General features: G+C 40.8%; 7 protein-coding genes and 1 long non-coding RNA gene across 21 annotated transcripts; 3 read left to right on the forward strand and 5 right to left on the reverse strand.

The window, feature by feature from the left end:
• Positions 1-36270: 36270 nt before the first annotated feature.
• On the reverse strand, positions 36271-47319 carry LOC128895553 (nuclear hormone receptor family member nhr-8-like). 2 transcript variants are annotated; one of them, XM_054158256.1, is made up of 4 exons: positions 46810-47317; positions 41785-42148; positions 39097-39174; positions 36271-38828 (listed from the first exon to the last, which is right to left on the reverse strand). In XM_054158256.1, exons 2-4 carry the CDS (start codon positions 41941-41943, stop codon positions 37797-37799), a joined length of 1269 nt encoding a protein of 422 aa, XP_054014231.1. In that variant the 5' UTR covers positions 41944-42148; positions 46810-47317; the 3' UTR covers positions 36271-37796. The 2 variants fall into 2 exon arrangements, with proteins under 2 accessions (XP_054014231.1, XP_054014232.1); XM_054158257.1 differs by lacking the exon at positions 41785-42148 and having other exon boundaries at positions 46810-47319.
• Positions 47320-50358: 3039 nt separating this feature from the next.
• Positions 50359-55956, forward strand: LOC128895518 (uncharacterized). The gene is made up of 8 exons (XM_054158186.1): positions 50359-50608; positions 51098-51233; positions 51366-53176; positions 53252-53498; positions 53574-54165; positions 54261-54392; positions 54488-54786; positions 54888-55956. The coding sequence occupies exons 1-8, from the start codon at positions 50499-50501 to the stop codon at positions 54996-54998; spliced, it is 3438 nt and encodes a 1145-aa protein (XP_054014161.1). The 5' UTR covers positions 50359-50498; the 3' UTR covers positions 54999-55956.
• On the reverse strand, positions 55574-60113 carry LOC128895529 (zinc finger protein 84-like). 2 transcript variants are annotated; one of them, XM_054158206.1, is made up of 9 exons: positions 59993-60113; positions 58067-58704; positions 57887-57994; positions 57598-57803; positions 57349-57524; positions 56820-57272; positions 56534-56740; positions 56119-56454; positions 55574-55705 (listed from the first exon to the last, which is right to left on the reverse strand). In XM_054158206.1, exons 2-9 carry the CDS (start codon positions 58631-58633, stop codon positions 55668-55670), a joined length of 2091 nt encoding a protein of 696 aa, XP_054014181.1. In that variant the 5' UTR covers positions 58634-58704; positions 59993-60113; the 3' UTR covers positions 55574-55667. The 2 variants fall into 2 exon arrangements, with proteins under 2 accessions (XP_054014181.1, XP_054014180.1); XM_054158205.1 differs by lacking the exon at positions 59993-60113 and adding an exon at positions 59316-59436.
• Positions 59726-61218, reverse strand: LOC128895558 (leukocyte receptor cluster member 1 homolog). Its single transcript, XM_054158265.1, has 3 exons — positions 61078-61218; positions 60901-61000; positions 59726-60807 (listed from the first exon to the last, which is right to left on the reverse strand). Exons 1-3 carry the CDS (start codon positions 61098-61100, stop codon positions 60001-60003), a joined length of 930 nt encoding a protein of 309 aa, XP_054014240.1. The 5' UTR covers positions 61101-61218; the 3' UTR covers positions 59726-60000.
• Positions 61219-61311: 93 nt separating this feature from the next.
• On the forward strand, positions 61312-62113 carry LOC128895577 (small nuclear ribonucleoprotein F). Its single transcript, XM_054158302.1, has 2 exons — positions 61312-61450; positions 61735-62113. The coding sequence occupies exon 2, from the start codon at positions 61754-61756 to the stop codon at positions 62018-62020; it is 267 nt and encodes an 88-aa protein (XP_054014277.1). The 5' UTR covers positions 61312-61450; positions 61735-61753; the 3' UTR covers positions 62021-62113.
• Positions 62114-62214: 101 nt separating this feature from the next.
• On the reverse strand, positions 62215-66509 carry LOC128895571 (chromosome transmission fidelity protein 8 homolog). 3 transcript variants are annotated; one of them, XM_054158295.1, is made up of 3 exons: positions 66104-66509; positions 63333-63372; positions 62215-62545 (listed from the first exon to the last, which is right to left on the reverse strand). In XM_054158295.1, the coding sequence occupies exons 1-3, from the start codon at positions 66285-66287 to the stop codon at positions 62215-62217; spliced, it is 555 nt and encodes a 184-aa protein (XP_054014270.1). In that variant the 5' UTR covers positions 66288-66509. The 3 variants fall into 3 exon arrangements, with proteins under 3 accessions (XP_054014270.1, XP_054014271.1, XP_054014272.1); XM_054158296.1 differs by lacking the exons at positions 63333-63372; positions 66104-66509 and adding exons at positions 62667-63326; positions 63429-63644; XM_054158297.1 differs by lacking the exons at positions 63333-63372; positions 66104-66509 and adding exons at positions 62621-63326; positions 63429-63639.
• On the forward strand, positions 65256-90924 carry LOC128895517 (serine/threonine-protein kinase mig-15). Of its 10 annotated transcripts, none has more exons than XM_054158176.1 (21): positions 65256-66069; positions 66799-66864; positions 70647-70703; positions 72084-72128; positions 72205-72487; positions 72568-72779; positions 72857-73085; positions 73164-73424; positions 73554-73735; positions 74259-74279; positions 75253-75438; positions 75718-75821; positions 76584-76675; positions 76931-77004; positions 78433-79257; positions 85383-85529; positions 88661-88874; positions 88945-89165; positions 89240-89557; positions 89689-89988; positions 90053-90924. In XM_054158176.1, the coding sequence occupies exons 1-21, from the start codon at positions 66004-66006 to the stop codon at positions 90134-90136; spliced, it is 3987 nt and encodes a 1328-aa protein (XP_054014151.1). In that variant the 5' UTR covers positions 65256-66003; the 3' UTR covers positions 90137-90924. The 10 variants fall into 10 exon arrangements, with proteins under 10 accessions (XP_054014151.1, XP_054014152.1, XP_054014157.1 ...); XM_054158177.1 differs by having other exon boundaries at positions 65261-66069; positions 73557-73735; XM_054158182.1 differs by having other exon boundaries at positions 65262-66069; positions 88706-88874.
• On the reverse strand, positions 83712-85368 carry LOC128895586 (uncharacterized). The gene is made up of 2 exons (XR_008461826.1): positions 84999-85368; positions 83712-84927 (listed from the first exon to the last, which is right to left on the reverse strand). It is a non-coding gene; the product is annotated as an uncharacterized LOC128895586 (long non-coding RNA).
• Positions 90925-144179: the final 53255 nt, after the last annotated feature.

Below are 144179 nucleotides of genomic sequence, written 5' to 3' on the forward strand. Positions count from 1 at the left end.
CGCTGGTAGCCAACCGAGAGGCACTCTTTTCCGTTTATCGCGCTGTGCATCTTCTGGAAACTATGCCAGAGATGTTCCAATGATAGCCTGCCTCGATTCGATGAATCAACGTCCTGGATTTTCTTCAGCAAAGTCCGAGAGGGTGAGTAAAAGGTAGAAAGAAGACATCCTTCTTTCTTTCTCTAGTTTCCTCGGAGGAAGAATTTTGCCGAGACAAGCTCTGAAATCTATCCCACGCCTAAAATCTTACATTCCTGATTGCAGGCGAACCCCAACCTTGCGATAATTTAAGTTGTCAGAAGGATCGCATGGATTTATAGAAATTTCAGCGTGTCGTCATCCAGCGTCAGCGCTCGAGGAAGAAGCGGAACGCCACTGGTGCGGAGAAGGTCAAGCCTGGTACGCGCACCAGCCGGTGAATACCTAATTAAGATCTTAATTACTCCCGACCAGAGGAGCGAACTTCACCTTTCGACCGACTCCCACGATGCAGTTTATAAGATTGTTAATATCATCATTTATACGTCGGTAATACGAGATCGTTAGTGTCTCGGGTAGCCGTTAATCAGCATCCGGTTCTACGTGACTAGCCACCCTTTCATCGCCAACCCTTTTGTTGAGCCGCTTGGCTGCCAGCCGGATAAAGGGACTTGTTGAAACGTACATCGCGGTAACGATAATGATAATCATTGCAATGCACGTTGCTACCACGTAATTAGCGTCGACGCGCTGGCCGAGCTCGTCATTAACGCCGCGGCGATCGAGCGAATAAATTATTCGATTGTAATATTTCATTGTGTTTCGGGATAATTGAAGTGTGCGAGAGAGTGATGAAGCGTCTAAGGTGAAGCTTGAGAGGAAACATCGAGCGCAGCCGCCTGAGACGTGAGAATTTCTGGTATCGGGAGACGTTGAAGAGAATAAATTTTGCTATGTTCTTTATTATGTCCTGGCGCATCAAGTATGATCTCATATTTTCAAACTACACGCGCAGTGCTCAAAGGTATCAAATCATCTCGCTTTCCCCTCGTCAAAGGACTATAATACATCAAATAAAACGACACCCTCGATGATGATAAATTTTTATCGCATCGCGGCAATGGTGATGAATCTCGCGGATCGATGTTCCCTCGCATCAACCATCTTCCGCATAGGTATCATTTCTAGACAACGCCAGCAACGTTCCTGCCACCCGCTAAACGATTGAAAAAAATAATCTCCCCTCGATGTGATTCCTTCTGCAAGCATCGCCAATTACTCAATCCCAATCATCGAAATTAAATCTCAACGCCTCCTATCCATCATTACTCCGCTTCACCGTCGTGCCCCGCAGAAAAATCCAAATTCGCGGTCCCCCGCCGTCCCGCCGAGCTCGTTAAAACTGAAACGGAAGAGGGACCGTGAAACATATTGTTTCTGTCAATCGAAGGGCTCCAGTCGATTTCTCAAGGTTCGTCAAGCATCAGACAGTCTGCGAGTCCCTTGGACATCGGCTATTCGACGGAGTTTCTCAGCGTGGAAACTTTCCCCCTGAGACGACGTTTTGGCTTCTCCGGAACCTCGTGAATGGTCAAAGTTTAGAATATTCGAAACTACTCCTGCTGTATTTACCCTAAATCCCACTCTGTTGTAACCACAATCCCCCGACTGACATACTCGTGACTTAACGCGAGTCCCACCTGTTTGATACCCAATCACGTATACAACATCGCAGCTACGCTCCTATTGAATATCAATGAGGCCAGATTTAATACCTAATCCCAACGTTATCCGATGCATCCCGACTCCAATCGTATTCACTTTACCTCCAGGCGAAATTGACGACCGCTTCAAAGCTGATCGTAATGAATTCAATCCAAGTCAAACCAACACTCTATCGTAACTCCGGCCGCATAGAAATCAACTGCGACTAAAGTATGGTGGCACTCGTATCCCTAACCCAGAGCTAATCGCGGTCACGCAAAGGGACACCTGTGCGGCGGCAACGCGCGCGAATAATATAATTGATACCCTTGCGAGGGGCCCCGTCCGTGGCACGGCCACTCGTCAGCCGTGATTAATAAGTCATTCATTAATATAAATGAATTCTCCCGGCGCGAATGATTCCATGATGAATCGGCTGCATTTACCGGTACGCGAACGCCTGGCGGGTGTGAACGCGGCGTCAATCGCGGACAGCTTTGTACCACTTAAAGCGTTAAGCTCCTCACGTTCGCGGGTTCGCGCGGCTGGTAAACGGCTCAGGGTGGATGGTCGTTCAGTCGCCAGCTGCCAGAGAGGGAGACCAACGCGGAAGTCCGACGTCTCGTCAGGAAAATTAATTTCGATGCGACTCTGGGTCCAGGAAAGCGACGCCTGTGGAGGAATTGACATAAGAGAAACTAAACGTTCGCAAGGACTGCTGATGCGATTGACAAGTTGATCTAATCCGAACCGACTAAATTGAGGATTCGAGATCGAGCCTTGAATTGGTTATTTTTTAATACTGTATGCAGTATCTCTCAGCTCTCGTATCTGACCTGCTGACCCTCCTACAGCTCGGCTACCTCGGTATCGCTAAACCCGTACTGTAGTTGCGTAGGCGCAAGCTACAGCCCCTGAGGGGGAGTGAATGCTAACAGTAGTCTGAGAACAGGTCTCGACAATTGTAGCGAAATGTGTACGATGGAAAGTGACGAGAGCTTATTATCCTGGTGTCTTTGAGTCAAGATAGTTCTAACTACTTGTATTATCGTTTAACACTGCACTATGGGGGTTGCAAAAGCTCGATTGTGAAACGAGAATCCTAAAAAGAAGAAGAGCGAGACACGCAGGATACTCGAGTCGCAGAGGAACGAGGAAGGAGAAACAGAGAGACGGAACGAACACGGGCACGGCTAAAAACGCGCGGTGCTATGCGCAATCCTGTGAATGCACCTGTCAGTGGTCATCACTCAACAGCTTCATTGACCCTAGGATCAATTGGGATGCAGTGATTCTCACGCTCGCGACACGCTTCGGAGGACGAAGGATCCTCCGTCCGAACACGACTGGATACCTCGCCTCGCAACTGACAGGCACTGCTCGACGGGGGCGGGGGTTAATGAGACACGCTGATTGGCTTCGGAGATTCATCGGGTGGCTGACGTTGATCAATTTTTATCCCGTCTTATTTGCATACAACTGGCGCGCACCGCCAGTGGCGTAAATGCGGGCCCCGAGCGAGCGCGTCTGACCGCGACGGAAAGTTACTACTGGATTCTCAAGGTTCTCACCTCCGCGCGACGGTGAACGGCCATTTTTTCAGAACGGAATGATCGATCGAGACGGTAATTTTGCCTGAAACACGATAATCTGGTGTTTTAACAATAATAACGCGTCTTCGGTCGGGTTAAATTATGCGCAACGATGAATAAGCAATGGGAGACAAGAAAATATTGCAACTCGGTGGAAATTATGATGCTGGGATACGCACGAGGCGAATAAAAAGTCTGCGTGGCAATTTGTTCGCAACGTTTAGTCGATTGAGCAGTTATTGAGATAAACTTCTATTCGTTCGGCGCGAGGCATTCATTAATTCAGTGTGCTAAGTACGAAGTTCAATTGCTTCTATGTGTTTAGATATCGAGAGTTCAGACCACAAATAGAAAAAACCTTTTATGTTCCATTTCATACTAGAAATTTAATTATAAACGTAACCCTCAGACGTCGATGCAATTATAAATTTTATCTAATCTGCGTAAGTACTTGTACTATTTTTTGGAATAAAAAAATACGCAAGGATAAGGACGTCGATGTTTTATGATTTTCAATCAATGTCTCCGCAACAACGAACTCGAGGAAGATCGAAAGGTCTACGCCAATGATTCGCGATACCCGCGAGATTCTGGACAAGTGTACGAGCAAGTATCGGTACGAGTCACGGCTCTCGTTCGCGTTTGCGATGCGTGCATAATCTCCAAGCTGCTAGACGCGCGGGGTGACTCGTGGCATTCGAAACAAAAATTTCGTAACGAACGTTCGATCCTCAGCCGGTGATCGATCGTTTCTCCGCGCGAGTCGTCATTACATTAATCTCCTGTGAAGTAATTCGTCCTGGCCGGTTGTCGATAATTAAATTAGACGCTATTGATACGCGATAATTAAACGCATCAACCCCGTTTTTTCCACGATTCTCGACAAGAAAACCGCAAACTCGTTTCTTTCAGTGAATCTGTCGTATAACGCACATGGCAATGTTTAGAATGCTCAAACCGAATAGAGACCATTCGACCATTCGTGTAATCGATCGCTTGCAACGACTGGAAGAACAGTTTGGAAACTAAGCAACCGACATAAAAGAAGAAAGAAATTTGACGACGAGAGATTCCCCGCTAACGAGTGCCAACTAAAACAGCCTCGCGCGCACGCATTCCGCGCAATTCCCTATTAAACGCCAAAGCCGGAGATTAAACAGACATTATTAATCGCTTATCTCGAAACGCGGGCTATTCTGGTGGACTGAACTGGTCCGATTAAGCGAGTAATGGAGGTCCCTGCAGCATAACCGTCCGAATTACCATCGGGCTTCGAAACCACCATACTGCTCAAAGGGGGACATTGTCGCGGCCGTGACTAGCATTCGGAGAGGAGAACCGTCCTGCGCGGAGGAAGTCGTTGGTAATGCGCGCACGACGGACCATAAACTCTGAGACGTATTATAAACGCAAGTACTATAAACCTGTAGCACTCCCGCGCGGCGCGCGGAATTGTAAAATTGTCAGGAAAGCAGGCGGGCGCGAATGGACAGTGCCTAGACGCTCGTCGTCGTAAAGATAAGACGACCGCCGTTCCACGAAACCCGCGACATCGTCGACGCATTTTCCCTCGACAATTAAGGACACGACGACCATTCCGGCAGTCATTGTTCATTTAACCGAGCCTCTACCGTCTTCCTCCTTTTTCCTCCGCGTTTTCGTTGCCCCGGGGGCTGCCTTATGCTCGGTTCACACCTGCAATGCCACTCTGCAAACAAAATTTATTTCCGTCTGTGTGGTGTACACAACGGAACGAGCACGGTCCAGTTCTCACAACGAGAAAGTAATGCATATGTAAATAATATTTGTGGAATTCCTTTTCTTTTTCGACTTTCCATTTTGTTATTTATGTTAGCGTGTCAGATGTTATCGCTGGATGTTTACTCGAATAGGCAGCGCATGTATAGTAATTGTCCATTGGAGTTGACCTGTAAGAGGTCATTACTGCGAATCATTGACGGAGACATCATCGTTGTAAACATATCATTCCAGTTAGGGAACGACGATATTCCACGTATCAAAGGAAACATCGTCGCCGCTAAAACGCGTAAAATCCACGGTATTAGGGTACCAACGTCGTAAGTTTGGAAATTTGTAGCAGTTCGTCGCGCTCGTCGATCAAGGGAGATTTCCCACGACACATGAGACCTGGAGGAGGATGCGGAGATATCGAAAGTCCGCGACAGAAACGCGATACGCCGTCGAAATGACGCTCGGGCGGCGGTGGCGCGAGAAAGGCAGCGAACAGAGCCCAGGGTCCAGAATAAAATAAAATAAAATAATCGATCTGCCGGCCCGTAAAGTTTCCCTCGGACGCAAATGAGTCGTTAAAAGACCGGCGCGCACCCCTGCTGCGACACGGGCACTCGTCTCGTCCGCTGCTGTCCCATTTATGAAAGTTTAACCAAATTAGAATACGTCGTTCCGGGTCGCGTTCCGTGCTCCGTCGACCTGCACGGCGCGGGACGTCGTAAATCAAGCGAAAATGTAAAAATGTGACGCCAAATCCAACAATTCTTGCTCACATTGTGCCGGAATACTGGCCCTTAGCCTGTTCTATACTCGTGGCCTATACTCTGGACACTTCACGCAACGTTTTTATTTTCGTAGGATACGGTATACTACCCTGTATTTATACTGGTCGTAACTTCTTCGATTCTAAATTTTGTTCAAATTGTTTTTGTTCCATATACCAGCTAATACAGAAAATATCGTTATCACCCTAAGACGATCTGAAATTATTCCTTCGAGTAACATTCACCCTCGTAAGAGAGTCAGGCGATGTCTGACGCGGCCTTTGACCCGCTGTGGCTCAACTCGACAGTGTCACGCGAAGTCACGTGGCCGACATAAAACGTGACACGCCGTGAAATACCTTCCTAATGGACGAATGAGATGCGCGCACGCGGCCATCGTCACAGTCCTCGTCCTTTCGCGTTCGCATTTCGTCGCCCGTTAATAACAATAATAACTACCCGCTACGTTCTTCGTAGAAGCCACGCGACCATTGTCCGCCTCGAACCGTGTCACCATTAAATTTTCTGTGGTAACTATGCGACAGAATTCATTTTCATTTTGCCTTTTACCACCTGCGAAAGAATTCCCTCTTCCCCATCGTAATGCTTTTCGAGTTTTATTCGAAGGCCGTGTCGAATCATTATTCCTAAGTTGAATTATGCCTACAATTGGATGATAATTCTTGCAATAGAACTACAGGAAGGTATGGGTATTATTTAGCGAGCAGATTTTTTCTCCTCGGTGCGGAACGCACGCAGATGCCACGCGGTCTCGTCCATTACTGTGCAAATGCAATTAGTACCGTTCCGGGCAAACACGTCCGTAAAACGTCGCAAGAAGAGCGGTGCGTGTGTTCTTCTTGTGTGCTCGAGGCACCAAAAACGCCACAATTATTAACCGTATATACACGCGACTGATAAAAAACTATTAATTTATTAATGTATACGCGAGATATTTCTATGTTCCTTGTTGAGCTCCTTCGGTAAAAATGTCGTTGTATCTTTCAACATTCCTAGACTATATTACAGACAATTCTTAATAATCAAGAACACCTAATAATCATTTCCAATCCATTTTCAACATCTGACGTCTCCTTGCGACATCCCAATCTATTCCAACCAACCACCATCTGTTCCATGGATCTGACCGCAGGTCGCACCAATTCCACCCATGACCCTAGTAAATGCTCGCGGTTGAGGGATCCACGGTGGATACTCCGCAGTAAAGTTCCTAATGGTCGTTGCGCGCATGCACGAATCCACTGGCAGTGGGCAATTACATTATTAATAGAGATATTGCTCCCTACGCTCGGGTTATTACGACAGCGTCATAAGGGAACGCGTTACCTCGAGATTGGCCCCAAGACCGATGAAGGATTGGGGGAGGGGGGCTCGAAGAAGGCATTAAGACGCGATAGAAAAAGAGAGGACGAAGGCGGTACGACGAAAGACAGGAAGAGACAAAGAAGCTCCGCGGAAACGGGGGAGTAGGATCAGCAGGGCAGATTGATCGCGCTAATCTGTTCCTGCCCGACCGCACACCATGCGTAGCGGAAATCTTCAGCTTAATCCGACGCTGGATTATGCGTTAATATCGCGAGAGGGGAATTGTTACAACAGGTGGATGAACGTGGGCGTCTCGTGATGAGGAGGGCCTCGAGGATATATCGGACTCGAAGCTGTTTGCATTGTTGCCATAAACGTAGCTACCGTGTGGCAAACGTAGTCAGAGACTAGAGAATGTATTCTAGGCTTCGTCAGGGACTGTAAACAGTATCAGCTGGCTTGGAAAATCGTTTAGTATATTGCGAATAGTAAAAGGTTAAAAAGAAATGTTAGCGATCAAAGTAGATAGCGCTGTAATTCTGGCTGCTGAGTGTAAATACACCAATCAAATAGAAATTTGTAATTGTTCTAGTAAAAGTTTCAACTTCGGATTATGTGCTTGTATCGCGAGAGGGAGTTGTTACGACCAACAGGTGGATCGTAGGCGTCTGGCCACGAGGAAGAATCAGAGTCGAGGGTGTTTGCGTTCTTGGTAAAACGTGCTCTTGCCAAGAAGATCGCCAAGTTTGCACAAGAAAATGACAAGTCATTTTTGTCACTTGGAATTCTGCTATTAAACAACAACGACCGAGTCTTCGTTAAGAGAAAGACTTAATTGCGATCCAAACACTTTGGACTTCATTGGTAAATTAGGTTTATTCAGCCAAACGAAACATACCAAGTCATTAAACCTTCTGATTCTTGTTCGTCGATATGGTTACGTGATAGCCTTGTTGGTTGGTCTATATTGTCGAAGTTTTCCCAAAAGAGGCAATTCGAGCATTGAAATCTCCAGCATGCTACTTGTTCGAGCATTGAAATCTCCAGCATTAAAATTTCCAAAAACCCTTTCATCCGATCGCTATAGTCTCCAGTGGATAGACGTCGAGTCCTGGCTGGCTTCCAAGTTTCAGGATTAGAGTCCCAACGGCACAGGTGGCCAGTGGGGTGGTCGCGTCGTCCTAGGAGGGGGAAGGGAGTGTGCAGCGACACAGTGCGGATTATGGAAAGGAATGGAAAGGAAAGGTAAGGAAAGGTAAGAATAAACTAGGCGCGGTGGGAGTGGGTCAGGATGGCCTCCATTCTCGTCACTGGCTGCGAAGAGGACGGCGCCGACCAATCGGCAAACGCCGCCTCCGGCCTCACCTCCCCTTGTCCTCCAGCGTTCTGCGGATATCTCGGCGCGTGTGTACACGGCAACGGGAATTATCGTTTCAAAAATTCGCGCCTCACCTGCGTCCCCGCGGGTCGGAGGTCAGCCTCGGGTGCCCGTTCAAGGCGATACATACCTGACGGTCAGGCCCATACGCGCCTTCTATTCACCAGAGGACAGACGACGACGACGACGACGACGAGAAGTCGGAATACCCAGCAAGATCGAAGACGAGGAAGGCAGTCTGTAACTCACCTGTCTCGAGCATGGAAACAGGTAAGTCGCGTAGGTACACGCCTCGACGAGCGTGCGCGTGAATAGTTGGTCTTCTGTCGCCTCGGCGCGGCGGGGACTTCGCCCGGAAAACGAACGAGACGAGTAGCGATCTGTTCCTCTGTTCTTTCACCGTTTTATCTCCGACTTCCTATGGGCGTCCTTCGACAGGTACTGTTGCCTCTTTCTTGGAAGTCGCGCTGCTACCGGGAACACACGTTGGCCCAGGTGTTTGAGCAGTCCCTCAAGTGTCCGAGGAACCGTTCAACGTCTTCGTTTCGCGCGGTAAAAGTTTAAACAACGACGGTTGTAAATTTTGCCTGGACAAGTGGAACCGACCAGGGTTAAAGTTCAAAGAATACGCGAATCCTTGTGAAACCGTTGGGTTGTAGACAATTTTTATGATTTTAAGATAAGAGTTTGACAAAGATTAAGAAAACTCTATAACCGTAATGTACAATTTTTCGTAGAGTAGTACGACTGGATAACTTGGACCGAAATACTAATCCGAATGGCCGTCAGTTATAAATAAGCTCGACGAAACATTATCGAGCCGGTTCGATTGCCTTCTAGACTCAACCATGTGAAGAATTTTAGTCGAAAGTGCACTTGCACTCTCCAGGGGTCTTGCAACCCGAGAATTCTTGCGGGGTTGTAGCGAAACGGCCGCAAAATTCTTGGACGTAGCCACGTTTTACTCATTACGTTATCCTGTAACATCGTCTATAATATATTTCTACTTGGACTATCATTAGTCGTCCCTCTCGCTCCTACAAATTGCGCTCGGATCCACTGGGCGCACAGGTCGGAGGAAGATGGACACAGGGGAATCTCTTCGATCGTAATGATATTCCATCGGCGACTTTGATGCGCCTCGGTGATCTCAGATTAAGGACGTCACGATCATTTCGTAATCATAATGAAACCAAAAGCTAGATGATGAGACCGTCTTCCATTTCTTTTAGGTTCAATTCGTCGTTTCTCATCCGTGGCGGTTTTGCTTTCGTTGGAAACGATGTATCCGTGTGCTTAATAGAGTCTTTCCAGCTCTTCTAAGATGTTTGATGGTATACTCGAGGATCTTAACGCTAGTCTTTTTATTCTTCTTTCGATCTTCCTTTTTGAACGTCCGCAGTTGACATCGATATATAAAAGCAGAAGATGTTGTATTTTGTTTTGCGACGTAGGGTTCATCGAGAGGCGGAGTACTATACCAGGCACGTGCTGCAGCAACCATCCTTTTCCAATTTCATTCGACGCAGAAAAGCGGAAAATAGTACCGTCGGCGTTCGTCCAACTGCGCATCGTCGAAGTATTACAACAGCGGTTGGTTGCACTGTCGTGGTTTAAATGTCAGCTCCAGCGACGTCTATTACCCCATCCACAATGCGAGCATCGCTAATTTATCTGTCGTTGCCGTGTAGTAAGTGTCCCGGGCGATAGGTGTTGGTTAATCCCTGTGCACCATTACCTTGTCAAGTACGTGACGAAGGAAATGTAATGGCGATTGCCTCGATATTCTGACTTTCTAGAGAGTGTTAAAAAACCCGGGTCGCCTGTACGTACAACGGGATGAATCACTTCGCGTTGAATTATTTATACGTCGTCCCGAAGTTACAATTAAGTCCGCGGATGCCGGCAACGCCGTGAATAAATAGCCGGGTCGCTACAAATTCGATCCTTTCTCCTTCCAACCTGGATCGAAAGATCGCTCTCAAGTGTAACTACTTGCTCTAAATACTATACATATATAACACTCCCCTAAAATCGACTTTCAGAGATTGAAAGATCTTGAGAGATCTGATGATCAGCTGATCTCTATGAACCATTCTGAAAATCCTTCTTATCAATTTGTAGGTATTACCGCAAGTTCACCGTTAGCCCGTTTCTTTAAACAGAACCTTTATCCTAACACTGAATAGACCTGAGTAGACGTAGGATGGAAGCTATTCTTCCTCCAATCGATTTTTCTACCTTTCCCTTTGCTATCTTACTCCCTCGACTTTCATTCAGCCGCCAAAGGATATTATTTTCACGTAGAAGAGATCTGTTGACAGCCCGTATGGCGGCACCTTTCGCGCCCGCTGCTATAAGGCTTTCGTCGACTCCTGCAAATACCCGTCACCTTCGATTCCAATCATCGATATCTTTCTTGCGGCTATAAAGCGATTGGAGGAAAGGACGTGCGCAGAAGGAACTGCGAGCAGAAGTTCTTTGCGTGTCCTAGGGCTACTGGCAATCTCATCGGTTGGCTACCTAACAGATCAATTACGATATAGAACGTCATACATTATCACGCGGGATCTTCATGTAAGAACCAATGCTCGAAATAGACCAACACCAAAAATCCTTTTAAATTATCCAACAGGACTATAGCCCATTAAGTCTGCCAGTACGAGGTTCCCATTCAACAGTTTTTCCTCTTGACCGTCTTCCCATTTCCTTCGCCGCATCCCTCGACCTCCTCCGCTGCTCTGCGAGCCCGACAAATAAGAAACGCACAGCAGATGCTAAAGTATTACACCTAGAATCAAGGTAACGCTATATCCTACTTATCTTATCCACGAGAATAATCGCTCGTCCTAACAACCAGGATGGTCGATTCCATCCCGCGAGCACTCCAAACACCCATTAAAACGGTCGCCTAACGCGCGTTAGGCAATTAAGCGGCGCACCCCCGCGAAACGGTACCCAACAGCAGGAAGCTCCTCGCCTAAACCAGGACTCGACGCGGAAGAGGATCGAGGGACATTTCGACGCGTATCGAGGCGATCCACCGCGAGATTCCCAGGAAATGATCGCTGGTTGTTTGTCGTCCCACCCGTGGTGATCCCTCGGTGACAGGAGCTTCGTGTTTTCCCTTTTTCTCCTATCCACGGTGACACTCGCGGAGGAAGGGGTCGCGAAACCCCCGTGGAGACACTCCAGGGCTCTGTCTCCCTCTATCTTTCCCTTGCGTTCCGTTTCTCGACGCGTTTGTCTACTTCTACTATGCAGATTAATGGAGGGTATAAGACTTTAATTGCCGACATCATCGAGGGAAGCCGGCTGCGAGGAATCATCGTAACTAGTCGTCCGAGTATCGGAATTCCACCCACCGATTCGTGTTTTCTCGTCGACTCGCGGCGGGAAGAGATATAAACGTTTCCCTGGGAAAAGAATCTATTTACTAGCGTGATTTATAAACGGGACGGACACCGGAGTTCAATGAAACTGGCGTGTGCAAAACACTACAATTAATGTGGGTACACCTGCGGGTCTAAGCAGTGCTTTGTTAATGCGATGGTCGCTAGAGGTTGGCTGCAATATAGAGAATCCCGTTAGCTTTGTGCTCCAACTAAGGAAATAAGTGGAGTTCAAACCTCCCTTGGTAAGTGCTACCGTCTCTACGTCTAGTGGACTATAATACCTTTTGTACCCTCCTATAGCTCGGGTACCCCGGCTTCGCTAAACCCGTACTGTAGCCACAATCAAACATACAGTCAGTCCCATAAATATTCATACCCTCTATGTCTATTGAAGAAATTTGTTTAAATTAATGGCAGATTTTCCAAGCGAATGTTTGTACAAATATTTAGTAATATCAAACCTGTTATTTAATTTAATCAAACTTCTTCAATAGACACAGAGGGTGCGACTATTTCTGGCATTGACTTTATGTAGCTACAGTCCCTGAGGGCCTATGAGTCTCTACGAGGTGGATCGAACTTGTGAAACCTAAGCAACCAAGCAGAAACGTTGCCATTTAAGACTAAATAAGAACTTTCCCCCGGCCGAATCCGCTAATTCCCAGATACGGCATGACAGTCCCCAACGGCAAAGCTCGGATAGTCCTCGATGGGGCATATCGCGAATACCTAATTGCCTGTAATCCCTCGCGGCGCCAGAGCATAAGCGCGCGTTGCGACGTCGACGCTAAATGATTCATCCAGAAATACATCCAGGAACCGGTGGATCGCGGCGTATCTCTCACGGCGACTCGTTAAACTGTTGGAAGGTGTGAACAGAACCGTGAAACACGCGGCAAGAGCGCGGGACACGAAAGAACACGATGAAAATGCATGCGCTGTCTGGTCTTCAATCCCGTTGACAAGAGTGTCCGCGGTAACGATCGATAATTATCGACGTGCCTTGCGCGGCTTGAATGCCACGGATGCCGTCGCGACTTCTTTGGAGACACACAACATACAAATCAAACGGGGAAGGGCGACCCATAGGTACGAGAGGTGGCGAAGGGTCCCCGCGACGAATCGATCGCTCGAAAATAATTAAGCGCGAGACATTCCTGCGGGATACCAGGTCGAGAGGACCATTCATCGCCTCTTTCTTCTATCTCGAGGCTGAAGCGAAACGTGACGAGCCTTCGATGCCCATTGCTAATTTAATAAAAGCACCGCGACGGAGAGAGCGGGGATGGCCCAAGACGGAGAACGCGCGAGCGTTTCGACCAGGCCTGCGTCGATGACCAATTTAGATACCGTTTCGATTCGAGGCCTTGAGCCTGGCGGACCCTGTAGCGGATCCGATCTGCGGTTCATCGGGCGAAAGTTCGTTCCACGTTCGAGACATTCCGCTTGGTCACGTCGTCGAAATAAAGGTCAGCTAAATGGTACCAATTTGCCAGAAAAAGAAAATAATTGTGGTACTTTGTTAGTTTGCTCGGATGAATTATCGGATTATACGTCGAACATGGTGTACTTTGTTGGATGCGAAGACAAGTAGACAAGAATTACAATCTTAGATTTACGCTGTTTTTAAATCCAGTGTTTTTCTCATTCCGTTCGGCGACTGTAATGTCACAGTGGCAAGTCGACACGTTTGTGAAGAAATATTATCTCCTTGATGATACAAGTTTTTAACCATTGCTCGCGGTAGCTCCATTTCTCGCGAAGATGATCGTACGCCACTTGAACGGATCACGTATACGCGTTACATACGACTTGAAAGTCGCGAATCGTTTTATTGAGATTTAACATTTAATTTATATCCTCTCGTCAACGTTTACCGAATATCATTTATATAAATATCCTCGGATATACGGAATAATAATTTTCTTCTCTCAGAAGCAAACAAAAATTTGGGTTACGGAGAGGTACGGCTCTCCGCGTCTCGGGCTAAAAGATCATTCCGTTTGCAAACGATTCTCGGCATTCCGCACGCGAGCACGTACGCAACATCCCTTTCTAATTACGACACATCGGCAACTGTGCTCTTTAAATATACGCATATGGGGAAAAAACCGCAGTCGATCGAGCTTTCGATGCGCGCCTCTCTTCGACATCTTGCTCGTTCCAGAATCGCAACCTTTTGGAAGAACGTGTTCAAAAGAAATGAGTTTACCAAACATTTTAGTCAAAAATACCATCGAAGAGAATGACGACCCCACTTCTAAATTTCGATGCCTCGTTCTATACACTTCAAAGTTCCACGAGCATCTGATATTTCTGAACGTCACGTTACCCGGGACAATTTTCAATTAGAAGACATTAGTCGTTGCATCGATTTGTAATTTCGAGGCAAAAATTCACGACGTCGATTAACGCGTAATTTAATAAATTAACAAATAGCCTCTGTCACTCCCCCGAGTCCGAGGACCTGGTCCACGCGGGACACGAGAATGGCGGGAACGATGGGATAATTCTTTTCAATAGCGCAAGGATTCCGTGACGTATCTCCGGCTGAAAAGAACCTCCGTCGAAGGGATAGAAGGTGGAGGGTCGATTCTACTTCAAATACAAACCACGCCCATCCACCTCTACCCCTTTTTCTTTCTCTTACACGGTACCCGACCTCTGACCTCCGGGTAACCCGTGCTGTACGCGCTCACGCGTTCAGATTCACGCAAGCCATACACCGCTCGGTTCGGAACGTGGAAGAAAGAGAGAGAAACACGCATGCACAACCACGGTCAAGGAAGAAAAGGGTTATACAGGGTGTCCTGGCAATCCTAGCGCAAACGGGAAGGGATGGTCCTTTGTTCAAAAATTAATCGACAGCATGAAGTGAAATTTCGTTGTATAACCTCTTGTTATCCAGAAACTTTTAAGTTATTTGTTTTCTACGACAAAAGGAAGACAAATACGAGGCGTGGACAAATGAAACGATATAATGCGGTACGATTAAATTGTTGGTTAATTGGTTCTTTGCTTCATTACCTATGTTTGATCTCGATTTCGTACGAAGGATTACGCCCTGTACTATCGAGCCACTATTGCTCGGACACCCTGTAGAGAAGAGGAGCGACAGAGGATAAAGGGGGAGACGGAGAGAACGCGAAAGGGACGGAACGATAAAACCGCGGGAATATACTGTATATAGAGAGGAGACGAGCGGTAATTGAAGAATAGCGGATTTGAGCGTACATTATAGGCGGACGGGGGAGCCTCGATTTTTTTTTGTCATCGTAAATAAGTTACGCAGGAATCCCATAAGCCGTTAATGCGAGTGAACGTCCTCCCGCTGAAACTCATACGCCGCGAGGCTGCACGCTGGAACGTGCGCGCCGCATCGCCGTTGATGCGTGCAGGGGAACGCATCGAGCGATAAACTCATTACGATTCATCTCGATCGAATCAATCGCGACCCGTTTCCCACTGCGTCGTCGACGATCGATGGCGCTCGATGGCGCGATCCTTTAAACGTTGGTCGTCGTTCATCGTTGCGGTGTTCGTCATTCTTCGACTTTGTTTTCATCCGAGGGTGGAAACAGGGTTTGAGACAAGGTTGGCCAGGAATCCCGCGATAAAATTCCCCAGGAACACAGGAATGGCAATTCGCCTAAGAGACGCTCGCGGAAGGAAGCGACTCCGATGGTGAGCGTTTTTCTCTTTAGCACGTACCACGCAGCTGCGAATCCGTCGTTCGCGAATTTTCGCGTGGCGTACCGGCTCGCGGCGTTCAAAGATCGTCTTCGACCAAAAGGCGCTCTTTAAAGGAGGTCGCGAGGTGTTAAAGGACGCTAAGGAGGGCGTGTCGTTGCCCATTAAAAAAGCCTTGAATGCATCGGTCAGTCTAAGTGGCGACGCCGGCATTCACCGGCGTAACCCTCGCTAATTTTCCGTCATAAAGCCACCGGTCTCGTATTGGAATAAATAAGCATGTATCCGACAGTGGGCACCGTTTACGCCGAGGTGCGAAGTGGGGCTCGAACAACGACTGGCGGCCGCTGCGCGACACCGTCAACGCAAATTTACACGCGACCAGCCGCGCGCGTATAAATGATAATTCATTTCGCGCCCGTTAGCGCCTGCCCGCCTGGGATGTATGAGGATCCTGTTCTCGGCACGTAAAAGCACCCTCGAATCGCTACTGGCACTCCTTTTATCAGCCTCCGTCCGCCGAAACGCTGAACGCTGAGCGATACCTCCATTGAAACACTGGTATCGTACCCCATCGAATGCCGAGATACCAATCCAAGTCCACTGGTGTCTTTTATTTGGGCAATGGAAAGTGTAGTAGAGATTTCAGGTATCTTGCTCTCATGAATGTTCGCAGATTTTTATCGAATCTTCTTCGCAATGGTTGATTTTTCGTCGAAATCATCGTCGAGATGTAAAACTCGGTATGTATGGGATTTCTTGTGTCGCGGAGTTCAATTTCTTAACATAACTTGACCTTACGGGCCGCAGCTCGCCGCCTGAGCATAAACATAGATTTCCCGTAGGGAGATATCCGTTGGATCCTCACCCAATCGGCTGGGCACGACATTTATCTCGTTACAAAACTTCCCGTCTCCTCGCTGGGAAGATCGATAGGGTTTTCTGGCTTTATCAGACACGCTGGAAATCCATAATGCCGCCTTCCGCGACCTATCTCGGGGACGGTACTTTTCAATCATTGCGAAATGTGAAAGGACTCGGTCGCAGCTTTATATGGTTTTCAGTCTCTTATTATCTGCCACGAGTAAGTTCTATTGTCAAACGCGACCACAGAAGGTTAAATAATGTCACAGCTTATATGGCAACCGGGATCTATCTTCCATTCTCCGTTGCGTGCGGACGCTAGACAACCTCTTAACCCTCTGTAACGTCGTACAACTTTGATGTTCCATACCCGTATATTTGTACTTTTTAAGTGTCTGAATCGTTTACTTACCGCTGTGACATTAAAGCTATAATGTTGCCACCAGTCTGTTTAGAGTAGTTATTAACTCTTGTTTCTCACGCCAAAGAGAAATATTAACTTTCGTGACTCTGAAAAGTGAATATTTTACGGAAAGAAGTAAAGAGACTCGATATAGTCCTTTAGAGGTAAACATAGAAATAGTAGGCCAGTTATATTATGCCAACAGCGACAATGATTATGAAAACTATAAGAAAAGATCTCTTCTAATAAAAGTTATTTTTGTCTTATACCTGCTTGACTCATTGAAATCTCTTCAGTGGTAGCAGCGAAACTAGAATTTCAGTTCGTATAAAGATACTTTGTATAACGATACTTTTTCAACAAGACTGTAAAAATTCCAGAAATAACTCTAGCAATGCGTGAAATTGAATTCTTTCGCTGCGATCGCAGCTAGAAGAAATATTACACATTGGAATACTCTTACGCTTTTTTGCACTCATTACGTAAATTCATATTCCACGAGAGTATGTCGAGAGATTTCGAGGGATGTGTAGACCTCTCGTTGCCGCTGACAGAGTTAAATAGCGTTCGCTGACCTTTCGATGAACTACGATCGCTAAAAGCCTGTTCCACGAGACTAACTTAATAACTTCTTCAAAAGCGGTGTCTTAGTTTCGCTAATCCTCGTATTCTCTTTTCATTCCTGTGACAATCAATAACTGCGGTGCCGTGTATTTGTGACTGATTATCAGAGGGTAAGAATAAACATTCGTGTTTCCAATTGACAACTAGATGTATATGAAAACCCGTGTGATTGATTCGGAGGTATTGCGAGCTATTATATTGTACGCATACTTCATCCTCGACTTACATGCGCTTACAACCGACACGTAATAGAATTTTTTCCACGGTAAAGTCGAACGGGAGTCCTCGTATTTCTTGCTTTTACAGGCTCGCGTCATTTGTCTCGCGCCAAATGATCGACGAAATTAGTTTAATTTATTTGTTCGTCCGCTGGACGGCTACAAATACGCGACACTAGTTTTTCATCATTCTTAACTACTATCCATGTTGCTCATTAGAAATTTATGTAACAGACAAAAATAATTCATTTTAATTGCTGGTCTATGTAATTAAAGGAAGATGACTACCGAAATAGCTCCTGAAACAAAAGCTATCGAATATCGTTTGAATTAAGATCAAACGCGGAACGTTCTCAATTTCCCTGAAGAGCGTTCTTCTCGACGGTGAAGAACGCTGGCCAAAGGTACCTGCAACGCGTCTCCCCGTTAAGTTACAACGACTGGCGCTTAACCCCTGACACGAGGTACAATGGCTGGACGAGACTCCATAATTGTTATTTTAATAAGCTAATTTTCGCGGCGGTCGAGCGGAGCAAAGCGCGCGAGGAGGAAAAGGGCAGACGAAGGGAAGAGAAGGCGTTGGACAGGCGAATAGGGAGATGCTGAGGGAGAGGGATGGAGAAGGTGCATCAGGTATGGCCCCATCGACGGCCACGTCGGACGTGCCGAGATTAACGGCCGTACTTCCGAGAGTCTCGACGATTTACCCGTAATAAACGTAGCCACGCTTCTTGCGCCGCGATTCGTCCTTCCTCATGCCCTTTTCCGCGAAACTCTCGCGCCCCGTGCTGCCCTTCCTAGCACGTTATACGCGTGTCATTTTCATTGTCAAATCGTAATCAATCGTTTGCGTAGTTGAACAAACTTCAAAATCAATTTTCTCGAAAACGAACCCTGTACAATATAGATTGCTAAAACTATAATGGCATTTTCAAACGATTGTACACGGTATCCAGGTGGAACAGAGCCGAGGCCGAGAACCCGAGCGTCCCTCCACATAAATTCGTTCATTTTTTCGCGCGCCGCGAGCGATCCAAGCTCATTAAGCCGCGCACGCGACCAGAAATAAACGTCCGAACGGGCGTGAAGCGAATGAATATAAATATGAGAGAGTAATTGGATCATCACATCCGGGATAGTCCTGGTCTGCGATTTAAACGGTCTCTTTTACCAGCAATTTCGGAATTGTAATTTAAAATAATAGACAATAGATTGGTAAATGGTTTCGGATGTATTCCAAAGACGGCTTAATTGTGATAGTTTAAACGTTTAAAGCGTTGAGTGCTCGTAGAGATTAAGTAGAGAAATTGAAAATAATAATATTACGTTAGGCTTGACAGCAGGAAGGCTGAGCGCTTCACCTTACGGCGTAATGAAGCCATTATTATCATTAAACGGAGATTAAAATATCCTCGGTCGCGAGGCTACAGCTTTTCTGAGACTGCTGCTCGATACTGCACTCCGAAAAAAATAGTGTGAACCCGTAGCACACGGGGTTAGAGCTGTATGGAGGACCGGGCGGCACTCTGCCAGCCACTTCCAGATATGATCGTCGTAAAATAAATTGCCGGCGTGCAAGAGCCGCGTGGGAGTAAATTACGAGAATAAATAAGGCGTAAACGACCACGGAGGGAACTTTGAACCTCTTTAAACCTAGGAACCCGGAGTGTGGGCGCCGAGGACTTTTAGATCCGTGCAGGGGGGCATAGGTGTCACGGAGGCAGGGCCGTAGCGAATGCAACCTTGTCGACAGGTGAACTGTGTGTTTCGGCGTGACGTGCGCCGATGATGCCCATTTCTTTTTGTAAGTCGACAGTGTTATCCGAATTTACGAGGCTTAATCTGCTAGAGTCAGATGAAACGAGCTAATCTGTGCAGGTCACAGTGTGTAGACAGGGTCGAACGCTGTCGTAACGAGCACCAGTCGAAGGGATAAAATTTCCTCCACGTTACCCACATTTCCATCGAATCTAGGTACCGTTCGCGCAGATTATCGAATTGGAATTTACGAAATGGTGTCTTTGGATCTAATTTCACGGTCACCAGTCCGAGGCGGATGTGGACGATTTGGCTCCACGTGCACGGGTCCACGCGATAATGATCGTTATGTGTGAAGTCGCAACTGCAGCTTCGCCAAAAAAAAAAAAAAAAAAGAAGACAAAAACAACGGGAAAGTATATCTCGGAGTCTGTTCGACGCGTAAGAAATATATTCGTGGAAGGGGCTGGGTCGCCTAAACCCGTAATCGACGACCCACGTCTAATCTACACCCAATATAACGATCAAGACCGCTCCGAAAGTTTCCTTTCAATTCTGCCGCCCCGTGAAAAAGGACCGCTTGAAAGCTCCAGAACAGACATGATCGGCGTCACGGTGATATCGTTCCCTCTTCTTTTATCGAAACGGTCCAAGGAACAGGTTTCGCTGCTAACGTTACATATTTTCGAGTGATACAACAAATCTGAACCGAAATGATCCTCCTCTGTCGCCCTGAAAAGAAGAAAAGGAACAAAATTACGCGCGCGCCCGGTCGACGTGAAACGTTCGACGGGTCCTATCGAAACCACGGGAAATAAACAGAACATCTATACAGTGTGACCGTACAGTTACGGAACCGTTTGGAGTTTAACGAATATAAAAGTGTTAAGAGACGGTAGTTTGAGAATACCAAGACCACCAAATCGTCTTTCTGGCTACTCTCTACTCGCGTTACAAGGTACGACAAGCGTCTCGAGAAATTGAATTAGAGCAAACTCTTCGATCATCGTTTTTCAAAACACACTATGTATACGGCGGCACGTTAGTCTAAGTTCCCGGGGTCGTGGTGGCCGGCCCTGCCCGTGCCGATAAAAACCACGCCGATCCGTCGTTGATACTCCGCGTAATCTGAAGATCCGCGGTGGACGAGGGAACGTCGTCTGGGAATCGAAATCGAGGCTCTCCGTGAAAGCGGCAGAGAATGAGAAAAGGAGGGCGTCGATAAGAGATCCAAGGGAGAAAGAGAGAGGGAGTAGGAGATCCAGGAGAGTCGTCCTCCGAGGTGTCGGCAAACAGGGCCGTTCGACGAGTGGTTCGACGCCGGTGGTCCACGACGGTAATGCCTTAGTTTCCATGCAAACTGGCCGTACGCCTCCATACCTTACGCATAACCGGATATTAACATGGGAAGTGGCCGATGAGACTCTCCGGCTCTCGGTTGTCCTCCTCTTACCGTCGTTTCTCGACCCTTCTTTCCTTCTTCGCCGATCCGTTCCTCCGCCGGGCTCCCTCGCGCTAGAGGGCGGAAGGTGGGAAAAATATATGGGAGATCGTGATCTCGATCGAGCCTATAAAACGTGTCCCCGACCGCTCGCAGAACTATCCTCTCGATCGACCGCGGCGATCGCCGGGCCGAGATCTGTTCCGCAGATACTGCTCGATTCTTTCGATCGCGGTCCGATCGATGGTGCCGCGATCGATTAAACCGATGGCTGACGCGCGAGCCGTGCTGGAAAGCAGACCTTGGCTTTTCATCTGCTCACCACGGCTTGGGCTTTTCAGACCGAAGTTCATGGCGTTCTCACGCGTCGATCATCTACGCGAAATGAAAACCCGGGAAAATGCAGATCGCTGATGTTGGCGCAATATTTGAAATTTTCCACCCAACACCGTGTTGTCGATGGCGATGGGCATCGCCAGTAATAAAGGACCCAAGACTAAAACTCCTTGCAATTGCTCGACTTTTTTGAAAATCTGCGCATCATGCGCAGTTAGCCTACCAGGATGAGCGAATGCATCAGGACGCGCGCGAGCGTGTGTAACGGGCGCGTGACTCGCCGCGGATGCATCGTTGCCTCGATTTCTTTCGCAAATTGCAGGCACATTGGATCGGGACGCGATCGAATCATCGTTGAACTCAATTTGCTGCCGTAGCTTGGTCTGCCCCGTTGCTCGATCTCGATCTAGATCCTTGGCATGGAGTTCCTCGTTGGGCTCGCGCGCGCGTACGTGCGGGATGCCCAGTCGTTACGAAGTCCTACATCAGAGACAAACGACAATCACGTAAGGGTGCGCAACCTCATGGTTTTCGAGAGAACGCGGTAGTTAGCGTTGATTACACCTCCGACGATTTTGCCGCCTCGATCGGGCTGTGAGAAGATCGTTCGTATGCGATACCGAAGCATAGGTAAAGCGGGGATAAGTGAAATGTGTATATGTATCAGTACACTCTACATCGAGCATGGAAAAAGACCGTAAACTACGCACGTCCGATCACGGTCGATAGTGTCGATACCACGGACGAAGTAACGTTAAACAAAAACAACCGACTTGAGAGTCACATACAGAAGATATTTTCGCTCGGCGAAACTGCCTAAATACTCTATTTCCAATAGTATCCTTGAGAATAACGACGAATATTTACCCGCAATCACAGTGGTTATTTCTGTGTTATGGAATTTAAAGCATGTCCGAGAAGCTTTTTCGAGGGCAAGAGCAAGCTGCCCATGAGGAGAGCCACGGGCAGTTGAACCGACGGGCCAGCGTTCGACTTAATGGAATACAGAACTCCACTTGCATGCTCGTAAACAACGTTTTGTTTAGAGCTAAGCCTATCGATGAGTTATTGTGAGACTGCTCGCGTAAGAACTAGCGTGACCGAAAGGTTTGTGTGCTCGTTTAATTGCGGAGTGCTTGAAGTTTTTATTGCGCCGCGTTATGTTCTATCGCGATGCACGCGATCGCCGCGGGATCTTGAGAAGAAAATATTGCAGACCGTCCGTACGGAAAGCGGGATTGCTCGAACAATTATCATTATTTAGTTTTCATTTTTTTTTTTCCATCGACTAGCGTCGAGGAGTGCCCTTTCGCTGCCTGGGGTTTTGTAATCGACGGAATCTCGTTATCGAACACAAGAGGAAGTAGTATAGCTATCGGTGGAAATTTTACTTATTCCGATTTCTCGACGGGCGGAGGTGCCTGGAAGAATGTAATTGAACAAATACTTCATCGGGATTGCCTTATTGATTTACAACCTCCTAGGCTTCCTGGGTTCACGAAGATCGATAACAGGTACGATACAATAATTAATATTAGAGGTTGTTCATTTTCAGGGGTCAATCAATTATTCGAAATATCTTAACCAATTAGTTAAGTGCGTTAACTGCGTAAAAGCAAAAAATCGTCCGAGGAACAAGTTCGAGTAAAAATTCCTCCGCGGAGAGGATGTTCGACGAGGAACCCGTCCGACATTCCCACGTTACCGATTCACGATCCCGCGTCACACGATTATCGTAATGGCAGCCGAGAGTCCGGGAGGACGCCGCGAGAGAAACCGATCGATCGGAGCGAGAGGACGTTTAATACCAGACGCATTCCTGTCCGCGGTGAATTTTGAAACAGGAAAGGCGATTGGTTCATCCTGGTAATCTCTGATCTATGGACGTATCCGCGGCCCGCGAGACGGGGGACGTAGGGGTCCCAAAGCCATAAACACACCAGTCTGGTCGAGGACACCGCTGTCGTGGCTCTCGTAGTGAGTTCAACAGGTTCCCTCTTTCCCTATTCCGCACGGTTGCGACAGTTATTAGTCAAGATTAGCCCCGGTACGTGGGAGCATCGGCCCTAACGGCGGTGCCTGTATTTTGACAGGGCTCATCTCGAAATTAATCGCGGCTGGTTCCGTGCCTCCGGGATTACGATTTGTCTGTATTATCCCGGCGTAACCAGCGGGCGTTTGCGAGCTGGCTCGCGTATCTGGCTCTCTCTTGCGGGATCCGTTCCCTGGCCCCCCAGGTCCCCTTTCGAGCTTTTGCGTCGTACCCGTGCTGCGCCTTTCTATCCAGAGACCGGGGGACCGTTCCTCGCTCTTCCGTGAATTAAGATTTCCGCGAGCGTCGCGTGAAATCCCTCCAAGTTTCACCGTTAGAGCGCACAGGTCGAGGGTATTGTGTGGACACGGCGGCGGTGGCTGTCAGAGTAGCGAGAAACTCGCGGGTACACACATCCTATCAACGGAACGAAGCCATAGGACCTATGTGATTAGGCGCTTCGTTCGTGCTTCGTGTAGCCTAGCTACAGCCCCTGACGAACCGAGAAATTCGAGTCGTGCAATACTTGCTGGACATTACGAACCTTCGATACTTTCAAGGCTTTCGACACATTAAAGATCTCTCAATTTTCGTACGTTTCGAGCACGCTGAAACTATCGAAGGTCTTATATGTTTTGAAAGTTTTGAAAGTCTCGAAAGTGTTGGAGGTACGAACTCCTCGAATATCTAGAAAGCACCGAGTACCTCGATCGCTTTCAAGTATTGTGCGCGCATCTCGAATGTCTCGAAAGTGTCAACGATCCGAGCGTCGTGAATAATTTGACAGGCCTCGGTGTCAATTATTATCGCAATGTAATCTTCGCGCGTTCACCTGCACATTACGTTACGCGCGTTCCTCGACGACTCGAGGAAGCGGTTTTAACGAGACGGCGGGGTTCGTCGAAATTCGATAACAACGTGCCGTGGGCTGACAGTTGCAGGTAGGTAGCAGCGCGAAGAATCTCCAGGTAATACATAGACGTGTATTGCCAGCCGCGACAAGGCGCCGGCAAAGAGGACGCGCATACGTCGGCGGCGTCGCGTATAACGGGGGCCGTGATTAGCAGCTGGTTTTCCATCGCGAGAAGTGCCGGACCACCCCGTCGACGCGTGCACGCATCGAACGATCATACACCCGGTACGTATCGTCGCGTTCACGCCAGGAATTCATAACGTGAGGTAGATTATAGCCATGGCGTCGTACACGCGTCGTATCTCATCCCTGTATCGTCGTTGTCGCGTCAAACGTTGTAATAGAAGGGGATCCTATTAAAACTGCGTCTTTTCCTTCTAACCTCATCGCCGAATCATTATGGCATTTCTCTTAACACTACAGAGAAGATTTTTACATCCAGGCTCGCTGTATCTATCGATAGCTAATCACAGCAGAATTTCGTACATTCCGATATTGGTATGTATCGGCCATCGTTCCACTTGGCAAGGTGATTCGTCGTCGCAGACGGAGAGTGGACGAAGCTTTAACGTTTCGTTTCAATCCGAAAACACGTTTTCAGCCTCGATTGATCGTACACGGGATCGTTCGTCTCGGCCCCTAATCAGAATCTTTCACGTTCCGTCCCGAATGGTTAAATGTAAATGACAGCGATGAAGTCCCGTTGATAGAGTTTCCAATGCAATTAGCGGCCGGTGAATCGAACGTGAGTCGAGCGACGGGTTACAAAATCATGGCGCGGTCGAAAAGTCCGGGTTCTATTAGACGATGTGTCGCCCGTTGAGACGACTCTGCTTTCACTCGCCGATGGTTGATCTTCCACGATTCATGTCTTTTTGAATATTTTGACATTTCTAGATGACTATTGCTCCTTTACGCTCGATTTCTCGCATTATCTCACGAGAGCATTAACTCACGAGTCCTTAGTATCGAAACGTCGAGGCACGGTTGCAAAACAAAGATTTTCCGATGACTAATGACTCTTTGTTCGAATCGATACGGCGCCAAACGAATGAGAAACTATTGAAACGTTCAAGTGAAAATGACAGATTCAGATCTGACAGCGCTAATTGCGTTCCGAGATACCGAAGCCCGGCAACGAGTTCCGTTGCGAACGGCTATGAAAGTGAGTGCTCACGATCCAACGTTCCTACGATTTGCACGCATGACACGCCTAATCGCAAATACGGATTAATGAACTGCATACGCCTCGACGGCCCATTGCGAGTGATCTAAACCTGATAAAAGCGAGACTATATCTTCTGGGTAACGGCAATCCATAATGCGGCGGGTGAGTAACCAGCAACTGGGAGGTTTAATTTATATCGCTCTCTGCGAGTATCCGACAGGCTTTCATCCACGATATTTCAGTCGTTGGGACTTGAACCGTAAATTATTCATCCTCGGTATCACAATTCGCAGCGGAAAGAACACCTCGTGAATCGGGAACATTGTATCGATAGATAAAAATATGTTATCTAAATACATAATAATATGAATTCACGTATTTCTGATGTATTTATAATCAAATGGATATGCCTTGATTACGATGAATAAGATAAAGAAGTGGAGCGATATGAACGAATTTAAATAGTCACTCGTACCACAGCTATTTCGTGACGTAAAAGATTCACAGTTACACGTGCACCTCGAATTAGGGTGATCAACAATCCTTAACGGATATTAGGGTAGACAGATCCGATACGCGGGAGTGTAGGTTACCACCCTTGTACCTCATTTGTTTCCAGGTCTTTCACGCCTCCATCCCGAACCGCTTTACAGCCTCGGCCACGTACCGGGTGCGAAAGTTCCAGTCGACCATCCATCCCAAACCAAACCCGTGGCGATTAATCGTCGACACGTGACACGACCTTTTCAGAATGATACTTTGTCAATTCTTTCGATTTACTTCCATGTATACAGGGTGCTGCCGAATAACATATACTAGCGGACACGAGGTGGTTCCTTATGAGAAAATAAGAATAAAATATGGAATACAATTTTTTCATTTAAAACTTAGCGATGAAAACCGATGAAAAGCTATGGAAAGCCGCAGTGGACATTGACAGTCTCTGGCAGAATTGTGTTCACCGTTAATGATGACAATCATGACGTTCTTTTCAAAAACTGTCTACTAGTGACTCACTGCCGGCTACCGACGCACCTACCATTCCGCTCCGCGACATGAAAACAGCAAAATATTCCCTCGATCGTCACGATACACATTGCGAATCCTGATCCCAAGGTTCATCGTTTCGAGGCTGAACTGTCTCCTCGACAAATTCGTACCAATGACGCCGTAAACTCCGCTCGAGGCGATACTCCGTGCTCGTTCCATCTTTAAACGGGTATTAAAACCTTCTCGGAAAGCCATCCTCCCCTTTGCCTCATCCTGGGAATACGCGAGATCCTCGAAATTTGTCATCGTCGATCTTCGAGCGCCTTTATGCTCTCCTACTACGTACTCATCGCACTCTTCAATAATACGAGGCCTTGATTTTTGCGACTCTCGATCACACATGTACGTACGTGGAAGATATATATATACGTATAAAAATAAATATACGAAAGTCGTTAAAAATATTCTTCGACGGAAACCAAATTATCGTAGATTTTCGTGCGATCGACGGACTCTGTATTCGAACAGTCCTCGAATCGTTTAAGAAATTTCACCGAGGTACTCGTGGTACTCGATAATCCGAGTCCTGGATTTCAACGTATCCGTACGTATACGAATGATATACAGAGAATCATTAAAAAGTATTCCTCGGAATATCGTTCCCAGGGTCTCATTCGACCGGCCCCAGATTACAGCAGATTTTCGACCGAGTAATGGATCTCGTGCCCGAAGAGTCCATAAGTTGGCGAGATTTCACCGAAGATATGACGTGGGCGGAATTTATACGAAATTATATCGCAATTCGCCGAGTGGATCCCGTGGTCGTGATTTTTCTCGCGCGAGCTACCAGTCGACGGGTAGTTCGCGGTAAAGAACGATGCCATAAAACACGTGGCTGCGGGGAATCGTAAAGGCGGTACTCGGTGACTCCTTCGATCCTCTGGTGCACGTTCCCTCCGCCGTTTGCTATCCGCCTCCCCCCACCATTTCCCGTCGCGATTAACACCGGAACGTTCGAGACACCGGGTAGCCTCCGACGAGAGTAGGGTTACAGCACGTACCCGTGGCCGAGACCACCCACAGGTTGAATCGATCAGCAACTGATACCCCTGAAGAGGGAGCGAGAGCCCAGGGAAGAGATAAAGAAGAGGAGTTACAGGTGTACCAGGGCTGCTTATGCGGCCGCGGAACGCGCTCAATTCACGATAACAGCCGCGCTTGCTTTCAGAACTATCGAGACGCGGGAGCTTTTTAATGTCGATTTTATCTCGTCGCTGAGCTACGGCTCGGTTGGGGAACACTGCGGAATCCCCGCACCGTGGACGCGTCAATCGCTGCCGGTGGCGAGGTACCATGGGAACGGAAAATAAGGTTAACGCGTTATACATTCTTTTTATTTCAATCCCAGATTATTAGTAATGCTTCTCGAAAGAATAATGTTTGGGAAACGTAGTTCGAGACATTAAGATGAGAATCTGATAAGAAAGTAAAAAATTAGTAAAATTTCTCCAACGTAAGTTTAGAGCTCGCGGAATGTGATTCAGCGCGAGCCGGAGGACCCACGGATAAAAATGGCGAGTCGAAGAGGAGGGACACGACCTGCACCGATACTCGCGAAATCTCGACGATATCGTAAATTCCTGCAATTATCCTTAATTAATAAGTATCCAGTTAGTCGGGCGGGTTGCGAGCGGGTCGTGCGCTCGCGCTCTCTAGCAAAGGACAGAGATAGAGTGGGAGATACAGGGAGAGAAGGAGCGCGCCCCAGCACGAATTTAATGCCGACTGTGGGAAATTTAGGTGAGGAGCCCGAGTCTCCGACTCCGCGTACCGTAAAGCAGGCTGTTTATTGGTGAAGCGGCGAAACGCGCTATTCGACTGGCACTTTCATTACCGTCTTTCTAATTGCCCGCCATTTAGGTAAACGTATACAAGCACCGTAATCCGGGACTCGTCGTTTGCTCGCCCGCGATCTCGCGTCACCGCACTTGAATCCCTCTGATGTCCACGGCCTCGAGGCCGCGAAAGTTTTGAAGGAAAGAAAATAAGCCTCACCTCGCTGACTCCCGTGCTATTACCTTTCAGGGTGAACACCTGGATTCTGCGCTCCGACGGACGCACCCGGCATAGATCCAGGCGTTGGAATCCTGTTTACCCACGGTGCACCAATAACAAAGAGGAAACTGACATCCAACTGACGTTCCACTTTCGAAGAATCATCGAGCTAACCGTGGATCGGCGGAATACTCGACCATCGAGGATCAAGGTCCTCGTAACTCGGATAAAAAATGGACAATATTGGGAATTTTGTGAATTTATAAAGATTATTGTGGTTCATTGATGACTGTAAGTTCTTAAATAATTGCGTCTACATGAGGAACACGAGGAAACCCCCGAAGAATAGAAGCCAAGACAGAATTCGTTGGAAAATATAGTCGCAGGCGGGCTGATGCGTTTAGCGCGATTAACACCAGCGGTTCCAGGACTACGCGACCCACCTGTCCAATCCATTTTTCCAGGAAATCGGTTGTATTATCAGCAATTTTCGTGTCGCCTGAAATTCACCAGAAGCGGACGCGACTAATGGCCGACGCTGCCCACCTCCCCGGCCGTTTCGAAAGACGAGAACACCCGGCTGAGGACGCGGGCTCATTGAAATTCAAATGTCAATCTCGAGAGTACGAGCATATATACTAACGAGACGGGAGAAGAGGCGAGCGAGGCAGGCCGTGAATGCAGAGTGCTTTCCGTGTCGTGATGTCGAAAACGGTCGCCGGATCGCGCCCATGTTTGCTCTCGAATTCTGCCGGACGAGGATCTCAAGTTCCAAGGCTGGCTTCGTCTTGTCAATGTTGTTTTATAACTACGCTCTCGGAATCCCGAGCTGGACCTTGGTCTCTAAAACTCGACCGGCGCGATTCGTAGCCGGCTAACTCGGCTCCCGTGCACCTCTTGACACCGAACTGGCAAACACTCGCGCGGATGAGTTCGTTTCAATTGGACTTATAGACGTAGCCAGAAGAGCTAACTAGCTGGACTTCGAAAGCGTTGCGACAGACCGCCGTTGTTTGAAGAAGAAATCTCTACGCGATCAGGCGAGTGAGTCCGCTTTGGTTTCGACTGGCAGGTGGCTTATATTTTAATCAGGCAATGAAGATCGTCGACCAGTTTGGATACAATTGATAAACTTAACGTCATGGTTCAAGTTGACGGACCAATTCAAGGATTATTACAACAGGATTGCCAAAGTCGAACATATTTCTAAAAAAGCGACGCGTCCACGAAGTGTCTGCGAATCGCAGTCATTAAGAAAGCAGCGAGGTCGGACACGATAAGGACCGTTAAAGGACCGTAGTCGTCGCGACGAGAATGCCACGTCCTTTCGCGAGAACTAAGGTAACTTATTCTCTGTCTTTGTGGGCGCCCCTTATTCCCCGCTCACACCAGCCGCGGGGATAGGGTTAAGTGGGTGCGACCCCGCGACGCTAAATAATATCGAGTTGTGCCATCTACCGAGCACGTAGCGCGCCATCTTGAAATATTACCCCGGGGCCGCTTTATTATTCGCTTATGCGAGACTGCTCGTCCCCTGGGCTCGTTCAGCCTGATTGTTATGCGCGCACGACGAATTTCTGCGGCTGCGATACTTTTCGGGAGCCGTCGCGATTTTTAATGATGAATGACTAAGACGAAGATTTCTAACAAGGATGTCAGCGTAGAATTCCAAGCAAATCCAAATGGAACCGAATAGAAGATTTTAATCCCAGTTCGGCAAATCGATCGCGCCAGGTGGAACGATTAGGCCATCATTATGTACTCGTGTAGTAGGTACTCGTTAATCTAAGGTACCTTGTTACGTCTCGTGTCTGGACATTAAGCCCTCTTCTTTCGATACCTTTGTGTCTCCGCGTACAACACTTCCGCATAGTGATGTAAATGGACTCCAATCCTCATTCAGCGACCTGATTGGTCAATTCAATAAATTCGATGCCTAGATCTGGTCTGGTTAACGCGCCGATTATATTATTTCAACATGCTTGACGTTTCACTTTTTCAACGCTCGAAACGATAATTTAGGATAGCTCTTTCGAGAAGATTTTCAAGCGCGTAATTTCTCTTTTGGGCACGAATTAAATTGACAGCCGTGAAATATGATGTCTCGCGGCGTCCAATGTCACGTAAGAACGAATGAATCGCGGGACATTCGGTTTCTTCTTTTTTTTTTTTTTGCATAAGTTTTAATTAACGAGGCGTAGTTAATCCGATTTCTACCGCAACAATAGTTAGATCCAGAAAAAAATTAGACAATATTTTCTGATCCTACTTTTACATGATCTTAACCACATAGATCAAGATGATGGACCGCTTAGTCCAAATGTTTTGATACAGAAATCCAATAAGATGAAAAGGTGTCCTCGGTAAAAAGAGCCTCGAAGGTGTCCACTACTGGTGTTTTTATCTCGCATCTGACGCATAACATCGGCGTTGGAACGAAAAAGCAGACTAATGTCGCGCCAAGGAAAGTGTAATCGGAGATTGAATTCCCTCCGCCGTTCCATGAGTGAGCGTTATTCCCACGGAATTGGATTCCATTTCGATTCGCTGTTTCCCCACAGGCACGCCGTGCATAACGAAACGTGTGAGCTTCGAAAAATATGCATTCTCGCTGCGCATCGTTTGCCGCAGAATTCCCTTATCGCGGCCGAACCCTCCGCCTTATAAATGGCCGCAATTCAGGACCAAGAATTCTCAGATACCGCGGTCTATCCGAACGATTCCTTCAAGTCTCACCCTGAATCCACGTTCGAGACTCGACATCGGCTTGTAACACGAACGTCGATTAATTACTAACCCACGATCAAGGCCCGCTTAATGCATGGTCTTTAGAAGTCGCAGCCTAGGAGCCTTCCTTCAGCTGGAGGAAATATTTCCTTCCGTTTTCTCAAGCACTATTTTTGAAAATATTACCTCGATAGTGTCTGTAACCTCAGCCAAGGGGTTTTCGACGCGGAAGATTCTCTCCGATTTCCTCTCGTAATTGCCCGCGATACATTAAGAGGAGAAAAATAAGTTATTTGTCAAGTGTCACGATGCCGGCTAGTCCAGCGCGCGATGATGCGGCTTTTATTAATGATCGTCCGCGAGATTTCTCGAAAGCGGGCCCCGCGCCTACGCAGCAACTTTCGATCAAGAAAGTTCCGATGAGACAGCTGAACGGATCACTGCGCGCGACGATAATTAGAAGGTTAATTTTTTTGAAGAAATTGGAAGTGACCTCGCAGGGTCCCCATATACATGCACGTTGCAGAGTCGAAAATAAAATATAAAAAAACGCGGCAACGTGCAATGGGGAGATCTATTTACTACATAAAAATTTAAGAAAAAAGAAAAACTGCTTACAATCTAAGATACCAGAGTTTCCTATTGAATGGCTGATCACTCGATAAAGGCTGACGAGGTGTTACACTGTCTTTGGAAATGGTGTTTTTAAAATCGATGCCTAGACCCTAAAACAACTCGTTGAAGATGGACTCAGAGTCCAAGGTACTAAAGCAAACTTAACTCCAAAATTATTAGCATTCGAACACTGATTCCGAATACATCATTCTTTATCCTGTTTTTGGTTGAGCATTATTATGTCCAAACGGCATCGTATATTACTCCGCTGCATTAAAATTTCATCGATAAATTACGCCGAATCATGAAAATGTAAAACGACTGCCACTGTAAATTTTGATTTATTCCTACGACGTGTTGTTACCATCAATAACAGATTTACGAGATCTCTCTACAAAACCAGTTCTGTGTTCTCCTCGTTAATCCCCCTCTTAATATCGTCCTCTGATGTCTTAATCAATTCATTTCACACGATAACTATTTATTCAATTTGTTAAAATATCAAGACAACAGACTGCAAACGTCTTTCAGAGTGCAAGAGCAAAGAACAAACGAAACCCACGTAGTATATACTGTGCGGTCATTGAAGTCTCCAGGCTCGAGGCATCTACTGACTCGACACGCGATAGAACGTTGCCTTTGTAAATAATTTTAGAATTATCTAGCAGGACGAGGTAAATTCTAACCCATCGAATGTTTGCGATCGAAAACAAGTCAATTACTTATTCAACTATTTTTTTCAACCTACACAAAACACTGACCAAATGTTAAACTGAGAATTTCTGAATGAGAACATCCCTTCCCAACACACTCTCGCAGGGTTTACGTCCACTCGAGGATCCTCTTACGACGTGGTGCGTGTGCAACGTGCCCAATTAGCGAGACCGCAAGAGAGCGACTTCTCTCCCTTTCTCCGTCTCTTCCGCCTCCCCTACTTCCCGCGCTCTCGACGTACACTTACTTAGGGTCAAACGCTCGTAAACGTCCAACGAAACGCTCGGACACACCAGGTCCCCCGCGTCCGTGAAAAACACATGAATTTCCCGACGACCAATGGGACGGTCGCTCCGTGACCCCGGATTGTCAACCTTAAGGCCGTGCCCTCTCTCTTTCGCGGCACGTTTTCACCAGGATTTTCTATATCGCCTTCTCCGTCGCGCGAGCGCTAACGGCTTCGACTGGCCAAGCCCACGGGCCACAGGTGTAGTAAACCTCTTTACCTCACGCACTCGCGTATAATGGCCTCTCTTACACTCGTGCCGAGCATCTGCCATCCTCGCTGCCCAGGGTGTACGCGATATTATTGCCAGCCGTTTGCCTTCCGACTGAATTGACGGAACAGTGAATGGAAGGAGACGAAAGTTTCGGTATTCTTTCCTTAGGCATATTGACGAATTCGTACAAGGATGTGACGGTAATGCAAGAAGAAGGTTGACCGATTAACAGACTCTTCCAGATTGAATATGTCACCGTTCTTCGTCACGGGACAGATACGTCCGTGGACGACACGGCTATTAAATTTACAAGACGGTCCTGTCGCCTGAAAAAAATGTGCAAAAATAAACAACGAGTAAGTGTCATTATCGGACACCTGCGACACGTTTCACGGTTACAAATGCCATCGAGGCTTGACACATGCGTGCGAGTTCGAGGCAGCCATAGAGTCGTGGATCGTCGAGATCAAGGTCTCCTTGGTCGAAACGATCGTTCTAGGTTTCGCGATTTTTCGACGTCGATTCTTGTCGCTATTCGGAATACCGTATGGTGTTCCATGAAATCGAGACGTAAGCGAAGCTAATAAAATCAAACACGAAGAAGCAACTGGTAATTAGATGAACGAGGCGTGAAATTGATCATTTGGAATGCAAATCAGGGTTAAATAATTGAGATGGACGAAAATCATTCCCCTTCCTCTGGTTGCTGCCATTCATAAGACACTTCGTCTCCTTAAAACAACCGGTCCCTCGGACTCTTCCACTCCTTCCATCCCCTCCTCGCCATTCATTTTCAGCTTCTTCTGTTCTCGGAGAAGGATTTTATTAATTTACGACAGACCTGATGGTCCACTGTTCGGCGAGATTAACATAACGCGTCGAAAAATGAACTAAGAACGTGTTCGAAGACAAAGGATGAGTAAAGTAGGGGTTTACGTGGCTCTTCAACGACGCCACGGTTGATTTACAAAGAGAGATTTATCTCTCGACTTCAGTGTTTGCTTTGTAGGGACCTTCTAACGCGGTCTAGTAAGGTAATTCGTCCTTTCAATTTCGACATAAATATTAGCCAGATACGTGTCCGGGAATTTTAAAATGATGAAGTCCACTTGCGACTTCGGACGTAGCAAACATCGTAAGTTATCTCAGAGATGAATTACGTAGGCGTGAAGTGTCGTGTAACAGAATCTATAATCGTTCGGCGAGATCTGCATCTCGTATGTAAATTTTTATAGGAAGCAGGTTGCAAAGAAAAACACATTTGACATTGTCTAAAACAGAAAAGAGAAATGTAAGGTACGTACAAGGAGGAACAGAGTCCCATTTTCATACATAATATGAAAGTTCCAATCAAACCACTACAAATGAAGATCAAGTACGACTCGACCGAAACCACCCCTTAAAAAAACGGTCTGTTTGACAAGCTTACGTAATGCTGGAACTCGAACAGCCTCTGTACACGTTTATGCGTGTAGGCACACGTCATCACGCGTTGGTAGTACTTTTTCTCCGCGCGCTTAGATCAGCCAGAACCTCGGAAACCAGAATCCTCGGGCCAAGAAACCACTAGAGCTCGTTTGACGGACATCGAGTGGACCCCTCTTCTTCGTCCCACCTAAGTCAACAAGCCGAGGAGTCCCAGGCATTTTAACGTCCGGGGTTACGGGCACGAGTGCTCGTGAATACACGCAGGTGCACGCAGGTGAACGCTGCCGATTGTGTCACTTCTCGTGAATTCTCTCTCCGAACGATCCGAGGAAAGCCGTAGAGAAGACGAAACACGCGGAAACCGCGCGTGCGGTCATTGAAGTCTCCAGGTTCTGAAGCGCACCTACCGAGAAGAACGGTACTAGGGCGTTCATTAACCGAATCGACCATTTTAGAAATTATTGTACAACTATCCGAGGAGAGTAGGTAAGTTCAGACATTATTTAAAAAATCGAGTTTGAGAAAGAAAGTAGAATTATGTATCACGTATCATCGTAGTAGGTAGTATAACTCGCAGTACGTAACTCTAAACTGATTTTTCGTTCGCTCTGTGACACTTCTTACTCATAAAATTTAGCTCACACGGAAAGCTTTGGAACGAACGAACCGCTCGAATAAAGGACTCGTCCTTTTTGGAGCGATCATCGCTGGAAACCCTAGCAGCGTAAGATGGTCGTAATGATTTTACGATTTTTGCCCCTCTTCCTCCTTCTCTCCCTCCTTGTGTAAGTCACGACCTTGCGTCGAAGCACGCGCGCAAGAACGAGAATGAGCGGCGAGATTTATGCGGTGTGTATTACGCGGCCGGTTTATAGATCCAAAGAAGAGAAATGATAATAAATCGGAAGAAATGCGTGTCCATTGTTAGGCGCGTATCAGCGTGGCTGCTGTAGAATGAAAACAAGAAGACAAGTAGTTATAGTTCTTGCGTCCAATTGTCCATAAAATCTGCGAAACGAACGAAAAAAAGGAACACGGGAGAGGAGCAGAGGATCGCTATGGGATCGTATTAGAAACGCGATACCGGCCATGATCTCCGCTTAAAGATCGAGACTGCGGAGCCGTGCTTCTAGTTCCTCATTGCTGCACGTTCATAAATTATCGCAACTTATGATATATTATCCGAAGACCGTGAAATTCTCTCGATTCCAGGCCAACGTAATTAGCAATAAACGATACGTGCAGGGATGTCTCGGGCTACTTCCTCGTCGCTGGACCTCCTGACACGTCTGTCGTGTCTCAACTTTTCGATGGCCGTGTGCATTTTTCGTCATTCAACGAATTGCAAACTTTTTTACTTCTCACTTAGTAGTTTTTGTAAGTATAACATTCTCCACGATTGCATCAAGTCAGAAAAGAAATCCTTTGGCGGCGGTATCATTGCAATGCATTTAGATACAGTTACTCTAATAATTCCTTCCAAACTGATGCCTGACAGAGGAAGAGAAAACTTGATTTATCGTTAAGCTTCATTTTTCCATCGACTCCTGGCGTCGCGATTAGGTCAAAGGTCCCTGAATGCCTCAGGATTCGACACATGCCCGAGGGGCGTTCATCGCTGGGCCTGTAAGTGCGTCGAGGATCGGCGTCGTTCCTCCAAACGTCGCGTTAGAACGGAATTATCGGGAAAACGTGTTTCTCGAGACGGACAAATTTATTACTAAATAAATAACTCGCAAGATACGATGATGCCCGTGCAAGCGTATCGCGCGCTCGCGCCGACGGCTCGGAATGCGAAAGACGCGCGAGACGAAAGTAATCGAATACCATCTCGAGTTCGTGGTACGCGATTACGCTCGCGTAAGGGAAACGATGATCGAGGTGAGATTTAATGAACGACGATCAAGGCGCCACGTATCGGCTATACAATATTCTTTATTTTACTTCGTATTCTTTCGACGAACACTTGGTGTATTTGCACGCGTATCGCTCGATCGTAATCGACCCCTGCTTCTCGATCCTTCTTTTACCTTGCCATTTCGTACTGGACCGTTTCGCTGATAAGCACGTTTAACGTGGAAGAATATTTGCACCATTCGTACACTCGTTCAAATTATCATACAATTTCTTGGAAGACTGAAAATTTAATAGCATGTAGAATGAAAGAAAATTAATCACCAAATATCCTTATACTTCTGGCATCTCGAAATTAAATATTTTACACAGGGGATGATCTAGCGAGCACACCATTGTTCGCGACGCTACTAGCCACGAGTGACTGGTCCGCGTTAAATAAAGGGACATAAATAAATCGAAAAACTCGATGCGAAGGCGGCTTAACAAAACACTGGCCATTCCCGAGCGCCGAGAGACACACCAGGACTTCCGGCAGCCTCTCGAGCACTCTAATCGACTGCACACGCGCTCACGCGATAGACGCACCACGCGTACAAACATATACACGAATTGTTCACGAAGAAAGTAATACAAGCCCATTTCAAAATATAAAAGGACAGTGATGAAATGTGAGATAAGGTGTAAGAAAATGAACATACTTTTTTCAATCGTTGCTTGCAGAAACTCCCCTTTTCGACAAAATGGACTCGTAACTCTTTCGAAAAGACGGACTCGCGTATATGTTCTACGCGCGCGTACATGCGTCAGCGAATAGCGCACGCGCGCCGCGGTTATTATTTAACGTTAAACTATCACGTGGTTTTTACTGGCACTCTCTCACTCGATGGTGGAGCTCAAAGGCACCGGTTAAGGCACAACCGTTCGTCGTACATCACGCTGCGAAAGGATGTATCGAGTTGATCTTCGGCCACTCCGTCGACGAGCACCTGGCGGAGCTCCGCTCGACCAAAGGAACCGATGTCGGTTAATACCGAGGACTTGAGCAATTTTACGTCGATCCGATCGTCGATCGTAAAGTCATTTGTGCGAGGCTGCATGCGGTTCGTGACGTCCGCTCTTCCGCGCTGTCTCCTCGCCGTGTGATCCCTCTTTGCTGCTGTCCCACTCCCCTCCGGGAGGATCTTCCTTCTTCTCACAGTCAATTTATCACTTCCTCCAGAAGTCCTCCGGATTTCTGCTTCTTTTTTAAATATTCGTCTATTCACGGTTCTCTCGGGATGCTCCTCTTCTCCTAGCTTCATCCTGTGCTTTGTACCTTCCCAGGTTTATACGTTTCAATTTTTTACTTCCTCCAATAACATCTACCATTTTTCCCTTCCCAGGACCACCCTTTCATCGTACATTCCAGCATCCAGAATCCATTCGTACTCCGTGAAAGGGGAACAAGGTCCCCATGCGAAAACCGCCGTACTCCAGTGGATCTCGAGCAACGCCCGAAGCAGCGATTCCATTCGAGCCACTCTGGCCAGAGCAAGTCTCGTTCCTATCGAGAGCCGTCCGTGTTGCTCCACGGTCATGTCTTCCTAGTGAGATCGAGAGGTGGACCAGTGTCCTGTAGAAGCTCGTCCTCGCTGTCCGTCGACCTTTCCTCTTCCGTACTGGCCGCGTTCACCTCCTGAACCTCCGTTGGCCCGCTCTTCATGCTCAGATCGATCGGCTCGTCCTGTTCAGGGCCCAAGGATCGTAAGAATGCTAGACTCTTGTCGTACGCAGCCTCCACCTGGGTCCTTTGGCAGCCCCCATCGCCGTCCACGCATCCGTCCTGGGAATTTCTGTTATCCTCGTCCCTCTTCGGCGACGGCGTCGATCTGGGGCTGACGCTGTCGCTGGAGGAACTGGTCAGACTCGCCACCATCTGCGAGGCGCCGACCTGGTTAACGTAGGGGACGATGAACCGCTGCTGGAACGGGAAGAACGGAGTGTTCAGTAGCTGCATGTGCGTCAGAGCCGGATGGAAAAACGGTGGACTCCTCCACATGGGAAACCTGGACACCTCTGGCCTGAGCAGCTCATGGGGCCCCCTCACCAGATCCACAGGCCTCAAGAGAGGATCCTGACCGGGTCTAATGGGCATATCCGACGTCCTCAGTTGCGCGGAGATGTCTTGCGGCCTCAGGACCACGTCTTCCCTCTTGGGGTACCTGTCCTGCTGATGATGGTGATGGTGATGGTAACTGTTCGCCGTCGTGGTGGTCGTCGTGACCATCCCCACGACGGATGCACTCGTAGTGCCTGTGTTGTCGTTGTTATTATTGTTGTTGTTCGCCACGTCCAGAGAGCCGAACGCCTTCTCGTACGCAGACTTGGGGTCCTTGATGAGACGCGTCTGCGCCTGCTGCGACTGTTCTTGGAGCAGACAGTGGATCTTGAACCAGTTCGAACGACGTCCGTACCGGGAGCCAGACTTGGACATGCCAACCATCAGACACTTCCGCAGGCGGCAGGCTTTGCAGGCGGTGCGATTCTTCTTATTGATCACGCACACGCCGCCGTTCTTGCATTCGGAAATGCTGCCCAGATTGTTGTAGGTGCGGCCGAAAAACGACTGCGGAACAGAAACCACACGGAGGGTGCAATTGTTGGAGGTGGACTGACATTAGGTCAAATAAGTGCAAAGTTTCGAAATAACGAACTGAAGCTTGGGATTGGTAAAACGAACGTTTTGTTTTTATGGGAAAATTGAATTTCTAGAAAATACAATGCAGTTCATCGAACCAGTTACCCAACATTCGCGGCACAGCGTAGACGCCTTCGGCCACGGTTAAGAATCACCGAGCATAAAGAGAGCAAAGGGCTCGTGCGGCGATACTGACCTTGCAACCTTCGCACGTGAAGGCCCCGAAGTGAAAACCCGCGGCCGGTTCTCCGCAGACCCTGCAGAGCTGATTCATCTGCAACAAAAAGATGCGACATGTGGTTACGCTTCGGCTGAGAAACCGGGTGCGCTTAGAATGCGCCGGTGATCACGCTGGAAACGCGCCGCAAATACGTGCCAATCACGGAGGCGTATTTCTTGCTCGTTCCGGCGATCTCGTGGAAAAACAAGCGAAAAAATCGTGAAACCAGACGATACGCGAGCCAACGCCGGCGCTCCTGCTGGTAACGCTATTTATTTCAGCGACGATCACGGGACGCGTTCGGTAACGTCAGATTAATCATTGGGTATTTAACAAGCTCCTCGTAAACGACATCTACATCGCCCTGGGAGTCGTTTTCTCGCGTCTCGCAATCGTGAAGTTTAAAACAAACTCGAATGCGTCAAGATACGGTGGACGATTCGCCGATTTCGCGTGAATTATCGGCGATCGAGTAAGGGATCCGTGAATGATGAGGATGTGAGTGATTTCGTAAATTGAGCTATCCAATTCCTGTTAATTAGGGACTTTGAACGATTGGAATCAGACATACGACGTCACAGATGCGAAACGATAGCGCAAACTGTGGAATAGGCAAATTAGAATCATTTGTGAAGTCAAAGACAAATAACTTCATGCTGCTGAAACTTGAAGCTTGGAAGTTGAACTTTATCCAATAATTCATGCACTTACGCAAGATATTCGCATACGATTAACTTCTTAACTTCCCACTAACAATCGATATTCGCGCAACTAGCACCGTTTATACCGATTCAGTACATCAACAGACTAGCAGTAAACCAACTTTTCTATAATTTATTTTGCGCCAAGATCCGAAATGATTGACTTTCACGATCGAACAGCTTCTTCAAGACGTACGTGACACGTGGTAAAGAGGACCTTTTCTTGCTTCATTTACCCTCCTCGCGAGAACCGTCAAGGATTTGGTTGCGAGACCATGTTCCTATTAAAATCTAGTTAGCCAGTCATTACTGGCGAACCAGGCTGCCGCCTCCTGCGGATCGCTGTTCAGACACGACGATCAAACGAGAAAGGATAACCGAACGGGAAAGGTAAATCGCGAACGACGGAGAGTGTGAGGATTCAGCCCAAGCTGCGAGGATGTTGTTTCTCTGATAGGAAGGTGTACATATCCAGTTGGCGATTTCCCAACGAGACTAATCGACGATGTCGGCTCATCGTACATTCAAACGATATTAAGTACATCCTGGTGGACGTATTATAGATATTTTTGGAATTCTATTTAATTTCTTAATCTTCCAAAAAAAATAAGAATCTTCATCGATTCTGTGCCTGGAGTTTCAGAAGAAGCGCGTGCAGCTATTGCAATATTTCGAGGTAGGACTAAAAATATCCCACTATACATGACGGTACACCAAAAAGGTGGAACACTTTTAATCCCAGGGTGCCGCAAAGAGTTAATAGTCCATTTCTAATTCAAATATTGCTCCGAGACACTAAACACAGAACCTCGACCTAACGCAAACCTAGCCAAAACCTACACCAGTCATCATTTTGTTGACATAACGTCCTATCCCCGCAAGGTGCAGAATCAGGAAGGACGAGAGTTCACAACGACGCGTATCAAAAATGGATTTCCCGTTTCGTCGAGTCTCGGCGTATCTAGGTGAGGTGGCTGATGGCTTCCTGTGGGAACGGCCGCAAAAGCTTGGGTCGTGGACGGGTAAAAAAAAGGTTAAACGTCCAACAGATGACGCGGCTGTGTCACCTCGGTTCTAATCCCCTGCACTCGGCCGCCGTACTCCAACGGAACTGAATAACGTTCCACGACTCCACGATGGGCTCTCACGTCGTTCCTTCTCCCGTCGTCGGATAGGCCATCTCGTTCCACCTCTCCGGTACCCGCGATTCGACCCTCTCGGCCGCTTAATCGCACACCCGCATCCGCGGAGACGTCTCATTAAGTAACGCGCGAAGGTAATGCCGATGACGAATGGCACTCGACGGAGAAATGAAAGTAGCGTGCCAACCGCAGGGATCTTTTTCCTCGCGTTACACGGCTGATGATTCGCCTTCACGCTGTTGAAGACGGGGTTACCACGTGCCACGGATTTTTACTCCCGCGGGATCCTCCAGAGAAATGTGAAAATATCCAACCGAGCATGTACTTCCGTTTTCTCCGTTGGTTATGAAGACAATTACAGTTTCGCGAATTAATGGTAAATTGTAGCCTTATATTTATACGACGCGCTGTTTCGCTGGTGTAATCTCGAGTTGTGTGGTTTACCAGTAAAAGTCCTTTCTAACTTCAAAGCGAAAAAATAAAAATCTTGGAAAAGAAATGCTTGTCCAGATTGTTTAATTTTCTCTTGATTAACTTTATTGTTGAAAGTGTATGGACGTGCATCGAACGCAATTCTTAAGAGGATGATACTTGTTAAAATCTACTAGCTAAAATAAGAGAAAACAATTATAGAAAGTGTTTTACAAACGAACATGCCAATCTGATAATAGAATTCAAGTAACTGCTACATTTCTGTCCGCCGTAGTAATCCCTAACAGGACGATCAACGATCAGCGAGAATCTTCCAAGGATTCGACGCCACGAAGTACGGTGTTCGATGCACGCCGAAAATAAAATAGTTGAAAAAAATAAAAACTCACCACGTCGGTGTTGGCCGCTGCCGATGCGATCGTCGACGTAGGCGTCCACCACCCTGCGGTGGCGGATGTCGTGCTTGTAATGATACCAACACCCGTTGCTCCAGGGATGGATCCACTCCCAGCCAATCCTGCCGAGCTCGACAAATCGCCCACGTCCATTCGATGTTCTTTAATCTCTCGATGTAAACCGTTCACGCCGGTCCTGCGAGCCGTCTGTTCCCTGCTTGATGTCGCTGCCCGACATTTTCGCGCGTGTCCTACAACCGCCGCCGTTGAAAATTCCGTCGAGATCCACGGATTATCGCGATCACGGTAAACCGGGACCACCGGCCGCTTCTTCGGTTCTACTTGAACACTGTGTGAACTGGAATCAAGCACGGGATCTCGAATATTCGGAAAATCCTCGAAACGATCGATGACAGCTTCCGTTGGAACTCGAGAAGAAAGGTGACACGTGCTTTTGTAAGAAAAAATAAGATCATTCCCTTGTAAGTGTCAAAGTTCTGAGCTTTCCTGATCTTTCAAATGGCATCGAGTCGATTGATACTGTTCCCTTTCCGTAACAATTAATATTGCAGTAAATAGAGTACTCGTTTCATTGAGCGATACGTCTATTTTTACTAAACTGAAAATATAGCGTCATACCGTGTCAAAGACGAAATACATTTACTTGAACATTGAAAAAGTTGAAGGACCACTATCTCCTACAACCTATCACTTTCCTCGCGCAAATTAATTTACGAGAATAGACAGCATGCTTCCGTTGTCCCGAAAAGGAGGATCCCCAGCCACCATTTCTTGCGCGAATCTCGCTGGGCTCGGTCGAGATAACATGTCGTGTTTACAGCGGTGTAACGCCATTACCATGTTAACGGAGCCCGCCTCGCAAGAGGCGCATAAATACGAGCGCTAATTACGGCGTCGACCACGTATTAATTTCATCCGCGCGCGGGAACCGAACCCGTGCACGCCTGGTGAACCCGCGATGCGTGTAAACGCGCCCGCTTCCGATTAACGAGTTTTCGTTTTCGATGCCTCGAAAAGGAGCAAGGAACCAAAAGCATCGTACACGAGGCGTACGTCATTATTCTTGCCAAGGAGCCGCGACACGCTATGTCATTTTCAGCGAGAGGATTCTGCTCCCGAGGAATTAACGGTGCAGACTTGGCGCCATTTAAAAGGATCGATGAGTTTTTTGTATGTTGTATTCGGAAAATCTTGAAGGTTTAACACTTATACAAAAATCCGTCAAGTGTACAAAGATTTTGGAAAATTATTGGTTAATTAGGAGATTTCAATGCGTGGTACGTGGCATCGTCAGGATTAATCGTCGGGGTGTTGAAATTCGAATCGACGAGAAGTGAAGCTTGTTTCCTCGGCTAGAATAGATTACGTCATTGAAATATCGTAGAATTCTAACTAAATAAACGTCAATTATGAGATCGTGCATGTAACAGCAACACAAGCGCCGTTCAAGTGATTTCAATGCATGGGAAGTTAGTATCTTCGAATTGAATGAGTTAAAACTGTTCGATAAGAAGCGATGCTTGCCTTTAGAATACCTGGATTACGTCACTGAAATATCGGAGAATTCTATTTAAACGAACTTTAATCATAATATCGTATGTGTAATCATATTGATGCGTAATGCAAATAGTATTTGAGGGACCTCGATGCTTGATGAACCATTGCCAAACTCCAATGGTTAAAACCGTTTGATGAATAATAGAGATTGCCTTCTAGAATTCGATAGATTACTCGTGTCGTTAATATTCTTACTGTACACTTATAAATAAGCAAATATTAAAAAATTCAATTTATAGTTGTCTTAAAGTGTTAAAACGATTTGATAAGAAGTTTACCATCTCGGATAGAATAGATTGCGTCACTGAAATATCGTAGAATTCTAACTAAACAACCATTAATCATAATATCGCATACGTAGCCATAATGCAAACGCTATTTGAGTGATTTCAGTGCGTGGGAATACCTGTATCACATCCAAACTCCAAGTGTTGAAAACGTCCAGCAAAAGTGAAGCTTGCCGTCAGGAGTGCAAGAGATTACGTCGCTAAAATCGCGTAAAACTCTAACTAAACAAACTTTAATTACCTATAGAATCGTGCACTAATCAGTAATTTAAACAGCAGTTGCATGACTTCAAGACGTGGTAAATGGATATCGTTTTAACTTCAAATACTAAAGGATTCGATTGAAAAATGAAGCTCACTTCCTCAAATACAGTAAATTGAAACATGGTAGGATTCTCACTAACAAACGCTCATTATAGAATCGTGGATCTATCAGTACCACAAACACTATTCAAGTGATTTCAACGCATGGAAAGCGGTATCTCTAAACTCGAGTTATTAAAACCTCTCCGTGAAAAGTAAAAACCCCTGTCCTTTTGAACGGAGTAGACCACAATAAAATTATACCCTTAAACATCGTACAATTCGAACGATAATCCAACGGACACGAGAAAGGATTAATGTCTACACGCTCGAAGCCAATGGGAGTCCGTCGAGGATGCACGAAGAAAATTCGAATGATGCATGAACCGGGAAGCACGTTTTCCTCTTTTTCTTGTTAGATTCGACTTGTTCGGTTGTCCGAAGGATATCGATTCGATTGAAAGATGAACGACAAGCGAGAAATGCGCCGGGTATCCCGTCGCCGTGACGTCTGGTGAATTTTATCGCCGGACGTCTTCCTTAAATAATGACAAATTAATTAAGAGTCGTATACCCGCGGGAGACCGGTTCGGTTGAATGTATCGCTGCCTCTCGCAGCCGAGTCCTATAAATCCCTGTTTCTGCGGGCTAACGTTCTCGTTTAATGTGGGAAATATAACGCGGTGAAATGAATTTCCATAATAGAGTGGCGGTCCGCCGAAGAACCCGTACGAAGATTGCAATGTCGTCCCGGTTTAACGATGGAAGAATTCAAACTTTCAAGATCGGCAAATGGAACGTAATTAACTCGACATTAAAATGAGTAGTTCTCCGAACGATAAGCGATCTAATACTTAAATTGTTGGATTGGGGAAATAATTTCGCCGAATATAAGTCACGATTAAACGCTGAGAGAATCAATCGACCGTGAAATATATTCTTGTCGCGACTGAGATTGAAATTCTATTAATTTCCAGAGCCCATTGAATTCCGTCAAAGGCGAAGAAAAATTTACTACCGTTAAAAAACTGTGTAGCTTTCATCAACAGATCCCATTACTCGTATCAAGATTGAGTCGTAAAGACAGCCAGTGCGTGAAAGGCTAACTCGACAAGTAAGTCCCCTCGAAGTCATATTCGCAGTAATATATTCGCAGTAATTCCGTAAACGGAATTCTTTCCTGGCGAGTTTTCAAAATCTAGTAATTAATATTCACGCGCAGATCTTGGTACCGCGTTTGACTTATCGCCGACAGTGCGGTCTGGAAATGCGTCTCTGTGGATTTGCAGATCGCGTAAAAACAGAGAAGAAGAGGACAAAAGGCAGAGGAGACAAACGAACGAGGCCAGTGCGCGCGAGATTTGCTCGTCGTTATTTTCAAGCTGACTCCAGGCGAGAACAGAGGCTCGCGCATCGTTACCGCGGCCGTAACAAGTTTGCAGTCCTTGAAATAATCGCTCTTGTACCTGGGTACCGCGTGTATGCAAACGTAATACATCTTGTCGCTCTTTGGAAGACTGCCTGGCAGGCTGGATTAGCAGCACGCACAACTGTATCCTAGAAACTGAACACGACGAGGCTCTAAATGTCTGTCAACAGCGGATTATTCTACTCGTCCAACACCTGAACGACGGATTTCCCGTATTGGAAACAGGTATAGAGAGTTTTCGTTTAATTATAGACGGAACAAATTATTCTTCGACTCGAAGAAAAATCGTTCCAAAATCGTCCCACAGATTTGTAATGTAAGTCTGATGCTGCCTACTCGAGCTGTTCTACTTTTTTACTTTCCCAGACGTCACGCATTATTAATATCCTAATTATCCATCAATTTTTTCACCCTGGCTCGGCCATCTTCGACAACGGCGTTCACAATAATATTGATTGAAAGGTGGAACACTCGCGTCAAAAGTATCGCTCGTGTACCTGTCGTCCTTTCTTTTTCTCCCACCCACCCCCCACACCCCCACCCATCACGGAGCCGATACTTTACTTCTCTCTTTTCAATCGGCTCTTTTTTTTTCTATCGCAAACACCACGGATCGCTGCCAACCCGTGGCAGCCAATAAGTGACGAGCGGCTGCAGCTTTAATGAACCGGTTGTGAGCGGCACGTCGCACGGATATCATGGCACCGACTGCAGACAGTTGAAATTGTTGTGGCCCAGACGTCGTGACAAATTAATCGTCGACGCCGTGAACTAAAGAGAGAGGGAGAGAGCCAAGGAGAGTCCCGAATTGGTTTTTAGTACGGCTAGTCCCCGGTTAAATAGTTGGCTCGTTAAACCCAGCACGGTGCCAAGAATCTCGTTGATCGTCGACTCGATACCCTCCAAGAAGATGCCTCTACGACTTCTTCGCCCCGAATCCTCCGTATTCCCAAATTCTCATGCTCATCGTTTCGTTCTTAACGACAAGTTAGTTTTCTTTTGACTAGGTGGGTTCACTGAGTCTCGAAGAAACTTGCTACGTTTACTATGAGTTAAAAGAACAATTTCCCAGAATTTTCTGCGGCGGTTACAAGTCGTGTCAACTTCGACAGAAAGCAACGTTTTCCCCCTACAGTCTACGTGAATCCTGATCAAACCATCACGATTCAGCACTACTATCACGCGTTGAAGTCACCAGAGCGCTGACTCTACCAATATTAAATATCCTCAGGATTTCATCAAAATACCATCCACGTTATGCACATTCTGCATTTTAATTGACAATCTACCTTCTCTCAAGTATCAAAATCTCAAGATTCCCTGTCTTACAAACTGTCAAACGATTTCTTTCGCACCCTGAAGCATCGACTGTTCCTTCTCGATTCCTCGCGGACAGCGCGCAAACGATCCCTCTAGACCTACCATCAGTCAGAAAGACAGTTCCTTGGAGACTCTCAATCCAGTATCCAGTGACGATCAGGCATCACGTCATCGAAACAAATCGCACAGGCGTTGTTGCACCATCCTCGACAGTGGGCAACTTCCTCCAACCCCCCCGCCGTCGAAAACGAATCCTCGAACAATTTCACTCGCGTCACAGAATTCTCCAGGACGTACGAGCACTAGTCGAACCCGATTTTCTCGTTTCGGTTTCAAACGGTATCGCGCGCGTTTCCGCGAGACGCGCTCGAGCGGCGTCCACGGAATCCGCCACGGTCCGTCGCGGCGGGATCGCGCAGCGGTGCACGAGCGGTTCGAAAACGGAGGCGGATGGCGATAAAATGAGAAGAGAAAAAAAGCGATCAGAAGAGGAACAAGAGTCGGTCGTATAAAAGAAGAATGGAAGGGAGAAGGAGGAACGAGGGAAGCGTGGGACAAAACGGGACGACGAAGAAGAGGACGGAGACGTGGCTGGACCACCGGCCGGCTCGGGGCGTGCGCTCGTGTAGCACGTGGCCGCGAGACTGAATATCCCCTACCTCGGCCACCTTCGTCAGTCCGTTTGTCCGCCTCGTCCTTATCTCACCAGCTCGGTCGAGAAGGACTACCGCGGCCTTCTCTCGTTCTCACTCCTCCCCCCCCCCCCGCCTAGCAGCCCCCCCCTTCTTGGTTCGTCCGCTTCTTCCACTTCCTCCAGGATCTCCTCCGTCGCTTCTTCCACGGTCTCTTCCTTTTCATCTTCTTCGTCCGTGGATTCTCTTCCTCCTGCCTCTCCTCCCGCTCGTCTCCGCGGCTCTGTTTCTTCCGATCTTGTCGATCTCTCTCCGCGCAGCATCCATCTCCGGAGCAAGGCTTCTCTGTTTGTGTACGTGCCTGGCCGATTCGAGGATACGATGCTCCGATCTTCGTATCAATCCACAGCTGGCAACCTGCTGCCAGCGACACACAGCTCGCGATTTTCGCTGGGAGAGGGGAATGGTAATTGGATCTGGTGGGATGCTTGCAAGATGATAGAGAGCATAATCCCTCCTGAGAACTCCAAAAGTGTGGGAATGTTTAGTAGACGATATTTATAGGGAGGATGTAAGTGATAGGTGAACTACTTGTTCAGCGCTTTGGCGTTTCAGTGTTTTCTTCCTTAACTTCTTACATTACAGTACTTTAGATTACTTCTTAACTTTCTTATTTCTTTATATGCCTGTTGGGATCCACTGGCTCCTCTATAGCTCGGGTACCTCGGAATCGCTAATCCCGTACTGTAGCATGCTACAACCCCTGAGAGCGAAGATGGTGAAGATTGTAAATTTGCTCTACTTTCATGGAACCCTCTTCACGTAATCAAGTTTCATTCCTACAAAACAAACCAATAAAAATTGGCTACGATTCGGAGGAATACAATAGTTACGCCCAAGTTCTAATAGATCTCCAATTGCAAGGACGGAATCCTAACCAATCGAACTCTATCCATTTCTCAAGAGTTACAAAAATGATGTTGGATCCACGTTTTTATCCTTTCCTTTTCATCCAACCAGAATCCGACCTTTGCCAGACGCTAATTTATGCCGAATATATTTCACAGTCTTGTGAACCACCTTCGGAATCGTGGAATGACAAATTTCACCAATAAAATTCCTCGCGCGTACACGCGTCATTTACACCGAATTGATTGGACGACTCCTCTGGAGCGGAGACCCGTGTTCGGCAATGAAAATTATAAACTTTCCACGCGGCGTAAACATTTTCTAACTTTTGTAGCGAGTCGGCGATTCATAAACTTCCGCGGAGTACATTTTCCCGTGGCCTGTCTCCGAGTAAATATCGAGATAACCATTTATATTTAATGAGACATCCGTTCGACGCGATTTCCCTGCGATGGAACAAACAGCGCGTGCGGAAAAGCGACGATGCAATTTTCGTGATGCTTGACCGTATAGAAATTATATTTTATAAGATTCAAAGCTATACATTAATCTTATTTTTACAACAATGACGTTATCAAAAGCTCCCAGCTTTAATAGGTCTTAATACGAGTATGGAAAATTTCCTTTGTGCCTAAAAAGGTTGAGATGGCTGACAAAAGTTTACATTTAAAGTTACATGGCATATAAAAGTATATTTTATATTATACGTTATACAGTTAAAACATATGATAATAAAATTGTCGTAAATTAAATTAATCCATTGAACCGTACCATTATCCGAACGTTGACATCGCGAAACGCTGAAAGACAGCGTATTAATCTTCCTCGCGATGGCGTTAGACTGTCCATCGAGAGACGCAGCGAGACGTGGAAGATGGTGCAGCGTTTCATTACGTCGAGCACTCTGTAAAAGTACGCTCGATTAAAAATCGCGTCGTGCCGGCTGCGCCTTTGTCGAGCGCCGATCGAACGATCCGCGAATGTATTTCAATTACAACCATCCGCCGTTCCCTCGTCGACTCTCGTTTGAAACGTTACAAATGGTACAATCTCGCTATCACAGTTGAATGGAATAAACCAGGAGAAGGTTACGTCGTTCCAAGTGGGAGGCGCCCGATCAGCGACCAATAGAAAGAGCCGCCACCCACGAAGCTATAAAAATTAATTTATCACATGGATCGCCACCTACGCCATTGCTCCGTTCGCGGGCTCCCGATTCCGCAGCATCCCGCCAGATGGCGCCGGCTATCGGGTCTCTCTGATCATAGTACAAATTAAAATTTTGTCCCAGCCGTGCCAAAAATCGGCACCTCGATCGTGTTCTTAAAAAGTTAGACTATAACTTATCATTCATAAAATGATCATAAAAGGCATCAAGCAATGTAGGCAACATTGCTCGATGGTATTTCCACTTGCAATCGTTTCAATTTTACTTACAGGAAAACCTAGAATGGTGCACTGTAATTTCATTCGATATTAAATCGATGGAGTTTACACTATGTACATCTGTTTCTACGTGTTGCACAAGTTGAAAACTGACGGGTATCTTAATTCAGTGTTTGCACGTGTTTGTATCGTAGAGGACACCACTGTACAGGTTTCACAAAATGTCGGTAAATTATCCTACAAGATTTTAGCATCAGATTTGAACTACCGACTGAATCTTTTTACCAACATGTATATTTATCGACTGAAGGTAACATCTTCAATGACCTACATTTTTGGTTAGTTTCATGTTAACTGTATTATATATAAATTATCCTATGAGATGTTACCATCAAATTTGAATTACCAACTGAATCTTTTTACCAACATGCAAATTTATCGACTGAAGGTGACATCTTCGATGACCTAAATTTTTGGTTAGTTTCATGTTAGCTATACAATATGTTTAATTTCATTCCAATCTCTGGCATCAAATGTAGATTGTAGATAATTTATGATCGTGTTCATACATGAATCTGTAAGAGTACTATGCGATCTCTATTGCTCAATGTTCCATTAGGTGGCATATAAATGCCATGGTAGATTCGTCGTACTTCTGTACCACCCAAATGCCAGATATGGCCACACTGAGACTATAACTCGTCTGTGGTTATTGCAACCGTGCACAACTTCAGGATGGTATCCTGTCGGTCGAAGAAATGGCGGATTGTTTTTACATGGGGGAGTTGTAAAAATCTGAGCGCGAGACATGTGGGTGTTGTGACGATTCACGAGCAAGTAGCCAATTAAAGATTTTCTTTCGCCATGAGCGACCACTTTTGGGAACCCTTAGCTGACATGTACATCGGGGAACAGTCAGAGTTCTCTGACCGTGATAATTATATTTATTGTCTTTGCAGCAGAGTATTTGTTCGGTAAATACACCCCTAAAGCATGCATTCCTTATTTTTTCAAAATCGCGTTGTCGCTATGAAATTTCGTGCTCGTATTAATTTTATTGTCTCTTAAAAAATAAAAAAATCATTACGTTTATCGATCAGTAGTGTGGCACATGACCTAACCTTGACACCCACTCGAATAACCGGGGTCACAACATATTTTTTTTAATAAAAAAATATATTTTTTCACTTTTTGGGTTTATGAAAAGCGTATTAGAAGTATGCCAACGTCGTTTGTATTCATTCCGGTTTAGAAATTGATTCCTAAAACAATTAACGATTGATGAGTCAGTTTCTTTATTCTTTCGATCACTTTCACGAAATATCAAAAACAAACAATGCGTACCACGTGATAACTAACATAAACAAGGAAATAGAATACTGGGCCTTGTATTTGTAAAATATAAAATATAAAAATGTATCTTCATTAGAAATGAATACATAAAAATTATCTTTTATTTCTAGAAGCCCAGAAGTTTACACTAGCTTTGTTTTGGAGGATGCAAGCGAAGGTGAAGATGTTGAGGGTGATTGTGTTGGAGAAATGTTAGACCTTCACAAAAGGTCTACCACAGAAGCACAATCCATTGAAAAGCATGATGTAAGATTGTATTTCATTTTCTATTTTATTTTTTTTACTAAAGTACTCGATTAATTCCAGCTAATCTGATATCACAGTATTATATTAGATATTTATTTGAACAAGCGCATATTTTTTCACCCTTAAAATTAGGAAGAACCAGTGAGCTGTTACTGCAGTGCATCACACACAGACAACAATTATTCCACAGATGAACATGACTCTGTTCGTGACTCAGCACATCGACCTGCTACACATTCCCTTACACAAAAACTGGGTCTGCACCAATCCGATTCAGGTGCAGACCTATCTGAATATCATGACCAACATGAAGCGAAAAGTATACAAAACCTTTTGGCATCATATGGAAAGACTTTCCAAACTACAGAGACTGAACTGGAAGATGGATTTGAGAAAGTGAATGTACTTCCACAAAATCAAGAAAACAAGCGCTCAGATTATGGATTTGAAACAGTAGACATTCACTCATCGGATCACCATCTTGCAGAAAATATCAAAGTTTTAAGTATTAATCCATCCTGTTGTAATGAAAAGAAATTTCATGTAGACAATCCACCGTTTATTTTGGGAGACAAAGATTCCGAGATACAAAGCACTTCAAAAAATGTTACAGCCAATACTACACAAACTTATCGCGAAGATGACGCGTATACGTATGCTCATAATTCGCAAGTTTCCCCATATATTATGTATTCTGAAATTAAAAGTGTAATGGACATTGCATGGGAGAAATATTGGTCTTTAAACGGTGAACAGTTAATTTGGACATCTTGGATTGCAAAATATGCAGATTACATCAACCCAGAATATTTTCAACATAATGCTCCCTTATTAGGAGACGAGAGATTGGAAGTAAAGGAAAGTATAGAGAAATTCTCGGAACAAAATACATGTTTTCCCAGTCAAGCGCACAGAAATTGTGAACTTGGTCGCTCAAATTTTGAAGGAATATTTAGTAAAAGTAATAATATAAACGATAACGAAATGAAAACGAAAGATAGTTATAGCGTTAATTTTTCATTCGACGATATGAACAAGCAAGAAATCAATGACAAAGATGCAGAGGAAAATAGGAGGAAGATAACACATCTTGAAGCTTCTCCTGAAACTGGTGATGGATGGAATCAACTGAGTCCTTTTAGCCTAGAAGAAAGCTACAACCAACATTCTAATGCAGAAGATGAAAGACTTTTAACAAGATGTGATTCCATGAATGAATCGATAGCCAAAACATACGCAACGTCCGATTCCATGACAAATGTTACAAAAATGACTCTTACTAGTTCTAGTTGTGACTCCATTTCTATGCATTCATCTAGTCTCATCAGTTCTGTAACTAGTTCCATTGAAAGCAATATAACAAGCACTAGTTCTGATCAAGACAATGAATACACAACAGAAGATAATGATAGGTATTGGCAGCATTTATGGAAGGAAAATTTCCAATTACAGTACCAAAAGCACTATGAATTGTTTGTAGATACTTACAAAAGGGGACGGCCTGCGATCGACGTTATAAGTTGCGAAAAACGTAATAACCAAGAAAAAAATGGTGAAAGTATAGACCAAGATTTTGCACAAAGAGAAACAGATACATTTAATCAATTTAATATTTCCGAAAATAAAAACTCATCGAACAAGAATTCTTTCTTTAAGAGGGAAAAGACTAGAAAGAAACGATTAATTATGGATTCGGTTGGAATGCTTATACACAACTTAACAATGACAGAAGACAATGTATCTAAGGAAGACAACGGAAAAGCTAACGAAAATGAACATTCAACGGAGACTAAACACAACGATCAAACTTCGGTTATACGAAATGAAAATAGTGCAATTAATTCTAGTAACACTAATAACAATTATAGTATTCAACGAAAATATTCTAGTGGGGGAGATGGTGATAAGCCCAATGAAGATAAACCTGTAACATTGAAACGAAGGTATATTATTATTTACCACTAACGTATTAAAATAATTAAATAATTATTAACAATTTGTATGTACACTTTTTTCAGCCATGAGGCAGACTGTGATGAAACAGGAGAGGGCCTGGAAATAGTGGAAAAAGCATTTTTGTTAATGGGGTACACTTTCAATAAAGACCACAAGAAATCAAAATTGCAAGGAGAAGTAGTATACAGGAAGAGAAACATTAGATTACAAAATAGACAATTAAAAATGAAATTCTGCAGACCCAAACCATCAAACAAACATATCTACTTCGATGATAATGGAGTGGAAATTACTAACACTATAGACAAGGTAAATTAGATATTACTTAATGTCGAATGTGAAAATATTGAACGATGAATGATTCGTTTATTCTATTTTTTAAAGGTAAAACATTATCTGTCGTATTGTCCAGCTGTATCCTCAACAGAAACAGATTTGCAACCCTCTGAAAAAGGTTCCTACAATGCACAATTTACATCAAGTTCTGATGAAGAGTGCGATCCTAGTCTTAAGACAAAACTGCAAACGAAACGACTCGTATTTAGTAAACCAAGCACAAGTTCAGTAGAATCGGGTGCAGATAAAAGGCAAATTGATGATGCAAGTGATTCATGGAATATTTCGGATAAACAAGACGATGTTTTTAAAAGTATTGAAGACACCAATGTACACTTTGACCAAGATGATAGCAATTCCACAAAATGTGTATCGGAAAATCTTCCTATAAAAGATGAGAAAGTTGATGCAGCAATTACCGATATGGATGTAGATGAAAAATATGATCACGAGATACAAAATACGAAGTTGTCTGACGAGGATAGTGTAAAAAAGATACAAAAGAAAAAACGGAGGAAGCAATCTAAAAGAAATATAAACCTCCCGGTAGAAATTGACAGTGACAAGACGTTGCTTAAGTATTGGTTTAAGAGGTATCGATTATTCAGCAAGTTTGATGAAGGCATTAAACTGGATCGTGGTATGTTCTTTATGTAGAGGATTAAAACTAAAATATTTTTAAAGTGATTTATTATATTTATACCTATATTATATATATAATACAACACTTTCCAGAGAGCTGGTTTTCCGTAACACCAGAAAAGATTGCCGAGCACATAGCACAAAGATGCAAATGCGATGTCATAATCGATGCATTCTGTGGTGCAGGAGGAAACGCTATTCAATTTGCTTTTACGTGTGAAAGAGGTATTCGTTATTTATTGTTCGAATAAGATTTAACTCTGATTTGCTTGCACGTAAATAGTTTGTGGATAAAATAAATTCGTATTTTTGTTCTATAGTACTGGCGATAGATATAGATCCGGCTAAAATCGAGCTTGCTCGAAACAACGCACGGGTTTATGGCGTTGAGGACAGAATAGAATTCGTTGTTGGAGATTTTATTCAACTCGCGCCAAAGTTAAGTGCAGACGTTGTATTTCTAAGTCCTCCATGGGGAGGACCTGACTATGCCAAGGATGAAATTTTTGATCTCAGTAAAATTATGGAACCCATTGGCGGAACGAATATATTTAAAATAGCAAAGGGGATCACAAATCACGTGGCCTACTTTCTACCTAGAAATATAGATACTATTCAGGTAATTTTAGAATACAAAAAATTCAATTTTCAAATTCTATGCGTATATAACATAACATTATTTACCTCATGTTTTTATATCTATTTATATACAAATTACAGCTTGCCATGTTAGCCGAAGTAGGTTATGGTCTAGAAGTGGAGCTAAACTTCCTTGACAAAAGGTTAATAGCTTTAACGGCTTATTATGGTGAACTGCCCAGGGACTGTTAGTTGTGATATGTGTAATTTAAGAGAAAACCCACATCAGCTGCTTGAACAAAAGGAGCTCCTCACATTTCTTTAATCACTAGCTGTAAATAATGACTCGTATCAATTTGCTTAGGCTACTCAGAGAGAAGCAGTATATTTCATTTAAAACACCTCCTTACAAAATGCATATAAAAAGACATCCGTTGTATACTATAATTTACTGATATATCTTTTAATCATTCTACTAAAATTTTTAAGAATAATATGTTTACAACAACACCAATTACCATTGTCACAAATCTTGCATTTAAGCAAATTGATATAGAAATCTCAATTTGTGAGAACGTATTTGTGAAGTTCAACAGGTAATATATGAACACTTGAAAATTTTAAATTCCTTCTTCCATAGTAATAAGTGTCATTTTAACCTGACGACTAATTCAGTCAAGAAATACTACAGCATTTCTCTTTAGTCAATCATGTAAAATATTATTTTAATCTTATTATGAATCATATGAGATGCCGTAATCTACATTTTACAACGGTTTCCACACTATTACTTTACAATTTTTATGTACACTTCTACTAATTTACTATTAATTATCAATAAATACATTCAAAATATTAAAGATGTTTTAGTATATAACGAATTACTTTCAACATTTTTATAAATTTCGAGACCAAAACACCTCAAATAAATGTTAATCTCTCCAGTTGTAAAATGTTACCTGAAAACAAAATACAACTTCCTTTAAATTAACGTGATCGTAAAATTATTGTTTCGATTATGTAGTTAAACATTTTTAATACATTTTCGTTGTTCTAAAATAACATACAAAATTACTCCCTTTTGCTTCAAATACAACATTTGAATTATTCATATTTTCGTCACGAACACGATATACAATTTCAAAAATAGTATCACAATTAGTGTTTTTCTTCTTAAATTAAAGCATTGGTTCTATTTTTTTTTTTTTTTTTTAAATCAAAAAAGAACAAGTATCGTCTAAGTAACGCGTGACTAGCATTTCCTTATTTCCTTCCGACGTGTACATTTCTGTTATTTTTAAAATACAGAAATATATTTTGAATAATTCAATTTTTTTATATTTTTACGTATCAACATTAATTGTCGTTGCACCTAATTCCTCGGGTTCTGCGGGTATAGTTATACCACCAGTATCTATACTTTCTTCTTCTTCTCGTGGAATTTTTAGAAAACAATGCATTGTTTCTTCGTCTTCTTGCTCTATCGATGAATTACTCTTAGTTTCATTTTCTCTCGTTGGCAGTGAACCTTCAAGGTGTTTCGATGGTATTTGTATCGTAATTGTTTGCGATGTACCATCCGCAGACGTTGAGGAAGACATTAAGTTTGCTTCTAAAGTATCTCCAACTTTCGAGAAGGCACCCAAACAGCTATAAATCAGTTGTGCTGCCGCGATATTGCCCGGAAAAACTTCAACGTTTTCCCCGTCTAAATGAACCAATCCAAAATCTTCTATTAGCTACTACGTATATGAGAACTTAAATATCGAAAATAGTTGTAAGCATACCTTTCTTTTGCACATTCGATTTAATCAATCCTTTTTCGTGATCCCTCACGTGTTGTACGTAACTTGAATTCTTAACAGTTTTAAAAGGGCACAAGTCACATGTATACAAACCAGACAGTAAAGGATGCCTAGATTTTAAGTGATTTTTGTAACTACTACTTTGTATTGCAGTGTAAGAACAATGCGGGCATTTGTAAGGTCTGAACCCTGAAATAATTACTTTTATTTATAATGTTGTAGATATATACACGCGTTACGTTAACTATTTCCTTTAAACAAAACATACCTGTGTGTTGCATAGTGTGACGTCGTAATGTATTGTGATCTCCAGTCTTGTATTCGCACAGTTCGCAACTGAAAGGTTTATCACCGGTATGCTGACGTAAATGCATTTGCAACATCGCTTTTCTAGCGCTAGAATGACCACAAACATTACAAACGTATGGTCGCAACTTTGAATGCACTGCTTGAATATGACTCTTCAAGCATTTAGAATTTGCATAAATCTTCCCACACATATCACATTTTTTTGAAGTGTACCAACGTGTTACTTCCAATGTTTTGCGATCCAAATGCATCACTCTGTGATTACGCAATTGACTGGCTTGTTTGAAACATTTACCGCATTGAGTACATTCATACTCTCGTGTTTCACTATGCACTCGCATATGAGTCAAAAGTTTTACCATTGTTGCACTTTTATACGCTTTACATATTGTACAAGTAAGCATACCTATGTCTAAAAAAAAAACTTTTAGTTTGCATAGAATACGTCTTAGTTTCCCTTTGTGCAAACACTGGTATAAAATACTAACCAATTTGATGTTTTTTCCATAAATGTATGCTACATTGTTTCCATTTGGTAAACTTCAAATCACGGCAAACTGTACATTTAAACGTTGTTCCACTTAGCGATTCTACATGGCAAAGCCCATGTTGTTGCATGGCTTCTTCTGTAGAGAATTTGTAGGGACATCCTCGATATGAACATCTTAGAAAATATAATGTTTATTTAATGAATAAAGGACATTATACTCTAAACAGCTTAATAATAATTTACTCACTTTACGTTTCTTTCTATTAATTCTACCATTTTTTTATTGAGCATATACTCAGAACTTAAAGGCTTCTGAATTTTAGCTTGTCGTTCAATATCATTATTTTCAAGACTCTTGCTCATGTTTTCATTCAATAAACCAGAACCTTTTGAAACATCTGTCATATTTTCTTTACCACCTTTATTAAATCCTGTGTCTGTCAACTGATGATCCTAAAACAAGCATTATCTATAGAATATTTTCCTACATAAAATTTTATTTTTTGTAGCAAAAGAAATGTATCTTAAATAATTACATTTATCATATGTTCTTTACAATCTTCTAGGGAAGGAAAGCAATTAGAACATTCGCCACACATATATAGCAACTTTACTTCATCTGTATTTTCAGATTCTTCTTTTATCTGTAAAGTGTACATATTAAAATACCATAATAAATGTTGAAAAAATGCAAAAAAAGTAATTTAAAAACTCACTTCAACATCTGCTTTTGGATTCACATGTGTTTTTTGAAAGTGCTGCAGTAATTGTGTTTTATCTTGAGTTGTATAAGTACATATCTTACATTTGAATGCTGTTACTATTTCTACAAAATCATTAGCATTTACATTTGCCTTCTCCACAATAAAATTCTTATCAGTTTGTTCAGTGACAACTTCATATTGTTCTTGAGACTGTACGTCAACATTTGCAATGACTAAATCTTCGTTAGTAATATACCGTGTTTCATAACTATCAACTTCCTTAGATAATAAGACTGTCCTTTCCTGTGGATCATTCTGATCTATAATTTGGCTAAAATCTAATTCTTGTAATTCTCCATTATGAAATGCATACACTCGACCATCTAAGCAAACTATAGAAACTTCTTCGTTCTCTGCTTGAGTTTGATCTATAATATTAATTGAATTTTGCTCTTCACTAGCTGACGTAATTTTCAATGCATCCAGTGTTGGCCCTGATATTGTTTGCACTATATAGCTAGTACCATTGATTTCATAACTTAAATATGAAGAGTTTCCAATGCTCATTTCTTCATTCATGGTGACAATAATAATCTGTTAACTCATATCGGTAACAATGTTTGAGATTTAAATTAACAACAACATTTTACCTAAAATATAAACACATGAGATTAAATTAAAGTTATAAATGGATAAAAATCAAATATTTATTTCCATTTGTTACATGGATGATAAGCTGACTTGTTAATAATATGAAACAGACATTTCTGTAAAACTATCAAGCACACATATATAGAACATCATATTGCATTCCACACACCTAAATAATTTTCGATACTTATGTCTTACCCATTACCTTTCCGATTTAATTATTTTGTGAAACATACCAAATGTAAGTGTGCTTGTGAAGTTCACGAAATATGAAAATCACTCGAAATCGTATTTTAAAACGGCAATATTCGTATAAATAAGCGAAGAGGTTATCTTAAGGTCGATCGGTAACATGACTTAAAAATGTAATTTTTTCAATAACATTCGAAGGAAAGCCATTCTATTTTTAACGATATGAAATATTAATTTATATAAGCTGTCATCTTTTTGTAGTCAAGAGCATTCACAATTGTTCAAATTCGAAAATCATATTTCGTGAAAGCAACTCGCGCGTTGCAAGCGTCTGGTTCGAGATTTCAAGCGTAGCTTCAATTATCGAATTAAAATATCAAATGTATCATATATAATAAACAAAGAGTTTTTTACTTACGGGCAAAAAATTTAAGTCAAGTTAGGAGCAAGAATACTGAAAAGAAACGACATAAACGTCAAATTTTAACGCGTTATCCATGAGATCCGTGATATTCCACCATCTTGCATCACGTGATACTGAGAAATTTAGTATAATCAAACAGATTTGCGAGGGATACCTAACATTTCGTTTCAATAATAATTGAAAAATTCTTTTATTTGCATTTTATGAGCATTTTATTGCATTTTATAGGTGACTTGTTTATACGTTGTTGTCAGTACTGGTCGGTACAGTAAGTCCTTTACATACGCAATTAATTCATTTTAACGTATGTAACGTATGTATTATTACCAATAACTTGGCTGTAGGCAATGTCGAGTAATTGTTTCTTAGACCAGGTTTAATTTTCGTGAAAAAAGAGATTGAAGAAAATGAAACTTTTTTTTAATATACGTATAAATTACATACGCACATGCAACATATGTATAAGAACATAAGTGGGGACACAACTGATTATTAACAAATTTGTGTAACTTGAGGACTCACTATACTGGTAACTGGACACACAGATCTTATAAAATATTGTTTAAACATCTGTACACGAGTTGATGTTTACATAATTGTAATAGTAATTAGCTTTTCATTTTTAGATAATAGAAAATGTTGCACAATTATGAAATAAAGTTACAACTTACACTTTGCACTATTCCCTCATTGAATATACATTAGGTGTTCTTTCAGCATTTTGTCTAGCAATTTCAGGAAAGAATTGTGAATTATATTTTTGTTTGATACCAGGCTTCAATGGTGCTTCAGGTGTCACTACTGGAATTGGATCTCCTCTTAATTTAGCTAACAATGCTTCGGTTCTTAATTTTTCACTCTGTTCTCTTAATAATCTGTCTGCTCTTAATTTTTGTATATTTACACTTGGTTTTTCAATATTTTGTCTTTCTTTACTTTCATGTTTTTCTTTTTTATGTTTTTTAGATTTTTTATGTTTATGTTTTTTAGAAGATTTACAACTTTTTTTATCAGAATCACTATCCTCTGAATCGAACTTCATTTTTTTAATAGTATCTGATTTCATTTTTGAAGATTTCTCTGTAGAACCAGCTTCCATAATCTTTAAGTACTTTTTAATATCATGTATTGGATCATCCAATGCCTTCCTTTTTACTTGTACTTCTTTATCTTTTTCTGTGTCTCTTAACCTTTCAGGTAATTCCTCATACCAGTTCTTCTTGCCTGTTGCTTCATTAGTGTCCTGTCCAAGATACGTGAGATAGCCAATTTGTTTTTCATACTTTTCTTGTTCGTCTTTCTTTTCTTTCTCATGTTCTGCATTAGGCTTATTATAATCAATTTTTCCTTCTTCAAGATCAGCAAAAAAATTAACATGTTCCCACTTTGAGGTAGATGCAATAATTTCTGTCTTCTGTGTTTGTTCTCGTCCATCGTATTTTGATCTTGCTGTATCTCTTAGGAAATCGATTCTTGCTTCGGTTTCCTAATACAAAATAGTAATTTAAAAAATTGAACACTGCATCTATGATATATGCAAATAACAATAAACTTTTCTTTCATCCTCACTCATACTTACAGCCTTCTGAGCTCTTTGGTGTTTAACTTTTTCTTCTTCTGCAGCTTTTGCTTCATCTCGACGTACACGAGCAATATTCTCTTTGGTACGTACATGCCACCTAAAGGAAACAATTTTTATTATTTGCAATATACAGATTAAAGGAATATCAATTAAACATTTATGAAAAATGCATACCTTTTCTTTGGTAGAATATTCATATTTAATAAAATGTACTTTCAACGCGAGAACAATTTTTACTGCAAGTGATTAGGCTAGATACATAAAATTGCGTTTCGTAAAGTGTATCAGTAAATATATTTCCAAAAATTATGCCAGTTACAATAATACATAAATAAATTCATCAACTGCAATTGTATTTCCATGCAATTGCGTGACATTAATTCTTAGAAAGTTTTGTCACCTGAGTTGGATTATTTTGCTAGTGTAGTGGCCTAGTGGCAGTTATTCGCATCATAATTATAAACCGCTTCAAAACAGTGTGATCCTTTAACACGCATCCGACAAACACAAGAAATCAAACCTTTTTTTCTTCACTTTGTTCAAAAACGTAAGTATACGCATTTCATATCATAAATGAAAAGTAACCCTAGAAGTTGACGTATATTGAAACATTATTTTGAATTGATATTTTATACCTATTACCTTAACCTCACTATCGCATTAATATTTATCATGTAATATTTGAATTAATGTAATTTAATTGTATCCACGAATTTAATACTTTGTTTATTTACATTGTTAATAATTCTTGTTATTTAATATATCATTTATCATACAATTTAACAGTTGGTATTTGCAATGTTATGCATATAACACAATATTTCTTTGTAGATTTTTCAAAACGGATACCATGGCTGCTACAATGCCTATAAACCCCAAACCATTTTTAAATGGTTTAACAGGTAAACCTGTAATGGTAAAACTTAAATGGGGTCACGAATATAAGGGTTATCTTGTATCAGTCGATGGATACATGAATTTACAATTAGCAAATACAGAGGAACATATAGATGGAAATTGTACTGGTAATCTTGGCGAAGTTCTAATCCGGTGTAATAATGTAATGTACATACGAGGTGTAGAAGAAGAAGATGAAGAAGGAGAAATGAAGGATTAATGTAACTTATATTTAAAATTGAATATAGGTTAATATTTTTTACTCTTAATTAAGATAAAATAAAAATAAAATAAAATACAATGTTTTCCTAGATCTACTGAAATTTCTTTGTTAGTAACATATTATTTTTCTAGAAATAATTGAAATTTATAATGTATTGATAAGATATAATACATTTTGTAAGAAAAATAGATTTAACTAAATTTTGGAACATTTCTTACAATTGGTTTTGGTCTTGATCTAAATACCAATTTCTTTGTTACAATAGCTTTCACAATGTATTCAATTTTGATCTCTGATTCATTTGCTGTTGCATCTATTTCGTTTTTTTTCTTCTGTAAAACAGCAAATGGTTTTGTAAGCCCTACTTCTTTCCCATGTAGTACGTGAATACCGATTATCAGTATCGGTGTACCGGACTTTGTAAAGTGTAGGTCCCCTATATATTTATTTGAAGTATCTGAAGAAGCAAATTTTAAATCGCCTTGTAATTCAATGATTGCCCATTCTTCAAGTTCGCCGTCTCTATAAAATCACAAAAATCTTGTCAATGAGATTGCGCGATAAATTTATTACTACATTAATTACAAATAAGAATACCTTCTAATCGGAATAATCATGCTTACTGTCACTTTGTGTCACTTACTTTTGGCGGTAAATCAAAAGTTGAGCACTAAACACTATACTATAGAGTCTACAGTTCAGTGGTAATGTACCACTGGTAAAACGCCGGTGTCGCCATCGTGAGTATTTAAGCATAAGCTTACTTCTATAGAAAAAACTGGTAATATTGGCAGAGATAATAAAATAAAATAAAGAAAATAAAACGGCAGGGACTCTGTTTGTCTCCTTTTCGTTCATCCAAGAGAATAATGAAGTATTAATCGTAACTGTTGAAAGTCAATTTTTTCTATAGAAATAATATATAAACGAGAAAAATTGCAGCCATTAGCTCATATTATTTAGTATGCAATTGATAATATCATCTGACTTCAGCTGGTGATGCAATTAGCAATTACATACTTTAAATAATATAGAGGAACCAGGTCTCACCACGTGGAGGTTGCTGCATAAGGAGACCCAAATTGGGTGGCCAAGATAAAAACACATGCTAGCCATCCTTAAATGTGTGTCCTCCGCCCCGACCGGGAGTGGATTACCCCAAATTAAAAAAAAAAAAAAATATACATGCAACCAACAAGCCACTCATGCAAGTAACATGCTACAGAAAAATGCAAGAAGCGAAAGAGCGAGCATTGTACAATGCGTTCATGCAATAATCTACACACTTAATACTACTGTAGTACTACACTTTTTGTTGTAATCGATGATCCCAGGAAGAATTTCTGAAGCTTAAACTGAAACATACTAAACAGACGTTTATGATTAGATTTTCAGACACACGAACAGAAGAACAGAACTGGAACAGAAGAAACGTATATTATTCTCCTTCCTTGAAAAATATAAAAAAAATCCGTAGAACGTCTTCCTTTTTTCTTCTTGCCCTAACTAAAAATACAAAGTTACTTTAAAACGGACGCGATTTATCAAACGCAACACTAATTGCAAACGCGATTCATAGTTACTCGCAACACTAGCCTAAAAGTTCCGTTTGCATCGTGATCGCAACGACTCCTCAAATCCACCTACAAGTGCAGGTCATACAGGTGGCTTTTCGTATAGTAACGCCTGCGAGCAATCGGAGCTACATTTATAACGTGTTCTCCAAGCACGTTACTCTCCGATTGGCTGGGAATTAAATGGTGGGAGAACTGTCCTGTTCGACGTAGGTTGCGCAGGTTAGATATTCTATCCCCTAACCGACCTAACCGACCACACCGTGCGCAAGCAGTAAACGTTTCTCGAGAAAGTTCTCCCCCACCATGCAAATCCCAGCCAATCGGAGAGTAACGTGCTTGGAGAACACGTTATAAATGTAGCTTCGATTGCTCGCAGGCGTTACTATACGAAAAGCCACCTGTATGACCTGCACCTGTAGGTGGATTTGAGGAGTCATTGCGATCACGATGCAAACGGAACTTTCAGGCTAGTGTTGCGAGTAACTATGAATCGCGTTTGCAATTAGTGTTGCGTTTGATAAATCGCGTCCGTTTTAAAGTAACTTTGTATTTTTAGTTAGGGCAAGAAGAAAAAAGGAAGACGTTCTACGGATTTTTTTTATATTTTTCAAGGAAGGAGAATAATATACGTTTCTTCTGTTTCAGGTTCTTCTGTTCATGTGTCTGAAAATCTAATCATAAACGTCTGTTTAGTTTTGGTAAAACGTCTCCCTGTCTTACCAACAGATATCCAATATTTGTTGTATTATCATTCAACACTTGATGGCGACACCGGCGGTCCATGGACACTGAAAATTTGTAGGGGGTCAATCGTTCGTATTCACTGATGCACAAAGTACGTGCTTGCAATGACTACTGGCGCTATCTATCAAATGTGTACTAAGTAAAAACGTAGATTCAATATATTACACGCTTAGACCCTATGCATTTAACTGTACGTGACAGATTACACGAGTCGCTGTGAAATAATAATGCTCTGTCAATATCTTCTACTTATGCAAATTTGAACGTTTTCTGAATTAATTTCGATACATGGCACTCTACAAACCAACACAGAGATAAGAATAATTATCTTGCTGCCTATTAAGCCAATGTACGAGCGTTATGTATGAATAGTAATATACAATTTTGCGAAGCAGTAGAAATGACACTTTTATTTTGAGTATTTTATATATATATATGTTATTATCTAAATGAGCAAAATGTATTAGGAGCATATACTGTTCATAGATGAGAAGTTGGCTAACGGGTCTAATTGGTAACAGTATAATCTCCTAGTAGATATTGTAGAATTGTATAGTATAATCAAGGAGATTATACTGTTACCTATATAACTCTCTAACCAGCTTTTCTAATACATGTATTATCAACCGAATCCTAAAGTATAATGAAATAAAAAATAAATAAAAATTTCATCCATGAATTGATAACCTATTTTAATTTGTACGTGTCATAAGTTGTTAACAGAGTATTATTGTTTCTTAGCGATTTATAGGACTTATCGTGAGTTAGTCACGATGAGGTTTCGTAAGGTTAAAGTTGCTCTGTCATGCGCTCAACAGCATAATACTTTCGCGCATTATATTCTGCGCAGCTGTCAAACATCTGTGCGCGCAAGACCAAGATTCCTGGTGTAAAGAAAAAGGGGGTAGATGTCGCTAGTGATTTTCCCCTCATACGGTACGAATCAGTGTTACCGGGTGTGCGATCACGAGCGCACGAAAAACAAAGACGGTGAAAATATTTGTTCTGCATAAAGAAGAGAGAAAAGAAAAGTATATGTGCGCACGCTTAAGAACGAAGAAGACAGAGCGAGACGAGAGAGCGCAAAGGAAGGGAGAAAAGAGGCGTGCAGTAAGACAGGACGTAGAACGGCCGCCGCCGTTGTGTTTGGGCTCGGCTCGGTTGTGCCGCTTCCGTTATGACGATACGATCCAGCGCTTGGCGCTGCGACCGGGCAATAAGTTGTTTGTGATTATGCGTAACTGACGTGATTCTGTTTTATGAAGAACCCAGAAGAAACGTGATGGAGGTGGTTCACATCGTTTTCCAATTTGATTGGTAAACTGATTCGTTCGTTGATCGTTAAAGAGTTACCCGTACGCCATGTGCTATTGCCACGCGTGTTTCCTCTCTCTTTGGACTATTCTCGGTTAAATTTCCAGAAAAATATCGCTGGATCGTTTTAACAAGAATTACCACTTGTGATCTTAGTGTTTCGTGTTAGTGTAAGCGTGGGAAGATACTTTTTTCTCGTTCAACACCTCTGCATTTTTGGGCCCCGTTTGTACCGAGGGCCAGAACGAGAACAATAACGGGAGACGTAGGATAAAAGGATAGACGGCGGATTCAGCGAGCCTCGAGTACGAGAGATAACGCGAGGAGCGCAAGTGGTGTATCAAGATGGCGCATAATTTGGCACCGAGCGTCAACTGTTCGCTCGACGACATTGATCTAAACGCTTTGAAGGTACGTAAATGTATATTACTTTCATTCTACATACCGTATAGGTATTTTGTATTCGATGCTCGGCGTCTCTGAATACGGCAGTTCTCCGCGTACTTTAAACGAATGTAGTGTTCGGTAATTAACCTCGTAAGACAGGCGATGACTATTTCTTCTCGGTAGAACAACGGGAGGGAGAAGTTCGCCTTGAATTTTTCTGTCATTCGGGAAAACTTGTACATGTTACAGGCATGCCTTATATTTTACTGACAGTCATTTCGAAAGTGATTTATAGAATTTATACTGATCATCGAATTCGTTGACGTGTAATATTGTAAATAGGTGCGACACACAATTTTTGTTTAAAACATTCAACCATATTAAGAAACCGTGTACTTGCACCATTGAAATTCTCTTTTTTTTTGCATGTATTATATTTAAAGATAATGAAAATTGCTGGTTTCACCAAAACTTACATAAATTTGGTTTACAAATTTTCATGCCTTATGTAAAACATGTTACATATAGTTGTTTAGATCAGTTATTTTTTGAATAATGTATGTTTTGTACTTAGTCGAGGTACACATATAAATTGTACAGAAATTAGTACATTTGTTGTTCTTCTTTCTATCATCAATGTAATTATTATGACTTCTATCACTTTTCATTGGAACATTTTGTTTGTAATGTGCATTTCACTGTAACACCAACACAGTTCATATCTACATACACCTTGGTATTTTTATGTTGTAGGAACCTGCAGGTATCTTTGAGCTAATTGAAGTGGTCGGCAATGGAACATACGGTCAAGTTTATAAAGTAAGTACATTAATAGTAGGTTTGCAGGTACCTTGATTACTAAGTGTGCTTTGAAAGATTTTGTATATATATATAAAAAATAATAACATTGAATGGTAATAGTGTCATAGGAGAGTTAAGTTGTATCTTAAGATATAGAATTATTATTATAGGTATTCAATCATATTTAACAGTCTGTAATTTTGGAAGTTCTAATTTTTGATATTTTTTTAACTTATAGAAGCAGTCTAAGAAGTGATCTATGAAAATATTAATTACTTTATAATGAGCGTTAAATAGATAATTGAAAAAGTGATGTATAATCTTTTCAATGTGATTGTCATCATTTTAAGCATTATATTATTTTTATCTAGAGTTTTATCACTGGATCTCTGTTAATTGTTCTATTTATCTTATTTGATCCCAATCGTACACATCTAGATAGGTATTTGTGTTGGTTAAAGTACAAGGATGAGACTATCTAATCTCATCTGTAGTTGAGGTTGAAGGAGACAGTGATTCACCTTGAAAAAATTCTTGGCAAAATTGTCCTTGGATGGACAGCTGTGTGTGAAAAACAGTTGTGTATATAAAAGGTCGAGAATCTCAGCTAGAAGGAGGTGAATAATACAGGGTGAAAAATATTGCTTTAACGGATAAATTTGCGGTCGAGATTCGTTATTTAAAATCTGTAGTTAAAGACATTTTAATATTAAAATTCAACGATCGAAATTGTTTTTTAATTTGCGCGTGTTCCATGCAACGAGAATGTAAACAGTTTCGATGGTGCTGTATGTTTCAAATGAATCATTTTCTCAGAAAAACGTGTTCAAGTTCTGGTCAATTAGAGTGCTTTCTTCACCAAGTTACCTATTACTGTACACATACGCGGCAATGCTGCTTGTACGTGCGTGTTCTGTACGACACAACACGACGCTTAGAGGGGGATGAAGCCGCGTAAGAGCCTCCACCCTTGTATACATATATACATATAGTACCCATTGGTGTACATCAGAGATAGGTGAAATTTTTATCCGAACAGAAATCTCGGATAATGAACAAAAAATTAAAAACAATTTTCGAACTACTATTTGTTCAATGTAAAAATAAAATTTGAATTACAAAACGAAATCACACTTCGCGTCGAAGACGAATGGAATAAACCGGACAAATAACAAGTGTTTTTTTTTTTTTTTTTTTAAATTATCGATTCCTTTGTTACAATACGATTTCGTTTGAGAATTGTCTACTTTCACGTCGTGTAAACAAGATTTATCTTAAGTTTCAAGGTTACGATTACTTTTACGACTTTTTAGCGAGAAATTTATCTGCGACCGTCGTAAACAAATATTTTTTTTTCAATTCATTTTTCGAGTTATGGTAAATTTGGTACGTTTGCCGTTGGTAAATTATTCGGTAATACTACATAGAATTTTGAGGTGAAATTTTTTCATTGAACATATTCTCTTCTGATTTTCTAATTATGTAAAAATTTATCCTATCGATACATTTAGTATTGAGTTATACGAGTAGAAAACTTCCATTCAAGCGATTTGATTTCACGTGATGTGATGTTATTTGAGACAATCAGCGACGATCAAATAATTCCCGATTTCAAGCACCACGAAACGCGCGGTCTGTGATTGTATTTGTTAAAAAGCAATTTATTGCGTATACGTATCATTTTGCGTTATTTCAATTTGGCATATGCGATTGTTAATATTACTTTTGTGCTATGCGATGATAGATAATCAGGCGAAGCGAGGAAGAGTACAATGACCTACTGCTGATGACGACAGAGAACGAATAAAACACGCGGCCGCATGAATACGCATGATCAGCGCCGTGTCTTCGATTTCTACCGATTTATGAATTGGAACTGAATTGTCCAAAATAGGAACTGATCGAGAAGAACTCGAAGTTAGCTTTGAACGACTACAATTGTTAAAAGCAATTGTAGAGAAAAGAATATATAAACGATATCCAAAGGAAAAATCAAGATTAGTAGAGAATTGAAACAAAGTAAAGAAAAGAAAAGCTGTGTGCGGAATTCATTGCTTCGATTGCATTCTGTTTCATTGCTTAATGATTATGTCTTTTTAAAAGAATTCATTTTTGAAACTTTCTATATTACGTTGGCTTGTAGCCGATCGGCCAAGGTAAATTGGACTTTTGTTTCGACGCGTGAGAAATTTCGTATCCGATTATGGCTCACGCAGTCACAAATTAAATCGTAAGGCGAGGGGTTAAGCGACTACCATTTCAAGCAGGTATTTTAATAGGAAATTGCGTGAATACTATTTTGAAATTCACCGATTTCGCAGTAAAAAAAAAAAAAAAATTTGTATGTCATACACCGTGGTTTCTTCGATATCGAAGAATTCCTTGTCCAGCGTAGAAGGAATTTTTTCATTAGTCACACATTCAGTGCTAATACCTGATTCTTCGAAATCATCCCGGTATGTACTTTAGCAATCATTGTTAAACATTCCTCGTGACGAATGATTGTTATCAGCGATGATCTGGTAATCGGTTGTGACTCTAGAACCAAGAACTATTTACTGAGTTATCAGAATTGATTATTTTACGCCACGCTTAGTAATCAGATAAATGGATTTTTAGTGAAATGAGTCAGTACATACATATACACTTATATACCATTCCAACTAAATTTTTTCGTAGATATATTTTTGTTCCCCCTTAAGGGAATGGAAGGCCAAGACGTGCTAAAAGTATGAATGACCGTAAATATATGAGCATGTTACACTTACGAGGAAAGATCGGAGGAAACTGTAAAGAAGTTAACCAAGAATGTGTGGCAGAGTATGTTGAAGGAATAGTGTGCGAGTTTACAGGGAGAGAGAGAGAGAGGGGGGGGGGGATGGATGACGAGAAGCGAAATGCGAAGAGATAAGAAGCGAAGGAGAGCGGCAGTGGACGGAAGTGGACGAGATAAGCATGGAGTAGGTGAATGTGGCGTTGAAAGGATTAAAGAGAGTAAATACTCTTGATGCAAATGAAGTATCGAATCAGACATGAACGTATGAAGTCGAAAGAACAGTGGAAAGAAAGAGGCGATTATGCTCGATTGCTTTAGGTTTTTGCCTGGAATATTTAAAATGTTACGATACTTTGCATTTCTATTTGTTTATCCTAATTGCGTACCAGTATCTATTTGCACCCCCGAATAACTCGTGCGTACGAATGATCTTTGAAAATAAATCACCATAGGAGAAGCTCTGATGGCAACACCTTTATTCTGAACCTTGTTTATGTGTCATATCGCCTTGCAAAATTTATTTAAGGAAATGGGTCGTGGTAAACGTTTAAGTGAACGTGAGCGTTCAGCCAATCTGGGGGAATCAATGAGTTTTCATGGCAATTGAAGCAAACTGTGCACGTTACTCGACATTCTTTACTAAGACCCGACAAAGTGTAGGATCGTAAAGTCACCTAGTATATACAGTCACCTAGTCCTTCAAAAGTCATTCCAAAACACAATGAAAGAGAAATTGTACGAATTGATTCTGTGAATTAGACGAAGTATGAATGGAATAGTAATAGGAGGAGGGGATAAATAGATAAATTAACAATAATCGTAGAAAACAATTAAATGAGTGTCACCTAGAGACATAAAAAATGAAAGAGTGAAATTATGGAGTAAACTTTGAAATAATATCAGAAAATATTAAACTATTACATTTAAATGCATTGTCGTTATTTACGATAATTTAGCGTGAAGTCTGTTTAAGAAGGATGATGATAATAATAATAATAATACTATTGTATTTTGTATTTTATAGGGTCGACATACCAAGACCGGTCAGTTGGCAGCCATTAAAGTTATGGACGTTACAGAAGTGAGTACTTGTTTCTAAAATATAATTGTAATTTAAATTGATTTCCTATTACTAATAACAATAATCACAAACACATATATATAGCTAAAAATATATATTTATTTTTACAATACATGTAAACATTGGTATTTATTTCCTTGGGATTAATCGACCTTGAAGTTTCGTATGATCTTGAAAGGTTACGGAGATGTTCCAATTGTTCACTCTGAAGGAAACACACTGCATAACAAAGTAAAACTTAAACCGATATCGATAGGCCTGGTTTGATAACTTGAATGACAAACCATTTCCATTACGTGTTCACATAATTATCTCTTGAACCGGTAGAACGAAACACATTTGCACAGGCAGTCTATAATGTGGAAAATATTTCCGTGGATAATGCGGAGTCTTTGACATAATGGTCACTTAGAGCCTGACAGCGCATAGAGGAAGAGCAAGGAGCGCGCATTCGAATGTAAATGAAGAACGAGTTCTTCAATACGCGGTGGAAAATCCTGAAACCAGTGTACGACGAGTTAAGCGAGTTATTGGGATACCACATTCCATCGCGTATCGAATTTCACAAAAAGAATTATTTTTCCCTCTTTTTTTTTTCTTCTCTTCTCAATTATCGAATTTCATTTATTTTTCCGAGAGATTTTGATTGAGGTACAGTATTAGAGAGTTCATAAAATTAACAAAAGCTATTTTCTATATTCGAATTTGCAGTCAATTTTTGCACATAAAGTTTTACATAAAATTTCATCTAACAAGATGACAGACCTCGAGTCAATAGTTGCATGTTCCGGTTCTCAGCTTTAACGTATGGCTTTTCTTCCAGCTATCCGTCCATTACACGTCGACGTATGTTTTCTGAATGTATGGTGATCTCACCTTCATCAATCAGCTCTTGCTGTTAATTTCGGACCGTTTGTCTGGTTATTCGATTTCCATGTTTGTTTTGTTCCATATTGTGTCTTGTACTCTACTCTGGCTTATCTTTAAGACTAATTGCCGCGTGTCAACCGATACGGCCTTTCTTTTATAATGCATAATATTGAAACAAGACTAACAAGAAATGCTTTGCTAAATACTTAACGTTGACTTTGATGAAACTGCATATGCTTGAAGAATAGGAGTCATGGATTTTTTTTCAGCTGCAAAAACATTAATTTAAATTTCTTTCGAATACTATCATGAAATAAAAATTTAAAATAAAGCTTTAAGCCTTCTTAAAAAAAAAAAATTAATAAAAAAATCAAGAAATCTTATTATTTATTACTTTATGACTTACATAATGTATGTATAATATCAGTGATAAATATATTATCGATCGATTGCGAATGCAAAATAAAAATATACGCTGGCTTACGTATAATGTTATTGTGTTTGTTTTAGGATGAAGAGGAAGAAATCAAATTAGAAATAAATGTATTAAAACGGGTGAGTATCAGTACTTAATTTGCTACCGGGCGCGTTGTTACGTGTAAAATTAAATTGTTTGTCATTCTTGTTGCAGTATTCCAATCACAGAAATATAGCAACATATTATGGTGCCTTCGTGAAGAAGTCATCGCCTGGAAAGGATGATCAGTTATGGTTGGTTATGGAGTATTGCGGAGCTGGCTCCGTTACGGATCTTGTCAAGTCAACAAAGGGCCAGAGTTTGAAAGAAGAATGGATTGCTTATATATCAAGGGAGATATTGAGGGGACTTAGTTATCTTCACAGCAATAAAGTTATTCACAGGGATATCAAAGGCCAAAATGTTCTGTTAACCGACAATGCTGAAGTTAAGCTAGGTGCGTTTTTCTCCTATATAAAACGCGATCTTGCACTCGTGCAGAATATGAATCATTAAATTATTCCTTTTGGGTTACAGTTGATTTTGGTGTCAGTGCACAGTTAGACAGAACAATAGGTAGAAGAAATACATTTATTGGAACGCCATATTGGATGGCTCCAGAAGTAATAGCATGTGATGAAAACCCTGATGCCACATATGACAATAGAAGTGATCTTTGGTCACTCGGTATTACTGCTTTGGAAATGGCTGAATCGCAACCTCCACTTTGTGATCTTCATCCAATGCGGGCAAGTATTAAAATTCTTATTATTGCTACTGTAAAAGGATAGTAATACATAATTTTTCGCTTTTATTCACACAAAAGGCCCTGTTTTTGATTCCACGTAACCCACCACCAAGACTGAAGTCGAAAAAATGGGCGAAGAAATTCCATAGTTTTATCGAAACAGTGTTAGTAAAAGATTATCATCAACGACCGTATACGGAACAGCTTCTTAAACATCCGTTTATCCGGGACCAACCGACTGAGCGACAAGTGAGGATACAGCTTAAAGACCATATCGATCGCTGTAAAAAACGTAAACAAGAAAAAGGTACGAAAAATAGCGGAAGAATTAACGAGTAAGCATCTAAATCTAGTTGACGTCACATTTTTCTTTATTTTGTTATAGAAAGGGACGATTATCGATACAGTGGTAGTGAAAATGAGGAGGATGAGCCAGCATTGGCTGGCGAACCGTCATCCATTGTTCAAGCTCCTGGTGGCGATACGTTGCGTAGAAATTTCCAACAAATTCAGGAAGGTAGGACTCTAACTCAAGACGTAGCTCCTCAACCACCTGCCGCTAAAGAAAAACCGAGTGGCAGATCTCAAAGAGACATACCAGAGCCAGGGCCGCCTGCACGACCTGCCATTCCTCACAGACTAATCGGTGTGTTTGATAGTGTATCGAATATATCTAATCTCTTGTTGTAGATAAAACTGTGTTTATAGACATCGCAAATGAGACAGTTTACTCTACGTTGTCAGTTTCATACTAGTCGCTTTTTGTGCTTTGTAGTAGTTCCAGATCCGCAACCACCGTCACGACCATTACCACCGACGCCTAGAGACGATCCACGACAACCACATAAAGTTTCCACGCCACCTTCCAATCATCAGCCACCCGTCGCTGGTAGCGGTAGTGGAAGCTCTGGCGGTCAATCTGCCTCTCAAAGAAACAGTCACGTGTTCAAACCTATGGTAGGCTTCTTTCACTTTTTTTTTACGCGGAGTAATTCCATATCTGTTTCTCTCTTTGATATTGTAACTTCTTTCCGGCATTTTACCTTGCGCCAATAAGAACAAACTAATATATGTAGTCAGAAAACTACATTGGATTATGACAAATTGTAGAAAGGCACATGCTAGTTATGTTTTACTTTGCCATCTCGCTGTCTTTCACTGACCCAACTCTCTTCTGTGTAATACATTTTGTTATGTATACACTCTTGTGTCTTCTTTTTTTGCTGTATTCTTATAATTGAAATTGCACGCGAAGTTTCGTTCTATTTTGCCATCACGGCGTGCACGTCCATAAACGCGCAGAATACAGACGCACAATTGTTTCTTAGTGCGCTAAACACACAAACGCACTCACGTATGCGGCAAACACACACATTCATACACGTGTACATCAGACGATAACAATGCACGCGCGGGCGCCCAGCACTCGTATTTGAAATTATTCGGTTTTTGTTTTTTTCCATGTTCACACGTACCGTAGCTGCCGCCAAGGAGGCCGGAGGTAAGAACACAACACTTATTTTTCTCTTTACATGTTACATTTTAATCCTACATTTATACATACGATCAATCACACTCACTTCTCTTTTTTGTTACACGTAACATTGCCAATTATGTGTACAGGTAATTTACAAAACGATCACTCTACACGAGCCATATAGAGCAATCCTCATTTTACCAACATGCGATTCGCTTGTTTTAATTTCACGCAGAATACTAACCGATTTTTCAATTTTCTTTCTAACAAAATTCATCCATCATAGTCTTCTCGATGTTCGAACGCTTGAGCACAATATTAAATTTTGGTATGCTTCACTCAAATCACTTGAATGTATGCTCTCACTTTGGTATAGTTAAACAGTGTTTAGATGCGCAAACACAACACGTTCCTTCATGTTTCGAGCAATATACTCTTTTTATATTTTTATTAGATTTTAACGAATATAAAAACTTGATATAATGCAGATTGTGGTATACCTTAATGTAAAGGTTCTGTCTGTATTTAGGATACTTTTATACATATCAAAGTTATTGATAAAATGCACTCATGTTTGTAGTTTAGTCCTAGCTTGTTTTGAAAAGGTTGTGTACACTTGTATTTTCAAGTATGTAATTTGGGTATTTATTGCTTATGTACTGAGCCGGGAAACAGCATTAACTTTCCACACGATCTGATAAGAACTGTTCGTGTGTGTTCAGATACCGATATTTGTATAAATAAGATAAACTTAAGCGTTTGCTATAAATTAATGTTTATCATATCGAATATGTTGTGTGTAGTCATTTCTACGATACTGATAATAAAATGTCAGTACCAACGTCACGTCGCTTAAGCGACACACACTATTTGTCTACTCGGCCACTTTTTCTCTTTTTGCCTTGCTTGGCTGTTCGGTGGTGGTTTTTAGAAAATTTTCGGAGGTGTCTCGAAACAGTGACTAACGGGGTTGTGCGTGTGTGCGTGTGGGTGGTAGGACTTGGACATGCTGGCCGCTCAACTCAACGAGCTTGGTGTGTCACAGGGCCCAGAGGCCCCGCCAAGGCCGAACAGACAGCATAAGGGCCCTGCTGCATCGTCAACATCGAATTCTGTTCAGCTGGCAAGCAGTAACGATCAGAACAACAAACAGATGCCGCAATCCTCTAGTATTCTTGATCAAGTAAGTGTTACAATCACACGCAGAGACATGGTCATTCGACCTATTCATTTTGTAATCAACGGACAATGTTAAGTTAGCGGTTGGTTACTTGAAAATGAAAATTACTGCATTCGTGTTTAAAATGTTATTAAAAAAGATACACGACTTATCGTTTGTCCTTTCTCTCTGCAAAACCTTTACAGTACTTTGAAGTTAAATCGGAGTGTATGTAATTGTTAATACGTTTCATTGTGCGATGCATCATCGAAATTGAAATAAATACATTTGTCCCTCCTACAGGCTTTGTCTGTTGAAAGTGATAGCGATGACGATCTTGAAGATGCAGGAGGAAACAACGTGAGGAACGATGGAACTCTACTCGCGAGCGACCCACCGAAACCTTTGTGAGTAGAAATCTGATTTATCGAAAATTTAATATAGTTTTAATCGAGTTATAAACAACGTTTATGTTGGTCTCTGGAAATATAATGTTGAATGTTCGCTACTAATCACTACCAAATAAATCAGTCAATAATTTGTTGATTACATTTACAAGGGATTAGTAATCATTTCATTGGTGAATCTAAAATTGTTCAAAGTTTGAAAGAGTTTAATGCAAGATATTCAGTCTTTTGATAAACTCTTATATACTAAAAAAAATTTGTCATTTGTTTGATCGTTGTCTTAACAGTTAACATCCAGAGACGCAGGAATTACTAATTTAACATTTAATGTAAAGTAAACTTTTAATATGATAAAATATTAAAAAAGGTTATACGTATAATATAAGATAATAAATATAAGATAGATAATTAGACAATCTTGAACACGAAATTTATCATATGATTGTGTTCATTGTAATGATGACTCAAAACACGTGAGTTCAAACATAATCAAAGTACTTGTTCAAGACTGTCAAATCCTTTTTCTTATATTTAATATGATACTCGATGGAAGAGTATTTCATAATTATACCTATAGACATAATTTCTACTTGTGGTTCTTAAATTAATCATACTAATGTCATTCCGTTTCATCTTTCATTACGCTTCAACATATCGCTTCGCATTGACGTCTTCGTCGCATCGCCACGCAACGTACGCAACGCATTCCGTGTTCTTCGTGCGCCATCATGTGTCTCCACATTTCTATATCCGTTGCTGCAGACCCGAATTTTCTCCTTTCAGACCATCTACAGATCCATCGTCGATGTCCTCACATAATGCCCAGAACTCACATCATCAAGGTAAGACCAAAGGTAGGACATCCAAATAAAATTTCTTTCTCTTTTCGATAAAACTATATCCAAAAACACAATGTGAAAATAAAGTATGGCTCATGAGCGTTCGTATACCTTATACTTTTTTCCATAACGTTTTTATGCTGTTCGAATGAGTACCTTTGATTATGAATTAGTTCACAAATGCACACAATTGTGTCATGTATTTTAGGTTACTTTTTTTTGCCATTGATAAATTCATTTGAGACGAAAAATTGTAAATGTTCTCTTTAGGCGGTGCACCAAATCGACCACTTCCGCCAACGCCTGACGAGGAAGAATCAGATCGTACACTAGTCATGAAACGGGTAAGTACTCCATCCGAGTATGTGATGCAAGCTGAGGTCTATTGTTTTAGTCTTATTCTGATACTCGTTTTCGAATGTTATGTGAGATTTATCTACATTTATTAATAACGACATGAATCGATATCTCCAAATACTGACTGAATGTAACCTCCTCTCTTATGTTATTTAATTATGTTTTAATAGAGCAGTCGATGTATTTTTCTTCAGTCTTTCCGATTTCACGAGCTATCTTACATGTTAAGTCTCGATTCAGTTGCAAATGAAAGAAGGGAAGGAAATACAAGCGATTGCATTGTACATTTCTTCATTTTATGTATCTATATTGTATGCTTATTGATATCCAGAGATAAGTCAGTAATATTTGTTTACCTGTGTTTATTCACTACAAATAATTGTTGTAATTGAATTTTGTGCAATTATGATACACCATGGTGCGTTGTCTGTATATTGTAGGGAGCTGGAAAGAATATTAGCAAAAGGATATTAGTATCTTTTAAACATTTATATAATCTTTCAAAATTTATAAACTTCAATTGGTTAATTTTTATTTTAAAGAACATTGATTTATTTTCATCGAAAGTTTTATTCTGAGTACCCTTATTAAGAAAGTTGCAATTCGACTGTTTTAACGCAATTGATTAAAAAAATTTTATAATTGAATTGATCCTTAATTAAATATATTGTATAATCTTGTTCGGGACGAGAGTAGCATAAAAGGTGGACATTGAGTGGAGCGTGTGAGGACTCATCTTGTTAATATTCTTTCTAGCTTCCTATGGTACATTTGCTGTCACACGATACATTCCTGCACAGTTGTGTACAACTGATGAGTATGTGTCGTCATAGGTACTGCTGCTGCGGTGGTGAAATCTTAATGATTCACGTTAAAAAACAATAAGCGAAGAACAAATACGGAATTTGTAAATCGTGCGATTCTTAACCTTTGTTCCATGAAGAGGTTTCTTTGCCGACAGATCTGACGAATTGTTACTTTTTATAGTTTCTAAAATTGCTACTATAGTTCACCGAAGAAAAAAAATTTTAAATTAAGCTCAGCTTAATCCTTGAATTAGTAGGGCTGCAAGGTGTATCATACGCAAAGTTCTATACAATTCCCTCATTGAACTTTATTGGAATTGACGTTATTACGTCCGCGTTCAAGCATATTATAATACCATTACAACGACTGTTAAAAATGGTTGTATAATACGAAATTTAAAAAATAATTTTGTTATTCGCTTAATTGATTATAACGTGTCGCCACCGTTGTAAATGCAATTACATTAACTTTATCATTGCATTGCACTGCCATCACAGCTACCTCACGTTATGTATCGCCGCACGCATTTCTTTTTCTCGCTTTTGTGTTATTTTTTTTTTCCTTTTTTTTTGGTTACCATATTATTATTCTCGTGCGCGCCTCCCTAGAAACTTAGTCAGATGTCAGACGATCGCGCTACGGCTAGCAGCAACCGGCGCTCCGAGGCAGACGAGCAGCTACTCCTGAAGGAGTGGGATTTCACCCGCTTCTTCCAGGGTTTTAACGAAAGGTTGGATAAGATGAAACAACAAGAACACCCACAAGAAACGCCCGACACGAATAAGTCTGGTAGCGAGGATCTTTCTTCGTCGTCTACCGAGAGAACCTTGAAGAGACAGCAGCAGTTGTCACGTAGGAAGTACGAAAATCAGCAACAACAGCAACATCATCAGAAACAACAACAACAACAACAACAACAACAACAACAGCAGCAGCAGCAGTTAAAACCGGTGCATAGACGACAAGAAAGCGACTCGAAGCTTGGCAATACGTCCAGCGCTTTTGCACGTGCTTTCCGCCGTGAGAATTCCGATTTTTTTCCATCCGCAAGACACTCTGCGTATTTACAGAAGTCGGATTCCTCAAGGTCGAGTATATTCGCAAGCGGTAATCGGCGCGGAAGCGAGATAAGTGTTGCTGGCATTGCTGGTAAAAAGGGCAATGCTGTCAGTACCGGTGAACCGGTACTCACAGACTTTTCATTCGACCGTGACGGTCTTCAAAGGCCTAGAAGAGAAAAGACAGAGAGCGAGATCGTTTTCGGTAGTAGACACGAGGCCAGAAGGTTCGACTTTGGACGCGATAAAGACGACACTACGAGGAGACGCAGTTGTAGACCATCAGATGCGGTCTCTGCCGCTGTTGACGAAGCAGGAACTATAAAATCTACGGCCAGTACAACGGCTAGCGAGTACAGCCCCATTGTCACTCAGGTCAGTCCCCCCTACGAGCCCTGCCTGTGTGCTTGCCTGAGAAATATCTACCGCCGTTACCTTTTGTCTATACCTTCGGTCTCTATACCTTCATGATCTTCATTTCCCACGACATCCGTACATATCCCCGACGTGTCTGTCGATATACTGATATCTTTTTTCAATGTATCTGTTCTAGTAGGTCACAGGTCGCTACTTTATGAGTTAATTTAAATTTGTGATCCAACTCCAACTTTTGGGACACCGTGTATATTTAAATAACGTTTTAAATTACAGTACATCTCTTGTTCAGGGTGTAAACAAATATTTGATACATGTAGTTAGATATAGTTCGACAAGAGTGCTATTTGATAAAAGGATGAAAATTACAAAAAGAATATTTTTTTCTGTTCTGTTAAATTCCAAGGAACCATATAAGTCGCAAAAGCAACATGATTTCTCACAATTCTTAAAGTTTCAACCAATTACATGACCGTGTCTGAATTAATTTTTCTTTTTTCTTCTTTTTTTTAACGAGCACACTCCAAAAGATACGGAAACCAGTACTGTATAGAGGCAGGAATGATAGTTTTACAAACGATATTGTGTAGCCTTTCTGTTCATTGAAGGAGGAGCCCACTTTGAACGCTTCCAGTGATGTGCAACTTTAAGAGCCCTTCCTATACGAGCGACGACATCGACGTTGTTGATCAAGTGTTAATTGTATCTCACTACTTGTCACTTGCTCTCAAACAAAGCCATCGAGATCCTCTTTCGTCACATTGCCGATGCCTATAACAACGTTGACGTCGACATTTGTTCGACAGGACTCTTCAAGGCTGTACCATAAAGTATTATTTTGTATCGAACTGTTTCGTATCTAACGAAACTATCGATATGCACAAATGATAGAAAACGGTTTGTGTACATTTGCTAAAATTTAATTATTAATAGGATTCTAAGATCTTTTACGATCTAGATGTATATATTTCTTTGTCAAAGCTAGGATAATTAATTGTTTACACTTTGTCAAGAGTGAGATTGTAATATTAAATTCATATTCAGTTGTCATTTTGACTTAATTATCATTTTATTAACTTTTAGTTTAGTATTAAAAGATATGTTTTATTTAACTTAATGATACGTAGTAGAGTAAGGTGAAAGGGCAAAGTTCAGCTAATTGTTATTTTTATCCCAACCCTGTTGTATGCGTCACGGACAGTGTTTTCACCCTAACAAGGGTGGATCACCACGCGCTGATGAGTATCGATAATTTATTTTTATACAAATAGCTTTAAACTTCGAGGTATTAATGTCGTTGGACTGAGTTGTAGTTACCTTGAAAAATTAGAGTCAATATTATGTTTAGACAATAATTACAATTAATATTGTTACGATGAAACTGTGCCCTTGGTGTATACTGAAATAAATAATTGGTAAATTCATCATTAACTAAATGTGACAACTGAACATGAATTCAACTACACGCTTATATAAATTTCTAACATATTCATTTATTCAAATTTAAACATGAGAATAGGATATTGACAGACATATTTCTCAGTGAACTCTTACATCCATTTTCCGACATTTAACAGCATACAACAATCAATATAGAAAGCTAGTCAGCTACGCTCGAATTTTAGGCGCATTTCCCAATTACCTATAATAACCCTGTCTTCGTTATTTTTTTAACATTTAAAAATGTGAGTAGGAACGATACATAACTACTAGTGCTATCAGTATTATTCTATCAGTATTACTATTATCTTCTCTACTATTTTACTAGATCGTTCCGTCAGACAGAGATGCATAAAAGTTTATAGAGAATTGTTGGCATACCATTAATGTATACTTTGGTATAGTTACATCGATTACATTTTTTGTCAGTAATAGTATGTTGTATTATTATTCTGACCTAGGATGGGAAGATTTTTATATAATTAACAAATATTTTCTCGCATATTTCTTCTATTACTTCGTGAACGAACATTTAGATCAGAAAAATAACACTCTAACGTGACAATTAATTGTACTTCTCTTCAGATATCCTAAATTTAACCCTTTGCTGCCTAAATTATATTTGCATTCTACTGGTCACTGGTTCCAAGTTAATTTTTTACTCAAGATGTGGATATGTTTATATGAACAGGTTCATTTTTACGAAATCGGTTGGAATATGAAGATACGCGACAAAATGTATCCCAACAATAGTAAATTTGTTTACAAAGAAATCGATAAGGTACAAATTCGTGCCCGTTAGACAATTTTAATTGCAAAGGGTTAACATTTTATTCTATACATTTTATGTCAATATATCATTTTATCGTTAATATTATTATTATAACTATTATTGCCGCTTCAATTGCTGCTGCTACTTCTATCGTTACTACTACTATCACTAATAGTAATACTATTATTACTAACAAATTATCTCTGAGCTTCGATACTAATTGGGAAAGGTGAGACTCTTTCGAAAAGTATTCTATTTGTAATTTACACAAATGGATTTTTAAACTATTTTCCTACACATGATAGTTTCCAAAATATTGAACAAGTTTCAGTAGCTTGCTCCACGCTCGGGAGCTCTGTAACTCCAGCAATTCTAGAGACCTATTTCTCAAAATTTGACTCAATATTCTTGAAATGTGTATCATCGATTTATGCAATCCACCCCACATTTGGAAAAGGAAACAGAATCACCGAGATGCCTTGTGTGTCTACACAATTGAAAACAACCACTTTAAAAAAAATCTTTCCTCGAAGATCAAGTTCGACACTATCGAGGTTTCGAATGTGGCGTAAAACAGCACGAAACAACAGTTGCCCTCACATCCAGGAATCCTAATGTCCGTCATCCGAAGGCATAGATAGAACGGTGCGATCGCTAAGACACCATAATCACCAACACCACTAACCCTCTGTTTCGAGTACCATAATTGCCATCGTCTCTACTACTATCGCTACTACGATTCCATTTCTCTTGGTACTAATCCTCTCCATCCTTTCGAGTGATGCATATGTTTACCTCCTATGCAGAACAATGCGTCAGGCGTTACTTCTACGACAACGTTTATCGTCGTTTCGAATTCCATGCCTGAGTGGACGAGATTAACCGCATGGAATTTCTTTGAGGATATATATATATATTTGTCTTGTTTCTACGTTAACACCCTCCTATGAGGGGAAACTGCTAATGTTGCCATGATCGTTGCAACAAATAAAAAAAAAAAAAGAAAGAAAATATGAACAACGCAGGATTCTGGAAAATGAGCAGTCGAAAAGAATTTGTGAAAGTGTGTCTCATAAGACTTTGTTCTCGTTAAATTCTCGAAAATTACATCTCCTAAACCAAACATTTTCGCCTTGTTACGAAGCTTAGATGACTCACCCTGTATGCATTATGTAAAACCCCAATTTATAAAAGGATCTCAAATGCTTAGAAGTTGTTTTTCTTTTGTTAAATAACATTTACATCAAATGCAAAGATTAAGCTTCTACTAAGTCTTGTATGCGCCAGGTCTCTGCGATTGGATCAAAATTCTGTAAAGATTGACACGGTTTTTCTTTTTGACGTCTAACAATGTTATTTTCACGTGCTAACGGATGCTTCGTGATCTCTCTGCAAACTGTTCACTTTCACTTCTATGTTTATAGGAAAAAAAAAAAAAAAAAAAAGAAACGATAGGCGTGTGATTAATCCCATGGTCCTATCCGATGCATGTTCATTGAAATGTTTCCTGGTCTCCAAGGAACACGAAACCTCGCATTAAATAATGTGATCATCTCGTAATCCTCTTGTGATCTTTCGCGAGCTACCTTCTCAGGCGCACTCTTTTATATGTCAAATGAAGTTCTTCCACTTTACGAGAGAGAGAGATAGAGGAATGGAAATAAAGCTGGAAACGATTGAGATCGTCGATACACCGACTGTATGCGTGTGTCCTGTGTTAACAGATTTTAATATCATCTGCTTGAAAATTGCACGGCCATGAATGAAGAACTTTCAAAGAGGGAAAGATGTCTACAGAAAAAAAAAAAAAAATACTCGGAGAGTATGCAAAGAAAAAGAGAAGTGCCACAGTAGAACCAGGATAACGTCGAAAAGAGCTAGATTGAGATAAAAGGGGAAAAGTACATATACGTATATAAATGTAAATATTACATGTAGAAATGTATTAATTATTATACGTTATATGTATATTTATATTTATGTATCCAAGTGTATGTATATCTGCATACATATATAATATATACGCACAGCAATCGCTAATCACTGATAATTGTTGGATTCACTCCTTTCGCAAAAGCGTACGGAGTTGTATCTTATGACCGAAATTCATCGTTTTGCATGACGCTTATAGCGTGTACAATGTGTGTGACGTATACCTGTATTGCCATATCGCAGCATGTGCCAAGCATGCTTTAATTTTGTGTGTTCCCCTTGGTCGTGGTGCGAATTGCCAATTTGTGTTTTCTTTTTATTATTATTATTATTTTTAAAACTAGTGTACGATACAAGAGGCTGCACATTTTCTTACTTGTGTTAGATACTGATGCTTGAAAGTAGAATCGTTTGTATTAAGATAAATATACATATCTAATAGATGTGTACCTTCAGTTGCGCTTGTTTCGTATTATTTAATAATTTAAACACTGTGCGTAGTCGACCTCTTTTTTTTTTTTTTAAGTATGCGGAGACATTTACGTCGATCACACTTTTAAGCACTTGCCACGATCGAAGTATAGCGATTACCGTATTTTTAATACCATCTGTCGCAACGGGATAATCTTCCTTTGAGCCTTACTCTTAACGATAGTGTTAATGATATTACTTTACAAAAAAATAGTTGTTTGTTCCTTGGTATCTTGATCGACACCAATCGAGTCAAAGTTATTACTTTCGTTTCGTTTAATTTCATTTTGCAACAAAGTGACACGTGTACATCCTTATCGCCCGAGGAAATTCTCAATAGTATGTAATGCGAAATGATTGAACTATGTAGCCGTTACAAACTTGTGTATTTATATAAATTGATGTATGATGCGATTACTTACGTAAGACATTTTTATATTTCCCCGTGTTGCACGCTTTACTAATGTTACAAACGTAATATAAAAAAAAAAAAAAAAACTTGAACTTCAAGTTACTTATAATAATCTGCATCCGTTGTTACTTTAGAACAATTGTATTGTTATATGTTTTTTGCGCAGTAGACTGACGAAACGAAAGTTGAAGCGATTTTGTTTGTTTGTTAATTAATCCACATTTTGCATGCACTCATTTCATTTATGTTTTGCACTCGTATTGTATACTTAAGTACAAATTGTTTTTTTATGCGTATGCGAAAAACAAATGTTCAGAATTTTTTTTTCCTTAGGCTTATTTATCGATTACATAGTAAAGTTTGTTAAATTTGGTCCGCGTTATTCAAATTTCGTTCGGTAATTATTTTTTATAAAATTGCTTTTTCACACAATCCTTCGGTTTCTTTTTGCGTTTGTTCATCCCTTGCTTGCGTTTTTTCGTTTCCGAATGCTATTCTAATGGTCCTGTTCCTCGTGGTCCTTCGTTTCATCGTAACTCCGACCATTTCCGTTCAGAGCTCCTCGAACATGTTTTTCAATTTGTCCTCTTACGAATTATTTAATTAATTTTAATCTGTTTTGTGGTATCAAGGCCTGAATTTACTGTAAGTAAACAAAGATTGTTAATTTAGAACATATTTATAAATGTTATGTAACTCTTTGGTAATACTCACAAAAGCAAAAACAGAACTCAACCTGTATATTATTATTTGTGATGTGAAATAACTCTTATGTTTGCTAAAGGAATAAAATTAATTTTTTTTAATGGAACCTTGTAGTCTAAATAAATGCTGTTTTAGTATGGATAGAAATATATAATGTTCTATTTAAAAAGATTAATTTTCTGAAGTGTGGACTTGACATAGTTTGCCTCTGAAATACAAATAGATATTTGGTTGCTTCGTTGTTTTTTGCAAGTTAGCCTAACGGCTGCAGGTTGTAATTAAAGGATAAAAGTTCAGGTCTTCATCCTTCAGCAGATCTTGTTACTTTTTTACGTTTGGCATCTGCTTGTCACCCTGGAAGTCGTTTTTAACTGTTGATCGATTGCTTTGCAGAACCGAGAAGGTGGTGATCGGTCAAGAGGAGGCGGAGGTGACTTCCAGAGATCGGACTCGTCCCCTGGATCACGACCAAGCTCTGTCCTACCTGATCTTCTCACCTCATCTCCGAGTCAACGACAGGACAAATCAACCAGCGAGGAGGTCAGATACTTATTCATATCCTTTACCTTGTCCGCAGTCGTAGATGCGAAAACGCGTATTCGCATATATTTAATCATGCTTAACACGTTTAATGTCACGTGGATCACATAGATGATCTGTTAGTTTGATTTTACAACGTTTATGACGATATTAAAACTCGTAATTGTATTTTAACGTTCTGCAACTGGGTTAAATACAATTATATTACAACAATCTGATTGCAACACCTGGCTTGAAACTTCTTACACCAGAGCGAGTACAGTCGAAAATTTATGAATGCTAAAATTTTCCTTTAATTAGTAAATCCGGAAATACATGAACATCGTTAATAATTACATGGAGTTAAATCTTTTAGGTCCAACAAAATGTAACACATTGTTTTATATTGTTATTAGTAATATATTACGACAATGTTAGTCTTAACAATGGTGAGTGCTCAAAATTATCATGATTTCCGCGACATCGAACGTGTTAATAATGTTATTGCAATCTTTTCATGATAGAATTTCAATAAGCGCGTGCGTCTCCTTTTTCCAACAATACACCCTTTTCCTGCCCAGTTTTCTTTTCTCGTGGCACTCAATATATGTGTTCTTATCGAGACACGATCTTCCTGAACGTCATGATCTATCTTCAGATATTGGCACCGTTTATCGATTTTTAACGCTCGAAAGTATTTTGTGTAGACTACTACCCCGCTAACTAATAGCCAATCGTGTTCATTGCACTTCAATTATGGAAGAAAGTTAACGATTCCCTCATGAATTATTTTTATTGTTGTTTACTCCAAATTATTTTTCGTTATAAATCACAGAGAGTTTCCTTTGAAAACTTCCATGTATCTCAAAGTGTTTTTAAGATATCATTAGGGGACGAAACTATGAGGGGGTAGTTTTTCAGCATGGTAAAAGTCAACAGTTCGATGAACGGAGTCAATAAATACGTGCGTAGATATGTACGTGTATGTTACTGTGTCAATCCACGAACTTGAACAAATACAGTGTATTTATTTGGAAATAAATTGGATTTCGTCTTAATGACGAAAGAAAATGTATCATAATAGCAACATGAAACATTCGTAACAATACACGTTGTCGAGTTCGAGGGTTCACACATAGGACGCCTTTTGCTTTGTGTCAGTACCTTGTGAATGCTTTGCTTATAGTTTTCTACGTCTGATAACTTACTGAAACGAACATGGTACTCAGTTCACGGTACTTGTAATTGTCGTTTTAGTGCAGCAACGTAGTTGCATAGCGTGCTATAGTTTAAGAATAATAATTTATGAACAAATAGTCCACCTGAGGAATAATTAGTTGTACATGATGTATCTGATTACGTGGAAAATATTGCAAGGGTAAGTTCAGGGACCGAGAGCAACGAGCAAGTGTGAATTTGGGACAGTTGAAAGTAAAAAAGAAGTGGGGGCTTTCGATCATAAAACGTCCCCTTCACCAAGTCGATCTTTTCTTCGTTTTGACTTTGGTAATTGATTTATGTATTAAAAGTTGATGTCATGATTGTCAGTCAGACCGTAGTATAAAAATTCTCGAATTTGAATCAAAGTTCCTTTTAAACGAATCGACGCTAGAGTTGTCCGATCGTTCGAAATTCAAGTCGAATTATCTGTTTTTCGCATTCGAGCTGGTTATTTAATTGTTGGGGTGTGCAAAAATCTTAAAATCTTAGACATATTATTAGTATATATTATTATAATTATAATATAATATATTGGTACATTACTTGTATTTGATATATTATAGATTGCATCGTTAATACATAATTCAGGTCAAATTGTTCAATTATTCGACTTATTTGAATGATACGAGTAGATATAATTCAGTCTACTCGAATCATGGGAACGATACGCGTGGAATTTATTTTTCATCAGAACCAGGAATCAAGTTACACAAAATACTCGGCTCGTTTCGAATACACGACTTGATTTTTCCGGTGTAGTTGGACAGTTCTAAAATCGGTGCACTGTAAAACGTTATTCTATAATAAATTATTGCGTATCATGTCCCCTTATATTACGCGAGAATCCCGCGCAAGCGATCACATTGCGTTTGTCAACGTGACTAATTCAGGATTCTGTTGTGTGTTGTGGGACACGTGGGAGCTCTAATCCGAAGGGCAGGACCCTTTCTACTGACCATCCCAATCCCAATACTAATTGCAATGTAAGTATTCATTTATCCATTTATACTTCAGTGTCGCTTCTGTTTCCTTACGAGAATGTTCCTATAATGTACAGACGAAAGAAAACACAACAATACCCCTCTTATGTTTCTCTTAACGTTTGGTTTTCTTCACCGTATGCCGCGCGAGGAATGCCGATCTCACGTGTGCAAATCTTTTCTACCAGACTTTTGGTTTCTAGGTTCTTTCTTTGGTACGGGCGGTGATCTCAGCACGATCGGGATTGCACCGCTTTTATTGGCTCTTTCTCTTACCAGTAACACCACAAAACATTGAACACAAAACGCAAAAGACATATGTCATAAAACACAGCGGAATGGCGCAACATTTAACACAAATTACACATCACAATGCACACACGCTCACACATACCTTGGAATTTCTGGTCTACCTGAAAAATACGTAGGAATAAGATGACAAAAATTTCATGGCAAAATTATGGTTATTTAATTAAAGATCGGAGGGATTAGCATTTTCTATATGCATATACTATGTTTGTTCTGTTTGCAAAACGTTTCCGTAGCTTTTCTTAAAGTTTTGTGCTTCAAGCTTGTATGATTATGTTTTTTTGTTTGTTTATTTATTTATTTGTTCAAATTTTCATGGTTTTTTATGCAATATTTGTTTTGCGGTACATGAAGTAATGCGTATCGTTTGACCGTCTGATGCAATGTTCTTTTACACTTTCTAATTTTCGTACGAATTATCGTAATTCTCTTGCTGCATGTAACTCTGTATATTTATTTTGTGTGTCTCTCTCCTAATTTCTTCATAAACCGTTACTACTACCCCATCAATTATAATACTTTGTTTTTTTGGTTGTTTCGTATTGTTAGTTACAGTAACATACACATCTCCTCGACGGTATTAATTTATGTCACACGCCACGTTTATATTTGGACCGAGACTGATGATCATTTTTGTTGCAGTATCGGCAAGCTGTTAAATCACCACCTCCGTTTGCGCTTCAACAGAAGCAGAGGTCTTTCCTGACATTTGGATTCGGCGCTGGACCAGCCAGGAGGGAGTCTCACGTGAACGTTAACGTAACACCGACCAGTCACGATTTAGCCTCTGATACGCCTGAAATACGCAAATATAAAAAACGTTTTAACAGCGAGATACTTTGCGCTGCATTATGGGGTAGGTGCATCTCTACGCGAAATATTATCTGATGCATTTCACAATATGTAATTTAATTTAATCGTTGTAGGAGTAAATCTGTTGATTGGCACCGAGAATGGCCTTATGCTGTTAGATAGAAGTGGTCAGGGTAAAGTGTATCAACTGATCAGCAGAAGACGATTCCAACAAATGGAAGTCCTCGAAGGTCAAAACATTTTGGTCACAATTAGCGGAAAGAAGAATCGAGTACGAGTGTACTATCTTTCCTGGCTCAAGAGTAAGATTCTACGAACCGACGGACACAGCGACGTGAGTGTTGTACCTTTTGGACGACACGATACTCGTTGAAATTTGTTTAACGTGTTTAATCGGTACCCTTTTAGCAAGTGGAACGACGCAACGGTTGGATCAACGTTGGTGATCTTCAAGGGGCGGTGCATTTCAAAATAGTCAAATACGAGAGAATAAAGTTTCTCGTTATCGCGCTGAAGGATTCCATAGAAATTTATGCATGGGCGCCGAAGCCTTACCACAAATTCATGGCTTTCAAGTCGTTCGGCGAGCTCGCGCACAGGCCACTTCTCGTAGATCTTACCATAGAAGAAGGCACAAGATTGAAAGTGATCTACGGTAGCGCCGATGGCTTTCACGCTGTTGATTTGGACTCGGCTACGGTTTACGATATTTATCTACCAAAACATGTAAGAGCGTCTCAGCGACATTTACCCCTTTGCACTTTTACAATTTTTTAATACGATCTACCTCGTGCAAAAGGGTTTGATATAATTGACAGTATCAACAATTTGCAATATAAGTTACTTTTTGATTACAGACTCAGGGTCCTATTTGTCCACATTGCATTGTCGCATTACCCAACAGTAATGGAATGCAGTTACTGTTGTGTTATGATAACGAAGGTGTATATGTGAACACTTACGGTAGAGTATCCAAGACGATGGTCCTTCAATGGGGTGAAATGCCTACGAGTGTTGCTTATATCGGCACAGGACAAATTATGGGCTGGGGCAATAAGGCGATCGAGATTAGGAGCGTAGAAAGTGGTCACCTCGACGGTGTATTCATGCACAAGAAAGCTCAACGGCTCAAGTTCCTTTGCGAGCGTAATGATAAGGTTTGTACAGATTGATTCGATCAACTTAGGTCACATATTTGATTGTCAATTATTTCTTTTTTAGGTATTTTTCTCGTCAGCAAAAGGCGGAAGTTCGTGCCAGATTTACTTCATGACATTAAATAAACCTGGCATGGCTAACTGGTGATCCCGAATGAGGCCAAATCTGGCCCCAACATTATCTTCGCGTATAACGATACAAAATCTATCGCGTGTATCAGGATATTTATCTTCGATATTCATGTTAACTCGTTTTTCACTGCCAAGATTAAACAACGCCATGGAAGACAGAAAATGTTTGCAGCGCAGTCAATATCATTCTCAATTTTATTATAATCGTCGTCGTCTTCGCCGTCATTATCGCCATCATCGCCACCATCAACGTCATCGACACCACCACCATCATCGTCATCGCCACCGTCATCGACATCGACACTGTCATCGTTATCGTCGTCGACATCATCATCAGTGCCACCACCGTCACCATCACGACCGTCATCGTTCACCTCAGCGAGACCATTACGGTCGATATCACTGTTTTTGCTCGAGTAATTGCACATCAATTCAGGGAAATGAAACCTACCGCGAGGTATACCTAAAGAGTTTTCAGTTGTTTTTCCAGAGTACACGAGGGACGCTAATATTTGTAAATCTTCTTGTAAAGAAATTTCTGCGCTTTTTTAACCGATTATCTTTCGTAATACGGCTTAGCGTATGAGAGCACACGTAGATTTTTTTATAAGATGGTTCCTTCCTCACACCTATGTCCCTTTACATAAAAGAGAGTAGGAACAAAGTACATGCACAAAATTCATTTACACTTTTTGTGATAAGATTCGTTACTATTTTTATCATTGTCTGAGTATCTTCAACGCTATCAATTTCAAGCTTCATCTTGGAAGTACCGTCAATTTCGAAAGAAAGCAGAAGAAAACTTCAAGAACGGAATAAAATTTCAAGAGTAATGACGATAATTTCCTGGACGAGTGCACGTAGACGACGAATTATCAGCGAATTGTAACAGAATCGTTGTAACCCGTTCTGTTATCGTAGATGCAGAAAATTGTGCAATATCGATGCTTTGATCTGTACAAACAAGAAGACCTTCCGAAATAAGTTTTTAATGAGTGGCAAAACTTTTTTATGATAACAGTAACTACGTAAAACCTCTTGATAGCTCGCAAGTGCAGATACGCGAGCAAGAATATGATGTGAATGAGTGTTTGCGTTTTCCACTGAAAAAAGAGACTATAGAGAAAGCGCGCGCGCGTGAGTGAGAACGAGAGTAACGGAGAATGTACAGTGTATGTTTTTTAAAATTACGTTTCATTGAATCCTGTATTTTCTTATGAAATCATTCGATGCAATTTCGATTAGTTTGAAAGTGATCGCTTCCATGGTATACAATTAATTGTAATTACGTATGTTATCGCACCAAGTTTGCGTTAGGAAAGTCTTCTAAATGAGAGAGCAACGGTATCGAAAGAATAGCGACGGACTAAAACGGTATAACTAAAATTATCGATAAGGGAAAAAAATAACTGCTAATGTTATTAATTGTATAGTTCATAATAGTCAAAGGACTTATATGTTGATTCCTGCGATTCAAGATAATGACGATGATGATACGACGATATAATGCATGGCGTCGGATAAATTGCATTATTACAAGTAATAGATTTATATTAAGATTTTTTGACACGTATAGGAATAAGATGAAAAAAAAATTTTCATTTTTAAGGTATTTACAAGTATATATCGTACGTTTATTTTACACTTTCTTCTTCGCGAAAGATGTTCGTACTGGTATAGTCATGGCGTCGTTTATTCTTGACGATTGATGTAGGCGAACGCAGAAAACGCCTTCAGCTTTTATAAAGAATTTATAACTTGATAAGGCAATGCGCACAGGAAAAGGATGGTCTTCCTCTTCCTACTTCTTATTCATTCAATGGTGTATGCGAATCAAAAACAATTCTTATTCATCTGCCAGGTTCATGATTTTGTGTATAATATGCTTTAAAACTTAACTCGTAATAGAATAGTTTTACCGATTCGGTTAGACTATCTTATGACTGACTAGATTCGAATCGCGACATTTTCTATTTAAAACAGAGCATAGGAACAAATTCTAGTGTATTTGAAGAACTTGTCAATGTTCTGAATTATTTACAATTTAGCAATACATACCATATTGTAATGTTTACCGAAAAAACTGAGATTGTCATGGAACTTTCAGCTAGATATAATTTTAGTTTGATCTGTTCAACGTATATAATCTAACGAGATTTCTCAAGATATTCTATATTGTAACGGTAATCGAATTTAAATTGCATTTTTTTTTAAGGCTATATGCTCTTTATAGTTATGTTTTTATGATTGGTGTATATTTTGAATAAATATGAATTACGTAATGTACAATGTACACTATACGAGGATAGTTCATATTTGCAATTTAAAATGTTGTGCAATCATAAACAATTAGACGTAGCGAATTATTAAGTACTTTTGGGATACAATTTTGTAATTGCAAATTATATTCTTTTCTTTTCTTTTTTTTATATCAAGAGAACTTATTAAGTACATATTTGTCCGTATATCGTTGAAATAAGAAGTAAGAAAAATTGTAGCAATAATACATAACGAGAGTGACTTTCGAATTTTTTTTAAATAAACGCGTAATGTACACTCATTTATTTATTTGTATATAAATACATGACGTGATATGTGATAAATGAATAATACGGCATGCTTATTTGTTTTTCGAGCATGCGTTTCTAAGCTTTTTACGAATTTATTGAAATAGAGAATGGTTAACTTTTCCAAATGTTATATCATTATTTGCAATACTTTGAACGGGGCAAGACACAGGAAAAATAAAACAAATTCGGAACAAGTAGGTGCAAAGAGGAGGACTTCCCACAGGTGCAACGAAAGACTGTTTTTTGAATGAGTAAAAAATTTCTATTCTGCTGCAATGGAGAAAAACGCAGATCAAGGAGCGAGCTTTGAGTACGCGCGCGCGTGTGTGAATAAAAGAGAGGGAGAATATTCGGCGAATGAACTACACGTATGGACGGTTATTTACGAATGACATGAACTCTATTATTATAACAGTAATACTAATTACTACTTGAAACAGATTCACGAATTAATTTTTGTGCAAGAGAAATTCTCTTATTCCTTCGTCTCTTTCGGTTCCTTTGCGTACTTTTATGTTCCATCCATTATCTTTACTTGATCGTCTTGCACATTGTTTCCCAAAGATGGTAGTGATGATTTCTTAATATTATAATAATTATTATTGATGTAGTTTATGATTGCGATTATTATATCTATCCGTGTGTCATTATTGACCATCATCATGCGGTGTATTATGATTATAATGATTAAGATTACTACTATCATTATTATTAGTAAAGTCAAATATACAGACAATTTGTAATTGATGCGACAGTCATTTCTTCGTGTGTCCTATCGCAACTTATGTATAGATACTTATATGTATACATATATACAATGAAACAAAATAGTCAAGTATAAACTTGGACATAAATAATGGAATATACATTTAATAAAAAAAAGACACAAGCGGTACTTTTAAGTAAAATAGAATTTGGTAGATAATTATTTTGTTATCTACATTAATTTTATCGGGTACAGTATATAGCTTTTACAGTCTGTACTTTTTTTTTTATTAGAGTATTTATGCTTTTGCAATTTATCCAATATTTTCGGGATTTCTGTTATTTTCATTTGAAATTGTCTACCTGATTGAGACGAAAATATATTTAAAAATATAAAAATATGAGAGAATGAAGTATTTTTATAGTTATTGATTATCGATAAAATCTATACACAAAATGAAATTTAGAATAGTATATCTAGTGTCGGTAAAAATAATATTACCGACTATCGATTGGCACCGTTCAGACCCAAGAATGGAAAACTACTATTTCATGACAAACTTGGACGTTTTGCCACTGTGAGCGCTGTATGCAAAATTCTAAATTTATTTGGATACTTTCACATCTATAGTGGCTATACCATTTACTGTCCTGTAAAACGCGCAAAATGTATACATAGATCTTATACATAAACATTATTTCTTTTTGATTTGGCCTGCGTTTTTTTTTTTTATTAAATGCATATTCCGTTATTTATATCCAAATTTAATAGTCGGCTGTATGATAACAGGCAGATAACATGTTCTGCCTAGCATCGTCCATATTCCAACATCATCTGTCGTTCAACGTCCTTCACGTCCATTAAGACCATAGTCCATCATCCACCAGCAACATCATTCCCATAAAAAGGTATCAAACATATAATACAAATACTTAAATTTACCCTTTGACTCGCTCCACTAAAGTGGTCAACCACTCCATGCCTTTCACAGGCCGCAAACATTATCAAGCATTCAAGTTCGTCGTTGCCACGGTAAACATTAAAAACTGCAGAAAGCGCTCGAAGCACTCAACATAACAGTAGCAACTGCACCTGCCTTGCAGCGGATATTAAAAACCACTGTAAGCCACTCTGAAATTCATCGTATGCATACACTGGGTTCCGTGAAACCACGGTAAGGAATCGCTCACGCGAACGTTAAATCACGGCGCGGCTGGTTGTGGCTGAATGCGATGAAAATTGAGAGAGAATCCGCTCGGCGCGGGGTGCGCCGCTGGCTGAAAGTAAGTTGCGGTTTCGCAACTGAAAAGCCGTCGTCCTATCCTCCTAAAACGATGCTTTAATACGGCTTAACGAGTTGACGTACAAAGTCGCCGGATCGAATTACCGAAGCTTACGTCGAAACCACGCTCGATCGGCCGTTTATCCAGGACAATGAGCCACGAATGCTAGTTATATAGGCACTTGAGGGATATTAAACGATCGGAGGATAGAAAATCCATGCTCGCCGAGATAACGATGCTCGGGAGTTTCCTGGACCACCGAGCGAAACACGATTATGCAGCGTATTCGTGGATGACACCGTATAAAGAGAATCCAACAACGAGGATTACTGGATCGGCTACCCGGTATGGTAAGCAGTTACATACAAACGTCTGGATAATCGTTTCAGGGATGTGTTTGCAAGTGTTTGGTACAAAAAACGGAGTAATCGATCGTTAAGGGAAGTGTGCAGTCCGGACTCTAAATTTCTGGGAAACGGATACTAGCAATCATTTGAAAGGTATAAAGTTTTATTGCTCGTAGTCTAAGGAATTGTTGGTTAAAATTTCGTTAAAAAATATTGTTATATGTGGGAGTTATATCAATTATCTAAGTGTCTGCTGTTTTGATCGCGAATCTGTGATTTCGAATATATAGGGAATTTGAACAAAATATTTGTCTATCATCCATCGTCCACCGTTCATCGTCATTAATTGTCCATTGTCCACCATCATCCATCATTGTTCATCATCATTTACGTTCATTATCATCCATTAGCGTCCATTATGCATTATGTTTCTGGAGTACCTATGCAGATATTTGTTGCAAGAAACGAGCCAGACGAGTATTAATGGGGGAGTTCTCTTTCTCTGACTTTCTTTTGTGTTTCGATATTTTTTTCTTCCTCCTTTTCGGAAATTTGTCGATTTCCCGTTTGCGACATATGGTAAACGATAGTTTCAAGTAAACTTTACAATTTTTGAAGACAATCGTTGCAACCGTTTTTCGAAAACGGTGTTTTAAAAAAATCACGTTCGGTTTGCTCCGCGTCAATCGATCACTCGTCATGCTCGCCTATTCGGTGTCAGGGATTTTGTTGAAATTGAAATATGTTGCAGTACACGTCAAAATCGGGGTGGTTTATGTCATCATTTTGATGTTTTCGAAATTGTTTAAAAAAATACATACCCTCATAGTTGTCAGTTTCCACCAATTTTTATGAAAGTTGACGCTCATTCGTCATTTATTCCTATTTTTTTTTCAACGTGTTCTACCCTCGAAGTTTCCCGTTTTATCTTTTTTTAGTAAAAAAGAATTAATCTGCTTCCGTAGAAATGTTGTATAAAGGAACGCGAAACGGTCGCAGTTGAGTTTATTTTACATAATTAAGGAGATGAGAGGAGCGCAACCGTTTTTATTTACTTATTACGACCATTGCTCGTTCGCTGAAAGTTGATGGACTTTTTCGTAGAGTTTTATTTATACTGACAGCTGCAGCGGGAGGAAATACGGTAGCATGTGCTCATACGTTACACGTAGTGTGGGCAACCTGTGTTGGGGTAATAAGAGCAGAGTGGAGTTAATCGTATTTCATTGAAAACAATTTGAAATTTACCGTGCGAGCGTAATTTGCTTACTACACGCATATCATCGGAAAAATGATGAATTTCAACGATTTACGATTTTTCGAAGAACAAGTATGCAACGTTTCTATAGTATGTAAAGTTTGAAGCGTCAGGGATTTAATTATTACGAAACTATAAACGACACTATTTCGAGGAGTAATGTCAGATCCGAGTCGATCCTGTCGAATCGTTTAAAACTCCTCAACTTTGAGGTCGTGCGTGCGTTGGAAAAAAAACTGTTTCCTCAACTTTTACGAACACGGCGTTAAACTTTAGAGTTTCTAATTTAATTTTGTCTCCTCCTGCCGGGGCTGCGATTTATGCTCGCAGAGTTATGACGATTTAAAGCAAACTCTCTACATACTTTCGCTGTTCGGTACAGAATTTGATTTATTCCAAGGATACTCGCGCGGAGTTAGATAAATGCATAAAAACTACAGGAGAAATGGGGGAGAGGGTAGTTTTGTCTGTTTTTAATATCTCAACCCAATACGTGTCAATGTTGCTAAACCTCATCATTTCCAAACAACCCCAGCTTCAGTCCTCAAGAAGCACAATCCATTAGCATCAACGTCCACGTTCCTGTTTCTTGTAACACCAGCCATTGCGACTGTACTCACCAAAAAGGGTTAGAGAAATCAAAAACCTTCGGTTTTGAATAAGTTCAAGATACTCTCTCTACTTCATTCTGGAGGTCTTTCGAGAGGATCTAAAGTGTCCCCAAAACGTAACTCAAGAGGGACCCCAAAACGTGTGTACACCAACACAGTCCTCAAGAAACCCAGGCTACTATCATCAGCATCCCCGTCCTCTTCGTGTAACACACCGACTATTACAGCTCCGCTCCTCCGCAGAAAGGCGAGAAAACGAAAACGAAAAGCCCGGGGATGAAAAAAGTTTACGACTGATAATTTGCAGAGGCACGGACAGCGAGAACGACGGGTCGAGGGTTCTTCGATGAGGCTATAGGGAAGCTGAGACGAGCGTCAGGAGTAGGTGGGATACCTCCACAGGTGAAAGAAGGCGGCAGTTCTAGCGATGGTGATAACGGGTACGCGCTGGTGGTGGTACCAACGGTGGTCTACGGTGATGGAGCGAGCCAGCTGGAGTTGGAGCTCTCGTGCAGGAGAGAGGCAGGACGTTACTCGTTTGCAGGATACTGACGGCGTGTGTGCCAACGATGGTGAACGCGCCCGGACATCGATACAGCTCCGCCGCCACTTTGCCCCTGATCCTCTCTGACCCTCTCTGATTCCCGCCACCCTCTTGCACACGCACGCACCACAGCCACGGTCTCGTATACTCGTTCGCGTACCATTAGCTCCAGCAACAGAACCTACCCTCTGTCTTGCTCTGTCTCCACTTTATCCACACTCGTTCACCCTTCGCTCTGGCCGTCTCTGTCGCGGGCGCGCGCATCGTCCGCGCGTGCCACCCACGCTCTCCTGGCCGCTCTTTCTCGATGGTTGTTTCTCTTCATCGTTGATCGTCAACTTTACTTTCCCTAAGCTACTATAGACGGGAACTTGGAGAATGATTTAAGTCGTATGACCCGTACACGGTGGCAGAGCAATGGTTTGGCTCATGCGGGAGTTGAGTGGGATACTAACGGGGATAGGTAACGCACTAGCGAGTAATTCGAGTTCCTTGCTTGGGCACGGGTGACTTGAGAGCGTGGATGAAGATAAACTTGGATTTCTACTATAGTGTCGTTTGTTAAAGAGTTTAACAGATTGAGGAACTACGTTTGGGGGTTGGAGAATTAATTTTTGAAAAACCATCAATTTTCTCACTCGTTGAAGTCCTGACGCGTGACCTTGACCGTTGAAATATCGTCCATCGATTGGCAGGCTCCTGACGACATTTTCTCTTCGTTGTTCCTGTCCGAGTCTTTGTCCTGCGGTCTTTCCTTCTTCGCTTGTCTCTGCACCCCTCCAGTTCTGCTCCAGCGGTCTTTTCCTTTCCTCGTCTTGGCCCTTTTGCCTTATTCCCTCGTCGAATGCCTTGTCCGTCGAGATCGATTTGAAGTTTTGCTGATGCAATCGTGATATCTATTGTTCGTGCCGTGGCGTCTTGGCTCTTATTTTGTTTTCAGTCGAACGTGTATAGATGGTTAAGAAAGGAGAATTACCTATTGTTGCAGGCGAGAAGGAGTCATTTGTTTCCCCCTTTTTTTTTTAGAACACTGGAATTCTGTAAAGAATGCCCGCAATGTTCGCGATATATTCCTCGGGAAAGAATTGCTCGAATTGTGGACTCGTGAAAGGTGAAATTATATTTTCTTCGTATTAGTTGGGTTTTGAATATATTTCAATTATTTTATTCATTTTTATTCATTTGAATTGGGGTAAAGTCTTTCAGTTTTTTCTAATTAAATTGAAATAAATGCCAAACAGTTAGAAACGAATTTATGCACTTTTCGAAGGGATGATTAAATCTGGGAAAAATTCCTGTTTAAGTATAAATTCGGTAAAATAACTTCAATATTTGGATACTCGTATTTTCTTACAACAAACGTTGTAACTCTAAGTCAATAGTTAAAATTATAGCGTCAAAAAGGTTGTATTGAACGACAATTAATTTTTTCCTTTCACGAATAAATAGAGGACGATAACTTTTCCAAAAGTTAGTCGATTATTGGCTCGATTAACTATGTCACAAGATAAGTTGAAACGATTGCCCGATACTGTTTTGTCGCGTAAAGTTCGATCGAGGCTTCAGCGAACGAACACGTCGCATGGTAGAAATAACACTAGGTTTGGATGGCACAATGCAGTCCTAATCGAATGTTCTAATCACTGTCAATATCGTTATCGGTGAAATATAGCGCCTGTGCACACAAATCAACGCTTATGTGTGTACACCCTTAGTCGCGTGCATGTGTAAAGAGCTCTCGATCGTACTCCTCTCGCTCGGTTACACAAGTATCACATACTGAACGCTGAGTTGTAACCACTCGCGTTTGTAGATACTGTATAGAATAACGTGGTAGGATACTTATGGAAAGTAGAGCACCATTTAGAAAGAAAATAGGAGCAATGAAATAGTATTACAATCGTTAGAAATGTATGTACGATGTATATATAAACATTGCATTTTCATATAATTTTTCTTTGCTATATATAGAACATATTATTTATTACAGCGTTCATTCGATAACAAGTTTATTGGACACAATGTTAGGCGAAATGTTTCGTGACTGAAATCGAATTATTATAAAATAAACAATAATCGAGAAGTAGGATTGATAGGGGAATCATAACCATGGTACCACTGTAGGTGCGTTGGTTACAAATTCATAGTACGAGGTCAGAGGAAATGGCGTCGTATGTTTTAACGAATTATGCCCTTTTGGAGTTTCAACTGACACGTCGATGTATGATCTGAATGGTGCATTTATCGGTTAACCGAATGGCCGACAAAAGCGTAACGCAAATGCTAGATCGCTGTTACTATGCGTTCTGTAATGCGCATACATATATCATGGTACAAAACTGTTTAAACACACGAATGTACATGGAATCCTCCGTAGAACAAATGACAAAAATGTTCACGATCTCGCGGTTTCATTATCAGTTTTCAAAATTTACGTCGAATGTAACTGCAATTCATTCGTAATATCTAACAGGAAGTCGTCTATTATATTCGATGTCATCGAGTTTAACCCTTAGAAGCCACATTTTCCAAATTAAATTTGAAAAAATATCAATGGATTTATCATTCGAACAATTTTCACAGCTCACGTTCTTTTTTAACCGGTATCCAAATTTGAAACCACGATACGAATTCCAAACAACGATATCACGAACCATTTCGTGAATCATTTTGATGGGAAACCCTGATACCAGCCGGGCCACGCGATTTGGATTCGTCGAATAGTTCCGATTAAATGTCGCGAAGAAAATTTTCTTTTTTCTCTCGCAGCTGCTCGGTAACGGGCGTGATTGGAATTTTCAAGTGGGCACTTCTTGGGCGGCCGACAATGTTCAAGTGACGTGGCGCAGGACCCTCGCGGAGATCTTCGAAATTAATGAAACTGAAATTCGCCAAAGCGTTTTCCTTTCGTACGGAAATCAGGGAAATGTCGATCGATCTCTCGCTCTGCGGTCTCTCCGCCACATGGTGAACGACGAGGCGGTAACTAAGGGAGAAGGGAGAGGGCCCTATCTTCTTGTCGTCGATGCAATTAACGAATCCACGAAGACTTTTACTCTTTCATGAGTCGAAACGAGATGAACCCCGCCCGACTTGACGGGAAAAAGGGGCTGCCAGGTAGGGGGAGGGGGGTCGTTGATTTTGCACGGGTGGCAGGAGGGAGTCCTCGCACGAATCGAGGTTGAACTGGGCTTGGGTCGAAGGGGAAATACGAAGCAGAAACTAGTTGTTGCGGAAATCGATTTTCGCTGTCAGTGCGGCATTACCCAACGGAATTCGTAACTTAATATTATTCGACGTTACCATTCGGCCCGATTGTTACTTAACAATGACGATATCTGCCGATCTGCTCGCCCTAGCCGGGGAGATAGGGACGCTTCCTGTGACGTTCCTCTGCGCAACGTTTCGCGACCGCCGTTCCGACACGCGTGCTCGTTTGTATTAACATGCAAGTTTCCCCGATAGCAATACCGCGCAACGGCCATAAATCTATGTCTTCCCCATACATATTCGGAGCGTTTAATCGATTCACACTTACGTTGGGTCGAGCCCCGGAAGGTTAATTCGTTTCGGCGCGAGGGAAAAAAGGAATCGATCGCTGAGACAAAGGACAATTAAATTGAAAGGCGGGCGGAGAGTATGGCTTAGAATTAGAATATTGCACTGGTGTTCTAGATAGTAACGATTTGCGATTGGTTTGTCAATACCTTAGCATTCGTAAACACTACCTAAGGCGAAGAACACGAGCTCGTTAGCTATTTCACAGTCAGGAGATGGTTATTGTTCACGGAGTACGGAAAGTGACGATATAGTTATAAGGCGTCACGCCCATTCGGTGAAAAAAGTTGAACGAAAACGATACCCGCAACTTACCACTTCACTTGTTGAATAACGAAAAGGGGCACTCGCGAACTAGAACGCCGATCGAAGACGAACCGTCAGAAGACGTGCCAGGAGCAATGGAAAGACGAGAAATAGACGCAATTCAAGAAGATACGGGCGAGGAAGGGGATTTAATAGAAAGCAATTTTCAACAACAAAACGTACTCCTGGAAGACTAAGGGTATTAAGGGAGGGACATTAGGGAAGAACGAGGAAAAAGTTATCGAGGCAGCGAATATAGCTATGGAAGAAATTTATTTGGTCTCGATACCGTGGAAAAAGCGTTATGTGCGGAAGACAAAGACTTATGACGTGAACCGATGAAGGTGTATTGCTCGTTGATCGAGAACGAATCGTGGGCTCTGGCAAAACGATCGAAGACTTGGGGAATCTTCGAGAATAAGCGGGTCCTTCGAATCGTGGTATTCTCCGCTTTCATGTGACAAAGGCTGGAAACACTTAAAATCGAATTTTCTTTCCTTTTAAATTTTTTGATTTTTCTTAACTTTTTTTAAACGTCGTTCTAAAATTCATTCTTCGTATTAATATCTAGTAATTCCTTTAATATTTCGTGTACGATGTACATGTCGAAAGAGTCGCACGAGATCTGAGGCTGAGAAAGTTTCTCATTCCTAACATAGATTACAACTAAGTTTCGCTGTTTTGATGATGATCGTTGGGATGATGTCCAGGCCTTAGAGGTCCAATACCCGTCCTAAGACCCGCTGCATGGGTGGTAGATTATCCTCCTTGGAGATCACGAGAGTCCTTTCCTTGATGCCATGGTAACTGCTGGCTCGCCATTTATAACGGATATTCAGCTCGTTGAGATGATCCTTAATATCATGATGGCCAAAGAATCCCGTTTGATCTTTCGAGGCTACTGTCATGTAAGGGACCTGTTTTTACCGTATTTCAGAGATTGGGTACAGTACCGTGTTTATTTAGTCATTTTTCCTGTATTCGAGTATTTAAATATTTCAGTGGTTTTCAAGTCGTGTTCAAGTAATTGAGTTTTTGAATACAATTTCATTCCGTATCCAAATTCTAATTCTAAAATGATAATATATTTCCTATTTACTATTCAATATTTTTCCATGGTGTAAGAATTTTTCCCATCTTCTCACATACGTTACCGTCAGTTTTGAAAGCGTCAAATTGATTGAAAGTAAGTAATTCTTTACGGGCAACTCGTTTTACACGATATTTGAACGACTTTACCGCCTCTTCCCATAAGCCTCCGAAATGAGGCGTACGTGGTCGGATGAAACTTTACTCGATCCCTCCGTTGCTTAACCAGTTATTACCTACAATTCCGAAAATCTGATTCATCGTTCATTGAAAGCAAACTTCCTAATTACAAGTTATCTGATACACCGAAAGTTTATACACCGATAATTTATTTTTGTATTAACAAGTCGCTATCGATTAATAACAATTAAACGTTTCGCGAAGAATTCCTCTTAATCGAGGCTTCCAAATTAGCATAACCCAATTGAAAAGAGAGAAACGGATGAAACGCACAGTCTACTGATATCAATATTTTAACTATCCCTTCGAAAGCAAAATCAACATAAAAATTGAGCTATCGAATATGTATTTTCGGTATGTTGTTTTTTAACGTTTTTGGCAAAAAACCGATACTCCGTGACGCAGATGAATATCTTGACCAGCGGGTATGACGCAAAGTTGGATAAAATAATATTTCAAGTAATAAACGGTAAATATATATTATTTTATTTTTAATGCCGTGTGTAATTACAGGGAATAATTTATTTGGTTGCCAATAACCAAATTTACGTCCACAAATATTATGCTCCTCTTCGGCCATAATATTATTTCTCCTCTCGACTTATTTTCATCGTTCAGAAATATTTGAATGTACCTATTCGAACGAATGTTCGCCATAAAAATATTTTGTTTGCCGCGAAATATTCGTCTAAAGAGACGTTCTTGTGTAAACGTGTAAAAAGAAAGGCTACTCTGGGATTTGCAAATAGTAAAACCATAAGACGTATAATTATAAATGATTTAACAATATGTATTTCAAAACGTAGACAACAATGTTCTAAATATTTTTACTCTAATTGTTATCCAGCTCTGGTACAATCTGTTCCATATACTCGTGTATTTTATCGTTTGATAGGCTGACCCAACAAAATTAAACTCCGCAGCATCAATGGTCCTCTTCGCTTGGATTTATCTAGCGTGTGTGGAAGATGGCGAAATCAAAGCCACCATCTGTGAAACACGCCGCGCTGTGTGTCGCTCGATAATTCCAATAACTATGTTTACAACTCGATTTTCGATGGGCGGTGGCAGGGTTGGGATGGTGTGTTATATCGATACGAAGGAAAGAAGAAAATATGTAGCGGTACTTTATATCGATCTATCGATACGATCGCATTTTTCTCGATGGTTCAACGTGAACTATCTCCGCATCTGTGTCAAAGCTATTTTCATTACTTGTTTGGATATAAATTCCATCCTTTCGTGATAACGATATCACACAACAAATTCCTATATCCTGTCCAGAATATTATACCGCGACTATTGATCATTTTTAATTACGCGAACGCTTCGATAGCATCGCGTTTCACGACTATAGACAACTTTCATTATCTTCTAGTTTGCACTATGATCCTTTTTATCCCCGGATAGTACTACTTAGGAAAGTTACCTGAGAAAGAAAGGCCGAAAATTGATTTGTACGTCTAAATACAACGTCGAATCCTGCGCGTCTCGTCGTATGGAACGTTGAGACTTGCATGGCTGCGTACGTTTTGAATACCTATTTTGAATACCTATGATCACGTCGTCCGGAAGCACGGATGCCAAGAGTCGTAAACAAGTGGTGGAACAGAGGCAGAAGATTGTCGTCAAAAGGTGCCGAAGAAAGGGACGGAAATAGTGTTAGGGGAGGGAACAGAAAGATGATTCCGAGGCCGCATAAAGGTGAGAGGAAGACTTCACGAGCAGAGATACTGGCAGATGGATGAGGAGTAACGTGAAAAGAGGCATGGGGGATAAAGGAAAAAGAGGAAGCGGAATGTGAGCACGAGAATGAGGAGTTAGAATCGATTCGAGTGTGTCGTATACGTAGGGGAATGCAACGTTCCGCGTCTGGCTGTGATCCGTCAACCGGAAACTACGCAATTTACATGAGGAATCGGGGTAAGGCGTATCAAGTGTAAGTAGTTAACAGACACATACATAATTTGCCCCCTTTCATCGACCATCAGCCACACGACCATATCGATCCATCGATACGTGTCCCATATATCGTCCTGTTTACAGATCGTCGATAATCGATCGTCTATTTCTTTGTTGATACTATTGAAGTGTTCAACAATTTTCAACCTGTAAGAGAATTGCTTTACGGTATGTAACTTGAATTTTCGTTATCTCTCCATATGTTTGGAGTTTCAAGAAAATTGTGTTAACGTCGATGTGTAGCTGTACGTTACTACGTGGTTCTTACATTCTTTGAGCCGTGGCCCCAGACAGTTAGACGACAGCTAATTTAACGTAAACAAATTGGCCCGTCGCTAACCCATCGAGTATGCACACCGTGTTTACCAAACTACACTCGAAGTTCATTTTTGTTCGCTCGCCTTTGATATTAGGTAATGTCGACTGCACTCCCTCTTTGCCCGTTCATAAGCTTCCATCCAGTCAAAGAAATCGCTCGTCAAGCCAGTCGGAGGACGCCGAAGCAGCCAGGTGCAATCGATGCGACGCAATGTTCTCCTTTCGTTTCGCCCCTCGGCTTCTTCTTTCCTTTGGATTTGCCTTCTACTCCATCTTTCCCATCTACTCGTATAACGCTCCCTGTCCCTTTGTTATACGAGGAACGTGTACGCTTTCACCGAGTGCGTGACTGCACTGTTTATTTCGTATTTCCAATTATCAAGCTTCACCGCAAATTGCGATTTTCCCTTATGCGCTAAGGATACGTACGTGACCGGGTATGGATCTTCTAACCCTTCAGTTCCCATAGCTATGTATGTACATACAGGTACCGTCTTTTATTTGGCGTGCAACATGAGCGAGTCGAAGCTTACAGAATAGGGGAAACTCTTTGGTATTGGAATTTCTTCAAAATTCTAAGGACAAGTTTCTAAATATGAATTAATCCTACAGAGGGTACGTGATATTTCAATAGTATAATCTAGGAGATTGTACTGTTACCAATCAGACCTACTAGCCAACTTTTTATTGCAGCAACAGTATTTGACGTAAATTTTGGAGATTTTGTGCATTTATTTATACATACATGTACGAAAGTCTCTGAAATTTGTAATTGTCTTGCTAAATTTTGTTTACAAGACACTGTCGCTATGGAGAGAAAACGATGACGAGCTAGGTTTGTAGTCTTTTACTGTCTACTACGACCACGCAATTAATAAATGCATAAAATATTTAAATGACTGGAGTGCTTTCAGCTTTAATCGTAACCTCTGGGACGAACTACACGAGCCGAAAGGGCTCAAGATTTGCGAACCGATAAACTCTGTTAGGGGGCTCCTCGTGCGATGGCACGGTAGAGTATATTTGTAGGTCGCATGCAGCAGGTTGTATAGACGGTGTAGAATGTACGGAACGGCTCTATAAATCGCGATGGGTTTTCCTTATGTTCCCGTATACACACCCTGGTCTTAAAAAATACCTCGGCCCTGGAAATATGTGTTTAGAAACCTATGACATTATTGCAAGTTCTTAGTGGGAAAAAAAAACATATATATTGAAAAATAATAGTACTTGAATTTTATTGTAGGAGTAGGTACGTGAGGTATCAGAAATAGCGTAATATTAATTTGGCTTCTAGAAGCATTTCCAACCTTTGCACCGGGAGAACTTGCAGTGTATACTCTAAATCTTGAGGCTACATGGATTTGCAATTTAAAACTGTGGCAGTGCCTCTGGCATTCGCCGTCAAAGGACCAACTAACCAATCTCTTATCCGTACATTCTCCATCTGTCACCCATTTCTGTACACGTCCAACGTTCACCTAATGTCACCCTGTAAGGTTCTGGTTTAGTTTGGGCAGCGGGTATTGCTGCAACACGTATTGCATTTGGATCTGAGAGTAATCACTTGTCGAATTTTACTCTACTCAAATTTTCGTCACGTTTTATTGAATATTTAAACAAACGTTTTGGAAATGCGTATCTTTTGAGAAATGCAATCAAAGGAGTCAATTTTTTTGTTAAATGTTGCATTGTTCTGGCCCTATAAATATAATAACACGGATAGTAAAAATAATGGATGCAAGAAAGGATGACAAAGAATTTAATGCTTTTGCAAAAATATATGACACGCTGAGAAATTTTATATACAAGATGAGTGCATGCGGTGAACTTTGGTATTAAATTGACGTACAATATGCCTCCTATGCAACTTCGACCCTAATAATAGCACGTAAACTGAGTATGCCCCGTATTTTCTCGTCTCTACTTACTTGCCGTCTTAAATTGTTGGTACAGCAAGTACCGACATACGTAAGTGTTCAGCTAATTTCTTGGGTTTGGGTTGCATGCGTAGAAGATCCAGCAATTACCAAACGATAAAGAAACACAATTATCGTCACTGAACTTCGTTGAATTTAAAGTCGAATATTTGATAAATGTGTAGAATCATAGAGTAGCGAAAACCATATTGGACATAGAACGTAATTCTGTGCCTTTAAATTCAATTATTTGTAACTGTAGTTTAATTAAAAATATTTATTAGTCTTTCTGTTCCGTTAAACGACCAACCTTTGTAATAATAAAACACACGAATTGCTTCGACATTTTATTTTTACTACTACATGTGTGTGAGATTAAAATGTTGTATGGTTTTTCTTTATAAACAAATAGAAAATTTACGTTAGAAAAGCACAGAATTAATTTCTTCACCTCATATATGTATTTCCTTGCTGGAATTAATTAACCGTTCCTTCGATGCATCATATATTTTCCAATTACTTCCGTGACTGGCTTGATTGTCATAAACACAAGAACGTTATTAGAGGCATGCATATTAACGTATGAGTGACATTCGCTAAGAGGCCAACGATGTCGACCGATTTGGAAATCACGACACACCCTCCAGAAGAGACACGATCTTATTTGCATAGCTCGCGAATTTACATACCATACTAATCTTTTAATTAATTACGATAACGCGATTCATTGTCTTGGGATGATTCAGTGGGGATACCGCGCTTTGTTTCTCGTGATATGTAATTAGTAGTAATCCAGAAATCGATAGTCCCAACTTCAATTAGAATACCGAACGACATTAATAACGGCCCGGCGAATTTGGCTGTTATTAATTGTGCATGACTAAGCCAAGGTGGTGGCCACGATGGTCAGATATGGGCACGTTCCAACGCGTTGTAGAGGAGGTTCCTAAAATGATTCGCCAACCATTACTAAAACTGTATACTAATCGTGTTGAACAGAAAACGTCACGCAAACATTTGTTCAACAAATCGTTTCAACAAAAAAATCGCTTCCACACTTACACTCACGAAACGCCACAAGACCATACCGGATCACTGACATCCTTTGCGAAAATGTCAAAGAATACAGAAAATAGAATAAAATAGAGCAGTACTTCTCAATCTTTTTACACTAAACGTCAACTTTAACAGGTATACTTCTTAATTCGTTTATTTTAATTTTTAAAAGCTTAACATTGCACGATAAATAATTTAGGTTAGCCTTCTTCTCTAATTTCTGTTAGTACTGGGTCTGCAATTGTATTCGGTTCAAACGTTCGAAGTTCTTCAACCTTTGGGAGGTTCTCCCTAATATACTGAACGAATGCTAATGAACGCCTGAATTAAATCTAGGGACGCGCGCGTGAGCGCCACCAGTGTTGCCCCCGAAACATAAAAAAGAAGGGTGACTGCGCTTACAAAGTTCGGTTCATTATCCCGGGCTCGTTTCAGCGCAAGACATTATCAGGAATCGGATTTTTATCTGGAGTGTAAGCTGAATGGTAGACAGAACGAAGAAGTATCGAACGGCCAGGGTTAATCCTCTTGTTTATATCTCTGAATCGAGTAGCCACCAAACAAAATGGAGAATTTAATGAGAAATTAGAGTCCTTACTTTGAACAGCCCCCTGGATTAACATTTTGCATACTTTAGAAACTACAGATACTGCAAAGAATATTTTCTAAAAGGAAAAGTTAGATTCAAGAAATATTCAATTTATTTGTTAGATTTTCAATGTAAAACAGTATTTACCTTTGTTAACTCTAAGCCTAACAGTTAACAGTTTTGCTTCGTTCCTCAAAGCGTACAAGTTGCCTGTATCACCATGTATATCTGATTACCTAGAGAGTCCAAGTGCAGGCAGTGTGACGTCCATTCAGGGTAATGATACCAGCTGGACATCAAGACATGGGGGCTCAAATAATCACAGAGCCACCCCCATGAATCACAGTTGGAAGCAAACAGTCTGAAATGGAGGTGTTAATATCGTTTTACTTAGCCTCTGTGAACATCAAAAAGCTTGTTTCGCACGATTTGGGTCCGAAATAAAAATTGCTACCTGACTTCGGTTAAAGTGTCAAAATCGTAAATAAAACAGCTTAAGCTGAAAGCATTTAAGAAAGAAAGTCGAGGGTGTAGATATCATCATTTAATAGAGTTTCACACTCTCGCCTGAGTTCCTCAAGTCGCCTCGAATTAATCTCGGATAGGTACCCCATCTGGAGGCCCCTGTGCCCCTAAAGCTCCACGCCTTAAACCAGCCTTGGTCGGAGGACCGTCTGAAAGGGAACGGAAGGTTAACAAACGTAGGATGCAACGAAGAAACGTGCAACATAGGTAAGACCAGGGATAAAAAGAATTGGTAGCCGTAGAGTGGGGTTGGGTGAGAAAATTATAGCAGAGAATTAAAGATAGATAGATAGATAGAGTGGGATGAGGATCGGGGTTGAGCAAGGACGAGATAGTGCGCTGGGTTAAATTCATTTGCATGGGCCCCTCGTGTCTCTTTCGAGCTGGAATACAAGTCATTGGGTTCCCTGGTGTCAGCGTACGCGAGCCTGTATGCATGTATTCGCCTATACGCGTGTATTTTCGCGCGCATATGTGTGTAAGTGCGCGCGAGGCTGGTTGCTTTTTCCGGTCGGGGTTAAAGGAGCCTGGGTGGGCCGCCAAGAGAAGTACATCGGCTAATCTGATTCCGTCTGTGTGCGACGACTCGCGTGTACTTCTCTTTCTCTCTTCCCCCTTCTACGTGGGTCTCTCCTTTTTTCCTTCCGTTTCCTTTTTCACGGCACAATCGTCTCGTCCTTTTCTACCGAACGGGTCAGAATTTATTTTCCGTACCGAGAGCTCTGCAGATGCCGTACTAAAATCTCAAGACCTGGCGGGGATTTAAACATGCCCCGCTAAGATCTTCTCCCGTCTTCTCCTCTTCCTCTTCTTTTCTCAAGCTACGATTTCGCTGTTTTCACGCTTCTTGCTTATTCTTGCTCGCGCTTGTCTATCCGTTGCTGCCAACCAAACTATAAAATGCAGAAAAGCGGCGCTGAGTACCTATTCTCTATCGATTTCCAACGCTGTGCGCGCACTACGAATCGTTTGTACGTTCCCGTTTCGCACGCTTTGGTACTACACCTCGGCCGGCGAACATGATGTCCTTCTTGAACCTGTTTCAGGTGCTCGAGTACTTTCGGTTTTATATATTCCTTCAGGGCTTCGTGTCTAATTGCAAATGCAACGTAAAGTCAAGGGAAATTTTGTGGGAAGCTTTGCCTCGAGCGAGAGAGCTTCGGGAATCATTTGGGGGAATTGGGGAGGATTTTGGGGGAAGATGGATCTCGCAGGAGGTCATCGTTGGTGATGGAATGTGGTGGTTAGGCAAGTGAGTATCCTTGATGGCATGGGCATTAAAAGAAGGACTTTTTGGATAAAATTGTCATGAAAGACTAGAAATGGATTTTTGGAGGAAATTTTTAATGTAGAAGGGGATAGTTAATAAGGGAAGAGAAGATATATTTTTTCTTTGTTTTAATGAAAAACTTTTCCACTCCACTCATTTGAACTAATTTGAACATCAATTACAAATTATCATTACCAACTTTAATTCGAAAGGTAAATACGGAAACACATATACTGAGTATTTTATCTAAAAGGAAGAAATGAGAAACACACATAACTTTTTCATCTCCTTTACACATTTTTTACAATTCTCAATGCTTTTTCCTTGGATTCTTTTTTATATTTTACCTCGATACATAAAATCGAAACGTTGGGAATAAATGGCTCGTTATTAAAGCTGAGTTTATCTTTTTTTTTTTTATTTTCACACGGTGCAAGTTTTTCCACTGCATTTCCACGAAAAGGAAAAAATCTGAATTTTTGTTTCGAGGGGGTGATTCCAACTCTTCAGCCCGTATTACGGCACCAACGAGAAATGGTTTCATCTTAACGGATGAACTACTCGCACGAAATGTTTCAAAATTTTCTGAATTTCCGTGTTCGTGAACTTTCCTTGCAAGATAAACGTGTCCGAAGTCAAAGGAGAATATGTGGAGAATATTATAAGAGGGTTGGAACGAACTTAGTTCGGATATAGTAAAGGAATTCATCAACAGTATGATCGTCTCGAGAGACGAAGAGCCAGCCGCAAGCGCAAGTAGAAACAGTGGACGATAGTCAGACAACTCTGCTACTCGGTAAAGAATCTCGCTATAATCTAGCGTGAGTCTTTTTGAAAATTTTGATTGTTCAGGAATTTGTAGCAAATCAAAGAGATGGAAAGAAGAGAAAAGTTTTTCACTGAAAGTGCAAAACTGATAATTTCATAATTAATGAGTATTTCGAAAAGAAAATAGTAATAATCAGAAGAAGTAATAAACATCGGTATGGTTATTTTGCAACGTCAATTTGTTTCTACTCCAGCATTTACACAGTCACCGGTGACTTATAGGCGGTGCGGTGCGGCTCGACTATCGGCGCGTCCAAAGACACGGAAAATTGGGAAAAATTGCGTTGCTGGGTAACGGATCACTATAAATAAAAATGAAAACGTTCCACGGGAGTCCGGGAACGCAATTTTTGTCGAGTTTCGCCGCGTGTTTAGACGCGCGCTAATCGTCTAGTAACCGTACACTACACCACGCCTGAGCAAGCAAAGCGACGCAAACGCAAACAATATCCCATTCGTTGCCGCAGTTGGAAACTTTCTGGTTGAAGTGACGCAACAAAAAACACCAGTCGACGGTGCATGCCGCAAGCTGTTTGGCCCGGCAGACACGTGTCGATTTGCATTCGTGGCCGAAGTGTTCCTGAAAATTTTCGACGTGCAACTTGTTATTTTGGAATTCAAATTAGGAGCAGTTGCCGGCAAGTTATTTTAAAACCCGACTTAAACCTTCCTCGTTTCACGGGTTACCATTTGTTGCAACAATGAGCTGATATCTTGACCAAACGGGATTAAAGTATCGACGTAGTTTGAGTAACTGTAGCTTCACATACATTATCAACTTTTGTTTTAATTTCAAAACGGGAGTTTTCGAATTGCTGACAATCTGTCGATTCTATCGAAAATTTGTTTGCGAACTCCAGAACCCAACAAACGTTCACAGTTTCAACAAAATCATTACCGAACTTCCTCTGTTAGATGACCACGAACTACCTCATTTATTACATCGGACAACCAAGCAAACTTTATAATCTACGAGGTGATATATGTTCTTCCAATACCAAAACATGGCCCCAACCTCCTTCCAAATATTCCAACATGCTTCATTGTTCTTCGAAGTAAGATTAAAAGCGAGGGGAGGCGTACTCCTCATCTCATTGGTTCTATTTTCTTTTATTTCAATTTACATAGTGTCATCGTTCCTACATTGCAAGGGCGAGGGGGCGGTCCCTTAAGTCACTCCGTTAAAACGGAATCACGATTAATCCGAGCGCAGGTGAAGTAGATCAACACCAAACCCGTGCAAACTTTTAACTATCATGGAGCCGGAGCAGGAAAGCGGCAGGAAAGTTTCACGGAGTTCGTCTATCCGGTAAGTTTCGAGAGTCCGAGATATCGTCAAGCCATCAGCTGCCCTCCTCTCTTCCTTCTTCGTGCTCGTTCCCCAGCTTCCCTTAACCCCCTGCCGACGCTCCTACTTCCGCTTCTTCTCCCATGCTATCGCGTCCTTTCGAGAACTAAATTCATGCCGGATGTTAGAAGAAACCGTAACGCGCGTTTCCAAGCGCGACGCCCGCCTCAAAAATTACGAATATGTACCGCGGCGAGGCGAGATAAGACTCGCCAAAGTATTTTCTTCTGCTCCAACTCGGCCATTGCCCTTACCTTTGTCTCGTCAGTTCCCGTCATTACGCACGATATTGCTCTTCTTCTTCCGCCATTGCTCTGCAGACACCGTTTCGTACATTCGGTACGATCTGCATTCTAATTTCGGCGCCGTTACTCCGGGACACCTCCAAATGCCTCGAGAACGTTCTATGTACATAGATACTGGAGATACAATTCTGAGTCTTTTAATTAAAGAATATTTAATTTATTTAGCTTTGGAAAAAAATGTAAGATAGCGTGAAAGGGAATTGTAAGGTTTTACAATATCCTTGGATCTAAACGTGTTCTATTGTATTTTGCCATTTTACTTTCCCGAGGAGAAATGTTCTATTATTATTTTCGAGTCGGATCCGATTCGATTCATCAACATTTCAATCGACTTCCGTCGTCCCAATGAACGTATTTCTACGCTGTCTGCTCTTGTTTCCTTTTGAACGTAGAATCAACTTTCTGAAAAGCGTCTTAATTGAATAGTTGCATAATTGATTTGTCATCGTTCTCTCGAATTTTACTCTCTGGTTTCTCTCCATTGCTCGGGTTTTCCAGCTCCTCTCCCCGCTCTATGATTAATAACGCGAAGATCTCTCGATAAATCAACGATGTCACCTGCGGCGTCATTGCTGAATTCTACCATGGGACCATTATGCATGGTAAGGGGTAAGGGTTGCTAACCCTGTCCACTTGAAATATCACTTCTACCTCAAACACTTGGGGAAAAAAAAATTGAAGTCACAGTAGGTAATATCTTCTTTGTAAGATTCAGGACTGATGGATATTTCTTTCATGTTTAGTGGAAGAGGCTCAAGACAAAATTACGTCTACTGTTTTTTTCCCCGGAATATTTTTACTTCGTAACGTAATAAAATGATGAGTAAATATTTTTATTGAAACTGGAGTTAGGTAATCAAATGTAAAAGGATAGAATTACTTTCAACTCCTATAATTTGGTTAGTATATCAGTTGTTAATATTCTATTCAAAATTAATATGTTAATTGTTGATATGCACTCGAAAGCGGACTAAAATGGTTGAAAATGAAATAACCATTAAAACTTTATTAAGACCACTATGAATTTCAACAGCTTTATGCAAAGTCTTTAAATTATTTCTAAATGTCGTTTAAAGTTATTGCGTCAAGAGTTTGAAGCAATGTATTTACTCGATTTCGACGCAGTACAGTTAACGTTTATCATACCTTCAAATAGCAACCATTCTAGTTCGCGTTATGTGGCTTCATTCCATTTTCAAAGCTATTTCTCACGACTCTGATTGTGTGCTAAATGTTCGTTTGTTTCGTCGTTGATACATTTAGGTTATTTCAGCGTGTTCTTGTGCATGGTGCAGTAACGCGCGTGAGATAACGAGGACACGTTCCATTTTCTGTTGAAAGAACAGTACCAAAAGCCGATTAACAAAACAGCACCAAATAAACCACTGTTTCCGTAGACGTACATATATTTCGCCGAGGCTTGACGGTTTAATAACTGTCCTATTAATAGGTGTACTCGATGCCCGTGGTCGCATAAATTGCGAAGTTAGCCGGTTTTTTTTTTTTACTGTGGTCATTGCATAGAAGCTTAAATTACATTTCCATGTTACGCAGTCTGACTAAGCGACGCTTTGAAAGCCACCCGTGTAATCATTAATTATTGTTCGCTGTTCATCGTTGAATCCTGGTTGATACGGTCTATTACCACTCGATGCTTTATCGTGTTTTGGAATTTCACAAAAATAAACTGATGAAAACGGGGTAGGAGGGAATGTCCTATTGCGTTTTCGTTAGGAAACAAGAACGCAGTTTAAGCAAAAGAACCCATGGATCGTGGGAAAAATTATAATTTAAAGTATCGGATAACACAATGGACAACTGGTCATCAGGCATAGATAGTGACATTACATAACAACGAAAAAGACAACTACGATGAAAAGTGTAGACACTTTTCCGTCGATTTCCATAAAGATCGGCGCGTTAAATCATTTTTTCTGTTTTCGATCAACCGTTGGCCCCCTATGCAGAGGTGTTATTAGCGTGGAAGGGAGATAAGAAAATCGAACGGACGTAAAATCGATAAATCGCGCTTTGCTCGAGTACGTAGAGGTTCGCGCGCGTTCCACGGGTACACGTTTCCTCGAGCACAAAAGGCACGTTTCGGTTGGTCGAAGAGACGAGGGCAGAAGTAAAATCCATCGATCGATCGATGGTTCTCCGAGTCCAGTGTCGGTTTGTGAATGCGCCCTCCTCCAACTCCCTTCTTGGTCGAAGCTGGCTTCTCTGATAAACCGTGTAATACAGAAAGGAACTCGACGTGGAACGGTTTCGACACGGGTCCCCCTAAGAGACCACGAAAGCATCTCCTACCATTGTAGTACGGACCACCGTGCAGATAGGACAAGCATCCTAATCGTTCTCTGCTTTTCGTTTTAGTATTTCCATTTTACGGTCTCGTGTGCTTCACAGCGAGCTTCGTTCCTTATTTCGACGCGGAAGGCACTTAATCGTCTTATTTCTTTCATTGTCTCCTTCGGCGATGTAATGAATAATAGTTCAGTTTCTTTGCTTTTAATTAAGGTCTCTTTAATCTCTTTAGTTACTCAATGAAAAGTTCTATTTCTGGATGAAGCGACGACTAACGTATTGAATATTTTATTTTTGCTTACAGCTTTTTCCTCGGATACCGCAGAAATATATTTAAAGATGTAATCCGATTGGTCGTATAAATAGAGATGTTTCTTGTTTCTTTTTTTCCACTCTGCTCCTTCCGCTTCCTCCGCTTCTAACTTGTTATGAAATTTCTATTTCTCACCTTAGCTCCGACCGTTACACATTTTCTTCAATTTTTTATATTCTTTCTTTCCTCATCTTCGCTCGGTAATCTCGTTGGATTTTATGTGTTTATCGCATGACTTGCTACATTGAGTCCATTGTCACGCGATGCCATTGGTTGCAATAAAATTACACGATCAAATATTCAAGAACAATTTTAACCGTCTCAGCTGCAAAATTGGCCGTATAACGCCATCAATTTTGTCACGAGTTTCACTAATAAATTGCTCAAACATTATTCCATGTTTATCCCGTGGTACGTAACTATCGTTGAACTGCTCGAGTTGCTAGTTAAAATGAGTTCTTCTGAAAAACACTCTGGTCAACAATCTGAACACGGTCGGTAACTTCTCAGAAAATTACGTTACAGATGAATTTAACGCGAAACGTACCACTTTGAACAACAGAAACGCCATCAACGATGTCTGGGCCCTTCACATTCGTATGAATAATAACAATTACAGGCTGATAAAAGCACTTTAGATAATAATGGTGGGATGATTTTGAAGATGCAAATCGCTTTGAAAAAGTCAAAAACTTTGCGGCAAGTTTGCGGAAGGTACATATTTAAGGGAAAGACGATTAAGAACCTTTTACAACTCATACAGTTACATTAGGTCATAATATTACGGAGAATGCTATTCTCTAATCTTCGAATATAATCAAAGTACGTTAAGTCCTCGAGTTACGCGGTTCCGAGTTAAGCGGATTAGTAGATCCGCGCTTGTGCGCGCACTTATGCTCTTATACATATTTTATACGAGGTGTATGTATCTACATGCACACATCGAGTCGAGGTTTCTGTGCTTCGGTTTTATTTTGATTAATCACTTAAAAACATCAGCTGAGGATTCCAATATTCCAGTTCCTCTTGAGCTTCATGAAAGAACACGTAACCTTACCCAAATGTTCCCTTCAAAAATTCCTTCGCCCATGATTTCTGTATCCCGCCACACTATGGGTCATGTTCTCTTCAAGCAGAAACCCTCCCTCCATCCTTCATTCGCCTTTCAACTTCTCGAACTGTGCCCTTACGGTCACCCCGTTCCCAGCGAGTCCATTCTTTTCGGTTTTTCTTTATTTTCTCAACATTTTCCTTTCCCCCCCCCCTCTCTCTCTCTCTCTCTCTCTGGAGTTCGTTCTTTGCACGAGTTACAGCACGTAAACCGTGGTAGTTTGTTGGTCACGGTGTGCAATCTCACGGAGAAGTCAGTCGAAGCGTGACGTCGTCCTTCTATCCCCTTTGTAGCTACCCTCCATCCACCCCTCTCTTCCAACACTCGAATTCGGTTCATCCACGCGCGGGCTTGGAGCTTCGGCCTCGGTGTGGGTGCATTTAACACGACGGTTTTCGCAGCAGATATATCTTCGGGTGCACAGGGCACAATGGCAGCGTGTACTTTCGCGCGACGCGCGAGAATGGAGGGACACTGTACGCAGAAATACGTTGCACGGTACGTTGTGCAGGCGAGCAATGTGTGCGGTGAAACACAAACATACGTGTGGTGTTCGAGAGCGTGGAAGAGGAGAAGCTCGTGTATGGAAAAGTTTATAGGCTGCGCATGTAGATAAGCGTAGTGATAAGCCTTTAGCGTCGCGAAGGACGGATCTGCGGGGAGGGTTTGTTTATAGAGAGCCAGCAATTGTACACAGTAATACGACAAACGCGTTTGCGAGCGTTCTACCGCGAGACACACGACTTTACGTCTTGGGAGAAATTTGCGTGAAATAAGACGATTGCGAAAAAGCCGTGGCAACTTTTTTTCTTCCTTCGCTGTATACAGGTGTTTTTCTGTGATTTCTTGGGGATCTCGGGACGAATCCGGAATGCGTACTTTTGAGATGATGTTATTTAAAGTATTATGTCGAAACACATATTTTATTTAGAGATTCTTTGTATTTTATTAGTTTTGTTCGCTAGAAAGGGAATTCAAGTGCATATTGTAGTTAATTATTTGAATTGTATTTGTTGAATAATAGAATACTATTCCAATACTTTGAATATACTACATATTTGATCAACGAATATCCATATAACCCAAGTCATTTTTAAATATTTCAATCAGCTCTGTTCGAATATGTATAACACATACCAGAATTCAATGAATGCTTGTCAGATATATCGTACGCGTATTCAGTGAATCGCGATGGACAAGTTTCTTGCCTTTGGGTGTGCAAGTAGTTAATATTAAGTAGAGTTGGAAGCCAAGTCGCGAAAAACTAGGAATTAAATTTAATTTCTGTCTCCCCTTTGAAGAGAAGCGAAAGCGAGTCTTTAGGACTCGGCGTTTCAATAAATAATGCTCCTCGTTGAAACGAAGTTTAAACCGTATAATGAGCACGAGGTTAACACAGGAAGTTGAGTAGGAAGTCCGGAATGTGCCGGAGCGTGCACGATGGTCTCACCTGTTGACAGCCTTCTTCGTGACTATGAGCGTGCTAGACGTTCGCAATATTCATCGTGACAATCCAAAACCGTCTATGATATCCGACAAAAAAACGTACCCTTATCACGGATCTCGACGATATCTTTCAGCGTTGGACGTTTTGACGTTTGACATTTCGTATATACTTCAAGAAAAGAAACACTTTTATTTCCGTACTTTTATTTATCGTACGTTTGCTTTATTTGAGTTGCTAATTTCGTTTGTATCGTTTACACGAATTTAGTTTTACGTTTTATAGAATTTTTAACATGACATTACATTGCTTGAAATGTAAATGGAATTATTTTTTATTTACGGCAAACAAAAGAATTTTTATGTAGAAAGTGTCCGTCTACAAATCGTAGAAAACCTTGCTTCGAACGGTGTTCCCTTGAGAAACTTCAACGTCACCTTTTATCCCGTTCAATTTTTCCAATCCAGCACACGTCTCGCGTTGCTCCCGCTTAGAGATTAAAATGAGACACACTGTATATTGTATGTATCCGGTGGTTTGGACCGGGCAACCCACTTGCCCCTCTTTCGCGGGCCAAAATGGCAATCCCCGTAAGCGAGGAAGTTCATTTCGGGTTTTACGTCCGTCACGAGAATGTTCCTCCACTCGTGCCATGGATTTAGCTCAGTAACGAGGCCTGATAAAGCCACTCAACTACTCGGTTCGAGCCACCGCGGAAGTCACGATGGCCTGTACAGTTTCTATATTCCATTTTCGCTACTGATGTCGCTCTTTTTGTCACGGTTAGGTGAACGAACGTTGGTCAATAAAAAACCCGTCAATAAATCAAGTTGAATCTATTTCGCTACATGACTTTGTTAGAAAAAACAGGCCAGTATCATTTAACGAATAAGCAATAGAAATAAACGGCATGATTCGTTTTTATCTTATTGTTAGTTTGGTCTGGCTTAAATGGTGGCATTTATGTGAAAGTAACAGAATAATGTTCAACAATCTACGAAACTTGAAACTACGTAGGAGCATGAGAATCGGAAACAAATTAGCGATGCATACAATCGAACGGAAATCCGATTTAGAGGCTTAAAATTAATGATGTAGAGAGAAAGAATTTAACTAAAGTTTTTCTTCCGGAAGAAAGAACATCGAAACGTTTATCCCATAATTGTTGGGTTTAAATAATCGTAGAGAAACGAAAGCATTGTAATGAGGTCATACCACGCCGAATCGATCACTTCTGTGCTCTCTGCCAGGGATTTGGTTCGAATTGTAACATATTGCAGTCAATGGGAAAAGAGAGAGAGCTTATGACCCATCGATTTGCTATTCTCGAAATTATTTAAAACATTCAGTATTTCGAAGTTGACAGTTTTCATTGATTTTTACAAAAATTCCCTTTCCAAACGCTTTTTTATCTCATCAATTATTGAACACGCGAACTTCGATTTTTTTGTCAAATGGACTCGTTTTAACTGTCTTCTTTTTATCGCTCTATTTAGCGATACGGAAATATCTAAAAATATTAAGTATTTATACTTTGTAAAATTAAACTACCAGTAAAAAGTCACGAGCAATTTGCATTCGCTATTGCGCTTAAACAGCTTCATGTGGAAACACGTGGTGATATAAAAGGAAAGATGGACTATATCGTCCTTATAAAGGTGATGTAAAGACCTTAATACAATGCAAATATTAAAGTCGAGCTTACAACAAAATCAAGAATTAACCAAGATTTTACCCCGAAGGTGAATATATGCAATGCATTATCTTTCCATTAAGCCGGAAAGCAAAGGATACACAATATTTGTATGAGCATTATTAAAACATGTAAATGAAAACGAATGATATTTTTAATGGAGTTGTTCTATTTTCTATTCTGTAGAAAATTTTGATCAAATACTCCGTTTAATATTTTCACATGCACATGCGTTGTAACAGAATCCACTGCAATAAACTGTTTGATTAGACTAAACTGATAATTCCATTTAAATACAAATTGAATTCGTTTTTCCCCGACGTGGCTACTAACTGAGCAGCTCTTGCTGGGGTAACGAAGAGCCCCCGTTCCACCCTCTTCTTTATTACGGTAAACTCGAAAATAGAATTGTACGGTCGTAGTATGTATTTCCGCTCGGGAATGTTCGCCGTGGAGCCGAAAAAAAGCGTCGACAAGAACAAATAGACAGACACGATGCGGTTAGTCCCGAGTTTAAGTTAGCAAATCTCCAGCATTGGTTCGATCGATATCGAGAATTAAATTACCTGGTAATTTATAAGTTTCCAACTACCGCAATTATCGGTTGAATCAGTCTCACTCGACGTTAATCGAAATTCAGAGTAACTCTTAATTAACCTAAATGTACTCCCGCAAATCGATGTCGAAAATTTAGTTTCTACAGTAAATTCTATACATGAAATTAGCTACGCTTATCTGCGAGCATAAATTCCGATTGGGTACAATATTTACGCAATATTCAGGCCGATCCGCGTGTAATAACCCTCGACGCGTCACTCGTACGGTCGACCGCACACAAATCTACTCGAAAGAAACGTAATAATTATTACTGTGGCACATGAGTCTATAGATTATTATTCCATTTAATTACCTATTTTATAGTTACTGTACAATTTTATATTACACCAATAATTCATCCGAAACATGAAAAATAATTTCACTCTATAATTCAAGTTCAATTTTTTATTAAACGAGTAACGCACGAAAGGCCCGTACGTCTTGTCTTCGTTATTCGCTATTTGTATATAGATAAGAATTTCGTACATCTCTAGTGCTGCACGTTGCCCGGATAGGGATACGGATTAAGGTAGAGTGTGCTAGGTAAGCCTTACTAATGAGTCTAACTATCACAGCCGGGACGAAACGCAAAAGGTTGGTAAGGGGATTGAAATGTTTGGTTTACAAATACAAACATACGCTTACAGTGCTTCTGCTCATGTAATCCCCGTAAGAAAAGTGTCTTTCAAACGATCCAGATTAGGTTAGTCAGGAATGTGTATACTAATTGGGGGACAGAACACACCCGGCATAAAATCTCAAAATGAAACGCGTCCTTTTAGTTTACTCAGAGTTGTCATTCTCGAAATATCGCAATCACGATATAACAATCAAAATATTATGAAAGGGTGCGGCACGGTAAAGAAAGGAATTTCTAAGTGATCTTTGCCTAAAAGTACCAGTTTATAAACTCATCGGCGTTAAACCTATTCGCTAGACATTCTTCGGCGGTCTCGTAAGCTTAATTTGAGCAGAAATAAACGCGCAACACCGGCGATTACATTTAGTGTTAACGAGACAGGTTAAAGTTACCCGTTTGGTTTTTCATTTAACGATTTTTTGAGGTTTAGCCGCGGTTAAGCTTCATTCCTCCGCAAGGAATGCACGGCGCAAAACGTACTCGAGGCACTTGAAAAAGGCTCCCGGCTGGGTCAACGCGCACCGAAGGCGCCAATTTGCTCGCTCACGTTAGATCTCGAATGCATTCAAAGGTATATACAATTTCGACAGTGAAAACGGAGCGAAATGTTTTGAAAAATATTCCCCGCGACTTGTTGCTTACCATATTCCAACAGAAAATTAAAACGTGAGTGACGCGGAGAATGTCGGGGGTTGGTGCAACATTTTTTTTTTTTTTATGGAAAACAGATATTTAGTAACAAATGAGACTTATATTGCAACCGAAAGAATTGATGCTTAGTTAATAAATATGTAAGCCACGCAAGAAGTTACATTAACTATTTATTTCTGTCTACCTTTCTAGAAGCTGCCCTTCTACGTTGTTAAATTAGAATTTGGAAAATTGGTTAACGTAACGAGTAAAATGTTTTGAGTAAAATATCCTTATAAATTAAGGGGATAAAACATCAATTAAATGGTTTGCGCATTGTATTTTTGTTTTTAACAGAAACGGAGCGATTTAGCGAACACTGTATCCCATTTCGTGTAACGCAAACAAAAATTTACTAACTAAATAAAAATACAACGTGCTTAATACCGTTGTATGTGCTTTCTCAGTCGATAACGAAACGTACACGGCTCGTCGGGATTGGCAGTTACTTCAGCGAGGTAAATCGCGCTCACGGTGTATCCGTCACAGAACGGGCGCCATCAGAAAATCCGTCACCGTTGATTTGTTTCGGAATTGTTATCTGCAGACAGATGAATTTACGTCGAAGTGATACGCGCGAATCGGACAGTAGCGAATTCGAATGCAAACTGAAAGCTCGAAATACGGAGTAAATTTGTTACCCAAAAAAGTATTGGATTTTCGCAACAAGAAGTACAAAGTGAGGGAAATGGAGAGTTCGAATAGTTCCGCGAAATCTCGTAAAAATTGTTTCCGCGTTTTCCCTCCATTAGATTGAAAATGTAACCATGTTCATTAATCGATCGTTGGGTGACATTATTGGATTTAATATCGTGGGAGTTTTTGAGCGAGCGCGTTTCATCACAGTTTAACGAAGCGATTATTTTGGACAAATAAAATAAAATCAACAAATTAATTTCGTCTGTCGAAACGACTGTTTTATTAATTTTATTTAGGACATCCTCGAAGCCTGTATTACAATACATTGCATACGTATTACTTTTATCGAATAAAACTCTTATTGACAGACGTTATAGTATTGGAAATATCGCAATAAAATCTGAAGTAATACTTAAAAAAGAACCGAGTATCCTATGGATAATGGATCCGTGACCTGAATATTAGTGCTCGAGATAGACAAGAGATATAAGACACTGGTATCAGTCTGTCATATAATTCCCTGGTGAAAGTAGTTACAACCCTGGCAAAGCGTTGGAATAACCGTCCCAAAAGACGCAACCCACACCTAGAATCCTCAAACCGTATCATCTGTAAGAACTTGTCCACTGAAAACTTCTAAAATCTCATTTGTGTATCTTGTACTGACGTCTCAGAAAATTTATTCAACAGACTCTAAACAGGAGCCTCAGCCTCAGACAAGTTGTTATTTATTATGTTTCGAATTATATGTTTCATTTATAATGAAAAATTTATTTGAAAACATCAAACCTATTATTTAATATAGACAAATATCTTTGATAGACATAAATGGTACGAATACTTATGGGATAGATTGCACGTGTTTTCTCATACCCTCTCAATTTGATTAATTAATTAATGACTTGCGCGAAATCGATTCGATAGAATGGGCATTCTTTAATTTAAATTAAAGCCAACATCGAATCGATGCAACTTCCTTTTGGCACCTGTAGCAAACGCTAGAATGAACATCCTGTGTAAACACGTGAAATTAAAGCGGCGTTTGTTGGTGTGTTAATGAGAATTTGTTTAGCTGTCGCGCAATCAAGGGAAAGTGCACATTACAGTGGCGGAAAAATTCAATTACAATTCTTTCTACTTCATTATCGTAATTAATTAAAATCGATTCGAACGCTCGTTACAGCTGATCGATCGACCCTTGGTTATTTCTGGGTAAGCGCATTTAATCGCATTGTCTGGGTACGTGATAATCAGCATCCCAATTATACTTAATTGGTATAGCAGCTGAAAAGTACTTCGTCTAATGCAATTACTTTAACGTCAATGGAGCCTTACGACCTTCGACGTAAAGCGAAAACGAACGATGGTGGTTTTACACTCGTCTTTGCGTATCTTATCTGAAGAATTATTTTTAATCGGATGATACATTTAGTAATTATGTTTCCAATGAGTCGGAGTGCAAGTTTGACAAAGTACTCTTATTAAAGGAAGTCCTGAGGGGCTGTAGCTATATTTGATTGTAGCTACAGTACGGGTTTAGCAATCCCGAGGTACCCGAGTTATACGGGAGCCAATGACCCCAACAGATTGACGTAATTCAAATGTAAACGCAAAGTAATGTAAAACAATAACTAAATGAATATGAAGAACGAACAAATACCAGACTGGTACATTACGTGCCAGGAATACTTGATTTCTTGGTCACAAGTTTCTTTAATAATAGCAACCTGTCGATCTTGTTTTTTGACTGGCAGGTTAAGTTTGGATTGGACTGAATCCAAAACCACCAAAAGGGGAACTACAGTAACGAATGCAAATGGCACTGCATACACTTAACACCTTCACTTTCCCCATTAGTAGAAATGGGTGTCACTCACGGGTCTCTGGTGGCGATAATGTTCCTGAATCGAAGCTGCCCTGACCCATATATGGGTCCCCTGACCTCTGAACCCCTGAGTAAAGACTGATAAAGATGTGGGTCAGGGGGTAGGACATGTTAATAATAGCCAAAGCAAGACATCGGAAGTGCAAGAATTGCTCACGAGTGGTTCGAAAATTTATTGACAGCAACATACGTGGAGATTAGGAGTAACTATTCGAGAATGATGGTACGAGGTTAAAACAATGGAAACGCTAGTACAAGAAATGAATACCAACGGGAGAAAGAGGCTTTGCATCCGAAAAGGATACTCATCTACTTGCCTGGGATAAGTACGGTATTATGAATTTTAAACTGCGAGAACCAAGTCAAGTCACGAATACAAAAGCTTATTGTCGACGACCGGAAGCGTTGTACGCAAAGGTGGTGACAAAACGGCCAGCAGTAGCGAACGGGAAAAGTTTCATCCCGCCATGATAATGTGTATTTCAACACTGGCCAAGCAATGCTCCCGGTGAAGTAACGCGTTTAACGGGGAAGTTGCGTCTCATCCTCCTTGCTTCTCAAATGTAATTCCCAGTGATTACTTTCTGCTTCGCATTCTACAAAATTATTCCATGGGGATGGCTATTTTTAAACGAAAATAACGTTGTCAGACCGCCGTTTGAATATATTTGTATCAACGGTCCAAGTTCTGGGATGATTATGTCCGGATAATGGCAACAAGCAGACCCTTTTCTCGTTGGAAGATTCATTTTTTTTTAATATTTTCTAAGTTAGCGACTTTTATAGCTACTTTGATTAAAGATGAGAGTGAATGCAAAATGGTAAATAAAAATCCGAGACAGTCTTAAGTATGTCTTCTAATTTATGCGTTAAGAAGGTATTAGACTTTTAAGTTTGTCGATATTCTTGTTACTTGAGGTCTTTCAAATATTTCGGGTATCGTTATTAGTTGAAAAAAAAAAATGCACCTATAGTGCCTTCCTTTTCGAGCCATGGACTGCGATCCTGGAGCCACGTTATTGCGTGCAGTTGGCGAAAAATGCGCGCTTGTCAAAATGATGATCGCACAATCGCGTTCAATCCGCGGCAGTGATGTCGAAGGCACAAGACGTGCGCGATATGGTGGTTGCCTGCCACTGTCCGGGCAACAATGCGGGAACGAACCCGAATCGACTTGAATTTTAAAGAACGCTACTCCGGTTGGTAAAAGGGGTGCCCTTTCAAGGAGCGCGGGACAACCTCTGAAGCAGAAACTCACCCGCCCACCGACTGCTGAACCGCAAGAGCGGTTGATCGCTACTGGAGACCAAGCTCGGTTTGTCGTCTTCGCTCGCTCTGACAGTGAGTTCCAATCTTCGATTTATCGACAAGTGCCGACCAACGCGAGTTTCGATCGCCACGGCCGATTCTCGACTCCCCTAAACTTTGTCGTTTCACCATTCCATCCTCCCCCCGTTACTCACGGACGCTCCTCGCAGTTTTATCCAGAACTGGAACCATTAACGGACGAGGCTTTCTACGGATGCTTCTATTGCTTCTTTTTGCTAAGGTCTTCTCGAAAGATCGGGGTACATAGATCGGTGGTTACTTATTGGTTGTGTGAGGACGCTCATGGGTGAACGCATTCAGGAGATGATATTTGACATACGCCAGTTGACATCACAAATGACTGCATATTACATTTGACAGATAACGGTTGAGACGTAAGGTTTAACTCGTGACTATGACTGATGAGATTTGATAGACGTTAGTTGGCATCACATACGATAACTGACGAATTGTGTTTCACAGATGACATTTGACTGTAGTGCAATCGAAAATACACGTAATGTGAGAAAGAAGTGCAGAAATGACAGAAAATAAATATCTATGATTAACGACGTATTAAATATAATTACGTCTCGTAATGTTGGCGTATCGACACTTCGACCAGCATTGCGATAGTCGTCTTTTCATATCCAGCGACCCAACATATCCTAGCTCGGTATAAGAATAAACCCAATACACCCTGGCGCGGGATAAGAATAGAAGTATCCTGAATTTTGAAGAATATCCGGGTACGGCAAGAATGGTCTCCCCTCCTTTTGAGGATCGAAACAAGCTTTACGGCTCAACCTTCCCTTTTTGAACGACTTCACTTCCGATCATCGATCGAAATCTCTCGGATAAACTGAACCTGTTTCGTAGAATGCTATCGGCTGAATGCTTTGTCGTTTGAATAGGAATCGGCCATTGAATCGCACGAATCGAGTGGAGCGCCAATTAATCACAGAAAACAACATCCGTCTTCCTAAATAACCAATAGGGCTTTTATTCCAAGAAATACGAGTTACAAACGTCACAAAGTCGAAGAGAATATGTTCGAGAAAAGCGAATATAAAACAGCACGCGAACCACGGTACGGATACATAAAAGTATACTGCCATGATTATATTTCAGTACGGGAAAAATAAGAACGATCTTGTTTTTCAAGATTCCATTCAAGTAAATATTATGTTTCTAGAGGAAAACATATTTGCTGGGAGTTTTATTTCTTCGAAAAATAAAATAAACCACGAACAGAAATTGTTTGGCGAAACACCGGACGATTGAATTAATTTTGCAGGCGTTCTCCCAGCTGGTTCGTAACTTTTTAAGTTTAATTTTTTTTAATAATTGTTGAGAATTCCAACGACTTAGATAGGTAACCCGAGGAAACATTTGGATAATTGTGGATGCAAAACGATAAATAAGGATCCGAGAAATACTTAAATGCAGGAGACAAATTTATGCATTAAAACTGTACTCCTTGGAGTACGAGGTGATAGAACTGAAAAATATTGGAAGACCATGGGAACAACGGGATCGGACGGAGTCTTTAGGGATGCCCCTCTTCCATTTAAGGGGAAAGACTCCTCGAGGATCGGGGCGAGCATTAAGGGTTCTAACATCCACCCAGACAGAAAGATCAAGGTAGATTCCTTGTCTTCGGTTGCTTAAGAATAGAGCTGAGATTGTCGGATATTTTAGAGGGATTCGATAGCTCCGAGTAAACTTCGAATATTGAACGATTTGTACGTCGTTCTCGCCAGTATTTGAATACAATTATTCAAACGCATTAGTAATATCATTATTAAAACATCATTATCAGGATATCGCTGTCGGAATGTCATTATTGGAACTTCATTATCAGAATATCATTTTTCAAATATTTCTACATTCGTACATTCGAATACGAAAAATTCGACAAATATTCGCATCGTTTTCCAGGAATAAATTCTGTCACTCGATTTGTCTACAAGAGTTGCGAACAGATTAACCCGAAACTTCTTCACATCTTCTCAGCTTCTTCTTCGCTCAACCCCATCCCCGTTCTTCACGTTTATGATACTTCTCTCTCATCTTTTACCCAGTGTTCTCGTTTCACCTGCATCTTCCCGTTATAATAGCATCATTTAATGTGCTTCCCTTTGTATCTTATACTCTCCCCTCACCTCTCCGCATTGTTTCCCCTCGTTCCGTCCTCCTCCGCTCCTCATATTCTCGTTTCACCTATATTTACTCTTTGTGTCCTCGGCCGTCTCTCTTCTTTTTTCGAATCACAATACGTTCTTCGTCCTCTTTTCGTTTCTCCCTCCCCCCCCCTCCCAACCCTCCCCCCGGTCTGCTTTCCTCGCTCCTTAAACCTTTCCCAATTGTCTCGCTGTGGCTTTCAAGAGGCACCAGAGGCAGCTTCCACTTTCTTCGCGATCCTCGAACGAATCTCCCCTCTTGGAATTTTGATGCGAACTCACCCCCGGAATTTAGAAAGCGGAGCTCGCAAGTTCTTCACGGCACTTGTTTTTTACACCGACCGATTGCGGTCCAACTTAGGGAATCTCCGTAGGATTTAGAGCCAATTTATGCCAACCGTTCAGCCAAAGGGGAGCTGATGGTTACCACTGGACAGACATTTTTGCAAATGAGCCAAACGTTTCCCAATCATCGACACATTTTGACCTACACGATGTTTTGAAATCGAGTTGTGTGCCCTGAGATTGCAACGTGGTTAAGTGAATTGAAACAAAAAATTACAATACTGGAAGGCGTATATAATGATAATTTTATTTTCGTTCTTATCGTTTCTTCAAAACATTTCATTTTCCACGCGTAGACAGTAAACTTGTTGAAGGATTCGACATCTTTCTTTTACCAGGAAAATTAGTGAGTTGCTTCTGAACAGTTTTTATCCAAAGAAAAAACTATTAAAAATTAATGGGAATCTTAGTTCTTTGCTCTCGGTAACCTTTTGCGATCGGAGCGCGCTGATCGATGGGTACCTAGCTAGTTTGTCGTCAGTATCACTCAAAATATTCAATCTTTGCTCGCTTGTTTTTTTTTTTTTTTTATCGGAATTATGTCACTACCAGAACTGTCATTATTAGCACCCACTACATATATCGTCCTTATCGGATACTTTGACGTACAAAATTCCGACAAAATTCTTCATCGCATTTTTCGCTACCCACGAATGCGATACTTCATTTCGACAATTTTTGTACAAATATATTGTATGTATAATTCGTTATACTATTATTGCATGTAGTGATATATTATAACAGACAGATATTTTTCGAAGGATATACATGTTTTCTAACACTCTTGGTTTTACATTTTTTTAAGAAATTTAAATAAACTATGTATCCGAAACCATCGAAGTAGCTTGATCCGATAATTAGGTAAATTATCGGTGTTGCCCATCCAAAGTTTAGAGCCCCTTTGATACCGTAGCGCCAGAATTCGCAAACAGTGAGGATTTGATAGGATCAATAATGTAAATTATGTTTATTAACGTGGCCAGTGTACGTAAATGCCGTAAGCAAATTTGAAATTCCTACGACTGTATTTAAATATCTCTCGCGAGATTGTTTTTCATTATAACTTTCCGACGATGAAAAACGAACAAAAATAACTCATATAAATGTTATAAATTATGAGAGCTATTCAGAATTGCAAAAGTTTGCGTGGAATTTCGGTTGAAAAAATTGAAGCGGTAGGGGGTAGCACCTCTCTGCGTGGTGCTTTCAAACACCCTCACTCCTAAAAAAAAATGATAAAAAATCGCGGGGATGCCAGATAAATTTAGAAATTGTGTTAAATTTGGTATACGAGGATTTTGGACGGTTTCAAACTCTGACTGGTTTTGCCCAAATAAGAAGCATAATGCGTGATTTCGTTGAAGCACGCGAATACTAATAGAGAGTAGAGTACCCGGCAAGCTTAATAGCCACTGAGAACAACGTTTAATGCGTAAGTAATCGATTTACGTCCAGATGGGTGCACGGAAGTGTAATGCAGAAAAGCCCAGATTCTGTAAGCGTGGAAAAGTAAATCTGTAAAATTTTCAGCAGCGATTTTCAAGCAGAAACATTGTTTAACCCTGTCGGGAAGTACATATATTCCTTTTACTAGATTCTTGCTTAGTTTCCTTGTTAAAGAAGGAAAATAATGAATTGTGGTTAGGATTTGAATTGATGTCTGTTCACTTTATTATCCACGGAATCACTTTTCCTGGCTTTGCGTGTGTATTTCGGATATTATTGTAAGCATGTGATAGACGTGTAGAAACGGGGTCAGGATTCTATATCCATCACTCTTGGTTGCTTCAGCCTTCGTCTTCTCTTAAATTCCAGGCTAAGAATTCATATGGAAATTTCGAAAGGCTGCATTTTGCGAGAAGGGCTTTGAGACGATGCCACGTGGATTGAATTTTCGAATTTTAGATTCTTACGATGTTTACCTTTATATACATATTACCGATGTCCCTTTGTGAACAAAGTTTTTCCGTACATCTTTAAAGCTATGTTCTTTTTTTTTAAATTTACTTGAATCCATTATTTTCGGTCGGTGTAAGACTGAATTCAGTTTTTACGACATATTTAGTTATTGAAAGGTTTAAATCGTATTGAAATTGTTATTGTCTTGTTTTATGTTTTTTTTTTTGGGATTCATTTTTCAGCATCATCCGAACAACAGCAAAGGGACGTGTACTATTTTCATTTTAAACGAGTTTTCAGTTCCGATTTAATAATTAAATTTATATTGATAAATTTATGGGAATATCGAAAAGTCTTCGTTGTAAATTGTATAGGAATAAACGGATCATACCGGTTTGTAATCGAAAATTCTCTTTAATTTGATTATTTTTTTAATTGATCTGACAGCACGCTTAAACAAAAAAGTCTCATTCAGCATTTTATTTCGCCAGCTTTTTCACAGTTTTAGAGTTTGCGATTCTTCCTTTCGTTTTATAACAATTTCGCGCATTAGTAATTTCCTGCGCGTCTACAAATTTTTATGTAAATTTTGTCGTTCATGTCTACTATTTTCTCACTTTTAATTGCCTTTTCTGCTCACCGACCTTTACATTTTTTAATTGTACCTAGGAACAAGAAATTGTTGTACAATTTCAACGTATTGCACAAATTGCAAGTGACACGTTTCTTGTTACAAATAATTCAATTAAATTGCGAATTGTCATGATTGCATCTTTGTATGTCTAAACATTTGGCAAAGAAGTTTCTACTTTTCCGTATTTCGATGCTAATATTGTCCCTCTTCCATAAATAGAACACAGCGAATATCCGTGCAAATTTCGAGACAGAAGATCCAGAATGAAGTCCAGCTGTCTTCAGTTCTCATTTCTTTGAATATCCTGCCATATCGTGCAATAATTTTCTGTTATCGTTGTATCCAAAATCCAGTCGTTTAATTATTATTTCTTCTTTAACGGTTCGGTAATTACGTGATACGAGTAAATTCAGATGGGTGATGTGGCTGGGTAATTTCAATCTTGGCAGTATTCTAATAGGATTCCTATTCTCAATTAGAAAAAGAAAAAAAAATTACACGACACTTCTACGTCATTTTGCAAAGCTTCCCTCTTTCCCTGGTATTTTCTCGTATTTTCTAGCGGCACGTGCACGGGAAGAGAGAACGAGGTACATTTTTTCCCTCCTCCTCTATCTCTTTCAACGATGTCTCTTTCTCGTAAATACCGCGGTAAGAATTTACATGCAAATTTTAGATGCTCGCGTTCAGCACGGAATCACGCCTAGTTTTTCCTTCTCCGGCATTTCGAGACTTTTTCGCCGCCCCCTTCTCCCCCGTTCATCCTTTTGCATTACGTTACGAGTGTTCTATTGATTTTCATTGATAGATATACAGAGAAGAAGATTTCCGAAGTTATGCACTTCTTACTTGTAATTCTCAAGCTGGAAAACATTCAATTGGCACGTGTGTGGCCGGGGATTGAACTGTATTTTCCTCTTGGTGGGAAAATGTCTCCTCTTGAATCTGCAGACAAGAATTTACATGCAAATTTTAGACAGCAGATGCGCCACGGAATCAAATTGATTTCTTTTCTTCTTTGTCCGCATCTTTCATTTTCCCTTCCCCCTTTGCGCCCACCGCCCTTTTCTCGTGTTACCAAACTTCCACGATCGATCTGATAGAAACATAGAGACGGATTGTCGTATACTAGAAAAATGTAGAAATGTAATATCACAGATTTGAAGAAAATAGACTTTATCGTGGGCCAGGAAAGCAGAGTCCATCTTCTTCGATCTTTCACAGCATGACAGAGACAGTTTCTTATTTGACTTTTGAACCCTTCGTGTAAATACGATTGATTTTAGTATAGAAATAAATGACACATCTAAATTCAATTGAAACGTTTATAGGTACAGATGGTAACCCCGAGTCGGAGAATCGAAACCTGAAATAAATAATGGTTTCTTTTTATGTCTGAATGCAAACAGTCTCATATCGTCGTATTATTTGATGGAAGAGGTAAAAAGTTTGCAGATCTCGTAGGATGTCAAATCCGTTTCCGGCGGAATCCTATTTCTGTCCTATGCGATAAAGAAAGATTCTTGCACGAATCTCTTTACGTGCACACAAAAGACAGGATATTCTATTCTCCTTTCAGCGTTCTCTGGGAACCGTATAGATCGCTTTAACTTCCACGGCAAGAGTTTACATAGACATTTTCAAGCGAAAGGTTTCTCCCCGAGCTTCGAATTAATTTTCATTTTCCTTTCTTTTCTACCACTGTTCGAGGCTGAGTTCTTCATCCTCCGCGAGTAATGCCGATCTAATTTATGTCTTGCCGCAATATACAGGTGGTTCGAAGTTGGCAGCGGGAAACTTAGCCACGCATATTATACGAAAGTTGCGGGATTCGTTTCCCTCCTTGCTTCATCCTCTTGTAAACTGAATCCTTCTAAGTACCACGGTTACAGAGCGCTAAGAAAGACGAAGACGTAGATATTTCGCTAAGTCAGGCAAGTCAGATTCGAGTTAGGCATTTAGTCGAGTAACTCGTCTCAGCTAATTAATGGGTCACGAGATTATTGAATTTATTACTGAAATTAATCCCTCATGTGTCATGAAAGAATGTCCTTCATGGAAAAAAAATTCTTTCTACGATCTTTAACTACCATTCTGACAGTCATTGTCCAGTCACTATACAATTTCCGTTGTTTTTTTTTTTACTAAGTATAAACTCAAGCTGCGGGACGAAGTTATGGGATGACCTAACATAAGCAATAACAACAACCTTATTCTCCAAAAGAATCTAGTTTCTCGATACTCGGTTATTTCTGTTTATTGTTATTTCAAACAACGCATTATCATGTTACACGGCTCGAATATCCGATTTGCGTCGCTTCGTTCGACCTTTCCTACCGTTTCCGAGCAAATGGCAGCAAATTCAGCTAAAAAGAAGAAGGTCGAAGAGACCTTAGCATTTCCCTCGGTTCCAGGAAAGCCCCGTTCCTTCTTGCTGAATCCCGCGGTGAGAGATCACATGCAAATATCAGGACACGAGATTTCCACGGGATCTCGAGCTAATTTTTCCTGTTTCTCTCCTTTATTTCCCGGTCCCTCGCTACCTTCCGTTTTCCTTGTTGATTTCTGAAGGGGGAGCACCATGGAAACCCGCTCGAAGGATGAAGGTAAGCGACGTTAAATCGTCCGTAAAAATTCCTGCCGTAATTGGCCACTGAACTATTTTCAATTCTCGCAGACTCCTTCCTACGCTGTGTTAACTTTTTTGGCACAATATTCTCTGTTTCGCGGAGGTAACAAAGAGAGCTCGTCTCCGTGCCTCTCCTCCTACCAATTCTTCTTAAAAGTCATCGTTCATCCTTCGTCCAATCCCATTGTAACGGTGTTCTGGGTACGGGCGATTATACTTGAGGGGTGGTCTTTGCGAATTAAATGGAAAAATTAACAGGCTCCATGACGTCGAAAATACTTGCTAGCAGGTTGAGTATTATTGGGCAGAATTGGGAAGAAAATAACGAGAATATTCGAGTAGTAATTTTAAATAAAAGTTGTAAAAAATTGTATTCAAATAGTGATGTTCGTACACTGGTATTTAGATAATGATATTTATACGTTGTATTCGTAAGTAAGTAATGGTATTCGAAGAAAGATATTCGAATGGTATTTCGGTTTCAAATTGAACGTGATTTTTCTTTAGTAGAATAATGTTTTATCAGGATTTTCCGCGTCATCTTACGAGATCCCGGGTCTCGACTGCACTCGTCCCAAATTATGCGCTGAAAGCGATCGAAGCGTCGTCGAACAAAGGAAGAGAAGGGCGCAACGACAAAGACTTCCATCGTGGTAACGATATCAAAACGAATTCCACCTGACGTGTTTTTGTACACTCCTATCCATTCTCGCATGAAATTGCATACCCAAAAAACTGGCTTTTGCATCACGTTTCGCATCGCAACGGAAATTCGTTTCGCAATGCACATGCAGTGTAAGGTCAAAAGTTCCCCCTCAATATTTAGTCGTTTTCGGTATACAGGCTGACCCATTTAACCGATGAATAGATTTATTTCGGAAAGCACGTTGAGCGGGTACAAAAAATGAATGAAGGTTGATGGAGTTCGCTGCTAGAATTTTCGTGGATACAAAAAATTCTAAATGGAGATGTTAAGGACATTCGATGGTCGTTTACGTTTTTCAATATTTTTTTTTTTTTTTTTCATATGGAACCTATGTATCCATTCTTTTAACGCCGAGCGTTTGGCAATTTTCCCATATTACGCTGTCTGGTATATAGGGTGGTTCGATAGGAAAGGGTATGGATTAGTACCCTCTGTTAGACTGATGATATTTCCACGGGTAATCTGTTATTTAAAACTTACATTCATATTTCAAATCAAATTTTTCGATAATTTTAGTTACTATTTTATGTTATGAAAATTCCAGTATCCCTTTTATAAACATTTAAAAGGTAGTATAATCAACAATTTTGGTCTACATATATACGTCAGTAAAAAAATTCATTTTAAGAGGGTTTCTACTGGAAAGACTGAGAATCACTGTATTGTCTCGTTTGTAGTGGACCACCCTATATTTGGCTACCTCGACTTGGTAGACTCGGTATTGTAGGTTTGCGCTCCTTGCTGCTCAGACATTAAAGGTAAACACGCTTCATTTCCCAACTATGTCTAGAAATTCATGCAACACACGATATACTCTATCACGGTCTCATTATGCTCTTTCTATTCACGTGAAAAATATTCGACATTTTAAGGTCTCATCGTATCGTCAAGGGTATCCGAAAGAAAAATAGACAAGATCCACCAAAGTGGTTGTCTCGCTAACTGACACAGTTTATGTTCTCCCTAACTGTTACAGTTTATGCCTCATTAACCGTCACGTGGTTAGCCCCACCATTCGGCTACACCTGTATTTTCAACTGTATACAGCTTGCTCGCATCAATTCCTGGAACACCATCCTCCCTCAGGCGACACAGTGCGTCGTATCATCAACGACGTTTCCCAGAACCACAACACGAGCAACGCTAACAAGATGTCTCTGTCTGATTTACTCGAGGCTGACAATGAGAGAATACAACGCAACCCGGTCAATTCGGATCGATCAAACTACCTTCGACAAATCAACTTATTTCCAGAGAACAAGGACCTTATTCGAAATCGATTAAGGGGCTTGCTCTAATTTTTAACAAGTTTTGAGGCTATTTTCATGATGTTTAAGTAACGTAATTTGGTAGAAACATTTTAAAGACCTTAAGCAAGAAACCTATTAAGAAAAAAAGAAATATATTTTTAAACTCAGAGAAAGAGGTGTACTTCCATAGATCCCCTTTTCTACCTTCGATTTTGATTCAATAAATGGAAATTCAATAAGAAATTATCCTTTCCTGACGGAAGTCGTTCTTTTATCCTGGTTACTTAGAATGGGAATTCACGTCATGTCGATACAAGTATCGCATCGATTTTGAATGAGGTTCCCAAGAAAGTTACATCAAGATTTTGCAAAAATAAAAGGCTCTGTCTTCGCCCAGTTCTTATTGCATTACCTCTTCAGGTTTTAATAAAAGTCGAACGTCGTTCCCATTCACGTGTAATTACGAATGAAATTACCGTGCCACCGTTTCTGCACGCAATACCCCGTTTCTTGTCAATTTATACTTTTATCTTGAGGCAGAGAAATTTCCATACTTTATACGCGCGGTGCCTGTTATCTCGTATCAGCCGCGCTGCAAACTGTTGTCGAGCGTATGAAAAGACAGTCGCCTTATAACGCAAACAAAAAACCACGTTGCGGACAAAGGGAGAAGAATTAAAAGGGATGCGTTAAAATATTAAACTACAACTGGATGGTTGGAGGTAGAGAGGGGGAAAAGGGATATACAGGGACGAAGAACGCTCACAAGCGGCGACATAAATGCGCCAGAAGGAAAAGTGTATTCCTGGGAGCGTATTAACTCATAACTGGGAACGTTAATTGCGAAACGCTTCGTGGTTGAATTTCCTTCTCTTAAACCGGGCTTTCCAACGATTACTGGCGCCAGTGGCTATCGCACAGGGAAACGTGTAATCCTTCTCGTGCCACTTCACTGGCGCATAGTCCCATTTCTTAATTTGTGCCACGTTCCCTCAGTTTCCCTCCATCACAATTAATTTCATTTCTGTATTTGTCGTATATTCCCTAATTTCCAAAGACGAACATCTCTGTCACAACATAAACACCTGCCACGAATTGTAGCAATTTCCATATTGAATCCTGAATCAGAATTAACTTCACCATTAATGGTGCAGCGATCAATCGTGGAAACAGAGACTGGCGCCACGTTATTGAACACTATTGGCGTCAGTAATGATCGCGGATGAAAACCCTGCTTAACATTCACGTGTCCCGATACGTTTGTTTCTCGACCAATCGCGAAACCCGATTACGCTTTCGCATAATGCGACGAGCATATAATTAACAGACGTCGAGAGAGGGGAGGGGGGTTGAGAGTGGCGAGAAGGCCGTTGCAGTGGGTGAAACGTGTGAAAGTAATTAATTGCGCTTGTCACACGTGACGAGGAAACAGACCAATTAACCTTCAGCCGCCACGGTAGCCAAAGCAAAAGTGTTTAATTTCTAATTGTTTCCCGCGCGCTTAATAGCCGCGTCAATATTCGATACCCCCGCCGTTAACGAGTTTCGTTAACGACGCGCCGCGACGCTCGATTGGCTGCCCGATATGCTGGTTATTACGACGTTTATCGTGTTAAATGCTTTTCCTTCTCGTCTCCGATTCACGTTTTTCTTTTTCTACCGTTTGCCCAAAAAACGCGGCAGTTGCGACAGTTTCGCGACACTTCGTTCATTAACGAAGAAAATTAATCATTGCCGCTGGGAGTTTCAGAGTAGATCATGGGTGAAATTACCAAATTTTTGCATTCCTTGTTTCCTGTCTCGATCACTTTTCATTCTGCATAATTTAACAGAGTACTCTTTTTTTGTTACCAGTTTCGTGACAATTCTTATAATATTTTTGTAGCTAAAGTATGTTCATTTATGTATGTATTACATACACAAGATTATTTGAAATTGTCAACTGCCTACTCAATTTATTTGCAGTGGAATTAATTGAAAAAGTAGCGAAATGGGAGCAGCCAACCCTTTATTATAGAGCAAAGTAGGGTGAATTTTTGAGTTACGTTTTTTGTAAAATTGAAATTCGGTGCCAGATTTTAATAGATTCAATGGTGGAGTGTTTATGGTGAAAATTACGTTCAACCGATTCATAGCCATAAAACCTTAAGTGAAAAGATAATTGAGAGAGAACAGTTCGAAAGCTGTAACAGATTGACCCAAAGTTTTCCACGTTGGTATAAAAGTGGTACTCTTCTGGGACTCGAAGTCTCCAAGTGGGGGCGACAATGTTACCCCCAACCTCTCTCTTATATGTTACCCTTGAAGGAACTGGACGTTAAAGAAGACGTTAATTGAGAAAAGAAAGAAAACTTGGTCGTCGGAGCGATATACAGAAATCTATTGCCAATAACAAGGTTATCGATCCCTGAACTAACAAAGATATATAGTGAATTTTCAATTAGACAATTTATTGTTCCGAGAAATAAGTTTTTCTTCATTTTTCAAATACCATCGAGAGCAAACCAGGAATATTTGAATTGGAGACGTTGATTGGCACGTTACCATCAGTGAAAGAGGAGAAATTGCTTTTACATTTGATCTATATAAATCTGCCATATATATGCACGTCTTCGATTAAATTTTTAATTTCCCCCTATGATTGGTTCACTCGGTGAAATTACCATGAAGCGACGTCACTTTTCATTCACATCGAATGAATAAATGTAATTTTTCTATAATCAAAAGTCATTTTACGTAGTCACAGATTTTATAGATTTCCTTGGTTCGTTAATTTAACTTTTTGTCGCATGAAACTTATTCCGTCCATCGAAAATGAAGTTATTTTAGTTAGAATTATATTTGATAAACGCATTCATTTTTGTCTGCTATTATACAAATATTGTACATAAATGTCGTGAGTATTGAAATAATATTCAAGTAGGCACATGTTCAAATGGTATTCGATTATGCATCGTTTGGTCAGAAAATAATTACTAGAGAAAATTAATAAGTAAAGTTCATTTGATAAATAGTTAATACGTCGTCACTCCTGTAGAAACTCCAGGAGGGAAGCTTCAATTTCTCAAATTGATGGCCACAAAGCTATCGTTTGGCTACCCGTAAATGAAGACCCTTTGGGTTCAATTTTCGAGTAGAGTACACATTCTGTTCAAAGATACCGCCGTCATAGGTACAGCACAGGCAAGATGTTCTCTAATTATTTAATTAATAATGCGCGCAACGTCCAGGCGAGTTCACCTAGGCAATGGAATTGAAACGAGGTTTACATAGGATTGTCGAGTGGGTCCATCGTCGTCGACAACGACAACGAGCTCTCCATTTCCGTCCGTAGGTAATCGCGATAGGGAACCCGCGCAAGGTATACGGCTTAAAGCGAACACCTTGCCGATAGTTAATTATTGCCGAGCAGAACTGATTTGCAAGTACGTCGTTTATAATCCACTTAAGTTCTAATCGAATCCTGACCGGACCCGCCGACAAGAGACAATCGAATCCTACGATCCGCCGCGGATCGAACCCTCCCTCTGATCGAATGCACTTACTCGTTCCGTTTACATCTTCCCCTCTTATGAAAACCGACCATCACTTCCGGTGAAGATGATATTCTACTGTATACCGCGAGACAGGATCGTGTAGAACGATGATCAGGGGAATTGAGAACGTTATAAACAGTGGTTGTCGAATGTGTGATTATACTCTGAAAATGCGTTGACTACATTACGAATATACAGAGCGAGTCATTTGAAAGTAGTCACATGAAAATATTTTGTTTTGAACAGGGGCATACTATGATAAGCAGAAAAATTGTCTCGAGAGTGTAGTTTTAAAATGAGAATAATTTTATTCGCGTGAAAACTAATTTTATTTAAAATACATGTTCCAAATGAAATCGAACCGTACCAAGAAATACACATTTACGGCATAATTACTATAACACGCTGTACGGCTCGAATTAGAACTTTGATCTTTAGTCTGTGACAAACTGACTAATATAATATGTCGTGCTGGACATCCAATCCATCTCGATTTTCTGTTTAAATGGCTGCGAGCGTTGGAAATCAAAATTCCCACGTATATGTTCCATCAAACGGGATTAAAACTAAAATATAGGGAGTAAAATTTTTTTGCACGAACGCATCGTTTTGGGGGACAGTTTGAGAATACGTTTAGTACACACGAGTGCTGTTTGAAAATCCGAACGTCCGTACGGTAGACCGACTCAGCGAACGAAATCTGGTGATACTAAATCATCGGGCGCAAAGGTGAATTATTGTTCCACGAACCTGGACTTAATTTACAAGCGGCAAAGTTGCACACGTTTCCCCGATATGTGTATAATTCCTGCAAGAATGAAATTCAAACGCACGAAACGGCTCGCAATTAGTGCCTTATTATGAATTGATATCCGACCCGGCTACGATGCATTTATCTCCGTTCCTCGTTTCACCCCGGCGTGTACCCCCGTTTCCGTTTGTCGACTGCAAGCAACCGGATATAAGTATGCTCGTCCTATACACTTGTTAACGTTTCCCCAGTTCGTGTATCTGGATTCATTTAGCTTAAGTAATATTTTTTCCTCCCCCTCCCCGCTCACTCTCCGTTTCCTTTTTTTTTTTTTTTTTTTGTTTTTCTTCATCTGTGCAACTGGAAACGAGACTGCGCGCAAATATATGGAGAAACGCGATTTAACTCTGTTTGCCTGGTTGTTTCTATAATTACGTTACGCATATTACGTTCGTCGGAATATATTCTAAATTTACATTCCAAAAGTAATCCGATAGTTCGCTCGAGGGAAAGGGAAAGAAAAATTGGGGAAACGGAATTGTTAAACCGTGCGGTATTTGTTTAAACGCTTAGTTCGCAGTTATTTTCGTATCGCGGCTGAGAGATACGGATGGGCGAGAAAATTTCTTTTCGATTATTCGACTCGAACATTGAATATTGGGGAAGGAATATTTATTTGTATAGCAATGTGGGTTTTTTTTAGACGGAATAGAACTGGCAGGGAACTGACTTTTGTAAGGAGGAAGGGTTTTGAATTTTGTATTACCACATAGGAGTATTGGGTAGGTGATACAATTAAATAAAGACTGGTAATTAAGGGTCTTTACAAAACAAATTTCGACGTGAAATTAATGTAATATAGGAATCTCAAATTTTAATACACAGCTCTACGCAGTGTGCGTCGGGTAACATATTTTTGAACAGGCCGTCCATGCACACCGCAACATTTATTGCAACAAAGTGCAACATACTATCTTTTCATTCCCACCCCCTCGTAGTGTAAATATTGCAACTATTGTATTGTCACGTTCACGGTCCTTTCATCTGTATTCATGTTGAAACTGCATTCGCACCGACATTGCACCCATTACCATACACAGGACAATTCCGAATGAATTTCACTTGTCGTTTTGTTCCTTGCGATTAAAAAGCTAATTACACTCCGCACTCTGGGCGTATTTTTTCAGTTCGAGTTTAATTGTTACTAACTGCTTTTGCACGCGCGCGATTGGGTAACGGCGAAAAGAATTTACCGGTCGCCGCGACACGTTACGCTGAAATTATCCATTTATTAGTTATCGTTTCATACGATTTGGATTTGCATCGTTAATACAAACGAGGAATATCATTATTGAACTTTATTAAATTGAGGTATTTGCGGCTGCTGTTTCACGATAACGTATTGAATGGCGCGAAACCTTTACGATTCAATTCTGGACACCCTCGGGGTGTCTCTTTTCAATACTGGACTTCGATTAAACATTGGTTCTTTATTACATGTTGTTTCGTTAACAGAGAAACGTGAAATGTTCTTTAGTTTTTTTTTTATTTTTATCACGTTACTTTAATAATAATTCAATATAAAAAACTATTGTAACGTAAACTGTGTCTATAATTAGGAAAAATTCACTTGAATGTATTTCCCCTGTCATAATACGTACCACAAGTGTCACGTTATATTTAAAATAAATCACCTGCGATACCAAACATGCCGATCGTAGCGTTTGAATAAATATTCCATTGTCATGGAATATTCATTCTAATTATAAAATGAATTTTAACGATTGCAATGGTAATACATATGTAATAGTACCAATTATCAAATAACGAGAACACACTTTTATGGCTTGGACAGCGAACGAACAATTCACGGAATGCATAATACATGAACGATGCAATTTGAAACGCTTTAAATAATTTTCCAGTTCACCGCGAAGTCAGCATCACGGTTATATGTAAATACTAAATTGTAAATGGGAAAGCGTAGCAAAATTGACGGTGATACCGTTAACAGAGAGCAGCATGAATTGTTAATCGATACTATTATTACGGATAATATTATGTTATTGTTACATATATTAACGCATCGCTGAATGTGTATAAAATTAGATAACCAGCTGTGTCGACCAAGTCAACCACAAACTGTTTCGAAGACTCGCATACAACCAGAGATGAGCAGAATGTTATTCGAATAATAATTAACGAATAAAATGGTGAATGAATTAGACCAATATTATCATCGTACATTACTTCTTGTCGATAAATATCAATTATTATTATTTAATTCGACTCCGAAAATCAAGCCAATTGCAATTATTAAATTCAAATCAATTATAATTATTCAAATTGACGTATGAAAAACATTCGCCATCGAGAAGATTAAAGTTCGCTATTCGACCAGCTATTAAACAATTGAATAAAATCATTCGCGTGGCGCTGTTTTGTTGGCCATTTAATCGTGGCAACAACGAAGAGGAAAAGTATCCACGCGGTATTTACTCCACGCAAACATTACAATTGAACGATACGTTGCCAATCGTTCCCTTTTTTTTTTTCGCGTGACACGGTATAAGGATAAAAAGTTGCTTTTAACGCGGTTGAAGGTGATGACGGTTTTTGTCATTGCATAGTGAATGCGTTTGCAATGAAAAGAGCAAAAGGAACGTGTGGTTCCTCTGTGGTAAGAATTATTAAAACCCTTGCGGCGCGGTAGCGTCAACGGTACTGTGCGAACGCGTACAGATGCAACCGAGTGTACGTATATGCCGCTTGAGATTTGAAGGGCCTACGAAGACGTGGATTCATAATCAAGCTTCATGCGGAGGTATTATCACGGTTAATTCTCAAACCGAGCCAAGTGACACTTACCACCAATTTATCAACAGTTTTATGTTAAGGGGGTATTCTTGTCTAGAACGTCAATTTTCAGCCATTTTTTTGTACCTTTTTCTTTTAAATCCTGTTAAATCCTAATTATCAAACCAGGTGATACAAACATGTCCATTATTCCTTTTCCTATAATTGACTACTCACATACATTTGCTTGGTTAAATATTGAATTATTAGAGTAGGCTCAACTCGGCTTTAAACCATGGCATGTATCAGCTTCAAATTTTGTATCCGGCGTTGTCTTACGGATAACCACAACGCTAATGTCCATTAACTTTCGTCAATTATAAATGACCGTGCAAGAAATTTCTGTAGTACTCGATTTCGTTAAAGTACATAGTCGCGTTCGATGAAAGGTCATACTACACACGTGGTGTGTTCCATAAATATACCCGTTAATACCTCAGTGGGCGAAGTTTCTCGTTAAAGCAAGGAGAAGAATATTAAGTACCTTGAATAATTCGTGTCAGTATGACGTATGCAGTGTTGGAATTGTCGTAGTCAAACATATTGTATTTAAACGTTTTCGATTTAAATTCGTTGGTTTCGTTGGTACGTTGCAGTAAAATACGTGTTATATGCTTCACATTATAAAGAACACGTTTGAACTGCAAGAAGAGCATAATAGTAACAGTAATGATCTCTATTACGCGCAATAAAAGAAATGTGTTCAGAATGGTGTAAAAGCAAGTATCAGCTTGACTGCTACTAAACCTACCCTCCTAATGGGTGTAGTGTACCATCATGCGTGAATCATAAAGTATAACCTGTTATTTACAGGCACTTCTTCTAACTGCTTTGGAAGAATGTTTGGTAAAAACTCGTGATAAACAGTTTCAGTTAGACAAGCTGGAGAAGAATAAGGCTCCGGTAGACCCTCTCATGCAGCACCTGCGTTAAAATTAACAAAGAACTGTCGTTAATAACCAGACTATGAGGTATCATACGTTTTCAGCTTGTGCGGATGCGCTTTGAATTTTTTGTAAATCGAGGTCCGTTGAATTAAATGGAACCTGGTAATGCCGGATTCTCGGCGCGGTCTCTCGAAAACCACTCAGAAAATATTCGCCGTGAAAAATAATCAGTTTGTTTTAAGTCCTTGCGCTCCCTGCGGATGATAAGGATAAAGCAGCTGCCTATCCGAGGTACCTTGTACATAGTGGCCAGCGAAATTTTGCTACGGCGCGACGGCGTTGGTATTTTTCTAGTACTTTCGTTGCGACTGGCAGCAATTTTCTTGAGGAGGATAGGCGAGTCTAAACATTTTCAAAATAAGCGTGTCAAAGTTTGATATTCCGATAGCTATCAGCCTTCGGTGCACATGGAGGTCTGAATTATTGAAGAATTCCAAAAAACCACGGAAACAGTTTCGTTGAACATTTTTATACGCACCGGTATAAAAGATTGTTCGAAATGTGAAAAGAAATAGATTTTCTTCAAATATTCATAAGTAATTCGTAGCACACGAGTACGCCGAAAATATTCGAATAGCGAATAATTCGAGCAGTCCCCAGCCCTAATTCGTAAGTCAAATGTACGGAGTGCTCCGAGGCATCAATCGATAGAAGAAACTGTTCAACATCCTCGAACGCCACGACGCGGAAAACGTTGTTGAAGCGGGGAACGTTATACATTAAATATATATTCGTTCAACGTTTCAGCATACATTTATTTAGACGTTTCATCAATTTCAGAACATCGTTAGATTGACGCGAAACGGCGGCTACCCCTATACCACGCCGATAACAAGATTGTTTGTAAATATTGGATCGGGTAAAGACGTAATCGCATCGCGTACCGAAGCAAAAGGACGAGGATCGAGTGTTTCTTTCAATTTTCTATAACTGAGAAATTATGATAGGTACGATCCGTTTCATTCGTTTTATTCTTCTGCCACAGGTCATCCCCTTTACGATGCTAAGTGAGTTAAAAAATAATTTTTTTCGTAATCACAGTATTTGGCTGTCTGTATCGAGCAAGTCTCCCCCTGAAAACTTTTTTGAATCATCGAAGTTGACGAAGATATTTCAGATGGTCA

This window comes from Hylaeus anthracinus, unplaced genomic scaffold (assembly GCF_026225885.1).
Source record: "Hylaeus anthracinus isolate JK02 unplaced genomic scaffold, UHH_iyHylAnth1.0_haploid 5, whole genome shotgun sequence".
Lineage (NCBI taxonomy): Eukaryota > Metazoa > Arthropoda > Insecta > Hymenoptera > Colletidae > Hylaeus > Hylaeus anthracinus.

Bases quoted from the DNA above. Each gene is read 5' to 3' on its own strand.
- LOC128895553 (XM_054158256.1), bottom strand. From the start codon at position 41,943: ATGGACGTGGGCGATTTGTCGAGCTCGGCAGGATTGGCTGGGAGTGGA. The intron at 39,175-41,784 runs GTGAGTTTTTAT...TTTTTGTTGCAG, and splicing joins CAGCGGCCAACACCGACGTG to ATGAATCAGCTCTGCAGGGT. The intron at 38,829-39,096 runs GTCAGTATCGCC...TCTGTTCCGCAG, and splicing joins TCACGTGCGAAGGTTGCAAG to TCGTTTTTCGGCCGCACCTA.
- LOC128895518 (XM_054158186.1), top strand. From the start codon at position 50,499: ATGAGCGACCACTTTTGGGAACCCTTAGCTGACATGTACATCGGGGAA. The intron at 51,234-51,365 runs GTAAGATTGTAT...CCTTAAAATTAG, and splicing joins AATCCATTGAAAAGCATGAT to GAAGAACCAGTGAGCTGTTA. The intron at 54,393-54,487 runs GTATTCGTTATT...TTTGTTCTATAG, and splicing joins TGCTTTTACGTGTGAAAGAG to TACTGGCGATAGATATAGAT.
- LOC128895529 (XM_054158206.1), bottom strand. From the start codon at position 58,633: ATGAATGAAGAAATGAGCATTGGAAACTCTTCATATTTAAGTTATGAA. The intron at 57,804-57,886 runs GTAATTATTTAA...TGCTTGTTTTAG, and splicing joins GTAAAGAACATATGATAAAT to GATCATCAGTTGACAGACAC. The intron at 57,525-57,597 runs GTGAGTAAATTA...ATATTTTCTAAG, and splicing joins TTAATAGAAAGAAACGTAAA to ATGTTCATATCGAGGATGTC.
- LOC128895558 (XM_054158265.1), bottom strand. From the start codon at position 61,100: ATGAATATTCTACCAAAGAAAAG. The intron at 61,001-61,077 runs GTATGCATTTTT...TGTTTCCTTTAG, and splicing joins AATATTCTACCAAAGAAAAG to GTGGCATGTACGTACCAAAG. The intron at 60,808-60,900 runs GTAAGTATGAGT...ATTTTGTATTAG, and splicing joins ACCAAAGAGCTCAGAAGGCT to GAAACCGAAGCAAGAATCGA.
- LOC128895577 (XM_054158302.1), top strand. From the start codon at position 61,754: ATGGCTGCTACAATGCCTATAAACCCCAAACCATTTTTAAATGGTTTA.
- LOC128895517 (XM_054158176.1), top strand. From the start codon at position 66,004: ATGGCGCATAATTTGGCACCGAGCGTCAACTGTTCGCTCGACGACATT. The intron at 76,676-76,930 runs GTAGGACATCCA...TGTTCTCTTTAG, and splicing joins TCATCAAGGTAAGACCAAAG to GCGGTGCACCAAATCGACCA. The intron at 89,166-89,239 runs GTGAGTGTTGTA...GTACCCTTTTAG, and splicing joins GAACCGACGGACACAGCGAC to CAAGTGGAACGACGCAACGG.
- LOC128895571 (XM_054158295.1), bottom strand. From the start codon at position 66,287: ATGTACAAGTTTTCCCGAATGACAGAAAAATTCAAGGCGAACTTCTCC. The intron at 63,373-66,103 runs GTATGTAGAATG...TTTCAGTTTAAG, and splicing joins GAATACAAAATACCTATACG to CTTCAGAAATTCTTCCTGGG. The intron at 62,546-63,332 runs GTGTAGTACTAC...GTGATTTTATAG, and splicing joins ATCATCGATTACAACAAAAA to AGACGGCGAACTTGAAGAAT.